Source organism: Anas acuta, chromosome 1 (genome assembly GCF_963932015.1).
Source record: "Anas acuta chromosome 1, bAnaAcu1.1, whole genome shotgun sequence".
Taxonomy (NCBI): Eukaryota; Metazoa; Chordata; class Aves; order Anseriformes; family Anatidae; genus Anas; species Anas acuta.
The window spans coordinates 194,347,008-194,491,186 of NC_088979.1; the positions used below are offsets into that span (position 1 = coordinate 194,347,008).

General features: G+C 36.2%; 1 protein-coding gene and 1 long non-coding RNA gene across 9 annotated transcripts; one reads left to right on the forward strand and one right to left on the reverse strand.

Annotated features, from left to right (window-relative positions):
- Positions 1-43,798: 43,798 nt before the first annotated feature.
- Positions 43,799-109,314, reverse strand: HGF (hepatocyte growth factor). Of its 8 annotated transcripts, none has more exons than XR_011092105.1 (19): positions 109,181-109,314; positions 96,300-96,465; positions 91,279-91,391; positions 90,655-90,769; positions 85,843-85,985; positions 83,997-84,117; positions 79,166-79,284; positions 66,748-66,922; positions 64,750-64,877; positions 63,191-63,293; positions 60,845-60,984; positions 58,749-58,787; positions 58,176-58,272; positions 54,413-54,487; positions 53,676-53,822; positions 52,851-52,957; positions 50,734-50,879; positions 47,656-47,881; positions 43,799-44,340 (listed from the first exon to the last, which is right to left on the reverse strand). XR_011092105.1 is itself a non-coding variant. In XM_068669940.1 (19 exons), exons 1-18 carry the CDS (start codon positions 109,254-109,256, stop codon positions 45,222-45,224), a joined length of 2,058 nt encoding a protein of 685 aa, XP_068526041.1. In that variant the 5' UTR covers positions 109,257-109,314; the 3' UTR covers positions 43,799-44,340; positions 45,190-45,221. The 8 variants fall into 8 exon arrangements, 6 of the variants coding, with proteins under 6 accessions (XP_068526041.1, XP_068526038.1, XP_068526037.1 ...); XR_011092104.1 differs by having other exon boundaries at positions 43,799-45,269; XM_068669940.1 differs by lacking the exon at positions 47,656-47,881 and adding an exon at positions 45,190-45,269.
- Positions 109,300-110,269, forward strand: LOC137849857 (uncharacterized). Its single transcript, XR_011092107.1, has 2 exons — positions 109,300-109,439; positions 109,849-110,269. It is a non-coding gene; the product is annotated as an uncharacterized lncRNA (long non-coding RNA).
- The last annotated feature ends 33,910 nt before the right edge of the window (positions 110,270-144,179 follow it).

Below are 144,179 nucleotides of genomic sequence, written 5' to 3' on the forward strand. Positions count from 1 at the left end.
AATAAAATAAAATAAAATAAAATAAAATAAAATAAAATAAAATAAAATAATAAAATAAAAATGTAGATAAGCATATTTAGAAAATATGCATACTTTTCTTGAGACCTGAAAATTTTTCTTTTAATATAGTATTTAATGTATGTATTATTTATATAAAGTATTTTATACTTTGGAATGTCACATTTATAAATGAAATTTTGTTGGGATATAATTAAACTAAATTCATTATGCAAAAGTCTACTATATCAAGCAAAGGAGGCACACGTGGGAGGTAAGGTTCCAAAATTTCACCTCTTCTTTCAGCAAAAGGTTCAAAAGACTTGGGATTGAGCGTCAATGGCACAATCTAGATTAGTCTGTCCTAAATCAGTTTCTTTTATATAAACTGTAATTTTAAACCTATCCTTGAGCCCCTTGTTTTAAAATAGTAAAAATTCCTGAAGGACTTAAGGATTTGTAGAACTGTAGCTCATTAAAAGGACTTCTGCCTATTTTTACTGACACTTCTACATAAACTTATAAAAAGTTTTCTTTAATAAAGTAGCTTGTAGTAGAACAGGAGTGTGCTCAGTCATGTTTGTGGAATGTCTTTTGTAAAAATAAAATATTTTGGAAGCTGCATTCATGGAATGAACACAGATTCCAAATCTGACTTTGTCCAGTGAAGATGCTAATCAGAAATGTACTTGAAATAGATGCTAATCAGAAATGATTGAGTAGAAAGAAAATCCAGAGCTTACTCGAGTCAGTGTTGAGTTCTTGTGAGCTGCCAACAATTCAGTAAGATTTTTTCCTTCCAACAGCAGCAGAATCATAAACTTGGCTTAGGTATAAGCTTGATCTTACTGAGATTCACTGAGTTAATGATAAATAATGAGATCATCTGTAATCTTAGGAATCATGATAAATAAAGAAAGGAGCAAGTGAAAATCCTTTTAAATACAGAGGAAGTCTGTGCCATCTTTGTGCAGGTTTGGTTGACTGGAGTAACACAGAAAGTAAACTGAACCTCACTGCTACTTTTTACTTGTGGCAAGAATTCAGTCTCCTAGCTGAACATCTTATGCAGGCACTGACTTCATTGCACCAGACTAAACAGCTGCATCAGTTTAAGGTTTAAACCCCTCATGTTTCTGCTTTGTTTTTATGCCAGAAGTTATGCAACAGAACCAGGGGTAATAGAAGCAAATATGTTTATGCCTCAATACAGATTCATTGGTGCAACTCCAACAATTCTAGCTTCAGTTGCAAACACATTTCTTCTATCACTCATTTCTAGACTGTCCAGCAAAGTGGTAAGGTAAAAAAAATAGACAGAGACACTATGTTAAAAACATCACAGCTAGATTTTCCAGAGGTGTCAGTCCTGTGGATTTTAATAGTTTATTTTAGTGACCTTAGTGATTTACTTAATACATTTTTAATGTTACATTTTTTTGCATTATATCTCTCATTACAATATTCTTGTGAACTCATTAAGCACCTTAAGTCAACCAGGGACAAAGTAGCAGTATTCACATTCTCTATTTTTTCTCTCTTTCAACTACCAAGAAATTAACCTCCAAAAGCACATAACTATCCAGCTTTATTTCAGTTAAAAGTGAGTAGGTACCCCAAGAGTTTGCAGAGGAAAGAGAACAATTTGAAGCTTGTCAGTTGTTGACTCCATCTTAAGCTTTGTTATTTCATCTTCAGAATATTTGAACTTTCATAAACAAGAATAATGATACTTTCATGGACTCGTTGCCACAAATCTCAAGCATGTGGACAAAATTAAACACTTCAGGCTGGGTCCTAACCAGTGTATCAAGGAAGCAACAGCTCATGCCAGCTCAATGGCATGAATATTTCCTTTGGATGTTTTCAAGCATAATTTATTTTTAATTATTTATTTATTTGGACTTTTGGTGATTTTCTGACCTCAAAGTGCTGTAAAGCTTGCTGATGAATAAAGGAATATCAGGGAAACAAAGTGTTTTGAAACTGTATTCAAACCTGCTCCTGCACAAGACACTTAAAACAACAAAATGTACACTTACATGTTCTCCTGCTTCCCTCTGCTTGGAAATTGCTTAGAAACAAAACACATTTGAAACAAACACTTCAGTAAGCTCCCTGAAATGACCCAAAGCCAGATTTCACTTTATTTTATTTTATTTTTCCTAACAGGCTGAAAGTACTAAGGTCATATTACAGTTAATAAAAGTTTGTTTGTCTGCCATAGCTGCAGATGACAGAGATCCAAAAACCTATTGAGTTGAATAGGTTTTGGATTGACTGTAGGGAAAGGATTTCCACTGTAAATACGAATGCTAAAAACAACAAGACTCCAGTTTCACAAAAATTTTTCCAGCATCTCTTTTTCTCTCTTGCACACACACATATTATACTAGGATCAAATTCTATCTCTTTTGTTCATGTTAGGTAACTATAAAATCACTTAAGCTATTCAAAGAGCAAGGTGTAATCAAAAATGAATGAAGCCTTAAATACTTGCCTGAGAGGTGAGAATTTTCCCTTCAGGCTTTATTGAAAAGTTATCAGACACACCGTCAAACGATAGATTCCCAGGTGTTTTTATATACAATATTGTAATCAAAATAAAGCCCTTGCATGAAAATCATATTAAGTTTCAAAGTCAGATACTCGGTGGCTATGGTGTGCCAAAATCTGGCATTGCCCTTTCTTTACCACATAGAAATAACCTAGCTTCAGTCTGGCTGTGCTTTTCCAGGACTATAACTCACAGATGCAGAGTGACTATTCCAGACAGCACTCACCAACACATGCAAGGAACAGCTGAAAACAGGATTGAATCTGTTACTAGGAACAGAGGATTGAGGCAGAGCAGCCAAGTAGCTTGCTGCTATCAATCATTTATTTTCAACTTTCAAAAGAAAAGAAACATTTTAAGAGGGGCAGGAGTGCACGGGGAGAGTAATGGGGAGGGAGAAAGGAAGAGGGAGAAAGGAAAGGGAGCTCTGACTCAGTCAGTGAATCACTCTGTTATGGTGTGTTTTTTCTTTTTTTTTCCCCAGCAAAAGTTCAGACTTTGCAAACTGGAGATTTTCTGAACTGATAACTTAAGTAGCCCAAGGAGAAAAACAGTGATTTTCATTTTTTTTCCCCTGATAAACAAGTGTGTTTGTTTGTTTGTTTGTTTGTTTGTTTTGGATTCATTAAATGCACAGATTTCTATGTTAGCAAGATATTAATCTATCAGGATATTGCATAAATGAACTTGAAACATGAAGAAAAAAAAAAAAAGAAAAAAAAAAGAAATAAACTAAACATTCTTTTTGAAAAGAGAAAGATGAAGTTACATGCTGAACACAATGACCAAGATTTGTAGAATTACCTTAGGTAATAAACATTGAAGGCTTAAGACACACAAAGTGATTGAAGCCCTTACAGGGGGACTTTGTGCACCCATCAGGACTTTCCAGAGATTATGGAGACTTATCTGCTCATTCTGGCTCTGCCACTGGCTCATTTGGTAATTACAGACCACCCATTTCTACTTCTGTCACTTTACAAATGTCCTTCTGATTCACTTTGAAACTAATGGAAGAGAAACATTATATGAGATATGCTTCACTCAATACCTAAAAAAAAAAAAATAAAAAAAAATCTGATCACTAAATATAAAGGTTGTTGTTTTAATGTGTATAAGACACATTATTAGGATGTCTCATATGTGACAGCCAATTGACATACAGGATGAGAAAACCTCTAGGCTGAAATCTATCTCACAAAACCACCTAGATTTAAATGCCACACAATATGTGAGGTAAAAGAAAAGATAACATCAGTGGAATCTTGAGAGTTGTTTGGTATGGAATTCAGAGACCCACACATAGGCATAGGCAAGAAGTGCCATAGAGATACTTTGGGTACCCTACCTTGCTTCCAGCTGCCAGAAGAATATGACTGTCCCAGAAGTTCTGCATCATATCTGCCATCTCCACGCAACTGAACCAGTTACCCTAACATATCTAAAAAATTAACTGCACACGCTCTTAAAACAAATCTTGCCTATTTACTTTGAAGGTATTTACTTTAGGATGAGAAGAATAGCCCCCTAGGTGTCATTGACTACACTGTATAAAGATTCAAGTCATTTTTTTATTGGGTTGTTTAATGCCATCTATGATGCCTTCATTGACTCCAGCCAATGGTCCAAAAGAGGACTATGTTCCTCTGGATTCTGTATATGACCTGTCTCATCCACATGGTCATTTGGGTTACCCTAGAGCAACCATCCCAAATGTCACTACAAGCTTGTGTTGGATTATGGACGCAGACTGTAATGGGAGTTGAGATGCTTATTTCAGATGTAGGCACATTTAGATGTTTCAGGCTATGAGTTGGATCTTATCCCAGTTTTCCAAATCCCAGTAGGATTTTAAACTTAGAATAGATGTCAGGTTACTCTGTGCTAACATTAAGGCAGATTTGTGAATGCACAACAGCAGAGCCTGTGACATCTGCAGCATTTGGTACTTAAAATCAAAACCTACAGCATGTGGCAATGACCAAAATTAAAGCCCAATATCCAAACCCAATTATAAAGATAGATGTCACAAGTATAATCCCTTTCTTATCACTTCTCTCAGTTAAAGAGATTGGACTGAGATAACTTGAAAAACATTGTGTTCTTATTCCATACATTATTTTGTGAAACAGCATGCTGTTTGAAACCAAAATTTCCTGATTAAAACCCAATGTATCTACTGCATCTTGGTGTAGCTCACTACACATGAGTTTAGTACTATGGACTATATCTGAATTAAACATCTGCCTAGTATTATAATGTCTCTATAAAAAACTATTAGACCATCAAATTATCATTTTGCAAAGCCAGGGAATACATCCTATCTCTGGGGAATTTCGAATATTAGACTGATGTAATGTTTGTTCTTAGCCAAATAAACTTTATGCTATTTTTTTTTTTTTCATTGCATATAAATTTGTACATACATTGTTTATACATTGTACACACTAAGTAAGGCCAGGCCTTATTCACAGCTGTGAAATTAATCAGCCTTTATGTACAGGGGATTTCAGGGGAGGTTTTTTGGTGTCAGTACAGTATTCTTACTCCTTAAAGTGTTCTTTTTGTTGTGTGGTAAAGCTTTAAGGCCAGACAATGCAAATGATAAATTAAATCAATGATTATGTAACAGACTCAAAGGACAGAGGATTAAAGGTACAAGGAAAAAAAAGAAAAAAAGAAAAAAAAGGCAAAAAAAAAGCACACAATTACTTCAAATATATATATAAAAAAAAAAAACAAAAAACAAAAAACACATAAACTTACACCCTTCAAAGCATAAGTAAACCGTTTAATGCATTAAATATTTGACATAAAATATTTAACTTATAAGGAGTTTGTTCCTTCAGCAATTTCCTTCTTTCATGCAGATAGGAGTGTACAACAGTACAGCAGCAGAAAGATGACTATCCTGCCAGAATGTGCAGGTGACAGGAGCTCACAGGGAAAAAGATCAGCAGGTGCCTCTTAAAAGGCAAATCCAGATTAGTTTGTGAACAGCTTCTATGTGTCATAACACAAAAAGGGCAGCAAATTTATTTTTTACTGTCATATACCCTGAATTGCTATTTATGCTGTTGTTCTACCAGTGATTTTCTAAAATTACTATTACCATGAGGCAACAGAAAACACAGGAGTTACAATTTGTCTTTATTTTACAATAAAAGAAATAAAAACTCTGGGTTCTAAACATGATATTTCAGTAAGGAACATCTATACATTTCAAATGTGGAACCATTTCTTCTTTGAGTAAAGGAATACTTATATCTTTCACATATGGAACCATTTCTACTTCCAGATATGTTGTTTGGGATTGTTGGTAAGAAATCAATAATTAGCACGTCTATGCACTGGGATTCATTGCTAGTGACTTATAAAACTGTAGAAAAACATAGATTCATAGAATGATTTGGGTTGGAAGGGAAATTAAAGATCATCTAATTCTCCCCTGCCATGGGCAGGGACACCTTCCTCTAGATCAGGTTGCCTCAAGTCCTATCCAATCTGGCGTCAAACACTTCCAGGGATGGGACATCCACAACTTCTCTGGGCAATCTGTTCCAGTGTCACATCACCCTCAGAGTAAAGAACTTCTTCCTAATGTTTAATGTGTATCTACCCTTTTTAGTTTAAAGCCTTTCCCCCTTGTCCTATCACTACACCCCCTGAAAGAGTCCCTCCCCAGCTTTTCTGTAAGTCCCTTTTAGGTACTGAAAGCCTGCAATGAGGTCTCCCCAGAGCCTTCTCTTCTCCAGGCTGAACAACCACAACTCCTTCAGGTTGTCTTCATAGATAACCTGCTCCAGCCTTCTGAACACCCTTGTTCCCTTCCTCTGGACATATTGCACCAGGTATATATGTCTGTCTTATGTTGCAGGACCCAGAGCTGAATGTATTGGGGTTTTATGAGAACAGAATAGACATGGAGAATCATCTCCCTCAACCTGCTGGTCACTCTTCTTTTGATATAGCTCATCAAAATTGTGAGCTTTCTGGGCTACAAGTGTATATTACCAGCTCATGTACCCCTAGTCCTTCTCCAACAGGCTGTTGTGCATCCACTCATCTCCTAGCCTGTATTAATTTTTGGAATTGTTCTGATCCAGGTGCAGGACCTAGCAGTTGGCATTGTTGAACTTCATGAGGTTCACACAGGTCCACCTCTCAAGCCTGTCATGGTCCCTCTGGGAGGCATCCCTTCCGTGTAGCATGTCAACCACTTATCTGGGTGTCATCCACAAACTTGCTGAGGATGCACACAATCCTACTGTTCATATTGCTGACAAAGATGTTGAATAATAGCAGTCCCAGTACTGACCCCTGAGGATCACTACTTGTTGCCTGTCTCCACCTGAGCACTGAGCTGGTGACTGCAGCTGAGTGTGACCATCCAGCCAATTCCTTGTCCACCAAGTGGTCCATGCATAAAACACATGCCTATCCAAATTGGAGACAAAGATGTTGTGCAGGACAGTGTCGAATGCTTTGCACAAGTCCAGGTAGATGACATCAGTTGCTCTTCCCTTATCCATAAATGCTGTAACCCCATTGTAGAAGGCCACAAATTTTTTCAGGCATGATTTACCCTTAGTGAAGCCATGTTGGCTGTCACCAGTGACCTCTTTATTTTCCACACACCTTAGCATATTTTCCAGGAGGATCTGCTCAATGATCTTGTCAGGCACAGAGGTGAGACTGCCTAGCCTGGAGTTCCCTCACTGTTTCTTTTTCCTTTTTTTAAAAGTGGGGTTATGTTTCCTTTTCTTTTCCAGTCAGTAGTAACTTCACCAGACTCCATGACTTCTCAGGTATGATGGATAGTTGCTTAGAGACTTCATCCACCACTACCAAAGGACTTACAGGACTTATGTTCCCCTAATACAGAAGCTATAGACAAAGCAATACTCCCATAGAACTGGAAATTACACTGGACAATGAAGAAAACCAAGTCTTGCACATCTTATCAGATTTTTATATTATTTTTTTAGAGATCTAGAGAGGCTTTACAGATTAGCAGACTGTCCCATGGCTTATGCAAAATATGTTATTTCTTCACTCTCCTTTTTCAACATTCATCTCAGGAAAGCTTAGTGCAAAGGAGCTCTGTGGCAGGGCCTGCTATCCTGTAACAGTCTTTAGTGACACAAAAGAATAAGATCAAGATCTTCAAAGATCCAACCAGTTTGTTTTGCACACTTAGCAGCCTGACCCATATGTTTAAAAAAAAATAAAAATAGAGCCAACAGAGGGAGTTAGATACCTTTGTACAGTAATCCTGAAAGAGAGTATAATGAGCAGAGGAAGATCCTGTAATTACAGGACTTTTATGTATCTCTGCTTGAGGTCCATATCCTACATTTCTATCCAGTGCCAGGCGGTTAGCATCTTTCTAAGAAATCCTGGGAAGAGATGCAGCAGCTTCCTCTAACCAGAAAGTCTCTGGTTATTTTTCTCCTTAACCACTAAGTTACAGTGTAAAGATTCCTTCTGCTTGATCTGATTCCAACATCCTACATTTTGAATCCAACTCTGGTGTATGAAGGGGAGGTTACAAGCACATGGGATTATAAAATCATCACAGAATCATAGAATGGCCTGGGTTGGAAAGGACCTCGAAGATCATCTTCTCCAACCCCCCTGCCATAGGCAGGGACACCATCCACTAAATCAGGTTGCTCAGGGCCTCATCTGGGCAATATGTTCCAGCACCTCACCACCCTCTGAGTGAAAAATTTCCTTCTAAACTCTAATCTAAATCTCTCCGCTTTTAGTTCAAAACTATTCCCCCTTGATCTTCCCAAGTTAAGAGTCCTTCTCCACCCTTTTTATAAGACCTCTTTATGTCTTGATAGGCTGCAGTGAGGTCACCCTGGAGCCTTCTCTTCTTTAGGCTGAACAGACCCAGCTCTCTCAGACTATCTTTGTATCTTTGTAGGAGAGGTGTTCCAGCCCCTTGATCATCTTTGTTGCCCTCCTCTGGACCTGCTCTATCAGCTCTACATCCTTCTTTTGCTGGGGGCTCCAGACGTGGACACAGTATTCCAAGTGGAACCTCACAAGGACTGAGTAGAGGGGAACAACCAGCTCCCTCAACCTGCTGGCCATTCCTCTTTTCATGCAGCCCAGGATGAAGTTGGCCTTCTGAACTGCAAGTACACACTGCCGACTCATGTTGAGCTTTTCATCCATCAGAACCCCCAGGTTCTTCTCCTCAGGGCTGGTCTAAATGAATTCTCCTAGTATGTACTCATGTCCAGGATTACCCAGCCCAGGTGCAGCACCCTGCATTTAGGCTTGTTGAACCTCATTAGGTTAATATTGGCCCACTTCTCAAGCCTGTCCAGGTCCCTTTAAATGGTATCCCTTCCTTCTATCATATCAACTATACCACTCAGCTTGGTGTCATCTTCAAATTTGCTGAGGGTGCGGTCGATCTTACTGTCTATGTCATTGATGAAGATACTAAACAGTACCAGTCTGAGGGCAGACCCCCTGAGGTACACTACTTGTCACCAGACATAGATCCGTTGATCACCACTCTCTGGGTGTGATCTTCAAGCCAGTTCCTTATCCACTGAATAGTCCATCCATCAAATCCATATCTCTCCAATTTAGAGATTAGGATGTCATGTGTGACTGTGACAAAGGCCTGGTGGAAGTCCAGATAGATGACATCAATTGGTCTTCCTTTGTCAACTGATGCAGTCACTCCATCGTAGAAAGACACCAGATTGGTCAGGCATGATTCACCTTTGGTGAAGCCATGCTGGCTGTCTTGGATGACCAAGATATCACCAAGATCTCCAAGATGCTTTGTCTTGCATATGCCTTGACATTGCTTCCAGGGATGATTATTTTCCATAATCTTCCCAGGCACTGAGGTGAGGCTGCTGAACCTTAGAACCAAAGAAAATATCTTTTTTCACTTAATGAACATTTGACTTCAGCAGCTCTAAACTTTTTTGAAAATTAAACTTTATGTTTATATCTCCATTTGATAGCTTTGGGAGAGAGATCTAGATTGCTGGTTATAGTTCGACAAAATAGTAGAGTGGAAAGAATCTTAAAAATAAGACTAAATCCAAAACTCAGCAGCTGAAAGATGTAGAACTTGTTGTCCTTTCTGAATGTGTAAGCCCACGTAGAGAACAAGATCGTTAAAGTCAATATTACTCCATCCCATTTATCCATACTAATTTTAGGACTTTACTGCTTCATACTTTTGGAGCCAATTCTGACTGAAATTATGATGTGCCATAGAAAGTGGAAATTGGAACAAGCTTTTTTTTTTTTTTTTTTTTTTTTTAGCTCATGATAGTTAACTAGGTGAAAACATTCTGTTTTAATTACAACAACAAAAATAGTGTTCTTTGTATTTAATGTTTTTTTTTTTTCCCCTAACAAAAGGCACAAGATTCTTACTATATAGCAAAATTTATAGCCATTTCTTGATAAAGAAGAAATTTATTTCCTGTCTACTGAATACTGTTCACATTTCTAATTAAAAAAATGGCTCTTAGTAAAAAAAAAAAAAAAAAAAAAAAAAAAGCAGGATTTTTTATAAAGTAGATAAACCAGATTTGACCTCATTTATGATCATCCTGAAGAAGATATTTAGAGAGAATAGGTAATACACTGAGAAATGCTAGTCTGAAGTTAGCTTTTCAGGACAGAAAAGTGTATTGCAGGAGACTTTTTCACAGTAAAAATATATTTAATTTTATTTAACAAAAGTAAGATGATCTACTTGACCAAGTTATGTTATCTATTGCACTGGAAAGATCCCTCCAAACTTAAGAACTGTTCCACATCACGTATTAATTACATGGTTTTAAATGGCACCTTTAATTGCCAATTTAAATAAAAGACCATATGTCAAATATTTTGCATAATTTATCATGAAAGCCCCAGTTATGGGTTCAGAAAACATTTAATTCTGGTTAGAAGTGCTGATTTCTTCTGAAAACACAAATGCCACAGGCATTCATTCAGAAGGACAGCTGCCAGAGAAGCAGCAGCTATGTTCTTCTCTTGATGTTTACCACGTGCCAGATCAAATACTTAGATGCAAGAAACCTGGATTCAAAGTTCCTCAAAAGTGAACTCTACTACATATATTCCTCTTTCAAGAAGAAGGTCCCAAATGCCAAAATCATAAGATGTTGCCTGCTCATTCTGGCTGCGCTTCCTGAAACAGCTTCTCTCTGGAGCTAGAGCAAAGAAACTTAATTCTCATAGTCTATGAACAAAATGTGCACCTGATAAAACACTATGTTCCCATTACTGTTTCTGTGCTTTTGTATTGATTTCGGCTGGAATAGAGTTAATTTTCTTCACAGTAGCTCTTATGCTGCTATGTTTTGGATTTGTGACCAGAAGAGTGAATACACGGATGTTTTAACTGTTTCTGAACAGCGCATACACACTGCCATGGCCTTTTCTATTTCTCACTCTGTCTTGTCACCAAGTAGGTTGGGCATGCATAAATTGGGAAGGAGGCACAGTTGACCTCAGTTCACTAAAGTGGTTCTCCATGCCATATATCATGATGCTCAGCAAAAATAAATAAATAAAATAAACTAATAAATAGAAAGCTAGGGGAAAGAAGAAAAAAAGGGGAGATGTTTGGAGTTATGGCATTTAACTTCCCAAGTAACTGTTGTGTGTGATGGAGCCCTGCTTTCCTGGAAGTAGCTAAACCTTTGCCTGCCAATGAGAAATAATGAATTAATTCCTTTATTTATTTATTTATTTATTAGTTTGCTTGCACGTGCAACTTTTGCTTTACCTATTAAACTGTCTTTATCTCAACCCATGAGTTTTCTTGATTTTACCCTTCCAGTTTTAATCTGCATTCCAATGCAGATGGAGTGAGAAAGCAGCTGTGTGGTGCTGTGCTACCTACTGGGGTTAACCCTCAACAGTTTTACATGATGCTTCCTTGTGTATCATGCATAGAAAGTTTTGGAGAAAAAATAAACCCCTTTCAAATTTATTTATTTTTTTTTGCCATCTTTTCTTTAGTGATCTCCAGGTGGGCAATCATGATCCTTTCTTAATTCAATAAATTATTAAACATTTCCCCTAAAGAAGTAAGATAATATATTGATCCTTTCAGCAGTAAGATCAATGAGCATTTCGTATGACCTGAAACAATGCTTCTACTGTTGCATTTTTTGTTAATGACTTTTTTTATATTAGCATTGTCTTGTTTGTTTGTTTGTTTGTTTTAATTTGTTTCAACAGGGATAATTTAAATAGTTTTCAAAGCTGTGAATCCTAGTCTCAGATATGGTGAAATAATTGAGCTTCTGTAATAAAAAACTTTCTTGTCTTTAAATATGCTATTAGCAAATATCTGCCTCCCATACTCTCTGCATACCCCTGCTTACAGGTGGCAAGAATATTGTTTTAAAATGGTATAAGACCCATAGTAAGCATGCATGTCCTATCCAAAGAGACCTTAAAAGATCCACAGACATTAACCACAAAAGAATAGCACAAGATATTAGAAAAAGAAAGGTATTCATCAAGAAGTGGAAAAGTGGAAAATACTTTCAAGAAAAGGAAATGGAATAATCTGTAAACTCTGGGTAGTCTCGGCCCTCGCTACAAAAAGGACAGAGGTGCAGGAAAGAGTCCAGAGAAGGGTGACGAAGCTGGTGAGGGGTCTGGAGAACAAGTCCTACGAGGATCAGCTGAGGGAGCTGGGTTTGTTCAGCCTGGAGAAAAGGAGGCTCAGGGGCGACCTTATCGCTCTTTATAAGTACATTAAAGGAGGCTTTAGTGAGGTGGGGGTTGGTCTATTCTCCCATGTGCCTGGTGACAGTACAAGGGGGAACGGCGTAAAGTTGCACCAGGGGTGTTTTAGGTTGGATATTAGGAAGAACTTCTTTATTGAGAGGGTTGTGAGGCATTGGAATGGGCTGCCCAGGGAACTGGTGGAGGTCTTTAAAAGATGTTTAGATGTTGAACTTAGAGATACGGTTTAGTGGAGGACTTGTTAGTGTTATGTCAGAGGTTGGACTTGATGATCTTGAGGTCTCTTCCAACCTAGACAATTCTGTGATTCTGTGATTGTGTCTGGAATAAGTTAGTCCAAAAAATCACTTTGTTGAATAATACTAGGAAAAAGACTACTAATAAAACAAATTTAAACACATCAAAAAACAGGATCCTTGCCCTTTTTTCTTCAGGGTTGATAGACAGTATAAACAATATAAAACAATTTCTCCAACAAGATACAACCAGAGCAGCAATAGTGATTTACTTTGGTGTTCACTATGGAGGAACATAGGTATACACTGACACTGAGCCTTTCCTTATGGCAAACACGTCCAAGTAAATATCTAAAACTGAAGAGTGCTTAGATGAGTTTCAGTGTTCTGATGAGCTATTTATCATTGATAACATGAAGAGAGCTAAGTAGTTTTCCCCTGAAATTCAAAAATTGATTATATTTGATATTGTCAGAATTGCTCCAATCAGCTTGGATACCAGAAGTTGCTGAATGAAAAGTTGAGTATTCAAGGAAGCTGTCAGAAGAAATACAGGAAAATACACACCAGTAAGACTCTTTTGTCCTGAACCAAGCAGCTGGACTGCATAATTAAACACATGAAAAAATTATGATGTAATAGGGAATACTGAACATGACTAGGGGGAAGGAGAAAGGGGGCAGAATCATGCTTCACTGAAGATTGAGAGAATCTAGGATTACAGATGAGATAATTGATACACACCTTCTTCTTAGGTTTTCAAAGACCTTTCAAAAGTTTCTCACCAAACTTCTTAGCCTAAAAGGAAAAGTCCCTCTCAGATTAATGGTTGGTTATAATCTGGGAAATACATAATGAAAATAAATAATTAGTTCAGAAATGTTACTGTTGGAAGACCATGAGGATCTACACTTCGATGCATATGGCTAAACATAAATGGCTTGAGGTGAAGAAAAGCACAAAATTATTTATTTATTGATATACATGTATTCAAAGCTGTGATGCCAGAAACTGACTGCAAATAGTTGAAGATTGATTTCATGATACTAGATGATTGGATATTAAAAGGTCAAATGAAAATTAAGTGTTGACAAATACAAAATAGTTGAAAGAAAGCCTAGCTACTTACACATCATGATAGACTCTACAATGCTCTCAATGTGGATGTTTGGATCATTGTTACTTCTCTGCAAACATCAGATCAGTGATCACCCACAATCAGAGACAAATAGAATGCTAAAAGACAGAATAAGGAGCCTTGCAACCACTGTATAAAGCCATAGCAAACTCTGGCCTTCCATTCCATGTAAAGTACTCCTTATCCTCCTCTCCAAATAGATATATATATATTAAAAAAATAAAAATAAAAATAAAAAATCTGTAAAAGTATAGAGAGCTGTGACAAGGATAATGAGAGGTAAGGAAAGCTTCCCATATGAAAATATTTTAAATAGACTAGAACTCCTCTCAGAAAAATTAATAAATAAAAGAGATACAACTGAGACAACTGAGGGTGATGTGATAGGTTGGAAAATCAAGAATGGGATAAAGAAAGTGACAGGGGAATAATCATTCACTATACCTTATAGCTTGAGAATGAGAAAACACCAAGTAGAATTATCAGGCAGTAGGACTAAAGGAAATAAAAGGAGTACTTTTTCACACAACACCTCATCATATCATGGAACTCACTGCCACAGATTGCTTTCATTGCCAGAAGTGTAAATGGGTTCAAAAGCACATTAAACAAATTAAGGAATGGAAGATCCATCAGAATCTAATTAACCTGATGATGTGGTACAATCTTCAATTTGAGAAATCCCCAACCAGTGTTGACTGGAAGCTTCATGGCTGTGCAGTTACTGAAGCATTTGCTGACTGCTATCAAGAATGCAATATTGGCACAGATGACTTTTCAATCTGAATAAAAACAGATGTTCTTATGTTCCTTTCTTTTTCCAGTTTCTACTGAGTTCCCATTACACTGAGCACAATTCCTGACAAACAGCGACAATCTTCATCCAGCTTAATTTATCATCTGTATGTTTCATATGCATATTCTCTTCTATATTGATCCCATAGATTATCCCCATGAAGAGAAAGTAACAACAATTGTAGGTCAAATGAGTCTAACCAGGACCACATTTTTTCCGTATAGAAATTTTTCTCTTTCCCTTAGCCACAATGGTTTTAAAATAGGCATCTCAGTTCCATTATAACACTTGGGTAGGACAGATCTGGGTGGTAAAGTAGTTTTAGATTTCTTTGCCTTTCTTAAAAAATAATAATTATAATAATAAAAATATGTGTTGAGAAGAAAGAGAAGATACTTAGAAACAGGGAGGGAAACTATTAACACTAAATTAAAAAAGAAGATGAAATCATTGCTGATGATTGTTAAGACTAGAACTGCCCATGACCATAAAGATCTAGCATTTTTTATATGTATAACATATTTCCACATGTGAAAAATGTTCAGTTTTATTTTTACTTTTGACCTACATTTTGAGGCTCCTATATTTGAATAATATGAATAAAGCATTGAAAATGTATTCATTTATTATCCTGTTTACTTGTCTTTGAATGGCAGAAAAATGCTACTGAAGAGAAAAATAGTCATAATTTATAAGGAATTTAACTAAAAGTGCCATGAAGTTTCTTTTTCATAACTGGTAGACAAGACCCAACCAAACTAAGAAGCAGCAGCATAGTGTTCAGGTGTGGGTTGTTTTTCTTTTTCTTTTTTTTTTTTGTTTTTGTTTTTGTTTTTTCATCATATGCACAGTACTTTATTCCAGATATTGTATAGTATTTGTATACATATCATTCTACAAAAACTAATCAGTATACCCAGCGCAGAAGTAGCACTATGAAATACATAATAATAAGGGGGTTGGACTTTAGATCTTTAGAGGTCCCTTCGAAACTCAGCCTTTCTGTGATTCTGTGATTAACCCAAAGCTATCAGGTTCATTTAAAGAGTAGAGAAGGTAAATACAATATCCTGTTCAGCACTGTTGCTTTAGATACAGAAAGTAAATGCTTGTGAAGCATAACAAATGCACTTTACTTGGCCATCCTGGAAATTGACATAAGATGCAATAACACGGTTTGATTATGCTACATGTTACTAAATATTTTGTAGAGTGTAGGTCATCATCTTCTGTCCATTGATTTCACTCTGTTAGGTATGCCTTTAGCCCCATCTTTCCCTTTTTGGTCCACACACATAACTGCCCTCCTCCCTTGTACAAGAGTTCAGGAAGGCATATGCTTTTCTCCAGATACAGATGAAGGGGGTCAGTCAAGTAGAAATTTATTCTGCACCATAATACCTTGTAGTTCATTGCTAGCATTTTCAGGGGGACTTTTTTTATTCCAAATCCTAATTGTCAGGGAACTGGTGAAAGGCTAATCAATGTTTTAGAAAATGTCATTTATTTTTTTTCCAATAAGAGACCAATATTCATTTCTTGGTATTGCTGTCAAAAATGTAAGAGCTTTTGTAGAATGTGCTTCCATGTTTACTTCACAAAACAACCTCATCTGAAAAAAAAATCACCAAGCAATTAAGTCACTATTATAGACTCAAATCCATTGACCAATTTGCATATGTTAAAGTTCCAGAACCTACAAACGTGTTTCTTTTTTTAGGTCCCTGAAGACAGTTCTTAAAATCTGTCATGCATAAACTGGGTAGTATCTTCATCATCTTCATGTATGGATATAATTTCAAAGTTTGGTGGAAAAATGTTAACCTACAGAAACACATCCTGATTTTCACATGCAATGAGCAATGATCCTTCTACTGAAATTCTATAGATGAAAACTTAAACCTGAAAAGCAGGTAAGATTATTTAGGTGCTTCAAGACAGATGACCTATGTTTGAAAATGTTGGCATACATTTTCTTTTGGAGAGAGTTGGGAGATATGTTTTTTTCTAGGTGTCTCACAGCATCCTCTGTGTCATTCCACTTCTCCTATGTCAAAGTGAAAAAAAAAAAAAAGTACTTTGATAATCACCTGCCTGTCTTCTTGCTGGGATGTTATTACTTTAAGTTTCAAATAGTTGAAGATTGAGAAAAGGTGTTCCCTTTCAGTATTCAAATTTCATGACACACTGCTATTTTTTTCCTATCACAGGGGAAATCCCACACAAGAGAGAGGATGTATGAGCACAACTTGCAGTTACTTTGAGATGACAAATACCATGATGAAACAAAAGAAATTTCCTATTAAAATAAACCACATGTCAGATTTCAGCTCAGAATCAGCCAGTTCCCAGCTACGGAAATATGCCTTAGCTGTAGATCACAGAGTAAATACATATCTGCTTTACTCAAAGTGGCCCATGGAGAAACAAACAGAAATATGAGCTGGTGCTGAGTACGAGAATAAACAGAAAAGCCTTCCAAGAGCAACCCAGCTTATGTTATTACCAATGTACCCCTGGAAAAAAAAATGCACACTTCTCCTTGCCTTAGGCCATGTTTAATTACCTTATATCAAAATAAGCCACGGAATTCAAGGCCAAGAATACTGCATTTCAAACTGTTCATGGTATTCTCCTGTCACTGGATATAACAGCCATGAAGAACTGAAGCTTGCAACAAGGTACAGCAAATTATAACAGATTTCCATTTCTATAACTAAACAGATTTTTCAGAGATGTCTATTTAACCTGTTAGGAATAATAAAAATAGCTTATGTGAATAAAGAAAATAATGGAAGTGAGTAAGGAAAAAAATCCTCTTTGTTACAAGTGATTAGCAATCTCCATCCCTTAATTACACAGAGCACAAAGATAAGCTACATGTACAGCATTTAGGTTAGTCCATTCAGACTGTCTCCAGCCCACCCCCACTCCCTCACAAATAAATAAATATAATAATATCAAAGTGTTTATACATTTTTTGATTTTTTTTTTTCCTTACTACTCCATCATTTCTGTAAAAGCGTATATATTAACAAATTATCTTTGGACAATGTCTACCAGGAAGAAAACTCAGAAAAGGAATTATATTACTGCTTCTACTTCCTGTCTTTCTTTTGCTCCCCCTTAATCATACTCCATTCTCAACTTCATAAAATGTAATTTTGTCTTCATTCAGACATTCAACAAAATCTACACATTTTCAGGTCAGCCTGCTTTGGTGTTATTCCTTAGCATGGGGGAATAAAATATTACAGGAAAAAACAGGTGAACCAACTTTCCTGAAGTGAGAAAAGGAAGTCTTGAATGTCTGACAGAATTTCAGGCCTAATATTTAAATGTCCTATCTGTAAGGTACATCTTGTTCTTCTTGGATGAAAAGTCAATATTAATATTTTTCAAAAATTTCTTTCAATCTAAGACATGAGTCATGAGTCCTTAGTAGCCCTTAGTAGCTCACCAAATGTTCTTTTCTCAGATGAAGTACTTGAACAGCTTCTAAGTTCTTCTGTGAATGGGACAATCACTGTCCTCACTCTTCATTACAAAGAAATAGAAAGGAATTGCTGGAGGGATTCATCTTGCTGGGATGTTATTACTTTAAGTTTCAAATAGTTGAAGATGGAGAAAAGGTGTTCCCTTTCAGTACTCAAATTTCATGACACACTGCTTTGCCCCTCTGACTATCATCCTCTTGTAATAGTCCAGGCTGGCAGTGATGACATTGAAGAGAGAAGCCTGAAGACCATCAAATGGAATTTAGGGGGCTGGGACAGTTAGTGGATGGAGCAGGAGTACAGGTGGTGTTGTCATCTATCCCTACAGATGCAGGGAGGGGTACAGAGAGGACACGGAAAGCCCACCTGATAAACACATGGCTCAGAGGCTGGTGCCAACGCAGAAATTTTTTTATTTTTTTTTTTTATTGACAATGGAGCACTTTACTCAGCACCCGGCCTGATGGCTGCAGATGGTCCCTGTCTCTAAGGGAAAAAGAGTTCCTAGGCCAGGAGCTGGCAGGGCTCATTGAGAGGGCTTTAAACTAGGTAAGAAGGGGGAAGGGGCTGAAACAAGGCTTGTTAGAGCTGTGCAAGGCTGGGAGAGAAGGCAATGGCCCAACAGAATGGCCACACAGCATGGGTAACAAACAGGAGGAGCTGGAAGCCATTGTGTGGCAGGCAGGCTGCGACTTGGTTGCCATCATGGAAGCGTGGTGGGACCACTCTCATGACTTGAGTGCTGCAATGACTGGCTATAGGCTCTACAGAAAGGACAGGCAGCACGGAAGGCGTGGTGGTGTGGCTGTCTTTATCAAAGAGTGTTTTGATGTCATGGAACTTGAGGCTGGGAATGATAAGGTTGAGTCCCTTTGGGTTAGGATCAGTGGGAAGGCCAACAAGGGAAACATCCTGGTGGGGGTCTGTTATAGACCACCGAACCAGGATGAGGAGACTGAAGTGGAGTTCCACAGGCAGCTGACAAAAGTTGCGAAATCGTCAGCGCTTTTTCTCGTGGGGGACTTCAACTTCCCAGACGTATCCTGGAATCACAACACAGCCCAGAAAAAGTAGTCTAGGAGGTTTCTGGAGAGCGTGGAAGATAGCTTCCTGATGCAGCTGGTTAGTGAGCCTACCTTGGGAAGTGCCCTGCTAGACCTTCTCTTCACAAACGGAGAAGGACTGGTGGGAGATGTGGTGGCTGGAAACTGTCTTTTGCAGAGTGACCATGAAATGGTAGTTCTCCATTCTTGGAGAAGCCAAGAAGGGAACCAGTAAAATCGCTGTATTAGACTTCTGGAGGGCCGACATTGAACTGTTCAGGACACTGGTTGGTAGAGTCCCTTGGGAGGTGGTTCTGAAGGGCAGAGGAGTCCAGGAGGGCTGGGCACTCTTCAAGAAGGAAATGTTAATTGTGCAGGAGCAGTCTGTCCCCACGTGCCCAAAGATGAACCAGCAGGGAAGAAGACTGGCCTGGCTGAACAGAGAATTGTGGCTTGAGCTTAGCAGGAAAAAGAGGGTTTACAATCTTTGGAAAAGAGGGCAGGCCACTCGGGAGGACTATAAGGATGTTACGAGGCTGTGCAGGGACAAAATTAGAAAGGCCAAAGCTCATCAGGAGCTCAGTCTGGCTACTGCCATTAAAGACAACAAAAAATGTTTTTACAAATACATCTGCGCAAAAAGGAGGACTAAGGAGGGTCTCCGTCCTTTACTGGATGTGGGGGGGAACTTAGTTACAAAAGATGAGGAAAAGGCAGAGGTGCTCAATGCCTTCTTTGCCTCAGTGTATAGCAGCAAAACCAGTTGTTCTCTGGATACACAGTACCCTGAACTGGTGGAAGGGGATGGGGAGCAGAATGTGGCCCTCACTATTCATGAGGTTGGTGACTTACTACAGTACTTGGATGTATACAAGTCAATGGGGCCAAATCGGATCCACCGAGGATACTGAGAGAACTGGCAGAGAAGCTGGACAAGCCACTTACCATCATTTATCAGTAGTCCTGGCTATTAGGGGAGGTCCCAGTCAACTGGTGGCTAGCAAACGTTACGCCCATCTACAAGATGGGCCAGAGGGTAGACCCGGGGAACTATAGGCCTGTCAGTTTCACCTCAGTGCCAGGGAAACTCATGGAGCAGATTACCCTGAGTGTCATTATGCAGCACTTGCAGGGCAACCTGGTGATCAAGCCCAGTCAGCATGGGTTTATGAAAGGAAGGTCCTGCTTGAAGAACCTGATCTCCTTGTATGACAAAGTGACGCGCTTGGTGGATGAGGGAAAGGCTGTGGATGTGGTCTACCTTGACTTAAGTAAGACTTTTGACACCATTCCCCACTACATTCTCCTCAAGAAACTGTGTGCTCATGGCTTGAACTTGCATACGCTTCGTTGTGTTAAAAACTGGCTGGATAGCCGGGCCCAAAGAGTCATGGTGAATGAAGTCAAATCCAGCTGGAGGCCGGTCACTAGTGCCATCCCCCAGGGATCAGTACTGAGGCCAGTCCTCTTTAATGTCTTTATCAATGATCTGGATGACAGGATCGAGTGCACCCTCAGTAAATTCACAGATGACACCAAGTTAGGTTCTTGTGTCGATCTGCTCGAGGGTAGGAAATTTCTGCAAGAGGATCTGGATAGGCTGGACTGATGGTCTGGGAGATGAGTGGCTAGAAAGCTGCCTGGCGGAGAAGGACCTGGGAGTATTGGTGGATAGTCAGCTGAATATGAGCCAGCAGTGTGCTCAGGTGGCCAAGAAGGCCAACAGCATCCTGGCTTGTATAAGAAGCAGTGTGGCCAGCAGATCTAGGGAAGTGATCATCCCCCTGTACTCAGCTCTGGTGAGGCCGCACCTCGAGTACTGTGTTCAGTTTTGGGCCCCTTGCTACAAGAAGGACATCAAGGTGCTGGAAAGAGTCCACAGAAGGGCGACGATGCTGGTGAGGGGTCCGGAGAACAAGTCCCATGAGGAGTAGCTGAGGGAGCTGGGCTTGTTCAGCCTGGAGAAGAGGAGGCTCAGGGGTGACCTTATCGCTCTTTATAAGCCATACAGCCACATTAATGGAGGCTGTAGCGATGTAGGGGTTGGTCTATTCTCCCACATGCCTGGTGACAGGATGAGGGGAAATGGGCTAAAGTTGCGCCAGGGATGTTTTAGGTTGGATATTAGGAAGAACTTCTTTATTGAGAGGGTTGTGAGGCATTGGAATGGGCTGCCCAGGGAACTGGTGGAGTCACCATCCCTGGAGGTCTTTAAAAGATGTTTAGATGTTGAACTTGGTGATATGGTTTAGTGGAGGACTTGTTAGTGTTAGGTGAGAGGTTGGACTCGATGATCTTCAGGTCTCTTCCAACCTAGACAATTCTGTGATTCTGTGATTGATGTTAATATATTATGATTATTACTTTTAGAAGGCACACACATGCTTTTACCCATATGTGCTATTCAGATTGTATTTGAATAGAAATTTTTAATATAAAGTTTCACTTTTTAAGAAGAATACATAGAAAAGAAAAAAGAAAAAAAAAAGTACTTCAGGAATTCATTTCATTCCATGGCTTATGATGTTTTCTGTAATCTGCCCCATTCAATAAAAGTAGGGCGATCAACTATAATAGTAATATAAGGTACTAAAGTCATATAAGGTAGAGGTGTTTGTATAGCTTATGATTTCAGGGATAGGATGAATTTCCAAGGTTTAAGTTATCAGTTATTGGATGTAAATAGTTTCTTTTCTATTACTCATTCTAAATAATTTATTTCTCCTTGTCTTCTCTCTCTCTATATATATTCCAGTGTGAAATACCTCAAAGCTGTCAGCTGTCCTCCTGTGCCTTTTGACACCAACCCCTGTTTCAACTTGCTGGGAAGTTCCTAAAATTCTCAAACTTGTTTGCCATTAAAGGCAGAGAAAATGTGATATCCATGGTATTTTTACACGAAATTTTCACTTGTGAGGATAAAAAAGAAGAATATTTGTTTCACTTTGCTTTAAATACAAAAATACTCATAGAAGGCCATCAAGACAGAGTAGATTTAATTATAAAATTGGAAGTCAAAATATGCTAAAGTTATGAGCAATGGTCCCTAACAATTTGGAGATCTTCAAAAGCCATCTTCACATGCTCCTGGACAATCTGCTCTGAGTGACTCTGCCTTAGCAGGGGGTTGGAGCCGACAGCCTCCAGAGATCCCTTCCAAGCTTAACCATTCTGTGGTTCTGTGATTCTGAAAACACACTGATTATTTACCTATTGCTAAGCAGTGCTTGCACACTGCCATAATGTGGTGGTTTTACTGTTCCAGAACAGCACAACTGTTCTCTCATTCCCCCTCCTTAGATGAAGAGGGGAAGTAAAATAAAGAACAACACACAGGATAATTTAATTAAATTTAAATTAAGATAATTTAACTCAAAGATAATTTAATTAAAGGACAAAAAATAATAATTGTTAAGGAAAGATTATTATTAACTAAATGTAACTAAAGGGAAAAGAAAAAAAAAAAAGAAAGGGGAAAATGGAGGGGGAAAGGGAAAAAATGAAAAAAAAAAAAAGGCTATGTGGAAGTGCAGAGGAAAGAAATTACTCTCTACTTCCAACAAATGAGTGATGCTTAACCACGTCCTTGAAGCAGGGCCTCAACACACGTAGCCGGTGTTCAGGAGGAGGACGGATGTTTTCACGAGAGCCCACCCCTTCCCTCTTCTGCCTTTTCTACCTTTTATTGCTGAGTGTGACATCATATGGTATGGAATATCCCTTTGGCTGGCTTAGGTCAGCTGCCCTGGTGATGTTTCTTTTCTCACTTTTTTGCCCACCCGCTAGGAGGGTTAGAGAGAGTCCTGATGCTGTGCCAGCACTGCTCAGCAGCAGATACAACACTGGTGTGATACCATTGCTGTTCTAGCTGCAAGTGCAGAGCACAGCACTGTATGGGCTGCTGCAGGGAATGTTAACATCCCAGCCATACCCAGTACACATGGCCATTTCTATTTCTCACTCTTTCTTGTCAGCAAGTAGGTTGAGGATGCACAAAGTGGGAAGGATGCACAGTCAGGACAGCTGACCCCAAGTGACCAAAGAGGTGCTTCATAACAAATAACATCATGTTCAAACAAAAACAAACAAACAAAAAAATACACCACAAAATACATCTTTCTGGAGATGGTGTGATGGTGCCCTGCTTTTCCTGGAAATAGCTAAACTTTTGCCTGCCAATGAGAAGTAATGTATTCATTCCTTTATTATTATTATTATCATTTTATTTATGTATTTATTTATTTGCTTGCACATGCAACTTTTGCTTTACCTATTAAACTGTCTTTATCTCAACCCATGAGTTTTCATGGTTTTATTTCTTCTGCATTCCTATGCAGATGGAGTGAGAAAGCAGCTGTGTGGTACTTAGCTGCTGACCAGAATTATACTATAAAACCACTGAAATTTAATGTATTCAAAAATATATCAATCACTGAAAATTATATTAAAAAAAAAAAAGTGCAGAATTAAGTTATTTAGAAAATAGAAGAGTAACTTTTCTATGAACAGCCCAGCTGAGTTTTAGCTATACCAAGAACTTGCAGACATCACAATTATAGTTAGATGGAACTGTATGATTTCTCCTTTTTTGGTATTACATTTCAAAAACTCTTTGTTGAAAGAAATGGCGTGATAGAGACAGAAGTGATGAATGCACTGAAAAATTGCTTCCTGTCGTAAATGACTTTATAAACCTACTGGGAAATTTTTCATGTCTACATCTGGTAGATGGTGACTAATGCAGGATAATCAAATTAGAAATCATTCAGCCAGTAGGGACTAGTGACCACACGAAGGCCGAATGTCTAAAGCAAGATTAGAAGTTGATATGTGTAAATCACAACTGATTCTAATCAAAAACAGATGCCTGATTTTAGACAGGTCTTCATGAACAAGAAGTCAAGAAAGCTTAGAAACAATTGAGTATATGGAGACAATGAAATGCAGACTACATGATAATACAATAATATTATCAGTCAATAATATTCTATACAATCGGGTACGTATAGTTTAAATGCACAGTATCTGCCTGCTGGTTGTGTGATGAATGTAAATGAGTTACATATACATGTGTAAACATCTTGTGAAATTGTGGAATTAATGATTAAATTGGACATATAATCTTATTCTCTTATTTTTGATGGGCTAGCACCATTAGAATTAAGCATTTGTTATTTGTAGACTGGAAATATGGTTTTGGTGATTACATAGATATTTTTATCCTAAACCAAACCATAAATATACATTTTAAAATATTCCTAACAGTGAATATCAGTAAAGAAACAGAATATTTGGAGGGAAAAAAAAAAAAGTCTGTGGTACTTGTAAATCAATTTTCATATTTACTTCTGCAGTTCCATGGAACTTTCCTATAATCACAGAACAATTGAGGTTGGCAGGGACCCCTAAAGATCATCTAGTCCAAGCCCCCTGCCAAGCAGGATCACCTAAAGCACATTGGATGACATCCAGGCAGGTTTTGAATATCTCCAGAGAAGGAGACTGTACAACCTCTCTGGACAACCTGTTCCAGTGCTCTGTCACCCTCACAGTAAAGATATGCCCTCTCATATTCAGCCAGAACTTCCTGTGCTTCAGTTTGTGCCCATTGCTTCTTGTCCTATCACTGAACACAACTGAAAAGAGACTGGCTCCATCCTCTCGAATAATAATTGATACATATATATATTTATATACATATGTATCTTTACTATACTGATCCTATATAAAATGTGTCTCAGTGTCTATTGAAGAACATGGGTTAAATAAAGGGACGGTATAGTTTTTTCTATCCTAATCATTTTCACAATCTATTGTCATAGTTCAGGAGTACTGAATATATAGATATTTCTCAGTACTTTGAAGAGCAAATACTAAACATAACCTTCTGAATTCTGGTAGGTTCACCTACCTTATTCACATAGTTTCAAAGAACTAAACATTATAAACCGTCTGCTGTATTACACAGGTATGAATTCATGCATTATAGAGAATGTCCTATGTCCATAAGATATGTAGATACTTATATCTACATGTAGCTATCTACAGGGATATGTATATATCTAGATATATACAGTGTAGATATCTAAAGGATATGTTTGGATGCTTTTTGCTTGCTAGTGCTAGCAAAAGACAATTCTCTTTATAAAGCCAAGAGAATATTTTAAAAGTAACAAGTACAACAGTGAATACTGAGAAAATAAGTTCGACATTCAGATAAAGATTTTAACAAAGTGCTTGTGAAATTATAAAGGATCTCAGTAAAATTAACTTGTTTACTAACTGAGATCCTTTGATTTTTCAATATTTAATTCGTTTCTACTTCTGATTATGTTATTTTCAGACACTGATTTTTTGCCATCTTCTTGTTCTGAAACTGTTCATTTGACTCATTATAGATTACTCACACCAATTGGCCAACTATGTCTCACATGGCTCTATCTCCTGTATGGCTCACTGTTTAACTGATGTATACTGGTATTTAATTATAATTTTGTACATAAATATTTTTGTGAATTGAGATTTGGAGGTACACATGCATAAACACTATATTGACAAAAATGTTCTTTTAAGCCAAAGAACAATTTGAACAAAGTAAGTTTTGGACAATATTAGTAAATATATGAATCAGAATCTTTCCTGCAAACTGGGTAAGTGGGTGAGATTAATGGAAAAGACTGAGCACACTGAAAAGGGCTTACTGAAAAGGGCTATCCAAAAAATCAATTGGATTATTCCACTTATATATTTTAGCTAAACATTATTTACTGATTTTAGTATTAAGTTATTCAACATAGGTTTGGGCACAATGCAAAAGTTTATGACTCCACTATCACATTTATGATATATCTGGAATCCTAAGAAGGTAAATGTTATGCTATTTTTGTAACAATTCTGCTCCACTGAAAACAATGTCTTACTGAAAACAGTAAGAGCAGGCTCAAGTTGCTGGCTGCTAGTAGAGCACATATAAGTCATGTACAGTAAACATAGCGTCACTCATTCAGGGATGAAATCAAACTCCAGTACAGAACATAGGAACTTCAGTTTACCCAAACATACACAAGAGTTTCCTAAAGATCAAAACAAATGTTTGTATTTTTACTGTTTCTACAGTGACATGACAGATAGATTAAGAAAAAAAGAGTTCGTGTGAGTGTATATAGGATATATTTGGAAGGACAGATTCATGACTGAAAACACGTGTGTAATTAACATCTAAGCACTTTTCAGCTTCTGAAAGAACTTAGTAGAAGCAGAGAAATTAACAAAAGCAGAAAGTATATTGCACACTCTCAACAGATAAGGTTTTTAGCATAAAAAAAAAAAAAAATCACTTATGTTAATTCTTTGAAGCAATAACATATGTTGTTTACTTATTGTTTCATCTTGCAGAAAAATGAAGTTGGCTTCAACAAATAATGAGCAGATGAATTTTCAAGAAAGAGGACTGTGCAGCTAGAATTACAAATACCAGACAGTAATGCCGTTATACTGTGGGCTTAAGGTTTTAGCACAGCAAATAATAGCCTGCCATGCAGACAAACAAATTAGCTGACGATGGACCTCCATTCCACAACTAAGCTTTAATCTCAGACAACCAATTTAAGTAATGAGGAATCATCCTCTTGTACTACTGTGATAATATGAAAATGGTGTGGAACAGATAAGCTGAAAAGAGTTGGTCAATTTTTTGACCTTTCTTTGAAGTGACTTTGACATTAGCTAGATGAGAATGTGAGGACTCAACTCTTTGAATAAGTCTCCAGTGATCTAGCCCCTAGAAGGTCTCAAATAACTTTTTAACCATGACAAGCACTTTGGCCTTTCTCACAAAACACACTAACATGTAAGTTCAACTCCTAGTAGAAACTGTTAGTGGTTTGAGTTCATCTCACTTAGCTTTAGCAAATTTAAATACAAGGGTCTTGTCTAAATTGCTCACTTTCCAAAATTCTCACACAAGCACTTAAGACCTTTCTGTTCCTGATTTTTTCTTGTGAAGTCTTTAGAATTCTGCTCTAAGACATGCTTATTTTGAGTAAAATACTATAAATTTGCTTAGCAGCTGTCTCATACTTTATTCCTGCCAGACTTACAAAACAGGAGTTTTTGACCCTCTGATGTTTGCTAACAAGTGATTTCAGAGTACATGCAAGTCAGAATTACAGGAGGATGTCTGTAATGAAGCCCTTCCTCGACACCAGCCTTTTTTCTACTTGATCCCTTGGATGATGGCGCATACAGATTTTTACTCCGGTGTTACAAAATGCAACTTAAACTCATGACCTACACATTACAGTATGACTAAGAAGTATTATTCAGTGTGCTGTGTAGTAAAGCCTTTGGGGAGAGAGCATAAATAGGGAGAAAGAAAGCACAAATTTTCTCTTTTTTTTTTTTTTTCTTTCAATTTTTTACTGAAGCTGGTTTAATTTTTACAAAATGAAATCAGATTAAGGCATGTAGAGGATGAGGGCATTTTGCCCTAAAGGCTGTGGAAACAAGTGTGAAAATACGTTTAAAATACAATGTAAGCCTAATAAGAATTTTCATGACAAGAAAAAGCTACTGTAATAGAATTGATAATTGATAATTTCTGAAGAAAAGTTGATTCATCCAAACTTTCTAGCTACATTTAATCAAAGGCAAAGTGCTAGGCAAGCATATCATGAAAAGAACTATCCTTTTGGCTATTGTTGGTAATAATCAACAGGACTGTAATCTAAAAGCACTGCTATTATTGTCCTCAAGTTATTTTATAAATTAAAAACATGATGAATCATCAGAATGGGACCTATTTGTCCATATATTCCCCTTATTCCCACTGCAGATTTCCAATTCTAATGATGCTTTGCAGGTGGAGCTTCTGTGATTTCTCTTAGTCTGCTTCTGAAACTCTTGCAGATCTCATGCTTATATAATCTGGGATTATTGGTAAATATCTTTTCTTCCTATCTCTTACTCCAAATTACCTTCAAGGGACAAATTACCTTCCAGGTTTGTGCAGACAGACCACAATGGCTAAAACCTGGAAAGAAGCAGACTTTGGTCTAGAATTCAATAAAGACAGACAGATGGACAACAGGCACAAGAATTTGCAGTAGAAAACAGCATAAATAAGAAATGACACCCCCCTTCTCAACATATATGACTTCATTAGGATTTCATTAGGAAAACAATATCTTTATTACTCTTTTTGATGCACTGGCTTCAGAGTTCTGATGCTGTCTATAGATATAGTTCCATGCTCTTTAAAGCATGACCATTTGTCTATTTAAATAGAAAACACAGTTAGCATAAGTTTGTCAAAAATCCTAGAATTGCATCCCATGCATGCAAGGATGGCAGACAGAAAAGGCTTTCTAATTTAATACAAAAAATTATGCACAAAGCATTCAGTTTAGTTTAGTTTTACAGAATCATTTTTTCTGTATATTTAAAAAACATTTCAAGATGGACTCAGTTGATAAAGTAGTTTAGAAATGAATGAATGATTACCATCTTAAATGACCCTTTAGGAAAGACAGATCCTCCCTTTCTCATGTTCAGATGTCATCTACAAACATGCTGTGTTCTGCTGAAATTCTGTCATCATTTGAAGCATCAGGAGTTGGCTGTTATTGAAGGACAGATACAAATGCTAATTGTCCTTTAGATGGATAAGACATGACAAATTTTGTTTTTATCTGCCTTGGGGTATAGGAGATTTGAAGGATACAATGCAAGGGTCTTGATGTGAAATAAATTGGAATAATTACCATAAATGTCTAATCATACATGGCATAAAATAAACCTCAATTTCAATACATTTCAGGAAAATCTAATGAGGCCTGATGTTTGCACCTATTTCCTGGCTCTAGACCAAGATTATATTCTCAACAAATATGATTGGCTTTGGCAGTATCAGAATCTCTGACATTATAGCAATAAAAATATTGGAAATATATATATATATATTTATATATAATGCTTAAAAAACACAAGTTTGTATTTTCTTTCTTTTTCTACCACTTACACCTTTTACTCATATTTTTAAAATTAGGTTTCTCTCACTCGGCCACCTTGATATATGAGATTGTCTTATGTTATTGCCACATAGGGAACTGTGGCACAAGATGGAATAAATAATTTGAGTTATAAAGATTGCAGAACTCAGGTAGATTTTGCTCATGAGTATGAATTGATGTACCTGTATCCATCATTCATGCCTAACAAGGTGTATTGTATTTACCAACAGCAGGTATCTGATGAGGAAGGACAAAAGAGTCAGAAGAAGATGTTCTGTTGCTTTATTCCCTCTCCCACATAAACATCATAATGCTATGATGTCATAATGCTATCATAATGTAAGACGAATAATAATGATAATGATGATGATGTTGATGATGATAATAATGATAATAATAATAATAATGCCATAAATCTCACAGCAGCTGGGATCTGGGATTTAGATCTCCACAGGCTACCACATTCAAATCAGCAGCTCGATTTTCCAGGACAACCTCATCCTGTATTTGTGAACTACCTTTCTTCACAGCTTTGACTTCAAGTTGATCCCAAGTACTTCTGATGAGATAGATGACAGTCTCTTAAACACAAGCAAAAGCATTAAAGTTTAGGGGCAACCACACTAGAAATCTGTTTGTGTTCTGGAGCAACCCCAAAAGTTTTACACTGCTGTAATTTCAGCCGACCTTGATAGAGGACAGATACATTTCATACACTCTCTAACTGGCCCCAGTCAGTGTCTGCATAGTGATACAGGTACAGCAGACCATGGCTTCAAGGAAATGGAGGATTTAATCAGTATAAATTTTTACTCCACTGGTATCCAGTGGACTGTTGCCACCATGTGTCAGCTACAGCTTTGGTCCTGTAGATTACCTTATTCATATTTTCAGGAGACTACTTTGGGAAACTAGAGAAATGGTGTGCATAATATAAACATTTTCAGAGACCCCGGTGGAGGTATTACAGAAACACAGGTGGCTTCATCATCCTCAACAAAAAAAAGTCCACATAGAATTTAAGACTGCTGAACAGTGTTTCATAAACAAAGTAAGAACGGTGAAGATATACTATGAATTTAATTAATACCTTTCCCTGTTTGTTATATTAACTAAAGCACAGGCTTAAATTTACACTAGAAAGCCTTATAGAAACTTGGCAGAAACACAGTACAAAACCCACAGGGAGTCAGAAAGATTGGTCAGAATTATTGTCTTATATAACACAATGAAATGCATTGGTAATAATTCAAAAGCCATGATAGAAGTCTGCACAGTCCACGTAATTTTAATATATTTAAGAACAAAAAAGAAGCAGACAGAATAGTACTTCTCACTGAGGATATTTTTACTATTCCAGACATCACATGGGAATAATAGATCTGTAGAGACAACAATAATATTTTCATAATAATGAATGTAATCTGACAGTTATGCTGTTGGATCTAAAGCATAGTTTTCTGAATGCAATGGTCTCCATGGTTCATTTCCTCCAAATGACTACTGTGTGTTAGCCAAATAAGGTTTCTTCAAAAACTAAGATTTATATCACTGTTTGAGCATGTTTGTGCATGTGAGCGTGTGTATAACAGATTTTTTATAGTGGTCTCATCTGAAGAAAAACCTCATTAAATAGTATCCTAGCTACTACAGAACATCTTACAAATGAATGGGTATTGTTCTTTTTTTGACTAACAGCTGCTTTTAGTTTAAGTAGTTTACTGTTGCTAAAAGCTCTGACAATCCAGATACTTTTAGTTATCAAGGTTTATCTCAACCTGTTAAAGTCTAGATAAGGGGTTGCCAGTTTCCCTGCTTCAAAGGAAACAAGAGTAATTGGAACTATAAACTCTCCCATTCATCATTAAAATGCACATTTTTATAGGTCTACAGAAAGCATCTGTATCTTGACTTAGACAAGGCATGCATTAGACAGATTTAAACTGAAACTGCTCAATACTGCAGATCACTTGTCTGACATTTACAGATGTTAATGTGCACAGACTCATTTTAGAAGAGGAGAAAATAGCACATGCTTAATCAGAAGATTATTTTACAGAATGAGGTTTTCATTCAGCATAGTTTTTTTCTTTGTCTGAAGCCAAGGGTCCTTAGTCCTTCACCAGATGGAATTGGTACCTGCCATGATCCAGTCCTACTAATTTTCAGTGTAGTTTCTCTCACTTGTGCCTTGACATAAAGACAATGAACCGTTGTCCAACAACCATGCATTCCTGAAGATGATTTCAAACATTATTCCTTGGCCAAGTCTGACAATTATTCATTTCTGTAATTCAGTAACAAGAAGTGGAGCGTACATAGCCCTTGTTTGTACATGATGTTCGTATTTCCTTATGGCTAATTTGATGGAGCCTTCCCTTCCTTTGTAATAGCTTGCAAATTCAACAAAGATAGAAACGCTTTCAAAGTAAATTAAGTTTACTCCTACGTGTTGCCATTATCTTCAGAATATATAAACTTAACAGTCTAAAGTAATTTTTTTTCTAGAGAATGAGTCCAAAATTTTTTCAGTTCCTTTCCCTTGCACTCAGTAATTCTAAAAAGTCCCTGTTTCTGTCCACTGGAATGCCACAAAGAAGGTTGCCTGATAAAATTCCCATTAACACCAAAAAACAAAACAAAACAAAACAAAAACACCCTGCGCAGATATTGTAAAGATTTGATATATATGTGTTTAGATAGGTTTCCTATGGAAACAGATCTCACAGGTTCAGATAATGACAGAATGTTTGATGTTGGAAGGGACCTCTGGATGACATTTTGTCCAGCATTCCCTGTTCAAAGCACAGTCACCAAGAGCAAGTTGCCAAAGATGGTTGTCCTTCCAAGAAGAGAGATTCCATAATCTCTCTAGGCACCTTGTGCCAGCATTCAACCACCCTCACAATAAAAACATTCTTCTCTTATCTTTAATGTAAATTCATGTATTTCAGTCTGTGCCCATTACCTCTTTTCTTGTCACTGGATGCCACTGAAAAGAGTCTGCCTCCCTCTTTACATGTTCCCATTCACACTCACTGATAAGATCCCCTCTGAGTCTTTTCTTCCTGAATCTGAACAACCCCAGTTTCCTCAGCCTCTCCTTATATTTCAGACGCTCCAAGAGTATTGTCAGAAAAATATTTTGTTTATTGTTATTATTTGGGCTATAGACATAACAGAATATAAATTTAAATAAATTTATGACAAGTCACGCAAATTTTGAATCCAGTCACATAACTAGAAATTTCATTGAAAGGAAGAGGTCTGATATTAAATCACATATAAGTTTACTAGCTTCTCTTTTGGTAGTGATTCCATCAGGATCCAACAGTGTTTAAAACTTGAAATATTCCCTGAAATTAGCACACTCCTGGAGGATTTAAATAAAAATAATTTATAATAATAAATAAATAAATAATATTAAACGAATATTATAATAAATAAATATTTATTACATTTTTGTATAATAAATATTACACTAAACTATGTTATCCCTACCCAAATTATATTTTTATACCACAGAATTGTGACATTCTGTTGTAAAACTTTCTCTGCATGTCTTTATATATAACTTCTTTACAAATCCTTCTAAAGGGCTATGCAATCACAGAATCACAGAATCACAGAATTTTTAGGTTGGAAGAGACCTCAAGATCATTGAGTCCAACCTCTGACCTAACACTAACAGTCCCCACTAAACCATATCCCTAAGCTCTACATCTAAACGTCTTTTAAAGACCTCCAGGGATGGTGACTCCACTACTTCCCTGGGCAGCCTGTTCCAATGCCTCACAACCCTTTTGGTAAATAAGTTCTTCCTAACATCCAACCTAAAACTCCCCTGGTGCAACTTAAGCCTGTTCCCCCTCGTCCTGTCGCCAGGCATGTGGGAGAATAGACCAACCCCCACCTCTCTACAGCCTCCTTTAAGGTAGCTGTAGAGAGCAATAAGGTCACCCCTGTTTTATTTTGAAAACATGCTTGTCAGTCTCTTATTTTTTTTATGATGTGTCTATTTTCTTTGGTTTGTTGTTGTTGTTGCTTGTCTTCGGTATAGTAATTATGTGCGTGTGGTTCGATTGGTTCCTTCTAAAACTCCATATGTATTTTTATAACAATAGTGTTTGAGGTTTTACCTAAGCCTTAAAGAATATTTTATATTTGAAAGCTGTAAAAAGAGAGACCCTTTCATTGCTATGTAATTACTTTCTATATGTACCAGTCCCCTAAATGTTCCTGACCCTTCTCACATTTAAGAGTTCTCAGAACACAGTTTGAGGTGGATGTTCAAAGAGCTGAAGAGCTGTTTCATGATAGAACTGAATGAATTTTAAAACTCATTTTAAGATCTGGCAATCTGAACACCATTGGCAGATAATTTTTCAGCAAGATGAAATATGCATGTGCAAGAAAGAAAAAAACTAAGGTACTTGCAGTCTAATCCATTTAGCAATCTGTCTCTAATTTTAATGATGTATTTGTCATTTTATTACTCATGAAATGTCATTTATATGAAACTGTCACTATGATATTAGAGGGGAACAGCTTGTGTTAAACTGTGTAGTATCTTTGCCAACTTTCAATGTTTCTTACATTCTACCTCCTTAAAATTTCCCTTATATTTTAAATATAACATGGATACTTTACTACATGTACCATGCTTTTGTACATAGCTGCTGTAAAAAATGTGGTGGATGCAGCAGCAATCACATTTAGTTAATTTGCCAATATGAGAATTATTCTGAAAAGCCCTGTGTGAAAAGCCTGAAGTGAAATGAAAATCCTACAATATTCTGAAATATCTATAATTGTTTTCAATATTAGTATTGAATAGGTGGAGCTGTAATCACTGTCAAAGAGAAACAGTGATATTAGATTTCTTTTTCTCTGAAAGTTGTTTAAAATTATTGTCTTACTAACAATTACTAAACCAGAGGCATGTTAGACCTCTCTTTTGTTGATATTCACATATTTATGTCAGTAACTCTGCTTGGTTAATTACAGTCAAATGCATTAAAAAATCCTGCTAGTTAATAATTCCGAAATCTGTAAAATAATCTATAGAAAACACAGATAAACACATAGGCAGCACTTATTCACTTTTTTTTAATAAATGTAGACAAGGGTTTTAGTGATCTTTAGGTTCTCATCTACCTTATAGTTACCTCTACTAGTTTTCTCAAGTTTTTAATGTTCTATTCAAATTTATTACTATAGTTATAAATGTGTTAGAACAGCTTTCAGCTGTCTTCTTTTGTAAAATAAAGGCAATATCAGCTAATTACCTTTCTATTGTCTTGTGAGGATTCAGAAGGCAATGAAGAGCACTTCAAAGCATTAAACATAACACAGAGTTCTTATAAAGTTGTGTCATTGAACTCAAAGCTCCAGCACAGAGAAGGAAATGTCTGTATTTGAATTAGATGAAATTGTGGCTGAATTAAGATGAAAGATATTTGTTAAAAAGGGGGGATTTCTAAAAGGAAAAGTTATTTTGAGGAAGCTCCAAGAAATTTTATTTCAACATTTTCTAATGGTCAGTCTTTGATTTTCATTTTGAGTAAACAAATAACAACAACAACAAAATACCTGTCACTTAAAAAATAACCATTATTAGGAAAAAAAAAACAAAAAAACAAAAAAATAGACTCTGAAGCCTTAAATTACTGGGCAGAAGGGAGACCATGAAAGATGTTTCATATCAAAGTTCAGGTGGATGCTCCTTCACATAGGCACAAAACATTCAGAAGAAGTGTCAGAAAGTTTCTTCTTAATTTTATACTTTGTCCTTTAAAGTAACAGAAAATGTACAATTATTTACAAATAAAGAATTGATGGGAGCTCCCTGGGCCCAGGGGACAGCAAGGACACCACGTGGCAGACCTCAGTGGACTAAGCCTATCATCCTCAGCCAGGACCATGACAGGATGGAGGCAGCTGGGACAGTCCCAGCTGCAGAAAATGGGGTGCCTCCGTGTGTACTAAGGCCTAAACAGTTCGAGGTAGGGTTTTGGTAGGGCTGGAAACAGTGTTCTGTGGCCTTTACTAGGGAAGGTCCCAGGTGCTTGAATGTTAGGCCGTGGCTGGGGGAGCCTAAGGGAAAGGGTTTTCTATTGTCATAAAAATATATAGTTTAATGGTTATAAAGAATTGATATATACACTGATCACAAAGGATGATTTAAGAACTCATTTGACAATATCTATGGAAGATTATGTTTTCAGGTTTTCCCCATGAATCCACCAGTTGTTATCAACATTTGTGTTCAGTCCACAAAACTTCCATGTTCATTTCAAAGCTTTTGCCCTGTTTGTAGAGCTGTGGAATTGATCTTCACTTAATGAATGGTTGTTTTGTTTTGTTTGTTTGTTTCTTTGTTTTTTAAACTATTCAATTGGCTTGAGCAAATAGTTCATATTACTTCAGTGTTTGTACTATACTTTTCCTTCAATTCTTTTTCAATCTTCAAAATTCCTTACCAGAGTGGACTAAAGTTGAATTCAGAGAAGTTTGGGAAAAAAAAGATTTGGGACTTTTGCAAATGCATGCATATACTTGCATTCTATAATGTAATCATAAAAAGGTTTCAACCCTGCCACATGTGAATGTTTTAGATTTAATTCTGATCTTAGATGAAGCACATATCAGATACAGTTATCATCATGTTATAAATATATCTCTACATTCTATCAAATAAATGTCAGGTCTTATATACAATCTGTCATTTGTAATTTTGCAGTTGAAGAGATATGTCTAGACAAGTATTATAGATGCTGCAGAGATATACACTCTAAATTCTGCTCCAGAGCAGAGGCCAGTTATAGGTGCTCCCCATGGACTCTGAAGTAATTGGACTGCATACCATTAAAATGCAACCATATTGGTATTTTCTCTGCATTGTCTTTCAACTACATAAAGACATATAATAAGTCTCCGGATACCAAATAACCACACCACACCTACTTCCACAGGAGTTACACAAACTTTGGTTAAACTAGAAGTAAATTTGAATCTGTGTCCTCCTACATAGAATTCCAGTTGTTAAGACTTTGAGTGTCAGTTCATTTTACATCTTTAAAAAGAGAAGAGGAATATGAGGGATCCATTAAGATTTTAAAGTTAGTTTCAGAACTCTTTTTATGTTTATGTTGTTTCTGGATTAGGTACTCTATAAACAAGTCCCTCCAACAATCCTTAATGACATTTAGCCAAAGCCATAATGCCAGCTTTACAAATTTCACTGGTTTATTTGTGTCTCCAAAGGAAATCACTGGGACTTAAATTTATGCTTGAAGCTACACATATGTTTAATTAGGGACCCATCCCAGGACCTTAACTGGTGTGTTACAGTATTATCCATTCATCTCATGCATAGGAGATTCTCTCTCAACATTTTGAACATTACAACAGAATTTCAAAAAGCATAAAAACACACAGCATGATGATGTCGTACAGATTCTTCTCTTGCTTGAAGTATGATGTTTTGTGCTGTAGAATGTTTAAATTGAACAAAAACTAATGCATTAGTTATCTAGTTCAGCTATCTTGTACATGGCTGCTTTCTCTCATGCAACATGCCCAAAAGCAGTTGTGTTAGAATTCACATCAAAGATATCCTCTTAGGAGAAATATCCATCTTTGATTCTTGCACTCTTCCAGCTACCAAAGCTTCATACAGCTAGAAGCAGAATTTGTAGGAACTATATCTTAATCTTTTTTTTTATTTTCATGGTTTGACAGACTGCACTTCATCTGCCCAGACACAAGAATTAATCAAATGAAATACCTTTGATGAGATTTGCCAGCTGGTTTTGACTGCTATGTGGCAGTGGAAAACTGCTGTAAACATAGCAGTTGAAGAAATTTATGGCAGCTCTGTATCATCAGAGGAACACCGCAAAGACAAAATCTGCTGCTGAGCCTGACTTTAGCATATCTCAGATTATTTTTATTCTTCACATTGTCGTTTAACTGTTTCTTACAGTGGTCCTAACTATCACCTTTATCAGTATTAACATCAATCCTATATGGCACAGCTGAGTGACCCTCTACTACGTATTACAATAAGTACTAAGTAAAGTGACAGCCTCCTGTAATCAGACATTCTACTTCGTGAAATCTATTTTACTGAAATAAACATTGCAGTTTTGGGGAAAGGCCAGCCTAATGAGTCATCCCTTAATGCACCCCTAAATGGACTGTCCATCTTTGGAGCTGCAGTTTTATGTCAGATTGCAGGCATGTACATTTTTTTTTTTTTTTGGGTGTGTGCAAAAATATTCTATGCAAAGATAGTTCTCAATAATGTGAAGTACTGAACAACATCCCTAAGGTTGTAAAGGTGAAAAGTCAGTTACTTGAAGATCTTTCTGTTTCTTCTATTCTATTAAAAATATCTTCATTTCCATAGAGCTTATATTTTATTTGTTTTGAGTGTAAGACATTAGGAAAGGCCTGGAGGGAAGTCTAGCACACAAGTGACTAGTAACAGTCTAATCCCCCTGTACTATTGAAGGAAAATATGTTTTGGTTTCTTTCTTCTTAGTCAAGTAAACAGATAAATATATTTCCCCTGGCTTCCATTATAGCAAGTTGGCAGTTACAGAAGAATCCTTTCAGTTTTGATTTCCTGTCAGCTTTACGAATGAATGACCGCAGAGTACAGTATTCTCTTGGTGTGGTTTTTATATACTCTATGCCTTAAAAGGAGTGTTTCTGAATACTATATTTGTTTCTGAATAGCTATGTGATTTAAGTTGGAAAGGTTGGTTTGTTTTCTGTACGCAGTATATTTCCACTTTTAATGAATGTGTGAAACTGGGAAAGTAGTAGGAAGGATGTGGCTGAAAAAAAAAAAAAATATATATATATATATATATATATATATATTTTTTTTTTTTTTTTTTAATTCCTCTTTCCTTGATTTTCCTCTCCTAAACTGAAGTCAAAAGACTAGCTAAATGCACATACAGACATGAAGTGGTTTAGGACACTTTTTCAATCTTCCCATTGCGGAAACCTAGTCAAACGAAACCAAGATAGCTTTAAGTACAGAGAGCTGATCTCAGGGAAGTTAGTGGTGTGCTGTAATTTCTCTGTTTAAGCTGTTTCTTGTACGTGGATCTTCCAGAGAATGAGGCCTGACAGCTACAGGGATCATAACCTATGGTCAGAAGCTGCGTGTCCTAAACTGCTTCCTTATAGCTCAGTGGCCACTCCTATGTCCTGGGACTTAAAATTATTGCCCTGCTTTCTCATGTCTAAAACTCCCTGAGGGTAGCCCTGAAACAATTTTCTTCTTGGTCTCTACAGAACTTCTCTGTTTCAAATCAGGCTTCCACTCATGTGCAAATAGTAGTCCATCTTGAAAAGAAATCAAAAGCTTACTGTATAAGCAGCAGTCTCTTCTAAAAGTTTTTCTCTTTTCCAGAGTGACTTTAACTTTTCTTCTCTCTCACACATCACAGAGCTTTGTCTTTGCACGTATGCTGTCTGAAGAGAGGAAAGCAAATGTAGAAATGTCACTCAGTGCATTTGCAGCATTTCATTCTTCACAACATGCCCAAGTAGTTCTTTGCTCTGTACTCTGCAGAATGAAAGTGTCCTGCAGTGGAAATGTTCAGTACTGTTGCTGCATCTGTGCTGAGGCACACATAGAACAATGTGGAGAGGAAAGAGGGAAAAAAAAAAAAAAAAAAAAAGAGAGAGGCAAAATGACTAAATGACTTCATCACTTCTGTCCTTACAAAGAAGATAATAAAGAAAGCACTTTCCAGATAGAGAAAGTGAAATGTCTTCAGACAAATAAGTAGGCCAAGAAAACTTCCAAGAGAGGAGTGAAGAGAAGGACATTCCAAAAAGCTGCCTTTAGCAGGCTATAAATCTTACCCAGAACAGTTCAAACACGTCACTTACACCAGTCTTACTCTTCCCTGTTTATTTTCTTCTTGACAATGTTAAAATGGAATAATAAAGTAGCATGCAAACAAACAATAAAAATAAGAAAATAAGCAAGAAAGAAAAGTAAAGAAGAAAAACAATTTGAGTCCTTGTCTCTCAGCAGTGTTGAGGAGTCCCTTGGACTGCATTGTACCACTGCTTGTGAAAATATCACTGAATCTTCCATGTCCATTACAAGAGGAGAATTCATGAAGTTATCTTAAGTGTCAGAAATAACCATTCATAAAAATATGAGAATTTTAAGACTATATTTAAATTTTGCAAACAGATGCACATCTAAAATTTCTGCTTTATACCCTAGTGAGGTAGACACTGTAAACTTCGGTTGCTTGAGCTCACATCAGCTTTGCTTGAGCTCACATCAGCTTCATAAATTCCCTCCTGCATTTAGTTAGAAATGGTTTGAAAGATAAGGAACATTTTATTCAGTGAAGAACTTGTCAAGGAAAAGGGAAACAATTTCTCTTCTCAGTGTGGAGAGGTTTGAATTGTTATGAACAGCCTCTCAGGAGCCTGCTCTAACTCTGAAAGGGTGGGAACGATAAAAAACCTTGCTTTTAAAAGGGAATGTACAATCCCCAGGCAGGGAAATACCTCTTTAGAGGAAGCTGCAGAGAGAGTGAGCCTGGGAAGGTAGGCAAACACACCAGAGGGAAAACAAATAGATTTCAGTTGGAAACCAGCCTGGTCTCTGTCAAACATGGTAGTAAAAATGACATAATCTTGTAGACTGAGTTGGTAAGATCTTCATGTCATGATGGAAGGCTTACTGATAAGAACATTTTATAGTAGATTTAACGCAATGCTAACAAAAAAAAAAGAAAAAAAAGTTTTGTTTGTTTTTAAGCACATGTGTAAGCCAGACAGGAAGATACAGATAAATGATAAATGAGAAACTTCAGTAGTAGAAAGTTAAAGGAAATAATGCTCAGGGATTAGAGTTAAGGAGTTATATGCACTAGGGAGTCACTAGGAGTATCAGAGGGGATTAAAAAATACCATGTTTACAAATACAGCCCAGCCTCTGTGCTACATACATGTAAAGTTAAGATACCAGCCTGGAAATCCATCCAACATTGTAGAAGAGGCTTATAATCAAAGTCGATAAGATGGCAACCCAAAAAGAGCTCCAGTAAGGAATCAGGTTTCTACAGGGAAAAAAAAGAAAAAAAGAAAATAGAAGAAGAAGGAAAAAAAAAAAAAAAAAAAAAAAAAAAACAACTTAAAGATAGAATTAACACTAAATCCTGTCTCTACTGATAGCTAACAATACTAAAGTATAATAAGAAGGAAAAAAAGCATCTGGAAGGGTCTCCAAGGGCATGTGCACCGTTTCAATAAGCCATGTGGATGCAAAAAGTACTTATTGTCTAGAGGGTTTGGATATCTTAAGAGCCATGGTTGAGCTTGTTCACTTCTAACTTTTAGGGCCTCAGTGTGCAGACTATAGTTGCACTGATGAGTCCAAAACTGAATACAGCTGGTTGAACATTAACCAGATTTACTCATTTGCTTCCAACGACAGGACCCATATAGTGTTTTAGACAGAATAGCTACATATGCATATGCAAACACACAAATAGGCACAAAGACATATATGTACATGTAAACAGGCTGCCAGTGCAGAAGTGATTGGATTGGTTTGGATCAACTAGTTATCTGTATGAATTTGTATGGGTGTGGTGTGCATACGTTTGTGTGTCCCTCTGTGTGGTTTAGTGCTCAGTCACATCAAGCCTCTGGCTACGTATGAATAGTTTGGTGTGGATGGCTGCAGAGCATCTCCCTAGGGATAACTGAACCTCACTAATGTAGGATATGTAGAAGACATTTAACCCATAGCATCTACCTTTCCCTGCTTTAATATACCTGAGAGCAAGCAAGGAACATTAATGTTAATGATATTTGCAGTCTGAAAGCTGCGAATATTTCAAGACCACAACAACTTCTCCCCTCCTACAGGCATTCTTATAGACGTATTCCTTAGATATTCAACAGCAAAAATTAAGGCTATGTGGGGACTTTGGCAACAGAAAATTAAACTTCAAAGAAGTATAGGATCAGGCAATAATGGAGATTCATCTGGGGATGCACAGGGAAAATAACGACTTTCAAATGAATGCTTGATACAAAACTACGACAAGCAGCAACTTGTCTGAGCTTTCATTTAAGGAAGAGAGGGAGAAGGAGAGGGAGAGAGAATAAATTATATAGCTGCAGTTTATAGTTATAGTTATATAGTTGCTGCTCTATGAAGTTACAGTACTGTTAAACTGAATTCTGAACAGCAGATGGCATATTTACACCCAGTATATGAGACTATTGTTGACATGGTTTGTAATAGCAATGTTGATCTAAATGCCTATTTCCTCAGCATGTGTATCATCCTGACATTAATCCACAAGGAAAGAAAACCATCTGGAAAATTTTCAGTTAGCATAATCTGAACTGAATTAAATACTATAAACTCACATGTTACTCCAGGGAAAACTTCCCTCAAGTGGAAAGGACTTTTTGTGCTGTACACTAGCCTCACCTAATCCCATGTGTGAACCCTATGCCATATTTCCTTCCTTATTTTTAATAAATTGTTTTGAATTGCACTCTCCTGCATAACTTCTCCCAGTAAGATATATTAAACCACCCAGCTGAGGGCAACACCAGCTTAAATAGACACAACTTGAGATATCTCAAGCCATCCCCTAAAACTCTTGGGTTCTGAAGTGGTACAGGTTTTCTTTTTTTCCCTAGTGGAAAGTTTATACTTTGAGGATATGTGTGTATAAAAACTACATTGAAACTAACTGCATCCATCAGGTTGTCATTATTGTTATTGTTGTTATTATTATCACCGTCATCATTTTAATGAAAACAAGATTTGAATAGAAACAAATGAAACAATCCTTATATTCATTTAGATTCTGACTGAACAAATCAAAGTCAGAATCTGAAACAGTTTATGAGAAGGTTGAGGGGTCCAGGAGGAGGACTTAGGACCTAGCTATTAGCCCTAGATAATTCTTTGACATTAATTTCAATGCTAGTAGGATCAGGTCTTCAGACACAGAAGCACAACATGCACTATGTCTTTGACCGTACGGAGAAGTCATTGCACCTTTCCAAGTGTTCTGAACCAGAGAGAATCAGCTTTAGGAAGGCTAGGGATATTAAAATATTCTATTGCAGCTTTTCACACCACATATCGTATTATAAAAATTGAGACAACATTTAAAAAAAAAATCAACAAAAACTTCATTTTAGGGCTTACTTTGTTGTTGACCTTTTTATGATATGTCTTTTTCCTTCCAGCTGTTTTGTTTCATATTTATTGCAAGTGCTTTTTATTGGAGCATAGCTGTCCAGAAATCGGTGCTTTTGAAGGCAGAGTTGATACACAACTGAACTTTTCTAAATGGCCTGCTCTGTTTACATGAGGCTTATTAAATAACAAAGAGCAGAAGGCAAGTTCTGAGCATTGATGTGGATTTCATCATTTATCATCTGCAGAGTACAGTGATCTTGCAACTACAAAAGATAAAACCTTAACAGAAGATTGTAATAGAAAGAAATATCCCTTTATAAATCTTTGTTGTGCAAATTGCTGTACAAGCAGTTAATTCTTATGGCTCCCAGGAGGTAGACCAGTCACCTGAACATCTTTAATACTTTGAATGTAAAACTGTAATAAGGTCTGATTTTGACATGTGGGCTATTTCTAGACTTTTATAATTTTTGAAGCATTCCTGCACATTTGACGTTATCGACAAGTTTCCCATTGATTTCAGAAGTTTTTGATAAAAACCACTGTTTTTATTAACTTATTAGAAAACCCCCTTTTTGGACTACAAATGTAAAGAATGAGGTGTTTACCATGGAAGATCAAAATCAGATTTCAAACACTCTGTATGAGATCATTTGAAGAATGATTCACTGTTGATATAGCTGGAGTTGTTAGCAAATATATATTTAAATCGCCATAATTTCAGTGAAACCAGAAATGCTTAGAACTTAGAAATTTTAGATGGATAATTAAAAACAAGCTATGAACTTACTGTCCATTAACTTGAACTTTCCAAATCAGAATGCCATGATGCTATAGGAGTTTATCAGTACCCATCTGAATGGAGGTACTCATCCAGTGATGCTAGTAAGGCTCATACTTGTCTCCTTTTTTGCTAGCTATTGCTATTGGTTGGTTTTGATATCAAGTGCAGCAGCAGCAATAGCCCCAAGGTTTGTGCAAGGTATTCTCTTTTGCATCAGCAATACCACCAGTAGGACTAAGAGACTTAGTGAGGGAAGCCCTTTCCTGAAATGTAATTAAGTATATGAAGAGAAAATGCCAAGCCTCCCATACTGTCATTGTAAGGAACTACAACTCTTTTGGCAAATGCTCTTGTTTAGATTAAACACACCCTTTCCACCCCAAATTACTCTCTCCACAATATGCTTAGGCCATTGTCTGTGCAGAATTCCAGCAGGAATCTCTTGGGGATACTCAACAGTATCAAACTCTGGATTTGGTTTTATCTTTCATGTGTGGTCTTGCTATTAGATGCATGAAGGTCTTTAAAATACCAGCCCTCCTTACGCTGCACAGTAAAATCCCTTGCTGAAATTAGGGAGACACTCATTTTCATTGGCAGACACTCATTTTTCTAAGCCTAGCACTGCAGTTCCAAACCTTCTTCATGAAGAAATATAATGCTAATTATGTTGGTGTTTTTTTTGTTGTTGTTTTTTTGTTTGTTTGTTTGTTTTATAAAATACTTTATTAAGAATAATAAGAATAAACAAGGTTACAAAAATACCGACTTTATTAACTAATGAAGTTGCCATTAATTACAGAAGATTTGCAATACAAGTTATAACCACAGTGTTCCCTTTTCATTAGGCTTTCAACTAGTTGTCTTTAATGGGAGCATTAATTTTCCCACTTAAATATGAAAAAAATACTCTTATCATACACTGAATTCTACAGGTAGCTCCCTGAAGTTAGAACCTACACAAGGAAACACCATACATAAATGCCCAAGAGTATATCTAAAAAGGAACACCATAAAATATTAGGATGAAAAGCCATGTCAGTTCCTGCCAGCAGCCCCAACATTCATAAAACAATAATATACCAGTGCACATAAAGGAGGAAGAAAATAATCAATAAGGAAAGAAGACAGTAACCAATCCTACTGGTTTTATACAGGTTCCATGGGGGTGAACTGGTTTACAACCAGCCTTCCAGAAGGATGGCAATAAAGCCTCGCCTGCTGTTTCAGTTGCTGTGAAGTCCAGAACTGGTGTGCTTTTCGGTGTACAAGGATGCATATAGTTCAGTGCACAGCTGTAGGGAAAAGCATTGAGCAAATTTCAGCCCCCGCTTTTTGACAATCATATTCACTGATTTCAAGGGACATTTTGCCTGAGTAGATTTTGACCCTCAGAGACATATTTGGACCCTCACCTGAAAAAGTGAGTATCTCTGTCAAGTACATTGGCATTATACACAACAAAGATCTGCAGAATGCCTCAGAGAATTATAGTCTCAAGCTAGAGCAGATTTTATCAATAGCAGCAAAAATCTGGACCAGTAAGTTCCCAATGAGAGCAACAGTTTCTCTGAGAGTCATGAGGTTTATGAGAGAAAAAGAAACAGGGAAAAATCTTTTTAAAGGGAAAAACATATTCATTAATGAAAGGAAGAAATGTCAGTCAGTTCCAGTGCCCAAAGAAAATCAGTAATTAATTCAAACTAACTTCAGTAGCGCAAATCAGGTCTTAGGTTTGAATCCCAACATTTCATATCCAGCTATTACACTTTTCAGAGTCCATAAACTAGTTGCAATAGGGAAAATGAAGACAACATTTAATGGAGTCTAAGAATGTTCTTAGACATGGGTTTAAATTCCATACCCTTTAATTTTAATATGAGTAATATCACATCTACAAAGTAAATTCCAGATCCCACTGAAGTTAGTAAGAGGCCTTCCAGAAATTTAGATGGGCACTAGATCAGGTCCCTTTGTTATTATAGAGAGAAATATGTTAGAACAATTAAAAAAAAAAAAAAAAAAAAGTATCTATAGAGTGTCCTTTCTTAAGAGAATCCTGTAGTTATAACAGTTGCCTGGTACGGTACCATTGGTACCAACAAGAAATATTCACAGGAATAAATGAAGTACAAATTCATTACCACATATCATTATTTTTCTCTTCACTTGCTCTTCAGAGCCTCATGTGCCCTCGATACTGAGTTAGGGAGAGCAGGAACGCCTGATGAGCAAGTGCATACAAACATGTTAAGTTCTGGAGCAGCAACTCTGCAAAACTTTTACTGAGGTGCTGCCCAGAACAAACAGGTAAAAATCCTTACACGTTGTCTAACAAAAAACAGTATTTTTATCATATATATATATGTGTGTGTATATATATATATATAAATCACAGTCTTCTGCACAGCAGAAGCTTATAACTAAAATATTTTAGGGTTCAATTTTTTAGATAGACTTAAAATGCCTGCAAATATAATACAGTGAGCACATAATTCTTAGAATACAAAAAGTGAACATGGAATTATATATTTCATCCACATTCTATTTGTGATTGATAACAAAACTCACTTGGAGTTTTTTCAAAAGTCTCTCTTAAAAAGTTAATCCTTTCAGTATGCTATGGTCCATATATACTTAGTAAGAATACACCGTTAACATACATGGAAATAATTAATTGTAAATACAACAGGCTAAATCCTGCCCTCTTTAGGCCTGGTGAGTGAGAGAGCCCAAAAGGAGCATAAAGCCTTCAGAGACAAACAGAATAAATCAAGACAGACTATCCATGTAGCATCCACAACCTCAGATCCCTTGTACAGGGAAGTTGCATCTTGTCCAAAACTATTTACATCAGGAGAAATTTCAGAAGTTCTGCTTGCTAAAAGACTTCTTCCTATGCACCAATAAACTGCTGGATGCTTGACACAAATCTCAGCAAGCCAAACCACTCAAGCATGGGCCAAAACTCATCCTAGTCCACCAGGAGAAGTAAGCATATCTGAGTCCCACTGAAGTCAAAGTGCACTGCTGAAGAAAATAATTTAGTGAGTCAACATGAGCGCTGCCTCCCATGACAGCTCCTCTGAAGCTGTTACTTTCTGTCAGGGCAGAATTCAGCCCTGCATTTTTTGAATTAAATGAAATATACTTTTGTATATATACATCATGATGTCAGCTTAGTGGCTATGCAGTTAGATATGATATGTATACCTTACAATTTGCTACTGGAAACACATACAATTACACAGTCACATGTGAAGTAACAGTGCTGTTACTTAAGCCATTACAGTAGTAAAAATAATGGTTAAATGTATCGGCTTTCCAGAAATTACAACCCCCTATAATAACATATTGCTATCTGCTAATTATGTAATGATTCCAGACATACAACTAAATGCCTGAAGCAGAACAAGCTCTTATCTGATGCTGAATAGTTGTTCCCTTTCCCAATCAACATAAAGGAATGATAGTTCTACATACAGGCAGGAAACACAAGATACTAAACAACTAGTGATGTTTTCCATATTTCATACAAGATAAGATCCCTGCAATAATTTTATTACTCTGAAAGGAACTATACAAAGGATATGTTTTTGAACAAACTAAGGTAAGGTCTTATGAAATATCTGAAGTCTCTGAAAAGACTATCACTGTATAACTAACTTTAACCAGTACTAAGTCTCTCAGCCAAGAGTTAGATTCAACTATACTTCTTCCTGATATAAACAGAGTTATTTTAATGAAATACCTAGGAGCATGTGAATTTTTAACACTTGCCTTTTGAGAAAGATTTGGGCATATTTAGTTGAAATTTCTTTTAATGGCAATGGTTAATCAAGATTAATTGGAGTTAGACTTGATGATCCTTATGGGTCCCTTCCAACTCAGAATATTCTATGATTCAATGATTCTAATTTTTTAAATTTTATCAGATACACTTTTTAGCATTGTAAATTCACAGTTCTATATCTCTTCCTTGATCCAGAGGGTTTTTGATATATCTCTTGTGGTACCAAGTACAGAATTAAAAGGGACCAAGTGCAAAACCAGAGTTTACAGGTACTGTGTAAAAAGAAGTGATACTGACTTCTACAAGAGTTCCAGTCAAGGAAGGCTTGTCAAAATGGTCAACAATGAAAAGACTAATTTCTAAAGAGACTATTTTTTAATGAAATATTGAAGTATTTGACCTCTCATAAAGGGGTAAGAGAAATAGAGTCATATATGCTGTCATTGATAGACGTATTTATCTCTCAGTAGATCTTTTGACATAAATGAAGAGAAGTACATGGCTCACAGAAAGAATAAGATGTGTTAAATAAAGCTATAATTTGTTTCTCCTTTAAAGATAATCTGAAGAGCAGCATAAAAGAGGTCATATGATCTTTTTCTACAAAACCATTTATCATACAGTAATAATATTTTTGAAAAATTGTTTACCCATTCAAGTATCTTCAGGAGATATGTCACAATACTTGCATATACTGTAAGTCACTCCAATATTTATAAAACAACACTGATAGGCAAAACACCAAAAACATCCATAAATATTAAAAGAAGCTCAACAAACTTGACTATCAAGTAGTTAAAAAATTGTTGATCTTTACATTACACATTAATTCTATGCTGTCCAAAATCTGTGAATGGAAATTCTTGAGTTTTTCAGGGTTTTCTGTAGGTCATCATGATCTTGTGTATCCACCGTGAATAATACGAGACCCGAACAAAAATCCCAGGACGATTTCGAATGGCGCATCCACGGCCAGGAACAATGACACCCACTACTATTTTCAGCCTGTTTTGTTCACAAACCAAGGGACCACCATAATCACGCTAAAAAAAAAAAAATAAAAAAAAAAATATAATAAAATAATAATTTCTGAAAGTGTTACAAGGAACTGTTCCCACCTGTCCATTACTGCCTGGTTTCTCTTTGGTAGGACCTAGCTTAATGAACAGGCATTAGAGTTATACTTACCATTGGAACACAGCTTCCAATACCTCTTTCACAGCCAGAATTTACATGCAAGTAATCCTTCTTTACATATAATTCTAGTGACTTCAGACTACCAGCTCTTACTCTCCTGTTTTAGCTAACTCCAAGTACAATATTTGTTTATGTGCAAATAAGCGAGATGAGGAAGTGAGATGACTGTTAAATATATTTGTTGTGATAACAGACTTTGTTTCAAAGCTTACTGACAGAACAAGGTGGTTATCCCTCTGGCAGTATTTCAAGGCATTAGGATGAGAATCTATGTGTACTACTAGGCAGGAAAAAAAACAGTAGTACTTTGCAGTGTAAAAAATGTAACTTGTTAAAACACCCATGGTCATTATTCTGTGTGAATGAGACAAGTATACACCTCTGCATGTACTCAGTGGAAAATTGGTTCATGTCCAACTCAGATCAGTCTTATTTAGCACTAAAATCCATACAAATTAAATTAGATTCAAAATGTAGTTTAGGTAAATTCACAGATACATAACTTGAGCACAGATACTGAAGTTTTAAATCAAGCAAAGCTTAATCTAGCAAATTAGCAGCAAAAGAAGGCAGTAAATGTTTGTATTGGATAGTGAGACAGTTTAAAAAGATAAAAGATAACAATTAGCATTTTATTCTCTCTGACTCACCAGAAGAGTGGCAATGCTTGTCGTTCATTTGTTCAATTAGCTTGATCTGATTGATAGCAATAGTCAGGTAGCTATTGAGGGGTGGTAGTGGTTGTAAACCTCATGTAAGGATGAGAATTCAGCTATGTGGGCATTTGTAGTTTGTGTTAGCTAGGCAAAATAGTATGGAGGAGGTCATCCTGTGATAGATTATCAGAATTATTGCTCCTGAGAATGATCAGAAGGTTTGGATTATGCTTGCAGCAATGACTTGACCCATGTGGCTTATGGATAAGTAAACAATTTTAAATCAGTTTGTTATAGACAGATTGAGTTGGCAATTAGTGTGCCTCATAGGATTAGAAAGAGATAATGTAGGTGGTCTGATAGGGGTCCTATTGGTAAGGTAACCTGTATAATACCATACTCACCTGATTTGAGTCGTAGGGCACTGAGTAGCATTGAGCCTCCAAGGGGGGCTTTGGGGAGTCATAGGTGTAGGCTGTATAGTAAGGTTTTTAGTATGAAACTGTAGTTTAGTTATATTCACATAGATCTGGGGCTTGAACACAGTCGTTTCTATCCAGGGAAAATTTACACTGAATCTAGAAAACTAGCTGCAAAACTAGGCATTAAATGTGTTAGGTAGTGAGATACGGTTTCAAAAAATAAAAGCTAATATTTCACATTGTATTCTCTTTGGATCACCAGAGAAACAACTATGCCTGACCTTTATTTGGTTATTTTTTTCCCCCAGCTGATTACAGATTAGTTCCTACATGAGCAATGAACTATGTCAGTATCATCAAGGCTACTCATAAAACATTTTTAAGAGTGGAGTTTCACCTGCCAATCTGATTTTGTTTCTCTGCCTGTTCCTTGCTGAGGAAAATAGCTTCAAAGGGGAACTCAGGGAGCTGGAAACCATGTGGTGATTAAGACTGATTGCTAATATTAATTCAGTCCATTTCTCCTTGCAAAGGAAAACAAAGTGCAGGAACCCCAGCAGACTTCCATGCAGATGTTTCATTTATAAACCTTAACATGTCTAAAAGCCCATCTATGATGAAATATTTGATTTTGAAGGAAAACAAAACAAAACAAAACAAAACAAAAACTACACTTTGCTGTAATAAGAGGATCCTAAGGGATATTAATAATAAAAGGAAGAGGCCTCAGCCTGATGAAGACTTAGTTTCACCATGGTTTGGTAGTACTTCTGGGTAGGGAAAACTTCACTGGTTGGTTAACACTGGTATTAAGAAATAATCTCTTTTTCTCCGCGTATTGAATACATAATAATACTCAGGACTGCCTTCTTTCTACATGTCACTTCTTCAGGCAGATTTTCCACACACAAAGATATCTTCCATTCAAAGATATGATTTATTGCATTTCTCCTCAGATGTCCTTTCTCCAACATCAACACTAGTCCCAAGAAAACCAACTGTATCAAATTACACTATCACTGAAGTGCTTTCTCCTCTACTCAATATATTATGGCTCAGGCTTGATTAGGGAGAAAAAATCCTCCTCTCTTCTGTCTAATACTGAATCTCATGTTTTTTGGATCTTTCTTTCATAACTTTACTAACTCCACTGAGCAGTGACTTTTTGGTTTTGTTTATTTATATTTTCTTATTCTTTATTTTGTGTGCAAAACTTCAGCTAAACCGTTAAACTTGCTCCAATCTTTGTGTTCTGTACAATAAGGGCTAAAATGGTCGGTGGGCTAGCAGTAACAACTTATTTTGATTGAGTAGAAAGCAAATTTATGTCAGACTAGCAAAGTGTTTAGGCACATGAGTATATTTAACACGTATGTAAGCCCTTTGCTGATGTGGAAGTACAGTGCCATTGAAGCAAAGAAACTTCTTCCCACACTGGCAGAAAATAGATCACTAGAAATGCAAATCATTTTCCAATGCAGAAGATTCACATATGTATTCTGTGATTATGTGTATTGTGTACAAGTTTGATGCAATTATAAAAACTCTAGTAAATTATTTCTGAGAAAAAAATAACCATGTTAATGGCTTTAATACACTCATAGGAAATGTAATATTTACCTCACAAGGCCCAGCACCAATGGTTTCAGCCACGGCACAGATTTCTGACTCATTCACTGTGATCTTCCCTTTGAGATATTGGTTGCATTTCTCATTCCCCAAAATAAACAGGTTTGCTACTCGGAGAAGGCCATCATAGTTAACTACTAGGATTGAAAAGAGAATGAAAACTTTACTCTCTTGTAGGAAAAATAAAAAAAAAAAAAAGAAAAGAGTATTGAAGATCCAGACTGGATAAGTTTACTCACATAACTTTATTCTTTGCACTTTTCCCTGGTACTCACATTTTCATTCATCCTCATTGTTATCATGCATAAAATCAAACATATCATGAGAGTCTTTTGGATTTTGTATATTTGGTACAAACAAAATTTGCAAGAAATTTGCTTTGTGCTGTGTCTCTTAAGTTCTCTGAGAATATCTGGAGATATTTTTTGTATTAGAAGAAATGGCTAGATAACTGAGGTTATTCTACAATTTAGTACCAACTTGACTCAGCACATCATTAATAGCAGGAAAAGTGAGAAATGTTGTCACTGTCATCAGCAGAACAAGGATTTCACTCCATGCCTTAAGAGGGGTTAATGGGCAACAGTGGCTGCTCCAGCCTAGGGAAGAACGTGTGACTTGAAAAATACTATTACAGGGCAGAATTTTTCTCATTCAGTGCTGGATCAGCTACACTGCATGACTTTGTGCCTGCAAGGACAGAGCCACAGCTTTATGCAATCTCCATTCATCAGCATCAAGGTCAGAAAGCAGGAGCCCTGTGGAGCTTGTTCTTGTTCTACATGGCAAAAGACAACTCTGTACAAGCTGCAAAGACAAATAGAAGGCCCAGACCTGCCCATTCTCTTCACAGCTATCAAAAAATGCCAACCTTGCCCTTCACTAAATTGTTATCCTGTGTTCTTAAAGAAGAAATCAAAATAAATAAATAAATAAATAAATAAATAAATAAATAAATAAATAGGATGTAGCACTTTTTCCTTCCCTGACTGGGATGCTATGAGGATTATATTAAGTAGCATATAAAATATAGTACAAAGTCCTTAGATGATAGATGTTACGTATTTATAGTATTACGTAACTCCACAGCATAGCAAATTCCGTTATCAATTCTCTTAAGCTAAGCTTTTCTGTGATGCTGCCCCAGCCCTACTTCCCTGTCCCCCAGATAGCCATTCCCCTCAGAAGAAGGCTAATATACTAATAACACTGGGAATATCAAAGGCAGTCATCTGGAGAAGGACTGGTACAGATTACTTGCCACCCACAAAGAAATGTGGAGTAATGGTTACAAGGGAGAGAACCTCGGAATTACAATCTACTTTCTGCTCTGCATCCAGGACAGCATGAGTACATTGCTGCTGCTTACTCAAGGTCTGTGGCAAAATAACATTTGAGCACAGTAATTATTGCAATAATTACTGTCAACTGGCAACTATTAACTTTATCATCAACACATCATTAGACAGATAGAGTATTTACCAGACTAAGTAAATGTCTGTTCTGTCACATATTTGTATTTACTTCACACAAAAAACTGTGCTTAATGAACATCAGTAAGGCTGCAGAGTCAAGTACTCAAAAGTTAGGAAATGCCAGAGAGGGCTGCCTGTGTATCCTTAATATACTGTCTTTGTGTACATTAATTATAATAATGTATTTGATTACATTATCCTGTATTAATTTTTCCATAGGGTGGCCTGCTTTAGCATATAGAAAAAAGGTGCTCAAGTAGATGAATGAGAATTTTTCAAAAAAGTGTTAGAACTCTTCAAAACAATTCTGACAGATTTTTCAAACATGTAAAACAACATTTTTATAGTTTGTTCTTTGAAGCATTTGAATCATTTTGCCAGTCTTTGGAGGAAAAAAATAAATAAAAGATGGGGTAGAAAATATTTCAAATGAAATTATCTTAAATAAAATGCTCAAAGTTTTAAATGTTTACAAAACAAAATAAATTTTTAAAAAAGTTGAAACTGCATTTTATAATAAAAAGTGTTGGACAAGCATGGCATGAGGCAATATCACCAGCCTCACCTATGATAACAAGAGGAAGGAAGTTAGCTGTCAATGTTTTCATTTAGTTTTTAAAAATAGTCTCTTACATCCAGTGTATCCCCATCCATAAACACTGCAACTGGTCTTCTCTGGAATGGTACATCCAGAAATGGGCAATCGAATTATTTCTACAAAAGTTGTCAATATGGCAGGTCTGAAAAGAGAAAATGAACAACAGACGTAAGGAATTTTACTTCACATTCTATAATCAGTTAAAAACTGTGCCAATTCTTTACCTCTCTCCCTCTCTCTTCCTTCTTTGAAGAATATGATGGATTCTTTTACCTATTTTTTGTGTTACAGCTGTGAACTGTCAAAAAATTTCTTGAAATTCTGTCACTACTTTTACACTATTTAACTTGGGTTTTCATCTTCAAAAGTAAGTAATGATGAAATTTCATTTGGATATATAGTTTTGTTAATACAGAGAAAGTTTGAAAGCTTATATGTACACAGATATCTTAGTTGCAATCTGCTGCTTATTCTATAAATGAAAAGCATATACTAGCCAATGAGTGTGTATATATATATATATATATATATATACACATATATATACAACGCACTGTAAATTAAACCTGGTTATCGGGGAAAAAAGTATTTAGGCACTATATTTCAGAAGTAACATCTGTTCTGAGTAAAGTGAATAAACATTAATATTTGCATATATCAAGTGAAATCCATCCACTTAATATATCATTTCTTTATGTGCCCAGGAACAACTGACAAGAACATCTTACTATGAGAAGTTTAAACTTTAGAGATTTCACCTGCAATACCATAACTGTACAGAACTGAATTTGCAATGCTTATTTAGGAAGAATTTCAGACAGTAGCTGAAAATCCTGGAATTAGCAGTAGTAGCTACTAACCTGCTAAGTTTCAGCAAGACCAAATCTGACCCTGCAGGACCATATACCAGCTGAGAGATATTCAGAACTTGTCTATGCTTCTCCTCTCCCTTTCCTTTGATATTATGGACTCCAAGCCAGGCTTTGTAGTCTTTCAAATCTTTGTACCTAAAGTAGGCAAAGCTGGTTAGAATTTTGCTGAATGTATAACAGAATAACTCAAAAATTTCAGCTTACTATGATTGTACCAGAAGATCTTAACTAACAGTCTTCACTAAAAGTGGTTCTACAATGCCAATTGTTACTGCAAAATCAACATGCTCAAATGTATGCTTTTGGTCTAAAGTTACTACATAATTTTATTGTTAACCATGACTAAAATGTAATTTTTGTTTTCTACTAGTATCCGAACATCTAGAGGCTTGGAAATTATGGACCTTGAAACTTTTCAAGATTTGCTTAAGAATTCTATTTTATTGTGTCTAGTTCAGCAGAAGCACGGGATTATTTTCATAAAGAGGCTATTGTGTAACTCTTACACTTGGAAAACATTCATACCTCTATGTAAAATAAAGTTTTAGCTTAACAATAATAAAACCAGAAAATGGCAAATGTCCCACAGGAATTTTTATATCAGGTGAGTAGTGTTAAAGCCAAAAAGGAGTGAAAACTGTTCCATTTAATTTAAGGAATGGTTGTGCTTTTAAATAACAGAAGATACATATATTTCAATATTGCAGAACTACAGACTACTGTACCGAGAAGGGAAACACTGTCTTGCTGTTAGAACCCACTCTTCCTTTATCAAAGTACCTCCACAGATATGCTTATTCCTGAAAAATAAATAAACAAATTATATATATATTTATATTTTTCTTTCTACCTGGACAAAATCTCTAAAGAGTGTTGTCAGCTTTCATTTATGTATTCCTCAGGTGTAGGGAAAGGTGGCTGGATGACAGCCTGTGAAAACATTTCACTGTCCATTTGCTATACATTTTGAATACATGTAGTAGCATGACTTTCCAGATTTGATTCAGTTTTTATAAACCAGGAAGAAAGAGAAAATCATTTACTTTATTTATTTAGTGTTTTCACAGATGGATTTAAATTATGAGAGCTATCTTTAAAAATAAATAAATAAATAAATAAAATAAAATAGAATAAAATGAAATAAATAATAAGAAGTGGACTTCTTTGTAATAGGAACTGGACTGAAACATTCAATCAACACCCCAAACTGCCAACAGATGTAAACAACATTTTTCAAGTAAGTATTATTCAAAGCATTGACCTCAAGGTAGAGAGTTACTATTTGATTACCAGTCCTATGAGATTTCCATTCCCACATGCTTCAGTTGGAAGCAATCTGCAATGTATGACATCCTACACATGATTATAGAAAACCTGCAGTATAATACATCAAGTAAAATTAAAACAATAAAACATGACATTTTCTTCAAAAATAAAGCTGGCATTGGAATGCAAATTAATTAGTTTCCTTCTTTGTGCCTCTAAAATCACATTTATTTTCTACAGCTCTTTGGAAAGAGAATAAAATTGTTAGCAATTTGGGAGAAGCTTGAAATCTTACAAATTATAAATTCAAATCACACAAATGTTCACAGCTTTACAGGAATTGTTGGAAGAAGTCCAGTCTCTGTATAGAGTTTAAAGAAAGCAGAATAACACAGATGCTTTCCTATTTTGTGTTTTTTGATTTTTGTTGTTTGTTGTTGTTTGTTTGTTTTCATTTTGTTTTATTTTGGGGGGTCATTTTTGTTATTATTTTATTATTATTATTTTAGGTTGTATTTTGGTTGAGGAACAGACTGTCTGGTCACAGAGGCTGGGGTCTATAAAATCTTGATTCTGTCCAGTTTTACTATAAAAATGTCACAAAAAGGAACATAAATGTGGTTCTTTCATGTATACATGTATATCATTATTTATCAATGCAACTCCGCATGAAGTTCAATAAGAGCAAGTGCCGGGTCATGCACCTGGGACGGGGAAACCCTGGCTGCACGTACAGACTGGGCGATGAGACGCTGGAGAGCAGCCTAGAAGAGAGGGATCTGGGGGTCGTGGTAGACAGCAAGTTGAATATGAGCCGGCAGTGTGCCCTGGCAGCCAGGAGGGCCAACCGTGTCCTGGGGTGCATCAAGCACGGCATCGCTAGTAGGTCGAGGGAGGTGATTGTCCTGCTCTACTCTGCGCTGGTGCGGCCTCACCTCGAGTACTGTGTGCAGTTCTGGGCACCACAGTATAAAAAGGACATGAAACTGTTGGAGAGTGTCCAGAGGAGGGCTACGAAGATGGTGAAAGGCCTGGAGGGGAAGACGTACGAGGAACGGCTGAGGGCACTGGGCCTGTTCAGCCTGGAGAAGAGGAGGCTGAGGGGAGACCTCATCGCAGTCTACAACTTCCTCGTAAGGGGGTGTCGAGAGGCAGGAGACCTTTTCTCCATTAACACCAGCGACAGGACCCGCGGGAACGGGGTTAAGCTGAGGCAGGGGAAGTTTAGGCTTGACATCAGGAGGGGGTTCTTCACAGAGAGTGGTTGCACACTGGAACAGGCTCCCCAGGGAAGTGGTCACTGCACCGAGCCTGTCTGAATTTAAGAAGAGATTGGACTGTGCGCTTAGTCACATGGTCTGAACTTTTGGGTAGACCTGTGCGGTGTCAAGAGTTGGACTTCATGATCCTTAAGGGTCCCTTCCAACTCAGGATATTCTATGATTCTATGATTCTATGAACTTTACAAGATTTCATCTTCTGCTTTACCAGACTGACAAGTAGACAGATGATGGTTATACTTCTTATTTAAATGTAGCACAAAATCCAAAGCTGATTTCCTGGAATGGATGAAATTTCCTCTAAATATATTTTAATATACAGAATCTGGATCATACGTATAGGAAAGCATGTCATTGATTAATTTAATTAATTAATTTTATAAGTGGGCATTGATTGCAGATATACAAGTTTGTAAGCAGCACTAGGACTTTACCATTCAGACACAGCACTTCTATTTTGAGAAGTGTCAGTTATAGTTAGACTTTTTCAGAATAAATGTTAGATTATAGAATCATTTATGAACCCTCTACCCCTCCAAGAAAAAATTGGAGTCATTAAGATTTTGTTTCAGAAAAAAGTCTATCTGCTTGCCTGGTAACAATATAAAATATAAGTACATTTTTTTACCTACATGTTAGACTTATATAATACTTAAAAATATATTTTGCATCTGCAGTATTTTAGGAATCCCTTTTTTTTAAACAAACAAACAGAAACAAACAAACAAACAAAAAAAAATCTTCAGTCATTTATGAACTCATTTACTTAATGGAATTCTGTAACATAGCACATAACCTAGGGTCACTTTGCTTATCTTCAGCTATTTACATTTTAGGCACTCAGATGTAATTCACCTTTCTTGTCTAAAAGTTCATCGGCCATCAAGGCTGTTTTAAAAACAGTGGCAAGATAAACTTTTCCAGGGTGATTCAGCATTTCAGTCCCTCTATATGTTTATTTAGTCCAGGAATAGAACGATGTTCCTCTAGAAATTTATTTCCTGTCCATCTGCTAAACTTTTAGAAAGATATAGACCACTACGATATGAGCCCATGAGAATGGAACATTGACAAAGATGAGGAGGACTCCCAGCATTTCTCTAGCAATGAAGAAATATAGAAAATATACTTTTTGTCTTTTCTTTAGCCTGAAAGTATTAGTTAAGTTAAAACATGTTTTTAAAAGGGATGACATAAGCTAATAGTAATAAACTGTACTGTAATCTGTACTAGATGACCAAAAAAAAAAAAAAAAAAAAGATCCTTGAGATCTATTTCCTGCTATCCATTTATGATTCATACTTCTAGCTGATGAGTTATTAACCAAAGAGTAATGAACACAAGAGGCAGTAACTCTGTGTTCTGGCTTTTACACAGTAGCAAACTAAGATCTGCCATAATTTAATACACATTTCCAGATGTACATGTTAGAGTCTTGATTTACAGAGTGAAAGAAATTTCCTTATAGCTCCTACTTATTTTTTAATACAAAATACATTTCAGTTTCATGCAGTTTTATGAGCAGAAAGCTAAATTAAGCAAGGGTGTATATCCTGAATCTAATACTTCATATCTAAATGCACTGGTATTAAAATACAGATATTGACATGAACCTCAATTTTCTTCAATCTGTAAAGTAAACAGCTTATGTCAGGGTGTTAAGGGAATGATGAAAAGATCTGCAGTAGCTGATCTAAAGAATCCAAAGACTAGAATGCTGTGTATGCTTTAGAAGCAAGTTCGCAATAACTAACATATAACTGTTTCATTGATGGACTGAAAGCTATAGAAACAGCAGATGTTCCAGGAATGCTGATTTCCTTCTTTTACAGGATTTAACTGTAAATAACTACAAATATCCTTACTACAATCAACTTTTTCTATAGTTCCAAAACAAATATCCTATTAGATGTTTTGTCCTTCTTATCAAAGTGATAATTACCTGTATGTCAAACTAACCACCCATCCTTCGTTAGTTTGAGTTGGGATTCCATTTACAACTCTCAAATGTTTTGTTGAGGCACAAGGAATGACAGTATCTGAAAGCAGGTCCAGAGATCACATTTTACTAAAAACAGCGGTAGGAAACCTGTACAGTTACACATAAGGACCACAAGAAGGTCAATATTTATCATGGGTATGGTGTTCTTTCCTGAGCTAATGAAATATATTTCTAAAGTATCAAGACTACTTCAGTGAAGCTGGTTGACTCTATAGAGAGATTTGTAGGGAATATAAAATACATATTTTTAAGTTTATTACAAACAATTCTATATTTATAAAATAAACATTAAAAGTCATTACTATATCTCACCACTTACGAGATAGGAATATGAGAATAAAAAGTATAGTAAAGCTATTCTACATTTGCCTTTTATTTATTTATTTATTTTTCTTTCCCAAGCTGTATATTTTGTACCCTTAATTGATCTTTTTCTTCCTTCTCAGTCAGAAAGAAATGTCTAGTCTTTTAGGATATAATGCATGCCAGGGCACAGTACATCTGCAAACTTACCATCCACACTGGTTGTAGTAGGAGTTGTATCACCTTCGCCTAGACAGACACATAAGATGAACACACAATACAAAATTAAAACAAGTCTAAAACCTGAACACAGTCAAAATAAACAGAAAAATACATAGTTAATTTTAATATTTCATGAAGTTTAAATTTTCAGTGATATCATTCTGTAAAACCAGTTTGGTCAGGTTAAATAGGATGGAAGAATTTTATACCAATAAAAATAAGAATTAAACATTTTGTAACAGTTGTTTTAAGGATTTCTCATCTTGGCTGAATCTTGAATACATCAGGCTCTCCGAAATGCTCAATTTCCACATTTTATTTAAGCAAGACAAGGCAGAAAAATTAAATAGTCTTTTTTCTGTAAGCATACAGGAACAGTAGAAGTCATGTCATTAAACATAGATCAACTTTAAAGAAATTTTCTAATTTCCTTAGAAGTCTTTGAAACTTAAAAAAAATCCCACTATATGTTGCTATCACAAATAACTTATCTTTATTAAATTGTATTCCCCAAAACTGGATTTGTTCTTCCATCTAGTCTAAGTCATTATGAAGTTAAAATAAGGTTGCTTAAACTGTCTTCAAAATTTTTGCTTTCCATAAAGTCTGAAGTGTGGCCTAGTGATATGAGCTTGATGTATGGATGTAGTTAGTGAAACTTTGTGTGAGCAAAATTTAAACTGTCTTATCTAACTAGATTTCTGTCATTACCCAAATATATAAATGTGTGTAAAGATATATATATGGATATAGATTTCAACTATATATAGTTAAAGTTATGTGTATATATATGCATATGAATATGAATATGTATATGTGTATACGTATGTGTATGAATATGTATATGTAAGTATGCAAAGTTTAAACAGATCAGTTAAAGACACCAAGTACACTTGGTAACTGCCAACATTTTGTTCATACTGGTTAAACTGGTTACCAGTACATGAATAAGCTATTAGTAGTTTAACACTGGCCCACACAAGTTGCAATTCTAAAACAGACATATTCCAGCATTAGAATCCAGTCATCACAATACTAACCATTACCTACAGTACAAACATGACAAAAAAATTTTGTGAATTTTTCCTTTGGAATTGATAGAATTAACTAAGAGTAAATAAAATTTATATTCAGGCAGTTATTGTTCTTTATCTACATTGACATTTGCACATTTTGTTTACTAATCACATAGATGCCAAAAAAAATCACCTGAGATTTCTAATATCACCTCATAGACATACTGCAGTGCAGACTATGAGGAAATGCTGTGAATTACTGCTAGGAATGAATTTAGCATTATCCTCAACCTCTAGAGATCACAGACATACATTCAAAAGCCTGATTTATCATTCAAATGTTCTCCAAGGATATATACCACTATGATTTAGCAATAGGAATTAACGAGAAAAATCTTCAACCTCAATTTGAATTGTACATCTTTTTTTCAGCATTAATGTATTTTTTCCACCTACCTTCAGTTTATTACTGAATTCTCTAAGACTTTTAATTCTGTATAGTTGAGCTATTTAGCTTTATAACATGCAACTTTAAAGGAGTGATTTTCTTAATTCTTTCCAGGAGTTAAATCATCCCACAAACATCCAAAAGCAGGATCTAATCTATATAGCACATATACACATCATCATGCACATAGTGAGTTATCCTCACTTTATAAATACAGAACACACAAACAAACCATGAAGCTCATGCCACAAAAGATAGCTGTCCCTGGGTTTCTTAAGGCCACAGCCTGCATTCTAACCACTAGACAATTCTTTGTTTCCATCCAGCCCTCATTCAATAGCTAGATCTGCTGGAATATGTTTGACTATTTGTAATAGCCCTTTTAAGCTCCTGCTGCATAAATAAGCCCTGAAAACTCCAAACTGGTCAAGGATAAAGACCTCCTGTTTATACATTGCACAAGCAGCTTCTCTCCATTCCTTCTTAGTCGTATGCAATTGGTTCTTGATATAATTATACATTTTCTGTTGCCACAAGTGACAACAGAAAGGTATACAGTGACACCATGGTTTCACTGAGACTGCACAATTGACAATGCCTGAGGCATACCAAGTACTCACATCGAGAAATAGGGCAGTAATCCCAGGGAATGAGAGGATCATCTGTGTAACACCAGGGACCATGAAAATCATCATCTGGATTGCGGCAATAGTTTTTCTTCAGTTTACTAACATCTGGTTCTCTGAAAATTTGTATATGCCTACAGGGAAAAAAAATCAAAGTGTTGAAAAGCTTTATACTATAGCCCAAATTTTCAGAGGTTAAATATTGCTTTGTCCCACACTGTAATATTAGCTGATTGAGAAGCCTACAGGTCAGTGTTTAGGGCTGGTTAAAATCAAAATGAAGTTGAGTCACAAATATTCACTGGATCTTTGTCCAATTTTCCTCTGGTTGGTATTTTAAGCAATGAGTGGACTTGCTGGAAGGTTTCTAGATCTCTCTCACTTGAGCTAAAAACCCTGGATATCCTCAGGAGGGATCTTTAAACTGATTAGAAGAGTGTTTATGCTGCATTCAGGCCTGTTCTGGGAATACAGGTTATCTTCTCCCTGCATGTTTACAGTTAACAGAAGGGAGCACTGAATCATCACAGAAGAACGTTGAATTTTAGGAAAGGAAAGACAAATGCAAGAAAGTTAAGCAACAGGAAAAGAAAAATTTGAATGTCTCAAACTACAGTGAAAAGCAACCTAAGCTGCTTTTGAAGCACTTAACTAAAGGTGAAAGTCTGAGGTGACAATCTGAAGCAGAGAAAGATGTTTATTTCTGGTTTTTCAGACAGGAGCGTACAGGTTTCTTAAGTTACAGTTGTGCTTCCCTCATAGTTAATAACTGACCATGCAAGTTGCTTCTAGCACACCCAAAACAAAACCAGAGTAACTGCTGAACTGCAACAAATACCTCCCCAGATAGAAAATTAGTGACAGTAAGAGAAGGAAGGCAGATCTGTCCTCAGGATGATGTGAATGTAATCGCATCAGGCATCTAGTTGGTACAAGGTTCAAGCTAACTCATTCATATCTAACTGAAGAATTCTCTGAACTCTCAGAAGTCCTGACCTTAAACCTCTGCCTTCCTTAGATAGACAGTAGACTGGAATACATATTCTGTCTCTAACTCTGTGTAGGGGAAACCACACATAGTCCAGCTGGTGATTCTAGACAATGCCACTGAAATCTGCCTTCTGTAATACAGCTTCTCTGGAGACTGACTTACTGATTTACTTTGTTCCTGTTACTCCTGAAATTTGTAAGTCTACCCTTCTGAACAGAGACAACACTGATGATTCTAGCATGATTGAAAAGTCTTAGAAACTCACAGCTCCTTTTGTACTTTCTGCTGATTCATTTTTACCTGAACAAGTAAACAAAAAAAAAAATGGATATTTTCACTACTTGAAAAAGAAACCAAAGCAACAAAACACAATAGAAACTGCAATTTACTTTAATGACATTTGATGTCAATGTCATTAGATCATAGACCTGTGATTCAAATTCAGTTTGCATGGGACCACAGGAGGTTTCAAGTCCAAGTCATGCTTGAAGCAAGATGAGCTAAGAGAAAAGATCAAGTTGTTCGGGAATTTATGTTGTTCAGAACTTTGAAAACGGCAAATATAAATATTAAGCAAATGTAACATAACCATTTCCTGCTTCATTTCTTACCATCTTATGGTGGTGGAAAAACACCACCACCACCAAAAAACACTTAAGGAAAAAGATGGGGCAAACCAGACCAGTTAACTAAACACTAAGTAAAATGCTGAAGCCTGCAATTAGTGGTTAGTCTGAATAAACACATGTTGTGTAATATATTTGAACACTGAAAGAGAAAGAAGGAAAAAAAAAAGGAAAGGAAAGGAAAGGAAAGGAAAGGAAAGGAAAGGAAAGGAAAGGAAAGGAAAGGAAAGGAAAGGAAAGGAAAGGAAAGGAAAGGAAAGGAAAGGAAAGGAAAGGAAAGGAAAGGAAAGGAAAGGAAAGGAAAGGAAAGGAAAGGAAAGGAAAGGAAAGGAAAGGAAAGGAAAGGAAAGGAAAGGAAAGGAAAGGAAAGGAAAGGAAAGGAAAGGAAAGGAAAGGAAAGGAAAGGAAAGGAAAGGAAAGGAAAGGAAAGGAAAGGAAAGGAAAGGAAAGGAAAGGAAAGGAAAGAAAAGAAAAGAAAAGAAAAGAAAAGAAAAGAAAAGAAAAGAAAAGAAAAGAAAAGAAAAGAAAAGAAAAGAAAAGAAAAGAAAAGAAAAGAAAAGAAAAGAAAAGAAAAGAAAAGAAAAGAAAAAAGAAAGGATTGCTAAGATCTCCAGGGTATAAGTGTCTATTTTAGAGTCACTGCAGAAAAAACAGATGCAGTCTGGAGGTAGTATTTATTCAGGACTCACTGAACAATCTATTGTCTATTTCATATGCACTCACCTACGTAAGTCTTCAATATTCTTGTCCCATGTGGAACAAGTTAGCCCAAATCTTGTCTTGGATAGATTTCCCATGTAACTCTTGCCATTGCCACGATAGCAATCTGAATAAGACATGTTGAGACAAAGAAAAGTGGAGGGTGATTGTGCAGCACTAAAGAGAAAACTCTTCCTTTCCATCAGTAATCCAAATAATTAAAAACAAGTTTTGTATTTAGTAAAGACTATATGATATAAATCAGGCATCAATATAAATTAAATCATAATGTAAATCAGAAAAAAATGAGAAAGTTTTCAAATTTAGATACATAATCCCCTGCTTGAGACCTCCATTCTCAGCACAGTAGCATTTTTGTCTTACTGAGATAAAGTGGGACAATTTATTTCATAAATAGTTACTTTATGGTTAATTTAGAATGGTCACACCAAATATTCTAAAATTTGTCCGCAACTTTTTCATACAAACCACCATCCTTCCTCTTCCCTCCCTCCTCTCTGTCAGCCTACCTTCAACAGCCTAACTACATGCAGACTCTGGATACTGGTTACATTTTTAAATTCTTGATTTAAGTTCTATTTTGGCAAAATCAAAAAAATCAACATGGCTTTAATTTTAATATAATTTGAAAACTTGCCTGTTCACTCTAGTAGAAGTCATGTTTAATTCATGCTTTTATCCCAAGTGTTTCTTAGACTTTTCAAGAGGCTTATTTAAAACGATCATTACTCTAAAGACTTTTTGTATAAAGCATTTCATTTCATATTCATCAGTATTTTTACTTTTTGATAATTGATACTTTAATTTAAAAAAAAAAAAATCAAAATGTAATCCTTGCTCTGACAGAACTCTTGTAACTGCAAGTCCTTATGTCTTAAGAGATAAATTAGCTAAAATTCAGATGAAGATCTTATACACTGAAGTTGGGTAATAGGTTGCAGGACTAAGCCTCAGTTTATGGTATGATTGACATAAGTTCTCGGTGGGCAGTAATACTCCCTAGAGTAATACCAAGACCAAGACTGAGGAATGACTCTAGGGAGTGTCTGTGGACTTTACAGACAGAGGTAATAATTTAAAGAGAAAAGGGAACTCCTATGTTTTTTGTTTTTTTTTGTTTGTTTGTTTGTTTGTATGTTTGTTTGTTTCAGTTTAAGCCCTTTTAGTCAAGGGGATATATGAATAATAGACCACATTTGGTGGCCTCATTTGCAGTTATAGAAAGACTGTAAACCAAGAAATTGCAGGAAATAACTCAGTTTTGGGAAAGGCCTTTCAAATTAAGAAAGGTAGCGGAGTGGAGATTCACCTTGTCTAAAAATCAGACCCCATAGTAAACCTTTACTACAGCTTTTCTTGCTGGAATTAACACATGAACTGAGAAATGAATCTCATTTACACCATGATGAATCCCAAGTATGCAAATAACACAAAAACAGAACTACACAGGTGTAATGCAGATGTACTGAGATCGACATCTTCAGTTTTCATGCCTGCCTATGTGCTATTTGGAAGAGTACAGCATTCACTTAAAGTCACGTTATCACCTTTCTTTCTGTTACCTTGTTCATTTGATACATCACACTTAGGAATCTGGGAGCAATAACCAATCCGGATGTTTGGGTCAGTAGTAAAACACCAGGGTGATTCAGATCCATCTGGATTTCGGCAGTAGTTCTCCCTCAAATCCCTATAAAAATAAATATATTAGCTCACAGCAGGGAACACCTAAAACCACTGATGCATTCTATTGCTTTTTATTATGAATAAGTAATAATATAGGCTCCTTAAGGTCTATGTGTTACTGATCATTGTCAAGTGCAGGGAGGTGAGGAGCCAGTAAGAATACAGTGTCCAGAAAATACTGTAATTGTAATGAGAATATGGTTATGGGAATTCGTTTTTAGTGGACTCGTGTTTTGACTGGCTATAAGATCTCATTTGAAGATTAATAATATTCTCGATATAGTTTATTTTTATTCAGGATTCTCCATCAAAATTTGCATGCAAGCTGACATTGGATACACCTGCAATCCATTACAAGTGCTTTTAAATACAAACATTACCACAGTGCTTAAAATTCCCTGTACTTGAGTGGTTCTGCTGAGCTTAGAGAAACAAAGTCCTAAAGATTGTCAGTGATTCATTTAAGAAACTGAATCTTGGAATATGAAAAAATGTATGTCGAAATTCTATACAGCTGTTACATTTAAAATAAAAGTTGGCCACAAGGGAACATTTTAAATGTGTCTTGCAGCTTGAATTAAATAGTCAAGCCTCTTCAATGTAACTTTTATTTTCCCATCTCCTGACAGTTGTTGCCATGTACTGTGCAATGCCGTATTTCACTACATTTTTCCATCTGCAGCACTTACTGATACAAGTGGTTTTATTGATTTAACTCAAGATACTGGCCTAAACAGCACTCTACACTACTAGGGAAATTCTAAAAACCTTTGTGGGTTTTAACCTTTAGGGCCTAATCCTGCAGCAGTGTTGTATAGGTACAGCACGAAATGATTTAAGCAATGATTAATTGTCTGAGAAACACCTGTGGGTTTGGGCTCAAGCACTAATTTATGGGTAAATTCAAGATTCAATTCAAGGTTTAGTGTCAGTCCTATTTTCTAATAGAATGATTATTGTCATATTTTCAGTAGAAGTGTTACTGTTCTCAATATTTGTTTTGCTTAAACAAACTATTGGTAAAGAGTAAATCTGAGTTGAAACTGGAATCTTTTCTTTACTTTGCAAGATCCACACTATTGAATCCCAGCAGAAGTCCAGACTGATATTTAGCTGTCAATAAAGATATTTCATGTAAACTGAGCTTTAAGTCCATGCTGGTTGGCTTGGTTTTCTCTACACTCATTAGAAAAAGGACTGAATGAGTGTGATCAAGGTAACTTCTTAAAATAAGTAGATAATTGATATGCTAGAGATGTATCTCACTTTTTGGTAACTGTTCAGAAAGTTTAGATGGTCCTTCAGGTAAAATCAGGCTTATTCGTGTAAATACATTTAGTTAGGAGACAGAAAAATGATTAAAATCACAGAAAATAAAAGAAGTATCGTCAAATCTTATAAATGCCAAGTATTGCCAGTGAGATTATATTTAGGTAGCATTTAGGGCACATTAAGTTAAATTCAGTAACCAAGCTGCAAACAAGTACTTATCTCCATGAAAGAAAAACAATAGTAATGTATGAGCACTGCTGGGATTCAGGTCCCACCCTGGGAAACACCCATACACTTAATAATCAATTAAACACAAGCTTGATGATAATGTTTATTAAAAACAAACAAACAAACAAACAAAACTACATTTTCAGACAAATGCATTTAGAAACTACAGTTTCACACAAATTCATTTAGAAACAGTATTTTGGTATAGGAAGAATTGATTTTCCCATATTCAAAAGATTTCTAGCAAGCAAAGTAAATTCATCCCACTGCAGTGAGGGACACGGATTCCACAGCCTACTTTGGTGGCATGAAGTTTAAAAACAACAAGAACTGGTCTTTGCCTACAGCAGTAACATCTGCCTATGTCTACTCACTTGCACTTGAAGTTCTCAGGAGTGATGTTGTGCTGGTGAGGAAACTGAGAGTCCCACCTTTGGCACTGGATCCCACTCCATATGGTGTTGACTGTGCCGCGGTAGCCCTCACCCTGCCCCTGGATGCACGTTGTTGTCTCAGCCACTGCCTCCGTGCTGTTCATGATACCTGTGTCTGCAGAAGAGGTGCTGTTTTATTTTCTTAGGACTGAGACTGGTTCAAGGTGTTAGGCTTGTACTCTGCATTGCAGGTCAATTTGTGGGAACTGGAGTTCTTTGGTGATATTATCACTCTTACATGCCTTTTACAGAATAATTATCTACTCTTCCCATTGCATGGATATCCACCTGCAGGCCAAGACTCTAAAAACTGTGTACCACCTAAGAGCTTTTCTTAGATAGTTTATATAACCATTTATAGGCATTATAGCCATTTATATAACATTGAAAGTCAATTTTCTTAGTTATTGTTTCCAATTAAGCAAATATTTTCTCATTTGCTTAGCTTTGCACACAGAGTGACCACCCATGTGTGCACTGCTAAACATGTTAAAATATGTTTGCAGGATGAGAAGAAACTGTTTTTCTCCATAGAATTCCCAGAATATCAAATTGCAGTTAAAAAAAAAATAATCTTATTGTAAAGTAATGTGCTAAATCCTCCCCAAAAGCTTCTCTTTTTATATCTGATATACTTAGAGAAAAAAAAAAAAAAAAAGAGAGAGAGAGAGAGAGGAAGAGAAAAAATAAAGCCTTGTTTTTAGAAATCAAATATCATTATTCTCTAAAGAGAGACAAATGTCTTAAAGACCAAGAAATTCATCAGACTAAAGATCTTTTACAGATGGTGATATAGTCTGAATTCATCCTAGTCTGGACCATCTTTAACTAAATTCAGAAAAACGGTTTCTGAAATGACTTATTCACGTAACTTGAAAGTCTCTTATGCAATTTTCATAATTAGAAATTAATGGCACACATATTACATCAGATATATACAAAGTAGTACAAAACTAAATATACTACAGTAAAACAGTGCAACTATAATGTCCCCTAAAGCTTCCAACACAATATTTTTTTTAAGTAACTGTCCATCTGTTGGTAATTGCTGTTGTTCACAAGACTACATTTATTAATTATCCTAAAAGTATTGTTGTCAGCAGTAACTATGTTAATAAAGTTTTCAAGTTACTTTTCTGCAAATAGTCCAGTGATTATAACAATATTCATGTGTTTTACTCATAATATATTTCATGCTTGGTACTTTAGCCAGTTCTGTGAACTTGTGGAGAATATGGTTCTCAAGGAAACCAAATGTCATAACAGATGGGTTTGGTTGATTTGCTGTCTAATCTCTATGTTAAAGATCACTTTTCTGTCAGATGATAACATCAAGTTCTGAAGTTGAATTATACATTTCTTCATGCTGGAGAAAAATTCCCCTTTTCTCTTCGTCTGGTTGATGTTTTTACATCAGAGTTTCATGGTCAAATTAATTTCCTGTCCTTCCATCCCAAGGCAATTTGTCTGCAAAAGTTGTCCCATTTCAATGGGATTATGAATTCTAAATTCATTCCAGAATGAAAAAGACCTTACTTCTGGAAGTTTCTGGAAGTTTCTGGAAGCTGATAAATTCACTCTTTTTGATGGGGTCATCAAAAAGACTTGTAGCTATTAACTATATTTTTAATAATTATTATTAATTTTATACATAATTGGACAACAACTACAAAAAGACAAAATTGTACATTTAATAGAAATACACAGCTACATTTTTCAGCTTTCCACCATTACTAACATACAAAAACAAGTTGAAAGCATATTCCAAGAGAGCTCTTAAACTGATTAGATTAAAGATCACTACACCACACTCAATTACATATTTGTCCTTTGAAAAATATATGAAAAGATATAAGAAATATATGAAAATATAAAAGATCTATAAATATAAATAAATATAAATTTAAGCATACAGAAGACATCCTGGATGCATAATATTTCCAAAGTAAATTAATAAATTGCAACTATCCAACTTTTGCAAAAAAGACTTGTAGTATTACTATTACCAGTAATTATGCATAAATATTCGACTTAATACAAATTAATCTTATACAAAATAAGCTCTATAGAAAGACCTGACATACTCATGAAGTTAATATTTCAATTGTAATTTTATAATTCATTATAGTAACACATCAACTCCTTACCCATGATATGGAAAAAGTAATTAGATTGTTTTTTACATATTTTTGTTCTTGTTGTTTTTTTTTTTTTAATCACATGCCTGAAATGAAAAAAAATAAAATAAAATAAAATAAAATAAAATAAAATAAAATAAAATAAAATAAAATAAATAACGCACCAATTGATTTTAGAAAGCTCACATTTTTTTTTGTGAAGAATTCCTTCTTATATACATAAAGGTACAAAGCTCATCACCAAACTTTTCACTACATGCCCTGACAGTGAACTCTATCTGTAAATCATATATTACATTAATTTGATTGTGTTAAAATGTTCTCATTAAAGGAACTTCTAACCAAATTTTCCCTTATGAATACTTACACAGCCAAGTCACTGCTGGAAAGCCTTACATAATGATGGCTAAGAGAAATTACTTCAGAATCGGCAAATGAGATTTAACAAAGCAAATGCAGTGTCCTGCACCTGGGAAGGAACAACTGCATGTAACACTACAGGCTGGGGAACGACCTGCTGGAGAGGAGCTCTGCGGAGAAGGACTCGAGGGTCCTGGCAGACAACAGTTTGGCCATGAGCCAGCACTATGCCCTGGTGGCCAAGAAGGCCAATGGGATCCGGGTGTGCATAAAAAGGAGAGTGGCCAGCAGGTCAAGGGACAAGACCCTCCCTCTCTACTCTGCCCTGGTCAGGCCTCACCTGGAGTACTGTGTCCAGTTCTGGGTGCCCCAGTACAAAAAAAAAGACAGGGATCTCCTGGAAAGAGTCCAGCAGCAAGCCACAAAGACGATACGGGGCCTGGAGCATCTCCCGTGTGAGGAAAGGCTGAGAGACCTGGGTCTGTTCAGCCTTGAGAAAAGAAGACTGATCTTGATTACATTGATCTTATCAATGTTTATAAATACCTGTATTGTGGGAGACAAGGGGATATGGCCAACCTCTTTTCAGTAGTGTGTGGGGACAGGGCAAGGGGCAATGGCCCCAAAGTGGAGCACATGAAGTTCCACAGCAATATGAGAAAGAACTTCTTCATGATGAGGGTGACAGAGCACTGGAACAGGCTGCCTGGGAAGGTTGTGGAGTCTTTTTCTCTGGACATATTCAAGACCCATCTGGATGCCTATCTGGGCAACTTTCTCTAGGGAACCCGCTTTGGCAGGGGGGTTGGACCAGATGATCTCTCAAGGTCCCTTCCAACCCTACAATTCTGTGATTTTGTGATTAGCTACTGACACTGTGGCATCTCTCAATGAGAATTCTAGTGTTAAAAGGATCATTAAAATATTTTAATTTGAATTAATAAAGCAATCCTATCATTCCAAAATGTTTACAGACCTCTCCCCAAATTCATCTTACTGTACCTACATTTCTTACAAATGCCTAGTTTTCAAACATGAAAAATTAGACTTAAAAATGTTACTGAAATATAACTCTAAAATTTAATTCTGAAATTCTCAGGGCTCATGCCCTCAGAAACAACCTCTCCTAGTCCAGATCTTTAGTCTCAGCAAGCTCAGAAATTATCCTAAAAAGTTCAACAAATTCAGCTGGCTATTACCACAAAGAGGAATGATGGGAATGATCTTTGTTCATGGACACAAACAGTGGCGTGCTTTAGGAGCAATGACTGCCTTAGTGGGCATTACAAAGGTGTTCTGTAGAACATAAGGCAGCTGCCAAACTTTAAGAAATGCCTCGGTTGTCTAAGTCTACAACTTATAGTCGCCTATATAAACAGTCGTCTATATTGTCATCTTCACTCAGTAGTGGTCTTGTCCTTGAGGTGAATTACTCCTGTCACCCACACAACCAAGTATAATAATTCCAAGCATACATACCAGGTATGCAGAGTAGTGATGACAGAGAGCCCTGCTTCTGAGAACACACTCAGCAATTCTCTTAGAAGATTGACACAGGAAAATGCCAAAATCAGTAAGGAATCCCATGTTCATCCTAGGAATTCCTCTAAAGTATAAATAAAGACCTGCAAATCTGAGGGCTTGTTTCAGGGAGAAAACTATTATGAATTAAGTTAGAAAATGAATTTAAGTTCAATAAGCTATCCTCACTATCTAGGCAGGTACTTTAATTTCATGTTAGAAGTACCTTTTTGGTTCCAGTTCAGCCTTCCAAACTGAGAAAAAAAAAATACTTTTAAAGGAAGATCACACATACAAAAAATCATCTTAAAAAAGACTGCTATTTATGATTAATTGATTGCTGCTTCTTATTGCTGTAGAAAACTTAATTATGAACAGAATAATGTTAATTTTCAGCAGCATTTTGCTACTTTTGAACTTTGATTTTTAAATTCTGTAAGACTCAAGTTAGCTGTGTAATTCAGATACCTGCTTAAGGATTTCCTGTTAGTAGTATTTTTACTTTCACGTGTTCATGCTGAGGTCTCCAACCAAAATATAATAATGTAAAAGTATCCTTTTTCCATAAAGCCTTCCTTATCTTGATATCTCAAATCAAATAACTATTAATAATGGACAGCTCATGTATTTAAAGATGCTTGAATAAAGAGATGAAACACTATCCAGAGCTTCATGTGTAAAGCCACAGACAGTCTTCTCAGTACTGGTTCTCACAGTAATGCCAGCATGAGGGAATCAGCAGGGGCCTTGAGTCATTCTACAGCTGAAGCAACCAGCCAGAGTACTATTTCTGTCTTTAACCCCCATAATCCAGAAGTAAATCCTGCACAAATTAGGTCAATAGATAAACTCCTACCAACTTAAAAGAAGGCAGGGATTTTGCTGGACTAATACTTTTCTTTCATGGTAATACTATCTAAGTATTTTTGGACAAGATGTGGTTTGAAAAGAAACATAGTTCTAAATGATTTAATTGGGGGAAAAAAATATACAATTGCTTATCCTGTTGCAGTATTTTCTTAGTGCTTCACTCAACAATAGGAAAATGTATTTCATTTATAAAGAAAGATCATAAAAGATAGATTTCAAAAGAGGTGATTAAACCAATGAGGAAATAGTTTTGAACACAAGATCCTCATTAAACATAATCAATGCCATTCTGCACGTCAATAAGAAACTCCATTGACTTTCAGGGTATGAGCTACATGCTTAGTTACATGTCTTCCAGGCATCCCTACCTCAGGCTATTCAATATATAGTGCTGGGCAATACCAGTGTGGCAGTTCTTTACTTTCCATGTTTCTTTCAGTGCAAATACTCATATATTTATGTATGTGTGACATATTTTTTTCACAGTTTAGAAAACATGAAAGAAAAAACAAAACAGAAAAAAACAAAACAAAACAAAACAAAACAAAAAACACTGATCCTGAAAGAGAAAGGGTTTAGTCTGGTTTTGTGTTGTTTCAGTGAGAACACGAGAAAGTGAAGAAATAAATTAGACCCAAGCTGAAGAATCACAGTACTGAAGAATATGTTGTCACCTAACCTTTCTGGGTTGTTCCAATATCTACAACTAAGCTTTAAATACAAACAGTTTTGGTTTTAATCCATTTAAAATCTTGATCTGGATTCAGATTTTCACAGTTAAATCTTCTCTGCAGGTTCAGAGGAGCTTTTAAATCTCACTTTCAAAACTCTCATAGAAATAACTAAAAGAATCTGAGATAGACTCTCATTGAGGAAAGATAGAATAAAGCAATGGAATATGCAATGAATGCTACAGTTCTGTTATGTTTCCATGTAAAGTAAAGTGGAAGGTAATACTTTATCTACTAAACACCAGTCTCTTCTCACTCACTCTTTTCCATAAATATCTTTATCTTACATAAATATTATGTTTAAACTGAGTGGCACATTTATTTGTTTACATACTGTGATTGAACAAATAACTCTTTTATCAGAACTTCACATTGAAATGGGCAGTTTAAATACCTGTTTAAAAAAGATGAGTAATTTAATATTGTTGATATTTTTTTTTTGGCCTTCCCAAAAGTTGTAGATACACTGCAACGTTTAATTTTACACCTAGAGTCTCACTTTGCTGTTTCATTACTTGCTTTCCATCAAACTCAGGCTGTTATTGAATTATCTCAGGGAATTTAGGTCTCCAGTCACCCATGCCTATTGCCTAGGAGCAAAGACTAAATCCATAATAAAATCAGCTGGGTTGATTGGAAATCAGATAAGCAGCAACTAAACACTGTCCTTAACATAATATTTACATGTATCTCTGCATCTTTCAAATGACTGACAAATGTAGCTTCCTCATTTGTGGGCCTTAGCACCTTTCTGTTTTACAGTTCATCCATAGAAATATATATTATTTTTTTTAAAAAACAAACAAACAAACAAACAAACAACATTAGCTACCCACTCCTTTCTTCCCTGTAGTCCACATCCTCATTCATGTCAAAATAATAGCCATTTTCTTTTTTCATATTTGCTGTCATTGCTTCCATTTCTCCACATCCTATGCTTCTTATTGCTATTATAGTTGTCTTTTTATCCTCTCTTCTAACTAAAAATTGTCTCAAGCCAAAACCACAGACACATATGTGAGCAACTTCAAACCAATCCTGGGGTCCCTGAAGGCTTAATCCAGATCCAATTTTTGCAGCTTGAGCCATCTCTAATCCCTAATTGATCCTGTCATCTCTTTCTCACAGCCCTGGCTGTAAGCCACCATGTTTAATGCTGCCTTCTGTGCTTGGAAATAGAGTTACAATGCCCTCCTGTCTCTTCAGTCTTAAAAACATATTTATTTTATGAATGCTTCCTTCCACTGACTTTTTTTTGCCCAAAATTGTGTATATGAGCTGTTGTCAGCATTTTGGCTATAGAGCGTACTAGCACTCATGACATGTAGCTAAACCCACAAGCAACATGCTGCCTTGTGGTCACTCCCCCGAAGAGAGGACACCTACGTTTTTGTACATTGTCCAAGGCCTTGGATTTGCAGAACACTTTTTTTTAATTAGTATTTCTTGTAAAATATATAAACAGTCCTCAACATAGGAATTAAAAACCTGTGTGAGAATCCAAACCACAAAGCTATAAAGACATATAACTCATGATGTTCTCTTTTTAGTGTACTGAAATTGCACACAGACACAGTTTCAGAAAATGGAGCTGCCACTGAAACCCAGAATGGTCTAGTGTTTTGGGCTCCCTGCTAGGTGGTGGGAAAACAGTTTTTCTATGGGTCTCAAGAAAGACAGAAAACTCAAAATGGGGCATTGATATTTTGCCTTGACTTTCCAGTCACCAAGTTGCTGGTATAATTGTAATATCTGCAATTAATTCCTTCTTTTGTTTATAAAAGCAGTGGGCAGCACTGCTTCTTGTGTAGAGGGCAATGCCATAAGCCTATGCTAAACATCCTTCAAAAATATCAACACTTTTGAGATCATTACTTCTGTACTCCTCCTCATATAAATTTATTCAGTAGTTTCCAAAGATCTAGTTTTCTGCAGTGAAAATACTGCAGTATTAACTGAAGTAAAATTGCATGTGAAATTTCCACTGATCTTAATATACTTTCTAACTGAAGATCAAAGAAAGAAATTACATTTAATGTTATGAACTTATGCCCAGAGATGAGACAAAAAGTTTTCATCACAACATTAAAATCATTACATTGTTGATTTATATTTTTCATTTAAATTTGGTGATGCTGGTATTGGAATTACATTTTCTTCAGAACTATGATATAATTGATTTATGCAGAAAAACGTAACATTACAGTAGTTTGCTCTCCCACCCAATGATTTTATAAAACATAGTTCAAGCTGTAAATACTAAGAGCTACATGGACTGTAAGCTTGCGTGACCAGCAAAACCAGATGTGAATCCTCAGAACACTGACACATCAGCTCAGGAAATGCCAAAGGATAAAGGTTTATAAAAGTTGCGTTTTTGAAACAGTCAGCTGTAACTTAGGAATATTTTTATTTTCGTAATAAAATCACTTCTACCACAGGAAAAGAATAAATCTATTAGACTGCATATGATTCATGTATTATCTAATATTTAGAGAAATGTGGGAAACTCAGCTTTGTTAAAAGAAAAATAACTGTTTAATGAAAGACAATTCAGTTACAGAGTTAAACAAGATTGCGTTTATAATGTAAAAAGACTGAATGTAAATGTTCAGAGAATCAAAAACTATAGATATGATTTCATGAATTAGTATTGTAGTTCACAGGCAAGATTTTCAAGATGGATGGATTTAATGGGTGCCTGATACAAAACAAGTATTGGTGTCCTGTTAAGTTTCCTCAGTCTCTGTAGAGTCTGATTACTGACATTATCCAAAGTGGCAAATTATTACTTTTCCACAATGGAATAATTTTACTAATTTTAACTAATTTGTACTGGATTTACAATGATTTATGAAAGTGCAGAATAAATTCACTTACTGCCTGCCCTGCCTGCCAGGGAGTACATTAAGAGTATTCATACTCAACCCTTGCATTTCAGGCAGTTGACTGACTGACAAGAAGTGGCTGACACTCCAAGACATTGCACTGTCCCAAACCAAGAGCAAGCAAGGAGACAATACTCTGAATGATGGATTGTGGAAGTACAAGACAAGGTATAATTTGGTTTGTTAAGAATTCCAGAGTAAAGACAGAGAATCCCTTGTTTCCACTTTTAGTTAGCCACTGCTCACTGCTTATGCCAGAGCCATTCCCTTCTCTCTCTGTCCCCCCAGTGTATACATATAGGCTGATGTACTGAATGCCTTCTTTGCCTCAGTCTTTACCAGCAAGAGTGGCTTTCAGGAATCCCAGGTCCCAGAGACCAGGCTGAGTGGCTGGAGCAAGGAAGATGTACCCTTAGAGGAAAATGATCAGGTCAGGGAATACTTGCACAAACTGTACATTCGGAAGTCCATGTGCCCTGATGAGATGAATCCACAAGCACTGAGTGAGCTGGCAGATGTGATTGTGAGACCATTTTCTATAGTTTTTTTGTCAACTGGGTAAAGTGCTTGAAGACTGGTGAAAAGCAAATGTCACTCATCTTTAAAAATGGCAAGAAAGAGGACCCAGGGAACTACATGCTGGTCAGCCTCACCCCAATCCCTGGAAAGATGTTGAAACAGCTAATCCTGAAAACCATTTCCAAGCACACGATGGAGAAGAAAATCATTATTGCTCAGCATGGATTGACCAAGAAGAAGTCCTGTCTGACCAACCTGGTATGCTTCAGTTGAAATCACCAGTCTGATGGATATGGGTAGTGCAGTGGATATCGTCTTCTTGAACTTCAGTAAGGTCTTTGATACTGTCCCCCCTAAGATGCTCATAGAAAAGCCGTTGAAGTATGGGCTGGATGAGCAGACAGTGAAGTGAATTTAGTACTGGATGACCAGCAGGACCCAGAGTATCAGTGGTGCAAAGCCTAGCTGGAGGCCAGTAACAAGTGGAGTATCTCAGGGGTCAAAAAAAGGGTTTAGTCCTGTTTAACATCTTCATTAATGGTCTCGACGATGGAGCAAAGTGCAGTAAATTCACAGATGACATGAAACTGGAGGAGTGTCTGACTCACCAAAGGGCTGTGCAGACATACAAAGGGACCCTGGCAAGCTGCAGGGGTGGGGTGACAAGAATCTCATAAAGTTCAACAAGAAGTGTGGAGTTCTACACCTGGAAAGGAGCAACTCCAGGCACCAGGATATGCTGTAGGCCACAGAACTTTCAGCTTTCTGTCCATCCTAGTAGACACCAAGTTGAGTCAGTAATGTGTCAGTAATGTGTCAGTAATGTGTCAGTAATGTGCCAGTAATAAGCAAAGTATCACCAGCAAGTCAAGAGAGATGATCATTCCCCTCCATTTAGCATTGGTGAGGCCACACCTGGATTACTGTGTCAATTTCTGGGCCCCCAATACAAGAGAGACCTGGACATACCAGAAAAGGTCCAACAGAGGGTCCAACATGATGATCAAAGGCTGGAGCACCTCTCCTGCGAGGAGAAGCTGAGATAGCTGGGACTATTCAGCCTGGAGAAGAGAAGGCTCAAGGGGGATCTTATTGATGTTTATAAACACCCAAAGGGAGGATGCAATTAAGACATAGATAGCCTCTTTTAAGTGGTGCTCAGTGACAGAACAAGAGTAATGGGTAGAACGTGGCACACAAGAGGTTCCATCTAAACATCAGGAAGCACTTCTGTACTGCCATGAACAAGTGGAACGGGTTGCCCAGAGAAGTTGTAGAGTCTCCCATCTTGAAGACTTTAAAATCTGTCTAGACACAGTTCTGAGTGACCAGCTCATGATGTACCTGGCTGAGCAAGGTAATGGCCAGATGACCTCCAGAAGTGCCTTCCAACATCAGCCATTCTGTGATTCTTTGATATATAAATATGTATACAAAATTAAAGAAAACAAAACAAAACAAAATAAAACAACAGGATTGCATTGTGAAAACATGCTTTTGTATAAAGTCCACCACTGTCACTTTTTTGTCTAGATTTGAGACACACTCATAGCTGTTTATCTTGATTTAAGCAAATAATAATAATAATAGAGATGCCTGAAAATCAAAGAAAACAATTAATAAATTTTCTTTTTTTTTTTTGAAAACTAAATTCAGTTCCAGATGAGCTTAAAATGTTCTTTTTAATAGAATCTAGTCTCTTCTTCTATCTTTCTCCTAAGAGAGCTAAATAAATTTTACAATGACAGAAGCCTACTGAAGTGACACTTAGAGCTAGATGAAAAGCAGAATGTCTACTTCTGAGGATATTTTTTTTTCCTTAACACTTAATTTTGGTCAAAAATTGAGCAGAACAACAATGGAATTTGTAGTTTCTCAAACTCTGTAGATTTAAGAGAAACTGACTTTCTTATGAGCAAACAGGACACTGCTCACTGGGAAACTTCCCCTTGCCTCTTCTTTGCAGAAAATCAAAAACCACTGTTTTCCCTTTCCTGTCTATATTCCTGGCGGCTCTGCCACAAGGCTGGAATGTATGAAACTGACAGGCTTTTACAGTTGGGATTCTGTCAGAGTCATGTCTTGTTTTCAGAAGTTGCCTCTACTCCCAATAATTTTTCAATGCCACATTTTCAGTAAAGTGAAAAACTCCCTGAGTATTATGAGACAGTCTTTAATACTTTGCTAACACATCGATTATGTCACAGGATGGCAATTCTTTTAGGAAAAAAAAGAAAAAAAAAAAAAGTATCCTAGATCTGACAATGAGAAGTATTGCGGGTAGGATAGGAGACTATCACCTGTAGACCCCACATCTCGTTTGCTGTATAAATTGCAACCTGTGAATGAGGCAAGGAATTTCAGAGATGCAAATCTTGATTTCCTCACAGAAGCTTGTCGCTACAAAACTTATTTCTAGCAGCTACCTCAGCTCCAACATTCCCATAAAACTCTAGACAAATTACTTCACTGCAGTTTTCAAGAGGGGTCCAATATCTTATATTCCTCCTTGTCCTTGTACTGCTCAGTTAAGACACCTAATTATCAGTAGAATAAAGCTGGCACAGATATCACAAAGTCATCAGAATCTGGACTTTGAACATAGAATGTGTCCCACAATGATAAAGTCTATAAAATACTAATATAAAGCATCTCAAAGTGTGCATCCAATATTTGCATATCTTAATATCACTTTGATTCGATCCCCTGTCTGTAAAGTGAAGATAACAAAAGCCACCATTTCATAGTTGCAGAATGAAACTAAATTAATTGCCTGTGGAGTACTTTGATACCAGAGGGATGAATATCACAAAGAAACCCATGGGAAATAAATAATCCTGTCTTCAACACAAGGCTGAATAGTGTGCAGGAAGCAAGGCCTAGAACTGCAGAATGTACAAGAGGAAAATAAAGCAAAGAAGATTTGCTGATAGAGCACTGAGTAGGGAAGGAGGACTACTCAAAATTGTTATACATGCATCTACCCTTAAACTGTAATGCAGAAGCCCAACATGGTCAAACTAATATTTCACATGAGATCTTCATGCTGACATTGCCTGATTTTGTTAGTCCTTGATTTTACTACTTTTTCATAGCTTCCTGTATATAATATATGCACATATATGTATATTCCAGTGCTAAGTAACACACATTTTTTTTTTATTTCCTATCCAAATTAAATACAATGTCATTATAAGAACTCCTCATTGAAAGCTATGTTTTAAGTCAGCAAAGTACAATGAATGAACTGTCTATGGTCCTATATTGCTTGAACTATCTGCGTCCAGATTTTGAAAAGGAAAAGGAAGTAATAATTTTTGCTTGAACTCACCACACGTTTTAATTGCACAGAATTCCCAGGGGGTGTTAGGGTCAAGAGTGTAGCACCATGGTCTCAGCTTGCCATCAGGATTGCGGCAGTAATTATCATCAAAGCCCTTGTCAGGATATCTGCAAACCACAACGAGAAACGTGTCAAGCAAGCCTTCCTGGCAATACTACACAGGATTGTATAAGGTACATAAAGGACTGGCTTCAGCAGAGGCAAACAAGAACCAGTTCCTATTAACCTCTGGTCTGATCCTGTGAGATGGATCAGATACTCTTTAACACTATTAACAAGTTAATAAAACAAAATCACTTTCCAAGCGTGCAACAGAATCAGGCCTCCGCAGAGGCAGAAGCAGAATTCCCTGCTGTGCTAATGCAAAGGCTACCGGATGGAGTAACTGCTAATTGCTAAACTCTTGCTCTTGTGTCTGTCAACTGATGACCAGACTCTAAAGCCACTCATTTTTTTTCTGAAATAGCCCAATTAAGTGTGGATTATATAAACACTGCCTGGCAGACCAGACTCATTAAGAAAACAGGTTTTTCAGTACAGCAGCCCTGCGTTAAACTGGAAGCTATTTTCAATAGCTCTGTTACTAATGATAGCTCCATTTTCGTAACAGAGCTAGTTCTAGGTCATGCCCTCATTTCAAGCATTGAGGAAAAAAAGGAGGAAAATAAGGAATTAACTTCCGTCTCACTTTATCTCATTAGGATTTAAAACTATTGTACCATTTAATTATTTCCACGTTCCTGCTGCCACTACTGAGCTGTCAGGCTGAGATTCAAGATAAGGAGGCTCTTTTGTATAAAAGTCCCATACAAACATCAATGAACTTAAAGAGAAGGAGATAAATGAAAAAAAAAAAGAATTGTTTGTAAAAAAAAACAAAAGTAGATTTGCCCCTGAGGAAAACATGAAATATATGTAAGAGAACAAAGAACTTAACTACCTAGGAACCTGAACCCATTTACAACTGCAAGCAGATGTGTTTCACACAGGCATTGGAAAATATGATTTGCAAGCATTTGTTTTTGCTAGGATGTTTTTTCTATCAAACAATTACCCTAATGTTGACTCATACATTTGCAACATGATCTCCCACTCCTTTGGCTAAATCAGACTCCTTCATCTATGCAAGAGACAGCAACAGGATTCAAGTAGAATTCAAAAGAAAACCAAGTAAATATCTCACAAAAATGAAAATTTAAAGGAAGCTGAAGATGTAATAGTTTCAGATCTAAGAGCAGCACCTCATTTTTTGCTAGGAAGAAGAGAAACTGTAAAGGAACATATTGAGTCCAAGGATTTCAGAAGCAAACAGTTAATAGGATAACAGTGTAGCTGAAAACATGATGGCTTTGGGCACCTGTTAAGTGCAGTGATGAAGTTTGATGTCAGCAGTGTATGCTCCAAGTAACATAGCAGTCTGTGTTACCACAGTGAGTCCAAGAATGGCAAGGTCCCTGCAGTCATAGCTCCCTAAAGCCACTCAGGAAAATAGGGTAAGTAAAGAATCCACTTTATAGAAGAATGTGTTCATAGCATTGAACACTCCATCCTTCCTAGCATTGTTGGTATGTCAAAATGGTATCAGTAAGTAGCTGAAACTTAAGAATAGATATAATAGTTCTTCAGGGCTCTAGCTTTGACCATCATTGTCAGACAGTGCTGTTAATGAACTGTATCTTTCCACCTACTGTATCTACTTAGAGAAGGGTACAAAGATATTTCCAGAACCCAGAGCCCTTCCAGGCACCAGTTCTTCCCACAACATTCTTAGGCCCATTTCTGGCATCTTTTATATTTAGCAAGCAACAGTTCTTCGGTTCCTATAGAAAAGGCAAACTAACACCTTTAAGATACAAATATAAGGGATCAGATATACAATGAGGCTTCAAACTATTCCACGCATTTCCACAACACAAGATTCCCTGAGAGCTATTCCCTTTCATCTACAGATTTGTTCTTCCTGTAATTCACTTGGGCACAGATCTCTTGCTCACACCCAACAAAGACCCCAAGGTTTCCAAGATCTTTCAGAACCTTTGAAACAGCAGTAGCTGTACTTTCCTGCTGAAACTGAAATGAAGCATAAAGATATACATCTGGTGTCAAATCAAGACTTTTTTCTCGGTTTCTAAGAAAAAAAAAAAAAAAACACATAAGATGTTAGATGAAGAGATATTTATTCTCTTTAAAGAGACAGATGCTGATGTCTAGCTCTGCTGTGACTAAACTGATACTTAGTGTCTGAAACTGTTGCTTTACCAATATTTCTTTTCCTTTTTTTTTTTTTTATAAATTTTAAAAGGCATGCAGTACTGAAAACTTATTTTTGTATAATACAAATTTTCATAGCAGAGATATGAACCAGAATATGTTAATAAAAGAATACCTACATCTACGAAACCCATATATTGCACTTCAACTCCACATTACTTTATGCAATAAGCACCTATTTCCATGACATATTTGTTTCTGAGCAGAAAATAAAAGAGGAGAGAAGTGCTGCTTCTCAATGCTTTTCAATGTCTGTCTAAGCCATTATCCTCAGTGGTCTATATTCCACATTGAGACATAATCCTGCCTAACATGTGGGAGTTTGAGCTTCTGCATCCACTAAAGGCTAAAAATGGGTCATCCAGGAGTTGTTTTGGGGGAGTTCCTACTGCTAGCTTCAATCACATCTAACAGGTATTAAGAATTCTCTTCAGTAATTCTTCTGAAGGGAATAAATCTGGAACAATTCACTGAGGTGACAAAAAGGAAAAGTGACATGTATTCACCCTGAGATGAAAGCAGGTAGATTATGGAGCACTTGAAAAGATTATTAGTCTTAGCTCTCTTTCTTCATCATTGCAATTGATGCATCCATAAATGCAAATAAGTTAAAATCTTTCCAGCTATACTAGTCCTTCTTGGTTTCCAGGTTATTCACATTACTCGTAGATAATATAGAACAAGCCCCTGAAGAGACTGCTGTATTTTAATTGATCATTTGTTCCAGACTTCCTCCCTTATTTACAACTTAAATGTTCATTAAAATGTGAATAAGATAAAATAATAAATTAAAATAAAATAAAGAGTTAAGATAAAGTGTAATTGACACTACCTTTAGTGATCATTTCATAAAGTTAATTAACATCAGTCTTAGAAATATCCTGGAGTTTACAGTTGCGAAAGCATTAACAGATTTGTTTGATCTACATGGATTGATTTTCAATTGCTTTTTTTTTTTTTTTAAGGAAAGAAAATAAAAAGAAACAGTCTGAACATGAACATGATCAGGAAGATATTTTCAGTGGGAAATGTTTAAGTAGGAAAGTGATCACTAGTGAGACAGCAGCTAGTCTGAAAAGTCGTTTTGTAAACAAACCAAAACTAACAGAAGAATAGTTTCCTTCTGACAGAAAAAAATTGCTATTGTTTGTACCCAGAAGTTCTATAAATGACTCATTCCTAAGGAAAAAAAAAAAAAAAATCTTTCTGTGACTTAGCCTAGAATGCACAACAAGTGCATGGCAAAACTCAGAAACAGATTATCTTCTGTCCCAGGCTGCTAATACAAAATATTTATTGTAGCAGAGCCATGGGAGACCCTGCGATTATTCATGAAGCAGATCATCTGAGCTAAGAGGGAAAAAAGTTTATATCACATAAACTCAAAAATTGCAGACACTTAATGTTTTACTGAAAATAAATAGATAAATAAATAAATCAGACTAAAATCTACTAGTACTGTATTTCAGAGTATAAAAAGTAGGCTATATTTAATGGAACACTTTAAAATATATGAAGATACTTTCAGTGAAAGATCTCAGACATTCTGAGATTGTTGATTCTTGCAGTCTTTCTCCAGCAGCTGAAGGTTATTCAATCCATTTTAAAAGTGGAGTTAAGCCAAAAGACAGAGTAAAATAAAAAGAAATCTCAGTCCAGTTTAAGACAGACACAAATATCCTTCTGCATGGCCTAAACCTCCCCACAAAATCCTTCCAGAATGGTGTGTTACAGATGATCCTCTGCAGTAATGTGAAATCTACCCTCTAGGAAAAATGCTAAGGAGATACAATTTGTCTTGCTATTACTGGCTATATATAAGTATTTTATAAGTGTGTATATATATATATATATATAGTATATAAGTATATAAAATATACTTATATTTTATATAAGTATAAATATAAGTCTTACATATATAAAAGTCTAAAACATTAATTCATAAAATGCTAAACGGAATGATCTGTTTTTTCCAGGTAGAACAAACACAGCAGTCAAGCAGATTGGATACATAAAGCTGATTAGAGCAGAAGATCAGCTACAGTTTTAAAGCTGTTCAATAGTTCAAAAAAGGAGCACACGGTGTAATGTCACACATTTATATTCACTAAGTGTATTAAGAACTCTAACGTAAAGAAAAAAAATGCAATTTTTATTGTTACTTACTCTGTAATGTTTTTAAGGTATTTTAAGCTAAGTGAAGCTGTATAACAATATATATATAAATATTCAGAGGTAACTTTTTTACTGATATTGAGGCTAGGGAGGAAATCTTGACCAACTAACGCATTGCATGTAAATGCAATTCTGTGCACTACACAGAATTAAGATGTAGCCACACCTGCACAAAATAGTCACTAGTATCCATCCTGCATCTCCATCATGACTGTAAACAACCTGCACATATCACGGGCCAGATCCCCAAAGAGCTAAAACTAATAAACTCCATTAATTTCATCTCAGCTTATTTTGCCCAGCTGCTTCCAGAATACATATAATTTTCAAATTTAAACCACACAGGTTTGCTTGGGAGTGAGGAGGAGATTACCTCTCAGGACGAAATTTGTGTTTGTGTGGTCTCTGAAGATCCCAGCGCTGACACTCCTTCCCTGACTCGGTATGATCCATTGGCCCTCTGTAACTCTCTCCATTGCAGGTCATACATTCAACTTGAAACAAACCAACAAACAAATAGCATACTAGTTATTTTTTATGCTGGTGAATTTTAACACACACACACACACACACAAATCATATCCCTGCTGTTTTAAATTGAAAGCAACCTAGAAAGACATAAAAACTGGTATCTTTTAAGTCAGGGATCCTTGGTATGGGAAATGTCCTTTGCGATTGCATCTCTTCCTTAGATCTAATCCAGATGCTTAAGTCTGGTACCTCTTTATGGGACTCTTATGGTTTGGAAGCATGTAGGTGTGAGCTGTTAGAGGCCTTCATGTTCCTAGCTGATTTCTAACCTTTTCTATTACAGAGATTTCGTTGAGTTCTTCTAATCTCTAATGTGCTGCATACCAAGTTGAAACTGTTGCAGTTACAGGGAGATAGACACATCTGAGGAAAGATTATTAGAGGTGATATTTTCTAAATAACTAACTTTCATAATTTTAAATCACTGTTATTATACAGAACTGTGTAATAACAGCACCAGATTAAATTCAGAATAATGTCTGAATCAGAAATTTCAGGATGTACTGTCTGTCCCTTTAAATTCTTAGCACTTTTAGTTACATATGATGCTGATTCTTTTTGATACTAATTCTTTTTGTCAGCTTAATTGCTGATACATTTTCAGTCTTGGTTTAAGAAAGTTGGGGGGTGGCAGGAGAGTGAGCAAAAGCCACTACAGGGATTTGAAATTTCAGCTGAACAAAATATGCTACATAATATAGAATGAGAAGTCTTAAAATATAGCATAAAATCACCATAATTAACTACAGACACATTTCTCAAGTGCCCCCTAATTAGAGTAGTTGTAATTAAGGAGCACTTAATAAATATTAATTTATACAACTACAAATCTCATTTTTCAGTCAAAATATCTGCTACCAAAGTCTTGATCCTGCAGTGAGCTCCAGGTCTTATCCCATTTGAAGCTCACTTAAACTGATCTTTAAATGTTATCTCTTAATAGATTTTCAAGCTCCTTTTAAATCATTCTCTTCCTCCCTCCTTTCCCTTGCATAGCTATTGAACATAACATATTAGCTGGAAAATTAAAGGCATCCTATCTTGAGAATTTAAATGGGTTGATTGACTGGAACTGAATTGGCTGACTAGCAAGATATGGAGTTTGGTTTGGAAGTTAACAAAACATGAAAGTCAAGAAATGTGATGGTACACATCAATTTGATTTCAGATTCTGTGACTTGAAAGTGTAAAGAGATTGCCTTTCTAAAAAGTTTTCCTGTTTACAGCATTTATCATTTGAAAAACAAAATGTGTGTTTACTTTGAACATTTGTCCTATAATTCACTACCCATATATTTTCATCAAAAAAAAGGAAAGCTGATTTAATCATGGAATGCAACTAGACAATTTTATCATCCAGTTGTGCTGAAATTGTTAAAAGATTTACTATAAACTAGGTAATGAAATAAGGAACACATTTGTGCACTCAGCACTACTTCAATGTTTCAGCTTTTCCATGACCTGGACAAGAGCTGCTGAGCCTGAAAGCTTGTTCAAATTTTCCAGATTACTAGAATGTAAAAAGACCTTTTTTCTCTAACAACTGCTTTTATTGCTACAGCATTCATTCTTGATAAGAAATCACCTTTCCTTGCTGCAAAGGTGAGTGTTACTGAAGATAACAGTTCTGTGTACCTGCTCTTTGTACAATAAAAAAGCAACTTTTCACATGAGCACTGCAACATTACCTTCTGAGCAGAGGGGGATGTCACAGACTTCGTGGCGTGTCTCTGGGCTGGTGGTGAAACACCATGGCCCTCCCTCTTCCCCTCGGGGGTTTCGGCAGTAGTTTTCTCGCAGATCTTTACCCCGATAGCTCGAAGGCAAAAAGCTAGTTTTAAAATGACAATCATTACAGTATAAGAGCATGCAAACTTCAGTGTTAATCATACTATTTTTATAAACATCTAGAAACAATCACATTTCAGCTTCCTTCTCCCTTCACCCTCCCTCCACTCTGCCCGCACAGACAAAAATATCTGTCCATACAAAAATACACATCTTCAGTTAGGATTACTCAATCAATGGTCCAAGTCTGGGATAATTTGTCTGGCCTGTAGCTTACTCTAGCAAGTTTTACTCCCATCCCTCAGGCACCCAGAGATAGCTATCTGCTACAGAGCCGGTGGCAGCAGCACGCTCCCTGCCAACCCTTGCTACTCTCTTCTTCACCAGCTTGTAACTACTCACAGAGCAGTAGAAGACCCCTGGAAAAGGCAGGTGGAATTTATTATGGACATAGGTGTAAAATTCATTGGTCCATTGGCCCATCAGGCCTGCTGTTCATACACACCTTATGTGCATGTATCAGGCTCAGCCCAGCCGGGATGGGGTGCACCTACTCCACATAGCTTACAAACAGAGAGGTCTTTTGCCATGCCTGGTCAGGCAACAGCTAGACCTGAGTACCAGGAAATTAGTGTGAACAAGGTTGAGTGGTATGACACACCACACCAAGGGGTCTTCACTACCTGAGGCCACGACTGCTTTGAATTTAAGCATCAAAAATTAGCCCAGGTACTGCTTTAGATGTCTTGTTTCATATTCTGCCAGAAAGCCCAACTGTTGTCACCATAAGGTCTGCTACATAGAGATTTACTTCTCAGAGCTTTTGTACAAATTAAGTCATTTAACAGGAACCTCCCTGACTAAAATTTTACTGACTAAAACTTTGCTTACCCTTTCACTATGTTTTCTGTTTTTGCTGCAAGGCCTATTAAAAAGCAATATCCCTTGGCATTTTTTCTTTACAATGCCTTCAAGGCAATGTTAAGCACTTTATTTGTCTTTAGGGATTGAATGTGTATATTTTTGCCCTAGCACACATTTTCAGTATGAGACTTCCATGTCAATGCCCAGTCTACCAAATATAAACCCTTTAGGGCCAAGGTTTTGTCTTCTTATCTGTCTGGAAAGGGATGCGTCTCTAGAGACACTCACACATTCACCCAGACATATTTATACATAGACTTGTATATATATTTATAAGTAAAAGTAATAATAATTGTTTTTCCCCACAATTTAGGTGGGGAAATAGCTTACCCTGTTGTAAGAAACCTGACCTAAGAGCTTATCACCACACAAGCTGTACTTTACAGACAAAGCCAGTGTTCTTTCACTGTCAGTTTCCTTGCAATGTTACTCAAACATCAGGTAAATTACAATTCAGAATTATGCTCAATCCTATGAAAATTTCATTTTTTTCTTGCTTAATTGAAAAATTGTGCAAAACACCTTGGGGATCACACAAAACCTGTAATTCAACTTAATAAATTAGTTTCATTTTTGTGATTTCTAAGATTTTTTGCATTTTTTTTCTTCAATATGCTTAAATTCTGGTAGAATATCACAAGTAAAGTACACTTTTTACCCCAATAACTTATTCTGCATTTTTTGTATTTTTTTTTTTATTATTATCTTTTTTATCTATAATCACCAAGGGAATCAAAAGTATCTCTATTTTAGTGGAAAAAAAAAATGGTATTAAATTTTATCTATTTTTCTTTAGAGGAATATAGAAACTTGCAGTTCAGGAATCCAAACTAAGCACTGGGGACAGTCTTTATGATGTTGATGTAGTTTATATACAAAAGCAAAAGAGAAATATATAGTCCCTGCTGTCCTTGGAAAATTCCATGTTATGAATGAATAAATAAATAAATAAATGGAGAGAAAAAGAAAATTCCAGCAATTCCAATGTGACATTTTAATCATGTTTTATTCCAGTTAATGAAATCTTTGAATTAACTGAAGTGGAAAATACCTCTGTTAATCACATTGTGGTTCTAGTCAAGGCAACGTGGAAACACTACTTAAAAGTGCTTTTCTTATTTTTGGTTCTTGAAGAGAATAATTTCTGTGTCATCACTGCTGCTTATGAAATTGTTACTTCTGTTTGTCTTCTGTAGTCTTGTAAAATAAATGTCTCAAAAAAAATTAACTAAAGACAATCCTGGACAAACTTTTCTGATGGGGCATTACAATCTGTATATACATTAATGTGGTGTGTCAGCACATGTTAGAAAAAGTTATTTGATTTTCCTGCTGGAAAATCTTTCTGCTCAGTAGATACAGGAGAAAAAGCATCTCAAATTATGCCAGATATACTATCATAATATTAAAAAAAATAAATAAAAATAAAAAATGTATTACATTAAAAACTCAAGATGGGTCAGATACACAAATGGCTTCAACAGGTATTGAAACAACATTCTTGAGGGAGGAAATGAGACAGAGTAAAGACTCACCCAAAATTATACAATAGAGCCACTCCTAAATCTGTGTACTGATTTAGTTCAACTACATTACCTAAGGAAAAAGAGAGCCAGAAACCGAAGCCAGTAAGAGTAATGGTAAAAGCAGATTCAACAACAGCTAAAGTTGCTGGAAGCTAGCAAAAAGCCAGTGAAGTATTGGTCTACTCTTACACCAACTCTCTTTTACCTTTTTTATATTATCTTGAGCCATTTAGGTAATAAATTCTTAAGAAACAAAAATATGTAGAGAGAGTTTCATAAGCTGTGCTAGAATAGGAACTAAAATAATGTAATCCTGATTTCAGTTGGGAGTCTCCAGGTTCTACTGGAATACAAATTAATTAAATACATCATTAGTTAAATACAAACACAAGTTTAAAGTCTGAAGTTATTTTAAAATTTTCTGGAAAGATCAAGAAATAATCAATAAAGTACATCTCTCCTTTGAACATGAAAAAAAAAAAGGGGGGGGGAGGGATTTATTTTCTAAATTGCACTTGGTGATAACCAGATGTTGAGAAAAACTGACCTAAAAATCTAAGACTTTCATACTAATAAGTTCCAAACACACCACTACTGTCTGCTTCTTCCCATCTCCTTCATGTCTCTGATGATGAAATCATATTTTCTGATGTTGAAAAACAAAATTAGCATTCAGCCACCTCATTTATCCAGTGACCTTTTAAAAATTAAACTTATTGCACAAGACAGGAGAAAAGTCATTCTCATAAAATTCATCATAGAAGAGTGTCTGTCTCTCAGCAGATAGAGCTGTGTTTGCTACAGATCGAAACAAAATTTCAATTTAGTGATAAATATATACCCTTCATACACTTTTTCTTCTTTTATTACACAGTCATGTGTATACTATACAAAATTAATGCTCATTCCTGATGTGATTATTGAGAATTATTTCATTTTTAAAAGATGAAGGTTGTATACCTCAAGGTATTGAGTCTCAAGAGGTCATTGCCATATGAGGTGATGGCATTTATCATATGATCACAATTAAGCATGGGTCTAGTCCAACACTGAAAATCAGATACACGGTATTGTAAGCAATTAAGTCCAGTCCAAGCCTGAGGCTCAGCTCTGCAACACATCATAAGAGGAGAGAACCCAAGTATTCTTCACCTTTTAATGTTGTTCCAAGCTCTCATCTTGAACTCTGGATAGATTTGGTCAGGACAGGACTGAGCAGTGTATAGCCCAGTCTCACTAACAGTCTCCAGTTTGGCTTTTCCTATAAAAAGTGCTGATGCTGAGAGAACAGACCAAAAGTCAGCAAAGTGAATGGGAAATTATTGGGTGAGAGGACATGTCTTTTTTGGATCTTAAGAGTTTATAATCTGTCTGAAGCCAATATGAAAAGGTTCAAAAAGAAATGGCCAAAAAGTGGGAAAGTAAATCTTCTTATTGATTGATTGATTGATTGATTTCTAGTTCCCAGCAACTTTTGCTATGGTTAAATCTACTTTTATCATTACTCCTCCTGGCTTCAGTTTTTCATTTTCTTCTCTTTTCTTTAGGTAATGTAAGTGAAATGAGGCTGCTCTCAGGGTGTAGATATGTTCTCAGTTCCCATTATATAAGGTCTTAAACTCAAAAGTTGTCCCATATCAGCTGCATCAGTTTTTAGTTATTGTGCTTGTATGATCTGAAGGAAAGGATTTAAATCATTTGATAAATATATCAAAATTCAATGTATTTGTTGCCTGATCTAAATGCTTTATAGAGTTTAACATATACTACAAATAATACAGAATGAGTATGATCTATGCAAAATATAGTAACAATAATTGTATACTGATCAAATAGGTGGGCTAATATTCCCAATAGCCTTTGCTTCCCATACCATATTTTTTTAAAATGACCCATTTCCTAGGAGCCCATTAGAAAACAGTGATAAACTTCCAGACTCCAGGCTGAAGTAATGCAGCTGTTTTGCTACTGCCAGGATCAAAAGGGTATAAAGAGCTAAAAAAAAATCCAACACGGGGGAGGAAAGGATCCAGACACACAGGCTAGCCCTGGGAGAGAACACTTTGTAGAAAGACTGAGAAGGTAAGGGTTTTCTGAGACCTCGAGAATGACATCTCTTGGGAAAAGGCAAGAATACACCTAGCAGATTTTGTGGTTTAAGATCAATGTTCTCATAAATTCCTTGTCTACTAATAAATAAAACTGTGCTTTGTAGAAGCTGTCTGAGCACTATTCCCACTGTCTCTGCTGCTGAACTCTTACCTGTGCTCATGGGGAATCATTGAGTTCCAGGCCTGACACTGAATACCACTTTTGGTGACAGATATTGTCCCTTTGTAGTCTGCTCCTTTTCCAATTATACAATTCCTGACATAGTCTATTGAAAGAAAAGGGAAGTATTAGGAGTTTGGTTAAACATTTTCTCAATGTATTTAAAAATAAATCTCACTGTCAGTTTTCACATTCAAAATAATTTTCATATTCTTTAAAGACATAATTGTTCAAAAAAAATCATTGTCCACATGTATTTTTTCCTTTTTTTTTTTTTTTAAACGAGTTATCACTATCTTGACAAAGAAAGCTACCAAAAATATTATCAAAGTGTCTGATTGACCAAAAGTACATGACTCAGAACTCAACACCTCCACTTATTAAGGAGGTAAAGAAAAGTAACATTAAGTCAATAACAGTAACACATACGACCGAGATTTTAAGTTCTGCAACACAAAGACAATATTTGTAAATAAAGATGTAAGTTTCAGTTTTCAGAATGTATAAAACCGTATTATACCCAGAATGTCTATACAGCCAAAAAGTCACTGACTGACCTCAGCTTTTGTCCCCTTCCATAGCTGGAAAAACAAAATCAGTAAATAAATCAGTTACCCTTCTTTTCAAACAGATCAAACGCATGGTCTTGCTTCTTTCTCACACCATTTGTCAAGCTGTTGAAGGATAACCAATGGCACCGTTTTGTAACTCTGTCATAAGCAAAGGCCCTGCAAAGAAAATCTTGATGAGAAAAAAATCTCTATGTGGTTTATAATAATGACACATGGCTTGCCAAGGAGCATGCAATGACATCAGATTTATTTTTACTGGGAAAGTCAGAGAAACAGCCCCAATTACGATTTAAACCCACAACTGTGCTGACAAGAACAAAGAAACAAAGAAATTAATTTGATGAGGCCACTACATTAAATACTAGCTTGGTTGTTCACACTAATCTAAGAGTTTCCTTGTCATTAAAGATCTTTATTTTAAAAGTGACATAAATGTGACTGAGACAGCATTTGTGTCCCCAGTTACGTTGCTTTCTTCAGGAAAAAAAAAAAAAGAAAAAAAAAGAGAGAGAGAGAGAGAGAGAGAGAGAGAGAGAGAGAAAGAAAGAAAGAAAGAAAGAAAGAAAGAAAGAAAGAAAAAAGAATATTATATAACATCTCTGTTTTACGTACAATATGCCTGTGAAATAGCTAACAGTTAATAGTTAATAGTTTATCCACTCTGATGGCTTGAGAAAAAATGAGGCACAAGGAGTTCTGTTTCTTGCCTAGAACAACAGAGCTATTTGAAAACAAGGTTATTTATTTTTTTTATTTTTTTATGAATAATCTAAACTGTGATTGTGTACCTATCCTTGCTTTGCTTTAGTTTTCTTTTTTTTTTTTCTTTTTTCTCTCTCTATTTTTAACTGCTTTAAAGGTTAGATTATTTCAAAAATATTTCAAGAATAGTGTTGAATTGAGTGAAATTGGGGGATGAGGTGAAGAAGGCAAGAAAGACAAACAGGAATCAGAAAAGCAAGAAAACTTTCTGTCAATGTTTTCAATTAAATATGAAGAGTTTTTCCTCCCAACATCACTTTCAAATGAATTGCTTTAAGTGTAGGTAAAATATTTTTAAGCATTTTAAAAACACTTAACTGTCTGGATCAGGACAACAATTATTCCAATTAACAAACAAACAACTACAATAAGAACAACAAAAGAATAAGTAAAAATTAAACAAGGAATTTTTTGCCTTCATTTTTCAATAGAAAAAAAATAATAAATCACTCACATGACTCTATTGTCTTTAGTCCACAACACAATCTGTATTTCTAACTGGCAGGCATTGGTCATCCCAAATCTCAGCCATTTTATCCTGACCTGAGATTTTAACACCACCTAATAGTATGCAAAAGCCACACAGATTTCTTACACTTCATCTTTACTTTGGCTGTTTACTGCACCCCCAACTCACAGCTCTTGCTTTCCATTTAATTCTCCTCTTGCCACACAAGTTTTTCTGTGTGAGATCTTGCTGGCTTCAGTTAAAAATATTACAAGATCTTATCCAACCTCCCCGCTTTTCCCTCTTTCAAACATCCTCTTCATTATCTTTTCCATCACCAAACAGATTTTTCATCCAACTGCTCTCTACTCTGTTGACTCCAAATGTTTCCAACCTGCTAACCTTCATCCTTCTGCCTTTGTTCAGCCTTCTGTTCTCTTCTGGCTAGTTCTCAAATATGAACATATCCAAGTGCTTCCAACTCCATCTTCACAAAAATATCCTTGACCTTTCAAGCCTTTCCAATTACATTCTCCCTTCCCCTCCTCCCTTCTAAAGTGGGAATGCAGAATGCTCTGTTTACAAACAATTCTTTCAGTTTTTGCCTTTCAGTTGCCTTTTGGTTTCCTTCCAGCTTGGCTTCAGTCACTTTTGTACATAAAAGTTTCTACAAATCTTTTCTTGGACCCTAATCGAGAGGGTTTTTACACTTCCAAAGTCAACATATTTAAGCAAATTCTTGGTCTTTCTTCTACTGATACTGCTGATCACAACAATTTTTGTTGTTGTTATTTGTACTGAGATAGTAGAGATTCTGACCAGACTCTGGAATCCTGTGGTCTACACTAGAGCCCCTTGCTGTCTAAATATGAAACTAAAAGACAAAATAGAAGGTAAGAAGATAACAAAGGATAAGACAGGTACAGCTTTATAGGTAAGGAAGTGACATGTCTGCAACAGTCACCTGCACAGCCAGTATAATAGTAGCTATATTGTGTTTTTCTCATCCTTAAAAAAAAATGTGGGAAAAGCTGAAAGGATAACTTAAAGAAAACAGCAGGAGTAATGGACTGCAACTAGTAGTAAACCAAATGAACAGAACAGCTCAGCAGTAGGTAAAAAAAGGCTGATATGGAATACAGGAAATGCTGAACAGATAATTATGAAGTCAAAAAGACAAGATAAGTGAATCTAAGGGATACTTTGTTGGGGGGTTGGATTTTAGCAATAGTGTTATGTAGGAAAAATGAGTCTGTATAAGGCTCTTGCAACTCTATTAAAGATGATCAAGATCTATGCAAGCATGACAGCAAGAGAAAGGAAGAAAGGTCAGCTCTGATATATTATAACTTTTATTACAACTTCGGCAGTTTATAATAAATAAATAAATAAAAAGCTTTTTTTTTTTTTTTTTTTTTTTTTCCCCCAGCAATTTAGGAATGGCTGATCCTGTCTGTAATGCCTGGACTCCACTAATTCACCACTTTCTAGTGGAAAAGAACCAGAGCAAGGTTAAACCCTCATCTTGGTTGCGTACTTCTCGGGAAGGAGACTCATGGAGTACTTCTTCAAGTACTATTGTCATAATTATGTTATGAAGTATTTCTATTTTATCCTATCATAATTCTTAAACAAGCTGAGTTTGCATCCAGAAAATAAAGATTAACATTAGTGTTGTTACCCAAGTAATAGAGAACTACTTCTTGGATCAGTACTAACATTAGAATCAAGTCACAAAAATGTCAATAAACAAAGGAAAATCCAAGTCTTATGTTTCATGTATATAAAATGCCAATTTATGCCACTTATCTTCTAGGTTTTGTATGATCACACAACAGCCAGTAAACAAATTGGTTTTAATTTCAGTTAGCAACACATTTTACCCTGTACTAACCATATGCGGGCATGAAGTTAAAGACTGGTGGTTCTACGAATAAAAGGGAAAGATTAGCAATCCCTGCTCCCTTTAAAAGTGAACACGTCAAATTTTACAGTAGCATCAAAGAACTATGCACAGTATAAAAGGACTCATCTGGGACCAAATGAAACCACAAGAATGTTTCCAGATACAGGGAATCTCTCTTGCTGCACAGAGATAGCACAGGCAAGACCTAATCACCTACACCTCTGCTGCTAGACTTGTTGGCTAAACAACTGTAGGAAAAAATGGGAAATTCAGAGCATGAGCAGTCAGATTTTTAATTATTTTTCATTTTCAGTGTAAAATAGCCATATATGACTGATCGCGGTAATGCTATCTGTGAGCAGAATTCTTCCAAGCTCTGTTGTCAAAGTCCATCATTGGTCCTTTATATTCTTTTATTGACTGATTACAGCAGAGAGAGTTTGCCCCTTAATGAATCTGTCCTACAGTGACAGGGACTGAGTGTCCCAATAGAAAAAAAATATTTCATAAATGAAAAAGTAATGAAAATGCAGAGAGGTTCTAGAATATTATTCATGTAAAGTGGAATCAATGAATATATTAACATACTTATTATTTTCAGAAGATTAAATGTACCATCCAGAGCAGCTACAATTAGAAGATCCTTGAAACAATCTTCCTGAGAAGATATTGAAATTGTTGCTTTCTTGGCATTATTTAGTAATTTGTTACACTGTAAAACCTAATTCTATACTACTCTTTGCCACTGAAGACCAGAACCGAAGGATTTCTTATTGCATGGAGTACAACCTGATCGACTTGGCAATGATGTCCATAGAAGCTCTGCCAATAGGAAAAGGAGTTACTTGTACCATGTAAAAAAATATCAGTGCGTGGAAAATATGTAAACTCTGCTTATTGTTTACTTATGTAAATAATCAAAGTACAAAATAATAAAAACTACATCTCCAGATCTCTTTTAATCTGCAATTAAAGGCTTAAAAAAGGATTAAATTTCAATGGAGGACCTTTTCTGCCAAGGAAGGGCTTCTGTTATCACATTTGATCTGACTTCTATTTGTCATAAGTTTTTTTTTTTTAATATATATTTCAAGATCAGGATGACATTTAGTCCCATGCTTACTAGTACAGAAGTCATTAATTCTCTCCAAGATTCTCCTGTGTTCATTTATTGCTAATGGTCTAGCATAAAAAGGCCAGGGGAACAATTCAAGTCTAATAAACAGGAAAAATAACAGTGATTTGTTCCAAAAAACAGTAGAGAATATGTACTAAGCAGACAAGCAATCAGCTGCATGATGTGTTTGTAAGAGACAGCAGATGCTGTAGAATAGCTATCATATACTTGTAATGATTGTACAGCTGAGAAGGTTTGAATCCATTGTATCAAATTCATAGTACTTGCCAGTGAACTTCAGCAGTGTATGTATCTGTGTTCCATGTGTGAAGTTCCCATTGACTTTAGTGGGAGTAATGTGTAAAGAATGAAGATAGAATATGGTCTGAAGTGGTGCTGAAATACTGCAGCTGTGATGTGTGACAATAACCATTTTATAAGAGAGATAAAAATCCCAGAAATGTTCACTGAACACTACAGTGCAGCACAAATCATCGACATCTTAAAATGAGTATATTTCTCAGCTATATTACAGAAAAGACTACAGATTGGACAAGCTAAAAAGACAGAACAACTCAGATAATGCTTTACATTACATTACATTGTCATTACATATTCTGGACAGGTAGAAAAGATATCAAATAAGAAAATAAAGATACCAAATAAGAACTACCAAATAAGAAATACCAAAGAAATCAAAACAGTGCAGTCTTTAGATTGTACTCAGTACAAGCTACAGCTGATGACAATTCCAGAGAAACCTTTGTCCAAAGAGTATTATATAAGAATCTATTAGGAAAAATGTAATAATAATGGAGATACATAACTTACTTGCAAGTGAATGAAAGACCTTTGTTCCTGCTGCATCTCTTGGCACACTGCTCAGTGGTATTTAACAGCTTGGTTTTAACTTCCAGTGTTTTGTTTACCTTGATGAGCATCAACTCTCCTGTTTTTTTGTAGTCGTGAAGAGGATTTCTCCTTTTTCCTTTACCATCTAAGAAAAAAAGCAAAGAAGAAGACAAAAAAAAAAAAGTTAAGATCAGTCCTGAGATTACAGATTACATTAGAAATGAATATAATTTATTAAAGAATTATTGCATTGTATATATTGTATATAATATTACATACAATATATATTATACATTATTATTATGTTACATATATATATACAATATGTATTGTTGTATATGTATTGTATGTATTGTATAATGTATATATTATTACGTATACATACATACAATATATATTATTACATTGGTACCAAAATCATAGCGAAATTCATAAAACTAAAGTACAAGCAGATACTTAAGAAGAATTGATTATTTTAGATGGTGATCTCCATCCTTAAAAACTGGGATAGTAGTAAAGCTCATTTCAAATAAATTACATAATACAAGAAAAGGGTAAGAGGAAAGTTTTACACCTTGTGAATATTTTTTTCAGAACCTGAAAATACGCTTGCTATACATCACAAAAACTGATATCTGATAAATATTTCCAATAAAAACTGAAGTGATAAAGTTAAACAAATGTCTACTTTTAATGGACAGACTAGAGTTAAAATTAGAAAGGGAGGAATAAAAATGTCATAGAGAATTATAGTTTGAATGGGCTAAACTGTTCTTAAAACAGAAAACATTTTAACACAAATTGAGAGCAGATTTGGAGCCTGAAAGTAACATAAAATATTCACTTTTCCCATCCATTGCTCTAGTGAAGGCTCAGTGAGAATGTTGTGTTCAGTTTAGAAGTGAATGAATGAGTGTTGTGAGCCTACAGAAAAGGAGGGGAGGCAGAAGCCATAACATGGAAATAGTCTGCACGGTTACAGAAAGATCATTTTCCATGTCTCTGTTGAAAGACCCAGGGGAAGAGGTGTAAAATGGAGCAGGCAAGATTGGCTAGAGAAGTTTGGCTGAACTGCCAGAGGAAAAGTCTTTGATTTTTGCAAGAAAAACACGCTATTTTTCCAATGTGTATGCATGTTAGCTTTTCCCATAGAAACCTGTCTGCCACTGTAGGCTCCTCCATCATCAATGAAGGCAGATGAGTACCTCTAGATGATTCTCACTATTCTAGGACACATGAGTAACACAGGAAGGATAAATATTCCTTTGGATCTACTTATCTTATTTTACTCAAGGATACATTATGATCTTTCTGGATTAGATGGCTAATGCAGTAAAAGTCAGGTGAACAAAACACTCCTCAGTTTACAAACTAGGTAGTATTATTTTTCATAAAATATTTCCATATAACTATTTTCAGATGTCCTTCCTTTTTTTTTTTTTTTTCTTCAAAGTATCAGCCATGGTAACAGAACATGAATGCTCATGAATAATTTATTAATTTTTGCCAGAGCTTGCAAATACATGAATCCTCACCCTAGTGTGCCATTCTACTGAATAGAATTTCTTATACAGGTGCAAAGTGCACATGGACCAGCAATTTTTGTTTGCTACACTCTACACAGAAGTTCAGAATAACTCCTCAAGTTTCAAAAGTGCAATAGCTGAGCTCTCTGTGAATCCAAATGATTTAGTGACATTATGAAGCTAAAGAGGGCTGAAGGGTGTTCCTTTGGCAGAACTTCCATCCTGATGGGAAGGGAGCTCACATTTTCACTGTATTTAGCTAAATAACACCTCTCAGTGGTGAACTATCCCTAAGACACCTAAAAATAGCCCAAAGACATTTAAAATAGATTTCATCAAGCTTCAGTTATTAGAGGTGAAGGGTGGAGGGACATGACTGAGAGAGGGAGAGGGAAATAGAGCAAAGATCAAAGGAATAGAATCTCTCTGCTGCAATAACCCTATAAAAAATCTTCACCACATTCTACTCTTTTAAAACGGATGAACTGTGAGCAATGCTATTCCCCTGTACCTAATAGCTCATAATTTTAATTCCAGTTATTTTCAGAAAATGTACAGAAATTATTAATTTCCCTCCAAATCCCTAGTATTGTTACAGGAGGCCCTATTATAGTTATAAGTTATTAGTTATAGTTAAGAAGCTTTTGCTGAAAAGATCAAATAACTTTGGAGATGTGTCTGGGACCCATATAAGTTATAATAAGCATTTTCAGCCTTGCATTTGCACAATGTATATGTACCCAAATTGACTCATAATGTTTATGGAAATGTTATGCTGAGATTCTGGCTATAAGGATTAGCATTGCTACTGGAAAAAGCATACTGGAAAAGCAGTTGAAGTTGCTTTTTGTTGTTGTTGTTCTTGGGTGAAAGAGACAAAGTGCTGCAATAAGGATTGCATCTGCTCTTTAAGACAACTGCAGAAAAACAAATCTTCCATAAAACTTTTGTGGCAAATGTCTCAATATATTATCTTAGAAGATGTCATTATTTCTATGTTTTCTTAGCCAACATTTTTATATCAAATGAAGGTAAAAATCTGTACAGAAATATCAAAGTATTTTCTTTTAGTGCTTGATGCTAACATTTGCCATCTACCGATGCATCATTATCTTAATTCCCTATGCTAACAACTTCTTAAACTCACCAGCAAGCATGCAAGAATATAATCCAAAAATAAATGAATAAATAAATTCAAGAAATTCTGCTCTGCTGCCTGACAAGCATGGTTCACAGTTGTGCTTTTTTTTTTTTTTTTTTTTTCCCTGAGCAGTTGTCCAAAGAGGATTATGGGTTTGATCTTGCATTTAACAATTCATAACACCCTGATTTACTTTAGCTTTCAAACAACAACATTCTATGACTTTGCCTATAATCCAAAAGGCAAAGGGCCAAATGCATGGTGTGACTGTTAGAACCATCTGAATAATGCGAAGCATTACTTTTACACCACAAAGAAAATAAATAAATAAATAACCCTAGGTGGTTTTATTATTAAAATATTAAATAAAATAGTGCCCTAGAAATATTCTACATCAAAGACTATAATGCAATATTCTATAACTGATGCTCCTAATTTTTGACTGTTATTCATATCAGTTTCCTAAACTTTGATTAATCAGGACTTTTGCTTATTTTGTGGGTTATGTCCTCCGATGCTTCTCATACTTGAATATCAGGTTACTAAGGAAGTCTCTCATTGTACTTAAATTTGAAAATAAGAAGAGTTGACTCAAACAAAAGAATCCATTCTAACACAAATCAACTGTTTTTTTTCATCAACAAAGGAAAACTAACTAACTAAAACTAATTAATTAAATATATTTCTTTGGCTGACTAAATATATTTCTTTATGTCAAGTACTCCTCAAAAAGGTGACGGTAGTGCCTCTTTCTGTCTCTTAATATGATAGCAAACATGGTCAGACAGAACACAGAGCTCAGCCAGTGCCCAGGAAAGTGGGAACTACCATGTTTGCTCTAGCTGGATGCTGCAGTGGGCAAGTATTTCATCATCTCATCTAGTATCTCCACAGTCTTCCCAATAGGTCTCTACCACTTTCATAAAATGTGTTAAACATTCACTAAAGAAAAAAGTTTCCTTACAGAAAGAAGGAAACAAGAACCAACTCTGGGTTCCCTTACTACATTTTCCATATGAAGTTTCTGTGTAGTCTTCTCAGATAGAGAGTATTAACTGAGATTATTCAAACTGTAGAGCATCAGGGGGAAATTATTTCCAAAAATATTTTTTCCTGTAGTAGTTTCAGTCTACACCAAATATGTAATTGAAAATAAAGGTAAAGAAAATAGAAATAAATATTTTTTTTCTGCAGCCGTAATGTAAAATGACTCCCTAGGAAGTTGTGGTACCTGTATTCTATGCCATATTTAACTGCAATTATTTTAATTATTTTTATACATAAAAAAATAAAACAGGTAAAACAGCTAAGAATGAGAGTAATAATCAATGTCATAGAAATGTAGATACTTCCTCAATTAACAAATTAAGTTTGACATAGCAAAGACATTTGAATTTTCTTGTCTTCCAGCCTCTAGGTATTTTCTAACCACCGGGCTAATGGGAAAAGAGCAGCAACAACATTTTTTTTTTCCTCTTTTGTCCCTGTTTCCCACACCAAAAAGAGATTTCTACTCACCCTATCGTCATACCACTCAGTCCTGACACTGGGTATGTTCTATACCTCAACGTAAAAATTCACACCTAGTAGAAAACAGTAAGTCTGATACTGAGCTATAAGAGAGTCAAGAACTTCAGTATAAAAGTAGTTTCAGTAGTTTCATTTAGAGCTTAAATACATTAACAAGTCAAGTATCAGACTCTCAGGTTTTAGCCTGATCACTAAAAGGAATTGATTATTCTATTAGCTGTTTTGTAGTAAACAATTAGTATTGGGCAAATTATACCACTTGCATCAACCAAGAGCATGCAGGATATCAACAGGCCTAAAGATTACCTTTGTGAATTATAATGAGATCAAAACACTACTTGTATTGTCTACAGCTAAATTTTACAATGAACTTATCTGACAATAAATATATCATTAGTAATCCCTTTCTCCTTTCTGCATCAGTCCAGCTTTTTCTAATATAGTTGTATATTTAGGCTTACGAGTTACAGTCTTACAGAGTACAACTGGAGCGTACTGCTGTCTCCCTTGAAAAATCCCTACTTTTATAGACTTGCTATAGACTATACAAAGCTTTTATTAATCAAGACTTGTGATGCATTCAGCATGTCAGCTTTCAGGGTTTCCAAGTCTCACTCTAATCTATGCAATAGTTAGTGCTCTCTTAAAGAACCACATAATGGAGACTTGTGATAATGTGAGAAGCCTCATTCCTTTCTGTTCTTTCTAATTTTGCATACCACTTTATTAAACAGAACAAGCAAATAACAACTCAACACCAAATTATCAAAATGAAAAGATAAATAAATTTAAATTCAAAGTTTGTGTTTGAATCAAGATCCTTAATGAAATCTTGTTGTTTTGATGTGGAGTTTTATTTACTGATTTTGTTTGTTTACACTTGCAGAGCTGGATTACATCTTTTAGAACTTCAGCAGTTTCACAAGTAATTTGCTTTGTTGTGTTAAACTTCCAACTGACCGGGGTAATGAAAGACTTTGATTCTATTATGATAGATACTCATGTAAGTAAGTTGCAGATCTTTATATGGTGGATGGAAAAAGACATTCATAATATTTAGTTTTGAAGGAAAAAAAAAAAAAAAAAAAACACATAACAGCACCACTGTTTATTATGTTTTTTGGATGTCAAAGATAAGCTAAGACTATGAGGAAAAAAAAAAAAAGAGAGAGAGAGAGGAAGGTACCTCAATTCTTCTAGGATGGAAGATGCTGACAAAAAAATTAAGGAATCAATTACAGTCCTGCTAAGTAGTCGGAGAAAAAAAAAAAAAGGCAAAATTATATGGCTATATGGCACTTGTGAGAAAAATTGGAAAAATTGAAAAGAGAGAAGTTGCCCACACACTGTTCAGGAAGCTGAAAATTTGAAAATTTAAAGAATAGTCAAGTGAAGAGAAATGGTCATATAAAGTGATATAAATATTTCAGAAATATAGAATAGAATCATAGAATCATTAAGGTTGGAAAAGACCTTCAAGATCTTCTTCAAGATGGTTCAATCATCACCCTACTACCAATGTCACCCACTAAACCATGTCCCTAAGCACCAGATCCTTAAACACCCCCAGGGATGATGCCAGGGATACCACCACTTCCTTGAGCAACCCATTTCAATGCCTACGTCTTTAGTATCAATAGGTATTTTAAACTGCTGTTCAATATTTTTGCATCATCTGTGTAATGAAACAAAGTCATTTGCACTTAAGCAGTTAACAGATAGACTAACTAGAGATTGAATTATTAATTTTATAACTGATAATCAGGTCAGAAGGTCAAAATAAGATTAGATATTAACTTATTTTTTTCAAAGAACAATCATCACTGCAAGCCAAAGTAAACTGAATTTCCTGTTGAGCTAGGAAAAAAGAAATATGTGAACTGAATTTCATGTGAAATTCAGAAGGGAAAGAAGTTGGAATTCACAGGGGAAAATGAGAAATTTACCATCATATGAAAGACCTTCAGGAAAAGCAAACAAACAAACAAAAACAAAATAAAAAACACTTAAGCACATCTGAAATAAAGGGAAGCACAGCTCAACACAGTAAATATCATAAGCATTTTATCAGGAAACAACATACTAAAATAATTGAGGGTTTACACCCAAGCAGAGCATATTCATATGTATCCTAAGGAGGGAGGGGGGAGAAAGAAAAAAAAAAAAAAGCAAATTTTAGATCTCAGTAAAATATACATAGCAAAAGTATGTAAAGCCATGGGTTATTAGAATGTCAACAGATATTTTTCAGAAGAGATATCAAAACTGAATTCTTATCTCAGTATAATGACAATTTAATACAAAATAAAAAATAAAGCTTAATCATATGCATTAAAATGCATTTGGCAAAACTTGTGTAAAAGCAAAAATTGTCTAATAGAGTTTGCAATAAAGCAAGAGTCCTTAGCATACATGGATTGAAGAACAGTAAACAAATGTGGTGAGGTATTTAATTTGTCTAGAAAACATGATGGAAGGGTTATTTTGAATTAAATTCGATAATGCGTCTCCAGGACAATGATATAAAACACTAAGGGTAAATTGTATATTGGTGCAGGTCCCAATATGATAACACAAATATACTGGTTTCATTATGAATAAAATAAACTTGAAAGTATGTGCTATCAAATGGTTTCAGACACCACATGCAAAGTATATTTTAACGTTTAACACGACAGTGACTGAAAATATATATATATATATATTTTTTTTTTTAAATGTTGCATGTTGATACCAAAATAATTTATGTGGTCTTACTATCTATAAGAATATTTAGGAAGCAGTTCTTTAAACAAATATTTTCACGACCGTTTTATCTCTTAAACCAAGTCCTGGAAGAATTGCTTTGATAAAGTGAATAAATGGTCATCATTTTAAATTTACTTTTAACTTAGTTTCAACTTACTTTCACTTATTTTGACTACTTCTTATGCTTGTTTCAAGTATCAAAAATATCCAGTTTCTTGGCTAGAATGCAAATAAATGAACAATGTTTCTAAATTACCTCTCATTAAGGAAGGAAGGAAGGAAGGAAGGAAGCAAGGAAGGAAGGAAGGAAGGAAGGAAGGAAGGAAGGAAGGAAGAAAGGAAGGAAGGAAGGAAGGAAGGGAGGGAGAGAGAAAGAAAGAGAGAAAGAGAGAGAGAAAGAGAGAGAGAAAGAAAGAAAGAGAGAAAGAGAGAGAGAGAGAGCGAGAAAGAAAGAAAGAAAGAAAGAAAGAAAGAAAGAAAGAAAGAAAGAAAGAAAGAAAGAAAGAAAGAAAGAAAGAAAGAAAGAAAGAAAGAAAGAAAGAAAGAAAGGGAAACTGAAACAATTCTGAAATGTATCCAAGAAAATAAGTTTGTAGATTGAATTGACTTAGATGCCAGATTAAGTTTAATGCCTTTATTTATGTAAGACAATAATTTGGGATTAAAAATGTTTACTAACCATACCTATAAAAACTGCAGTCAGCCATATAGATGGAATGCCATCAAAATAAAACCAGCTGTCCAAAGAGTCATCTTTAACTTGTGACAATTAAATAGTTTTTCAGAAAGGTATCTGGAGGACCACATGAGTTTTTTTTTTAACTTTTGAATTTTATTTTCTTAGCAAAAGAGACTTAATGGAAAAAAAAAATACAATTTTTAGAAAACAGTTTAAAATAGAAATATATAATACAGATATAATTTTTCCCTTATTTTTATGTTGGCATTCAGTTTAGTTGTTGAGCAGATTCAGGAAATGCAAAAAGATTTTTCTTTTTGGCTTTACATTGCATATTACCACTTACTCACACACCCCCACACATACACGCACCCATATACACATATCCCTCGTTAGCTGCAAAGAGTGCCATTTTCTCTGGAACCCAACTTCATGTTTGCTAAGTTCTGCCTTTGTAACCCTCTCCTATAGTCAGTGTGAAAACTTAAGAAATAAAGGATAGCATTAAAAACTGATAGCATGTTCTAAAATTGTATGTTAGATGCAAATGGACAGCTCTTTTTCTTCAAAGAAAAGGTTATCTTCACAGCAGGATGCTGGGACCCATTGGCAGAAACAAATAGTCTGCAGTTTGTACTCTGACTTGCTGTATGTAACCTCTGGCTAAATTACAAAGAGCATTTTCCATTGTAAGATTTGTCTTACACATTTACACAATAATTAAATCCTTTATATTTCACATAGTGTTCCACAATCTTTACAAGCTTTTGGTGCTTCCACTAAGGCACCCAACACGTTGTGCACTCCATTTGCAATGGGGTCTCAGCCACCACTGAGGGTGTCCAGGCTTGGAGCAGGGAGTAAAGAGAAAAGCACAGGCAGGCAGGGCAGGATTCAGGCATAGCAGAGTGACCAGCTGCTAAGCAAAATGGCCCCTGTGAGGAGTGGTGAGTCTTGCTGCATGTTGTATGTCTAAAAATAGTGCTGCCGGCCAACTCAAGGAGTCAGCAAGAGCTGGAGCTGATGGGAGAAGGAGGGAGCAGCCAGTCCTCAGCCAGGCCAGCAGCACTGAGGACTGTCAGGCATGGCCAGGCTCATCATACAGCGCATGGGTGGAGGCCCACAAGCCATTTGATTCCATCTCCTGTAGCTAGATTTTGCCAGCATATTTAAATAATCTGGAGCATGCTCCTAGCTCTGCTTCACTGCGGCATTGCTTTATGTGTTGGATACTAACCATGTTCAGGAATACTTCTACTGTCCTCTAACAGGACTGCCAAAAACCCCTATAGAAAGGAGAGAGGTGAAGGCAAGGATGTCTTCATTACTTCACAATGCTTTGGAGCTGTCCTAATTCCACACTGCAAAGTACAAACATTGCTCACATCTGGAAGACACCAATTTTCCTACCATTCCTGCTTCCCAAGCAAGCGCAGAGATCAATCCTTTTTTGTCTCCATTCTGCCTTGTAGTCTCTGCCCATCTACCCCCCACCTGAAGACTGGTGAGGAGAAAGTAAAATTCCTATGCTCATCTAGTACAAGCAACTGCAAAATGTTCAGGGCAACACTCTCCTTCCCACATAGAGCTTTTATCCATCAAGGGGCCCAGTTATCCGGCCTTCAAACCTCCTTAGAAAAGTCTGAAATGCTTAAGTGGCAAACTAATGTTCAGCGTAAAGATCCAAAGGGGAGATATTACGTTCTCTGAGGGAGATTGTGCATTTCCCTTCCAACCCTGGCCTCAGTTGAAGTATTACAATAATGACAGATGAGCTCCTCCAATAAGAGGCTTTCTTTTCCTTGACTTCAGTGCACGATTTTCCAGAGTTTTATGCAACGTTTTAATCTCATGTCTTTCAACTCTAGATTCTCCTGCTAGGTTGCTTATGAAAATTACATTAATAGAAACAGAAAATCTGTTAAGCAGGGTAAGAACTGCATTATATGTGAGAGCAAAACAAGCAGCCCCTGGCACTGAGCACCAAAAGGATTCCATTAAACAGAAGGAATACAGTCTTCCAACTGGCAGAGTATCATTTCACTTTGTTGACAGTATATAGAATAATGATTATCTACAGCTGGGTTAGGGAAGTATAAATCACATTAAATTTTTAAAATATGTGTAGCTATGCAGACCACAGGAATACACAACATTCATACATCGATTATTGCTATGGTATTTTTTTAAGGAACAGTTATTTATAGAAACTAAGTGCAACTGCCACATCTTCATTAGAAACTGCTTCAGATGATCCAAACTACAGAAAGTGCTGAGAAGTTTGAATAAAGAAACACACTCAGATGCCAGTCTTTTCACAGAAAAATATCTTTAATTTAAATAAATCTTTAGCATTCATTCTTTTTTTTTTTTTTCATTCAATATGCCAATCTGTTTTTTTACTTTTAGTAAGAATTCAGACTTAGACTTACAGAGACCTGCAGGATATTGATAATGACTAGTAGTCTATAGGAACCTTGCACATTTATCTCTTTCACCAATCAACATCTTAAGTCTTATATGTTAAAAAGAAACTCAAAAACTGATATTGTGGACAGCCTGCTGACATGAAAATTTCTTGCTGTTTTCTTCAGATTCTTTTTGTTTGCTTGGTTGTTTTTTTAACCCATTAATATAACCCCACATGTATAAGAAAACTCAACAACACCGGACATTGTCTCCACACAGGACTTAGGACTTTGGATTACAAACCTAAAAGATCCACTCATAGAAGAAACAATACTCATTGTTAAGTAAACTTAAAACCAGCTTTGACAGGATAGTAATAGAAAAAGTATTGACATGTATTAGCAAAGGATTTTCTTATATATATATATATTTAAATTCTGTTTTCATCACTTACCCTCTTTTTTCATATATAAAAATATTAAATATATATACACATATATATGCTTTCTTATATATATAGCTTTCTTGAAAACATCTCAGTAAAAATAAATCAAAATCCTGTATAAAAGATACCATTTATGTTTAGAAAGCTACCAATATATTTTCAGAAACTAACAAAACTTCCTCTTGCATACATTGTACAAATCCTGAAACTTTCGTTGAAGATCACCTATTTTTATAAAGCAAAGACAGCACAATGATTGCATGTAGTAAGAGTCATCTTTCTTGCCCATAAGGCAAACAATAGGATTGATTAATATTATGGTGGGTGGGGGAGGAAAGTTAAGAAAGGGAGTGTTGCCAAGAAACTGCCACTGTGAAAGTTGGCCAGAAAACAAGTTCTACTCTATGAAAAATTCTGAAGTTTTGGAAATCTAATTTTCATTCACATCAGGATGAACCATGCCCTCCTAAAGTGAAGAGTCCATTGGTTAGGGCACGACCATAATCATCAACCTACTGATATTCACAGTATCTGTCTCTCAATCTCTCCTGTTGGAATATTAGATAGATGAAATATTATTCATTGAGCTTGGGAAAGTATAGACCCTGCTAACAGCCTACAGGCAGAACAAGGACTTTGTCTCATTCAAGAAAAGTGTCCTGAGATTAAGCATGACCTAGCTTCTTATGAATTTGGCTATAGACCAGTTTCTGTCTAGTTGGCCCACTGAATAAAGTTGCAGGAGGCTGTTCTGCTTTTTTCAAACTAGCCCATCAGTTGATGAATTTCTATCCTAGGTGAAGATTTTTCACTATCAGGTACCCCAAGCTATTGTGAATGCCTTTGCTGCAGATTTCTTATTAATTTGATATGGAGGAACCAAGCCAAAGACATTTTCTATTTAAAATGAAAAGTTTTGATGGGTCAGCATTTTCCAGTGTGTGTGTGTGTGGGGGGGGGGGGGGGGGGGGAGGGGTAATCTCAGAAAATTCCAAACTAGCTCTAGTCATCATTTTTTCTGAAAGGTCACATGTCCACAAAATGGAAATTGCAATGAGCATAAAAAAAGCAGTTTAGAAAAACATAGTAGCATAGTGTCTGTATCTCTGTTTCACCTGCTACTAATGCCTGTATTTGGTAATGCAAAAACAAAATTGTCACTGAGTAGACTGAGCACAGGTCTTCTGAGACGTTCAACATCATACAGAACCACACTCACTGTAGGTGAAAAATGACAGGTTTTACTACATGTGATGCTGCCATTCTTTTTCTTTTTCTTTTTTTTTTAACTTGACCACTGAGTTTACAATAAATAAATAAATAAATAAACCCACTTTTAAATCATATGTATATATGATATATATATATATATATAATTGTAACTATAAAAATATAATTATATCTTGGAAGCCATCAACACCACTTGCCATACCCAGTGCTTGATGCCCTCTGACATGACCACAGGACCCATGCACTGTATGAGCCTGCTCTCACTCTGCCCACTCCTGGCAGATCCTTTCCCTGAATTGTGGCTGTCTTTTGTTTCTGTCTGTGCAAAGGTCTGACCCTAACAATGTTGGCGGAAGGAAGGAAGGAAAGGTTTGTAGAAACCTTTGCAAACTCTTTTTTCCTCAAACGTCTCCCCAGAGGGCCAATAGAAACACAGAGTTAGCTCTTCAGATATCCAGTCTAAGGGGGACACTTCAGGAAAGAAATTCAGCTAAAGAGCTTCCAGCACTTGATGACTTATTGTTTGTTCCTTCCCCCCTTCCCCCCCCCCCCCCCCCTCCCCGCTCCCGGGCTTCATCAGGAACATCTAATGAAATTACAAGTATTTCAGTCTGGAAATAGCATGTCCATACCGCTGAACTTTGGCAAGGACATTCCCTTTCTTATACAGTCTTATCTTATACTATCTCGCGCTTTGGGTATTCCTTGTCAATTTATGTAACCTAACGTTTATTCTGCCACTTGGAAACGAAGGGCAGATGTTCCCTCACGCCCTGACAGCGGCCAGGAGCTGTCTCTCCCGCTCCCACTTCCTCAGTTCTTCCCATCCTGAGAGAGCCCCCTCGCTGGGAGGGGAGGTGGCGAGATGCAGAGACATCCCCGCAAGCCACCACCCGCTCCTCCTGTCCCCGCAAAGCCCTGGACGAGCAAACTCTGCCGCAAACAGTGCTCAGCCTGCCCCGACACCCAGGCACCTCACCCCCGGCCGCTGCCGGTGCCTGCCCTCAGCGCAGGTACTGCTGAGGGGAGCCGGGGGTGTTGGGGTCTCCCCGCCCGCTGCACCGCCCCCGCCGCGACTGTGAGGGGGAGAGGGGAAACGCCGCGGCCGTGAGGTGGCGGGGGTGTCCCTGGAGAAGTGACAGAAAAACTAACCTGCCGCAGGGATGGTGATGGGAAGCAGCAGCAGCTGATGGAGCAGCAAGGCTGGCAGGAGTTGGGTGGCCCACATGGTGCCGGCGGCCCCCCCTCCGGCGGGCTGGCGGGGAGGAGGAGAGGAGATGGCTCCTCGGAAGGACCCTGTGCACAGCCGGTCACTCGAGGAGGCAGAGTGAGCCGAGCTGCTTTTTATTGCGATGATCTAAGTTTGTTGTGTGATTAACTGGAAAGATCTGGGTCCCAACTCCCTCTTACGGTAAGAAACTGTTTAACAACATCCCCTCTCTGCCTCCTCTCCCCCACCCCGCCCCTCCCCAGGAGCTGCCTCCCCTCCCCTCCCGCCCCGCAGCCAGCCCAGGGAGGGGGCTCCCACCACCACCTCCCTCTCTCCCTCCTTCCCTCTCCCCACCGCCTCCCTCCCTCCCTGGATCCCCCCAGGGGCTCAGGAGGAGCAGCCAGGCTGGCCAGGTCCCTCAGAGAAACACAGCTTCCCTTGGGGCTGTTGTCTACTGCTGCACAGTCCCCCATATCCCCCCTCCCCACTCCTAGCCCCCAACCCTCCTTTGTCCTCTTTGACCTGCAGCCATATCACCTCTCTCTGCCCGCAGACATCTCCCCTCACAAAGTCACCCTTTTCTCCACCTGCCCTTTGGTCTCATCTGCAGGAAGGACCCTCAACCATGGCTGTTTCAGCAGGACTCCTGCTGCCCCATAGCCAGGAACAAAACAAGACCGTTTCCTGGTTAAGAAGCACACCTTTCCTCTGACCTGTCCATGGCTCCCCCTTGGCTGCTGGCCTGGCCTTTCCATCACCCTCTTTGACCATCTGACAAGTGCCACTTCCCCAAAATTGTGGCAACTCTGGGGAATCTAAAGGTCAAGTATCAGCTGGCTGGTGTTTCTCTGTGGAGACAAACCACAGTCCAAAACGAGGCCCGACCTTCCTTCTGTCACTGGCAAAATGACTCTAATTCTTCTATTGTGCTTCCTTTTAACTTCGTGGAAGAAATGGCATTGGAGTTTGTTTAAAAGCATGAGACCGGCCTTTGCTAACGTGAGTGTTCAAAAATAAACATTTCAAGAAAAGTTTTGCTGTAATTTAAACCAGTTCTTTCTCCCATGCACCCACCTATGGTCTATTACGTAAGTGTATGACAACACAGGCAGTAGAAAAACATTTCTTTCCATTTTCCGCAAATAAACAAGAGACCTGCATGTGGACCCCTGCCATGTGAGTCTTCTCCAGTCCAGTTTCCCTTTCCCAGACTTACTACCCATCTTGCTCATAAACACCTTTGAATGAAAGAGTTTTTCTCAAAAACATATTGTTTTCAAAGGCAAAAGATATTCATTTTTTTATTATTAATTTTTCCTTTATTTCCAAAAATATATGTATATATATGCTTTTTTCTTTCCTTTCACCCAAATTATACCCAATGTCAAAATAAAATATTTCTATTTGGGAATTACTGTCTTGGTAAGTGAAAGAAAGGGGACAATAAGGAGCTGAGGGAGAGTTTGTGAAGAAAATATTTTGAACATTGGTTTTACAGGAAAAACAAATTAATGTAAAAAAAAAAAAAAAACTTTCTTAAATATGCAGAATGAAAATTATTTCTATTTTTTTGCTGCTCTTGTTTTTTCTCCAAAGAATAAAGCTTTATTTGCTTGAGTTTATTTGCTGGTGTGCTAAAAGCACAACCTGGGAGCAGAGAATTTGTATTCCTTATGCCATTGACCTTGTGCGAAATCCTTGTCCACTGCAAAAAGTAGAACATGGATATCTCAGTTTCTGTTTTCTGTTCTTCTGCTTGTGCTTTAAGATAGACATAAATATAAACAATGAGCAACAAAAATAATCATAGGACTATGCTGAGCCCAAAATAGACACATTCTGTTAACCAGATGCATTTGACTTGTCTGTGCATGTGATGATTGACCTTTCTTTGTATAAAGCCCCAAATCATGTACCATTAAAGTCAAGTAGATTTTTTGCCACCAACTTCCCTAAGGTGGAGTATTTGGTCTGTAGTCAGATTTCTCCTGAATCTTAGGAGGGTTTCTGCTGTGTCTCATGGGGACTAGGATGCTTCCTAATGGAGAAAATATTTTGCTATATGGATTCCTATTATTAATACATAGTCCTGTGTATTATTCATAATGTATTTGTACTTCTGCCTGAGAGTTTAAGTCATGGGCATAAGCTTCTTTGCCTGTATATATTATTCTGGGCATGTGCAACTCCTTAGACATGGTTCTCTATTTGACCAGTTTTGGGAGCCTGCTGGAGGACAACTCTACTTTTTACGTAAGTCGTATTGCCCTTCAGTGAAAAATAAGGCATGCAGAGTGAAGGGCCAGAGACTGAAGAGAAAATATAAAGGAAAAAATCTTGTAGGTGTTACATTCAGATGATATATTCATAAGCAGTCAAGGCAAAGATTGCATCTGGATCTGGGAATTGAAAATGCTCTTTGGTCCCACATCATATACTGCGAAATGTAGTATGATCCTTTTTCTCTGTCTTCTTGCCCCATGTATTTTACAAGTGAAGCATAATATTTTAGTTCAGTTCAGTCAAATTTTATCTTGAAATTCAATATGAAGAAAGCCTGTAAAAATTGCATTTCATGCTTATGTTTTCTAAAGAATATTCAATGTCAGGTATTAGTCTGCATATAGAGAAACTAAGAGCTAAATAGGATAACCAAAAGTTATAGGCTTTATGCAAGAATATTCTGTTATGAGTTATGATTTCTGTCCTTTTGAGTGTATGCTTTCAGACCTATAAGTCTTTATCTCTCGCTTTTTTTTTTTGGGGGGGGGGGGCTGGTTGTAGCTGAGGGTGATGCTTTTGGTATTCTTTTTCTTTTTTATTATTTTTTGGCTTCTAATTTCTTTGAACACCTTACAAACTTGCCTTGATAACCTGACTCACAAACCAGTATAGTTCTGTGTTAGGAAAGTAGCATAATATTTCTGTAGGCAATATCTAAACAGAAAAGTGTTACTGCACACTTTACCAAAGATATATTGGCTCTACATTGCCTACATGAGTAAAAAAGTTTGAAAAAGTTTTATTTTGGTTGGAAAAGTAAGCAGACATGACCAAATACATAGAAACTGCTATTTTTATATTCCCTTTTCTGACCATAACCACAGTTGGATCTGTTTTTCAGATGTAACTTGCTACTCAGAAATGCTAGATATTCAAAATTTTGGCAGGAATCTGCACACGCATTCACAGAATAATACCAAGTCACAATTAGCTTTAAAGGAAAGCTTTCCTAAATGAACCATCATCTGTCATATGAATTACCTATTATGTTCAAAATAAGCCTTTTTTCTTCTTGATTTACCCTCTTCTATATGTAGCACTCCTTATGCTAAAGTTTCATTGGATAATGAGCCTAATAACAAGCACATGTAGCAATTATTATTCAACGTCAAGTTGATTAATGAAAAAGTTCTTAAGTATAAACCAAAAAACTGTGGTTCATCTTATCTGCGGTATCTACCTTTTTTTTTTTTTTTTTAATAAATTGAGTTTGATAGTAGGAAAAAAAGACCAAGGTAGAGACTGGAGACTGAATCTCCCTATTCAATGCTGTTCAGAAATGTAGAGTTTAGTAGAGCTACATGTCAAATGTCAATCCCTGCTGAGGCACTTGAGCCAGAGTCCCAGCTGGTCACATGGCACCTTCCAGCCCAAGCCCCAGGCTTTCTTCATGCAGGGGAAAAAAAGAAAAAAAAAAAAGAGACAAAAAAAAAAAAAAGTAAATAGTGGAAAGGAAAGGAAAAGGGGGAAGAAGACGATAACAAGATCCTAGCACAGGGATTAATGTGTCTGGTGTCTGGCAGAAGCTCAACCACCCCCTGAGTCCATCATTTTAGATTCAGCCAAGACGATTTTGCATGTCATCATGCTAAATGCTGCACATCTGAACTGCTGGTCCCAGAGGGCAAATTCACCACACCAGTCATGTCTTTACACCTCCATGCAGTGAAGCAAGATAGTTTAGCATCTCAGATGAGGCTTCATGCTGATTAGACACCGGGGAGACCTTAGATGGCAAGAACTACACCTCCTTCTGCAATGTAGGCACTAATCTACATGGCATTCACAAATAAAATCCCACATGGATTTCATACCCTAAACTATACAGCCTTAAACTTTTTTTCCTTCATCCCATGTTATAGCTTATAAAAAAAAAAAAAAAAAAAAAAAAAAAAAAAGGTTATTGTCTGGCCTTGTGAGAACAAGACATATTACAGTTAAGATTGAACCGCTACAATTGCATTTTACCCAAAAGCAAGCATTTGTAAACGGGCTTCACACTTCAACTGAACACTTTCATGGTACAAACCATGAAAAACAATGCAAGACATGCATACAATGTTAAACAATCCAGATTATCACCTTATACATAGATGTATGCTCCTGGGGAATTAAAAGTATGCTTCTGAAGTTGCTGAGATTAAAAAAGAATATGAATTCCCAAGTGAATTGGTTGTGTTTAATTCCACTTATTAAAATTAACATATGTTCATAATATTCCAATATATATCATTCAAAGTTTTGCCCACACCCAGACTCTCAGGTCTGAGTCCTAAACCTAGTCAGGTAATCCAGGGTTCATCCCTGCAGTCTTTTAGTGGCATAAATACCCTCTGGCTTTCCTATCTAAAACATACTTTAACTGCTTTTTACATGTATATTATATGCTAATTAAGAATAGGTAAGTAGAGTAACAAAAATAATAATAAAATAATTTAAGTTCTAGTATAAATGCCATGTAAGCCATTTACGGCATGGTGCCCAATGGCATCTGATTCTGAATGAATCCTTCCAGATTAGTTTGGAATTGACAATTGTCAATATATTGGGAAAAAAAAAAAAAAAAAAGGCAAGATTTTATGTACACCACGTTGATATTAGTAGGAAATATCTGAAAATGTTTTGTTTACATGAAGCTAAATCTTTCAAACTAATTTGCATTAATAAAAACATTATTTTCAGAAAAACTCCTAGTAATACTCGTATGAAGTTTTTTGGAATGTGCTGCATTGTGGCTAAATGTTCTTAGGAACTGTCTTTTCGACTCCAGAAGGCAAAACAATCCCTCACTCTACTCAGAAGTGTTCCTTGTATTTATTGAGAGTTACACGTATGGATTGAGGATGTTAAACTTTTTGTTTAATTTTTGTTTGTTTGTTTGTTTGTTTGTTTGTTTTGATTCCCTATCTATTAATCTCTACAATGCCAAAACTTCTATAAAAGATAAATGCCACAAAATTCTGATGTACTTTGTCTGTATTACTCAGGGCCTAATGTGATTCTCAAAACCTTTACAATAGATTTTTTTTTTTTCCTTTGTCCAAAAATGTAAGAAAAAATGAACCTCTCTTTGACCTTTTTTCTACTAAAATCAAGTTGTGGTACTGGCCATTGGAAAAACAAACAGAAGCTGAATACATTCAATATGAGGTAACAGCCCCAGAAGCCCTTAATTTACATGCCATAGTTACTGAGTTACTTCTCTGAGGATAGTTACTCTCCATACTATTTAACTATTTAACTATTCCAATATCTGTACATTTGTGTTTCACCATAAGAATTCAATTTTTAGCAAATTAAAGAAGTGCTTTTTCATGCTTATTAGAAGATGCTTTCTCCATGACAGAGTAATCTAAAAATCAAATGTTTGGCTGAACTTATATTCCAGTCTCCAGGATTTATTTTTTAATCTTTCCCATTCACAAAAGCTTGATTCCTTTAAATATTTGTATAAATTACAAATATTCATTACAATAAATGAAAATTAAATTACATTTATGTGTATATATCAAATATATTTCTACTCTGTCTTACTGTTGGAAAAGCTTTTCAATACCAGCCTAAAATGTCCAACTACTAAGATAATCACCTATCTTCTGCTTTTTAAACCAGTTTTATAATTTTAGTACCTGAGCTAAGGTTTGTAAATAAGTGATCCTGACAATACAGTAATGCTTACTCTGGAACTTTGATACGTACAAATAATACAGGTCCCTTTACCTTATATTTTAAGTCATTGAAAACCATGAGAGTACCAAGAGAAAAATAAATATATAAATAAATAAATAAATAAAAATAGTATACCTGTCTGAATATGTAAAATATATATAAGTACATTATTTTACTAATAAACCTAAAAAAAAAAAAAAAAAAACATAAACAAAACCTACTAAACAAAAAAGTACCAAAAAAATACAAAAAGAAAAAATATATTATTAAAAATACATAGACTTGTATAACTTAAGTGTGTGCCTTTTAGTAGGAAAAAAAAATAAAACAGGCTTTCTCTGCACACAGAGAAATGAAATTGTTGGCAGACAGCAAAGGGTCTTTGTTGTCCAATATTATGCTTTTCTAAAAGAAACGTCACTGAGACCTGTATAAGATCTTACCAAAACTGATGTTGAAAAAAACAGTCACAAATATAATATAGAGTTTTGTTGTTTTGTGTTTTTTTTTTTTAAGAAAAAATATTGCAGTAAAAAAATGCTATTAATATCTCACATTGGAAGATATTTTATATTTTGAAAATATATTTTCAATATGTTTAGAGAAACAAAGAATAAAATTAATCTTGGATTTTGACTATGATTTATACATTATGGAATGACTTCAGCAATTCAAAAATACAACGCCAGAAGTATTAGTTCTTTGAATTCCAGAGTATGAAGTCTTCTAGAACTTGTCAAGAATAAATTCTATAGGATTTCACATCAAAGAGAAGAATTTCTACCTAGGGTTCTGTTAAGGGTTTTGGAAAGAAACTTAAATGGGGATTCATCAGTTTCTTTGCATTTGCAAAATACATCCTCAGACATGAGGGTGTATTAATAACATCTCAGAGAAAACGCAAACAACAAAAAAGAACTCAGAGTTGATGACTGTAAAGCTCTGATCTTTCCTGGTTTAAGGTTTGTAACCCCAGAGACAGAAAGCTTGCCAAGACATCAGAAAAGATGTTATCAGAGGAAAAATCTCAGCTTGAATTCTTTTCAAGAACAAGCTTTGGGTACTTTATTTGAATCAAAGTCTCCTTGTTTGGGATATGAGCTTTGTAATGCAGCTACTGGAAAATAGTCAAGTAAGCAAAAGAGACAGAGTTGCAGAATCAGGACAGGAACTCTCAAAGGAAGATTAGGGCAAACTAAAATTTTTTATCTGCATTCATTTCTTCCAAAGAGAAAAAAACTTTTTTTTTTTTTTTCAGCACAGTTTTTCCCCTTAAAGATATAACCACAAGCTCTGCCATGACAATCTGAAATGACACTGATATGCCAATAAACCTTTTTGTCTGTTCTATGTTTAGTATTTCATATCTCAACACTATTGTGTCTATTTTTATGAAACACCTGATCCCCACTTTTCATAGAGTTTAATTATTACTAAGGGTTCTTGTGGTGGTTTTTGTTTGTTTGTTTGTTTGTTTTTTTGTTTGTTTTTTGTTTTTCCTTGTAAGTGAAATTTGCATACAGATGATTAGGCTTCAGTGTAAGTTTAATGAAAGTGATAAGTGACTGATTATATTATTGCCTTGTCATATTCTCCTGCTGGGGATTTTGCTATAAAATTGTGCAGCAAAAATAAGATTGAAGAAGAATTTAGAAGTCTGTGGTCTGAAGTACAATTCCAAAGCTGTCTGCTTGTTCATATGCATCAGCTTTGCTCTGCTTTCCCAAAGTTGTAATCCCATTCTTCACGTTCAAAATGAAACTTATAATTTAATGAATAAGTTTTTGAATTTGAAATGCTACTGTTAAGCAAGCTGATATGGTGGTCTATTTCAATATTATTTTATCAGATTCTTGAATAAAATTCGCTCCAAACAAATAAAAAATAAAAATTTCCTGCTGAGTACCTGTTGTGGTTTATCCTAAACTGAAGACTTTCTTAAAATAGTAATGTACAAATTAATATTCATTGTAAATTTACCTCCAAAGATTAGCAACCCTAATTTTTAATATAAGAATCTATAGATTATGTTGAAGGACAAGTCCATGTAGAATATGAATTTTATCTGACAGTAATCAATGCATAATGTCTACGGAAAAGTATAAAAACAGAGCAAGCTTGCAGTGATACTTCGTTAGAATGTTTCCCAACATGTCAACATTTCTGGTCATCTAATTTTTTGTGCTACAAAATTAATGACCTTTGCAGTGTTTTATGATTATTATTTTTTCTCTCTTTATGCTGCCTATCATAGTTCAAGTGTAAACATTACTCAGCCAAACATGTATATGAACTAAATTACCTAGACAAGGAATTTTCAATTATAAATTTTGTAAGTAGTTTTTGATGTCTGATACAAAATGTTTCACATATAAAAGCCTGGAAAATGATAGCTCTTTACTATGGAAAAATAAATGCTCAGTATTGCAATTTTGTTACCACTTCTTAAGACGAAAACAAACAAGCAAACAAATAAAACAATAAACCCCTGTCCTTTAAGTGATTTTTATGCAAACACTTGAACAATTTCTGAATAATAAAATGAAACTATCACTTCTGAAAATGCACATATCCGATTAGTTATTTTTTAACATTCCAATGTCTTTACTCAGTTATTCCCAGTAGATCAGAAAATGTGGTTTCAATTCACATATTAAAGAGCAATGATAACAAACTGTCTTTATTTTTTCTTAATTTTTTTTATGCATATGTCCTTTAGTTATGGAAGCACTTACAATAAACCACTGAGAATGTGTGTTGAGTACCCACAGGAAATAGGGGGCTGTGTCACTCCACTTGGGTAGAACAACATTTAAAACTAGTTTTCTTATAGTTTTTTTCAGGAAAGATAAATAAATAAATAAATAAATAAGTGAATCTGGCTTTTATTTCCCAAAATTAAAATGGCAAGCACACTATCTAGTGTAAACTTGTATTTTATCACTAGATGTCTATTATAGTCCCATTGAAAGTGCTGGTGTAGAAAAGTGACTCTATATCTGGAAATAATTTTCCAGTTCTTAACAGATGACATAATTAACCAATGTTTTGAATGCTTTACATCACACTTAAAAAAAATTAAAAAAAAATAAAAAAATAAAAAAAAAAATAAAAAAAAAGAATTACTCTGGTAAACTACTTATATGCCTCATTACCAGTAGCTATCACTGTATTTGGAATTTAATCCTAATATTTTCTTTCTCTCTTTCTTTCTTGTGCTCTTGCACTTCCTTTCTTCCTCTTTCTTTCTTTTTCTTTCTTTCTTTTTCTTTCTTTCTTTCTTTCTTTCTTTCTTTCTTTCTTTCTTTCTTTCTTTCTTTCTTTATTTCTTTCTTTCTTTCTTTCTTTCTTTTTCTTCCTTCCTTCCTTCCTTCCTTCCTTCCTTCCTTCCTTTCTTCCTTCCTTCCTTCCTTCCTTCCTTCCTTCCTTCCTTCCTTCCTTCCTTCCTTCCTTCCTTCCTTCCTTCCTTCCTTCCTTCCTTTTTTTCTGTGTGCATTTTTTTGTTCTGTTGGTTTGTTTTTGTTTTGTTTTGAAATGTAGCTATAGAGCACAAATGCATCGATGTTTTAAAGGAGTCATTGTATCATATCCAAATTTAATAAGTCAGAAAGAACAAATTATAGTTACAATAGGTTCCACTTAACATGTCTAAATAATAAATGCAGATGTACCATCTGTGTTTGAAATAGAAGGTTGCGTACCCACAAATACATTTTAAAAGGCCTTTTTTTATATAAGCCAGAGAAGTGAAAGTGAAAATAAGAAATGTAAGAAAACTTTCAGATATCTTCTAGAATCCAGGCAGCCTGTAAAATACTACAGGAGAGGCAAATTGCTATCATAAATAGATGGGAAAACATACATTATTGCTTGACTCACACTGTATTTCTGCCATGTTATACCTCACATTTCTAACATATACTATACTATATATATATATACTATAACTATATACTTCTGTATTTCAGTGCTCTGGCCTTGCCATGCAAAATCCAGCTTCCTGGGTGCTACCAGCTGGGCCACAGGCAGAATGAGAGAGGCAGAGTTCAATGATGAACTCTGAAAAACGCACATGCAATTTGCCATGTAACATCACATATTACTGGCATATATATATTAACTGACCACAAAGAATCCAAATAAAGCATATAATAACTCTATGCTACAGCTCTTTTCCCAATAAGAATGTTTACACATGCTTCTTGCTTCTATCTATCTATTAATTTTTGGTGTTACTCATTTCATTTAATACCATGGTGTTTGCAATTATGTCCAAGCTAATCACTCTAGTTTTCACTGTAGCACTGTTAGAAATAAATAAGCATTTGGGGACACAATTAATCTGACTGCATAGAATAAAGTGATGGTTGCCCTGAAAGTACCCTAGAAGTATTTACTTCCTCTCACTCAGATCCCTGATCTTCTCAATGTCCTCAACATATCTCCTCATAGATGAAATTTGCATTGATTTTGATTGCAAGAGGAAAATGAAATTAACAGATAAGGATAATAGAGAAAATGCTAAGAATTAAAGAAATAGATACAATGAGGCAAAAAGTAGGTAAGTACAAAAATTATTTTGTTCACATGCACTAGAAACATCTTAATGAGCTAGAAAACCATCCTGAAGCTGGTGGACTCACATGAAACTGCTGTGCTCATGTATTCATTACATAATCCAGAATCCTCAGGAATTTGCAGAGAATTTAATGCACATTTCAAATCTCCATTTGAAAGGCTGGTAACATGCTGACTCAGTACAGCACTCAGAGTTGAATCCATCCTGCAAATCAGCAAACTGAAATGAAGGTTTCTGAAGTCTTAAAACTTCCCAAGTGTTCTACTTAGAACACTACCACAAAAGAAAAGGCAGCCCTAGTTGCAGTATTTCGGTATTTGTTTCAAAGTCTATTGTTTTACATAAGGGTGCCAGTTACCCTTATACTGAAAAGGAAGCTACAGATCAAACCTCTAACTCTGGAGAAGAACAGGGTTTATTTCTCACACTTAAGCTTTTCTAGTTGGCTAGCTCTATGCAAATCTTGGTTTAGTATCCAGCTTCAACATATACTGATATAAGGCAAATTGTCTCCAAGTTTGCACCTTTCTGTTTCTAGATCTAGAAACAGGAGAGCCATGGCATCCCCATGTTGTCTTTCATATAATTACATCTGTCTTTCATCTAATTCCTGAGAATAAATTAAATCTGTTAGGCATCTCTCCTCACAAGTACAGATCTATTTCTTCAGGAGCCAAAGACCATACCTCAGAATTGTTGTACTCTATTATTGTGAATGTGTCAGCATGATCAGAGGTCACTAAGAGGATATTTGCAATTGAGAATATGATGCAACTTTCCAAATTTGTCTAAGGAGCTCAGGCACTTATCTCTGTGTTATACACTCCTTTTAGTGTATAACTAAAATTAATTTCCTAATTTCCTAGTTCTAAAACCTATGGTCCTTGCCTTCTACATTTTGTTGAATTTGTCAGTGCTGATGACAACAGAGACAAATGAAGCTACAAATAGAGAATGATAGCATTTACGAGATTTGAAACATTTATGTGATTGAGAATGGTATTTTGAATGCACTAAATTTCCAGAACATGATCAATTAAAAAAACAAACAAACACCTCTTTTGTTAATACTTATAGCATATATACGTTACATCAATCTATTTACAGAATATTGAACATTAATTAAAAATGACAGGGAATTTTCAGATCAGTTTTAAATTAGAAACAAAAAAAGAAAAAAAAAAAAAAAGGGAAAAAAAAAAAAGGGGGGGGGGGGAAATACATTCCAAAATCTCTTAATTCTATTTTTAAGGAGCAATTAAAAAATAACATGAACTTTTTGACAGATATAAGAATTTAAAATGACATTTTCCAGTTTGAAGAAGTTTCTAGATAGTTTATCTGAAAGTAAAAATTAATGTGTAACAGAAAAAATTATAAGATAAAATAGAATTAAAATAGTGAACCAATTTATCCTCTGCAATTCAATACATTTTTTATACTAGTTCCCCAAAATATCAGATTTTATTATTTCTTCAAAGACAGGAAATACCTAGAAAAGTAAAACAAGCAAAATAGCAAAGACACACACAAAACAAACAAACAAACAAAAATCTTCTGATAACAAAAAAGCTATTTCCTGTGTAGCTATGTTTCTGATTAATAAGTTATGAGCCAAGAGCTCAAGAGGTCAATGAAACCAGTGTACTGGTCATGAGGACAATACACTGAAGTTATAAATTAATGCACAATTATGCATTACCTAATTTTTATATCTTCTCTCTGATGTTCTGTGGTTTGTGTTGTTAATGTAGGAATCCATATGAGAATATGTGAGCATGATGTGTAAATCTGGATCTGCATTATGTCCATGAATAAATTTCTTAATCTCACTCACTTTAGTTATTGATTGCAACAATCCCTTCCCATAATATCCAGAAGGTGTTGTGATGCTCTATTCATTCATTAAAAGCATGAAATCTGCTGTGACAGCTTTTCATAAGCCATACTAGAAGTCTATAACTATAAAAAATTATGTGCTCATAGAATTATAACCCATACAGGGAAATAATATTTCTTCTTTATATTTGTATAATCCACAGCCTCAAATCATAACTAGGTAAAGTAGGAGCTTCCTTGTCAACACTTTAAAGTACTAATACTGCAAATCTTATTTGCCCTGGTATTATAACTTGCAGTCTTCATCATTTTTTCTTAATTAAATCACTGATTTTATAGGTAACAGCCAAGAAGACATAGGAAATACACTGTTTCTTACAGTATTGGAGCCAGAATTTCACACAGAATATTTTATTTTATTTTATTAAGAATAAAGAATATTTCTCCTTCACTTTTCTTCTTCCTCACATCATTTTAAGTTTTGGCTTTAGAGTTGTTTGGTTTCATTTAAGTTTTCTGTGGGAATAGGACATTCTTGGGGTGTGGGAGAAGCCAAAGAAAACTAGGATTCAAAATAAACAATTCTCAATTTAACAGCCCTCATTAGATACGCAAATTTCTCTCTTAACCATTCAGATATATGACTTTACATGAAAGTCAGATGGGCATGAGGAAATCATTACATTTGCCAAATGAAGTTTTGGTCTATATGGCAAACAGCTGTGGTTCAGATGAAAAAAATTCTGAGAAAAAAAATTGTTAAATCCAAACAGAAAACCTTGTGGGAAAAGGTAAATATGTCTTAGCACCTTGCAGCTTTTATCTGTTTTTATCATCACTGACAATGCATAGTGTCTTAAGATATGTTGTTCCTCCTTATGAGTGTAACTTACAAGACAGGAGATAATGAATACACAAAATACAAGATCTGAGTGGTAATTGCTGCTGAAACATGTAGTAAATGGCAACATAAGTCCTCTTAGACTTTAACCCTAATTACTACAGTCATTTACAAGAATTCATGATAATCCAGTGTTTGCACAGGGGACAATTCCATATACATACATTTGTTTTGTGATATAGTTTTTTATATTTTTTATATAGTATTTGTTTTCTGAATAGTTTAGCTGGAAGGTACCTTCAAAGATCATTGAATCCAACCATCTTCAGGGCTAAACAAAAGTTGAAGCATATTATTAAGACCAGTGTCCAAATGCTTCATGAACACTGATAGGGCATCAACCACTTCTTTAGAAAGCCTGTTCCAGTTTGTGACCACCCTCACAGTAAAGAAATTTTCCCTAATCAGTCTGAACCTCTCCTGGCACAGCTTTGTGCCATTCCCACACCTTCTGTCACCAGGGAGAAGAGAGCAGCCTGTCCTTCCCACTTCCCCTCTTCAGAAAGTTGGAGAGAAATTAGGTCGTCTCTCAGCCTCCTTTTCTCTTCTCCAGACTAGACAACCTAAGTGCTCTGACCCTCTCCACACTCCTGTGTGTGCCTTCCAGCCCTTTTACCAGCTTTCCTGCTCTCCTCTGAACTCATTCAGGTATCTTAACATCATTTCCAGATTATGGAGCCCAAAACTTCCCACAATATTCAACATGAGGCCACACCGACACTAAATACACTGGGAGAATCTCCTCTTTTGCCCAACTGTCCATGCTGTGTTTAATGCACCCCAAAATGCCATATGACCTCCTGGCTGCCAGGGCAAGCTGCTGTCTTACGTGGAGCCTGCTGTCACCAGCACTCCCAGGTCCGTTTCTGCTAAGCTACTCTCCAGCCACGCATCTCCCAGTCTGTCCCTGTGTCTGGCATTACAACATTCCAGGTGCAGAAACCAACATTTACCTTTGTTGAACTTCACACTGTTGATGATTGCCCAAAGCTCCAAACTTTCTATATCCCTCTGCAAGCCTCTCATCCCTCCAGAGACAAGGACTCCCAGCTTAGGATCATCAGCGAACTTGCAAAGGATACATTCAGCTCCTGCATCCAGATCATTAATAAAAGCTGAAAATGTCACTGACACTCAGCACCAACCTGTTTCTGCATCACTGTATCTACAGTAAAATCTGTCAATTGTTTTAAATATAGACAGTTTCAAATACTATTAAAAATTCCAACTTTAAAAAATTGAAGTGGATGTATGAGGCCCATGTTATTTCACTGAGCCTGCCTTCAGTTTTTCCTTTTGTTTGAATCCCTAAGCTGCTTTTTGAGTCTACAGCAAAGTTTGCACCTCTCTTAAAGAGCACTTCCTTGCCACAGAAAAAAAGTATGCCAGTATGAAAAAAAAAGTATGAAGCACCTAGATGATAACTTCTTGGTGCAGGTGCTAATGGAGCCAACTAGGAAAGGTGCCCTCCTAGACCTGTTGCTAGAAAACAGAGAGGGTCTGGTGGGAGATGTGGTGATTGGTGGCCGCCTTGGTCATAGCGACCATGAAGTGGTTGAGTTCAAAATTTACAGTGACAGAAGGAAAAGTGCCACCAAAACCTCATCCCTAGATATGGGGAAAGTGGACTTCAGGCTGCTCAGGGAACTAGTCAGCAAGGTCCCTTGGGAAACTGCTCTTGAAGGCCTCGATGTCCACCAGTGCTGGTCATTCTTTAAGCGATGCCTCCTAGAAGCACAAGAACAGGCAATTCCTAAATATCGCAAGTCAGGCAGGCGCGGCAGGAGGCCGGCGTGGCTGACCAGGAACATTCTAATGGAGAGTAGGCGGAAACAGAGAGTGTTTCGCTACTGGAAGGAGGGCCAGGTGTCATGGAAAGAATACAGGGATGCTGTTCGTGTTTGTAGGGAGAAAATTCGTGTGGCCAAAGCACACCTAGAGTTGAAGCTGGCTGTGTCTGTGAGAGAAAATAAAAAGGGTTTTTTTAGATATGTGAATGGAAAAAGGAGAACTAAAGAATACATAGGGCCGCTCCTTGATAGGGAAGGTCTCCTCACAGACAATGACATAGGCAAAGCAGAGACGCTTAACGCCTTCTTTGCCTCTGTCTTCATTGCCGATGATGGGCTTCGGGACCCAGCGTGCCCTGAGCTGGAGGACCGGGATGGTGGGGATGACAAACTCCCAACCGACCCTGAACGTGTGTGGGATTTGCTACTCCACCTGGATCCCTACAAGTCCATGGGTCCGCATGGGATTCATCCCTGGGTGCTGAAAGAGCTGGCGGATGTCATCGCGGAACCTCTCTCAATTATTTTTCAACAATCCTGGGAATTTGGAGAGGTCCCGGTAGACTGGAAGCTGGCAAATGTTGTGCCGATTTTCAAGAAGGGTCAGAAAGAAGACCCTAGCAATTACAGGCCTGTCAGTCTCACATCAGTGCCTGGTAAAATCATGGAGAAGATGGTTCTCGAACTTACTGAGGCGCACCTGGGGGACAAAGCAGTCATTGGTCCCAGCCAGCATGGGTTTGTGAAGGGTAGGTCCTGCCTAACTAACCTGATTTCCTTTTATGATAAGATCACCCGTATAGTGGACCAAGGGAAACCAGCTGATGTGATTTTTTTGGACTTCAGCAAGGCTTTTGACACGGTTTCCCATAGGATCCTACTGGACAAAATGTCCACCATACAGCTAAATAAAAACATCATACGATGGGTGAGCAATTGGCTAACGGGCAGGGCCCAAAGGGTTATGGTAAATGGGGCTGCATCAGGCTGGCGGGCGGTCACCAGTGGGGTCCCTCAAGGCTCCATTTTAGGGCCAGTACTTTTCAATATTTTTATAAACGATCTGGATGTAGGAATAGAAGGTATTTTGAGCAAGTTTGCTGATGACACCAAACTTGGAGGAGTTGTGGACTCGAATGAGGGTGGAAAGGCCTTGCAGAGGGATCTGGATAGGTTGGAGAGCTGGGCGATCACCAACCGCATGAAGTTCAATAAGAGCAAGTGCCGGGTCCTGCACCTGGGACGGGGAAACCCTGGCTGCACATACAGATTGGGCGATGAGACGCTGGAGAGCAGCCTAGAAGAGAGGGATCTGGGGGTCGTGGTAGACAGCAAGTTGAATATGAGCCAGCAGTGTGCCCTGGCAGCCAGGAGGGCCAACTGTGTCCTGAGGTGCATCAAGCACGGCATCGCTAGTAGGTCAAGGGAGGTGATTGTCCCGCTCTACTCTGCGCTGGTGCGGCCTCACCTCGAGTACTGTGTGCAGTTCTGGGCACCACAGTATAAAAAGGACATGAAACTGTTGGAGAGTGTCCAGAGGAGGGCTACGAAGATGGTGAAAGGCCTGGAGGGGAAGACGTACGAGGAACGGCTGAGGGCACTGGGCCTGTTCAGCCTGGAGAAGAGGAGGCTGAGGGGAGACCTCATCGCAGTCTACAACTTCCTCGTAAGGGGGTGTCGAGAGGCAGGAGACCTTTTCTCCATTAACACCAGTGACAGGACCCGCGGGAACGGGGTTAAGCTGAGGCAGGGGAAATTTAGGCTTGACATCAGGAGGGGGTTCTTCACAGAGAGGGTGGTTGCACACTGGAACAGGCTCCCCAGGGAAGTGGTCACTGCACCGAGCCTGTCTGAATTTAAGAAGAGATTGGACTGTGCACTTAGTCACATGGTCTGAACTTTTGGGTAGACCTGTGCGGTGTCAAGAGTTGGACTTGATGATCCTTAAGGGTCCCTTCCAACTCAGGATATTCTATGATTCTATGATTCTATGATAATATTTCAGTGTCCACAAACCTGCCTCACAAAGGGCCTATCTGGACACATCCACCTCCATCTAAATTTGTGTTCCTTTCAGAGTTAATAGTCACTAAGTCCTACACTGAGACTATTCCCAGCCACATCTGAAACCAACTGCAAGCCAACAACTCTGATTTGTTCTATTCCTTGCTTACGTATCTTATATAAACATACAGAGAGAGAGATACTCTTTGGATTTTAGATTTACATGGAAATAGTGTCTAAGTGAGGTATAAATGTGGTCACTTCAATGTATTATACAAAGCAACATCATTTGAAACCAGCAACCAGTTTGATTTGTATGTCTTCTTTCACATTTTGTCGTCATTAATAGTTCAATTTGTATTTAATTCAATATGCGTTTTTTCTCACCAATTAAGATCACTTGAAGAGTTCAGCTCTATGATTATAAAATTCAGTAATGGCACATTCTTTCATTTCCAGAGGTTAGTTTAGAGCATCTGAAGTGAAGAAGTCACAGACTGGGTGAAAAAGGAATAAGATATTTACTACCAGTTAGTCTCTGGAATAAGACCATCAAAATTAAATGAGGGGGAAAAAAAGAAAGAGGAATGAGGCCAGATGTGCATTGGTAAGGCAGTTGAGAAGAAGTCTTATCAGTTCATTTGAGCAAGACAAAGTCTGAGAAAATGGCTACTATGTGGATACATACATAGTTAGGCCAGTAAACATTTCAGTTTGTTTTGGTTTTGGTACTTCTTAGAAAATTAAGAAAAAAAAAAGGATAAGATTAATTTTATTTAATTTTAATGTACACGCTTGTCAAGTGAAATGCCTATTTAATTTTGCTTAGATGTTTAAATTCACCAGTTAAGTATAATTGAATATATCCCTTCATCTTTCACTCTCAAACCAGATTTCAATCTGAAAACTAATTTTTAACATTATGTACAGTAGCATTTTATAAAGACATAAATTTAAAAGGAAATCTGACATTCTGCAAATGCTTGTAATTTTTGTCTGTTGTAACTTGACATTTTTCTGTGTGACTTCCTATTACTATTTACTTAATTACATTTTTGTTTCTTTCATCCCTTTCTTCTCCATTGCAATCCCTCACTAATGATTAAGAGATGTTCTTAAATATGTGTTCTTCACAGTCACTAAATTTGTGGCACATTATCCTTTATCTCCTCAATCAAGGTCCCTAAACTTGCTTGAGATTTTGTTTTGTTTTGTTTTAATTGATTTATAGTTCATTCAATGTAAATTCTAGAAGGCACTTATTTTAAATCTGCACTAAGGAGTTCTTAAATCCATGCTCTCAACTATTAAAAGCACTTTTTTAAAAAAAAAAGAGTTTGTGTATTTTAAGTATTCTTCTAACAACAGTATTTTTATTTAGAGAGGATTTGCAGTCTTCCTTATAAATGTTTTAGGCCTCAAAAAAAAATATTTACTTCTTCTGGCTACAATTATGCAAAGGAAGAAACTATGGCTAAAAGATTATGAGACTGAAATTATTCATTTTCACAGAATCACGATGTTTGGGCTTGGGAGGGACATCTGGAGGTCATCTGGTCTAATCCTCTTGCTCAAACACAGATACCTAGAGACAATTGTCAAAGATCACATTCAGATGATTCTTCTCTGGGTAACCCAATCTAGTGCTTGGTCACTCTCAGAGTAAAGCGTTTCCTGATGTTCAGATAGTACCTCCCATGTTTCAGTTTGTGCTCATTGCCCCTTGTCCTGCCACTGTGCACCACTGAAAAGATCCTGACTCCATCTTTCTTGCACCCTCCCTTCAGGTATTTATATACATTGATGAGATCCTTCCCAAGCCTGTTCTTCTACAGGCTAAACAGTCCCAGCCCACTCAACCTTTCTTCATATGAGACATGATCAGTCCCTTAATTACTTTTATGGCCTTCTTCTGGACTCTCTCCAGTAAGCCCATGTCTCTCCTGTACTGAACTGAACTGTACTGTACTGAACTGGACACAGTACTCTAGGTGTGGCCTCACTAATGCTTAGTAGAAGGAAAAGATCACCTCCCTTAACCTGCTCACAGTACTTCCTAATGCAGCCCAGGGTACCACTGCCCCTTTCTACTGCAAGGGCACATTGCTGACTCGTGTTCCACTTGGTGTCCAGCAGGACCCCCATGCCCTTTTCTGACGAGCTGCTTTCCAGTTGTGTAGAGCACAGGATGTACTGGTGCCTGAAGTTGTCCCTCCCCAGGTGCAAAACTTTGCACTTCTCCTGGTTGAACCAAATAAGATTCCTGTCATGCCATTTCTCTAGACTGTCAAGGTCCTTCTGAATGGCAAGAGAACTCTCTGGCCTATCAAACACTGCTCCCAGTTTTGTGTCATCTGCAAACTTGCTAAGTGTACACTCTGCCCCATCATCCAGATCATTAATGAAGATGCTAAACAGGATTGGACCCCACATTGACACCTGGAGTACATAGCTAGTTGTAGGCCTCTGAACAGAATTTGTGCCATTAACTGGGCCTGGCCATTCAGCCAGATTTCAATCCATCTCACTGTCTGCTGCTCACCTAACCCGTATTTCACCAGCTTCTCTGTGATGATCTTATGAGACAGTGTATAAAAAGCCTTAGTGAAGTCTAGAAAGACAATATCCAGTGTTCTCCCCTGATCTACCAAGCCAATGATTTCTTCATAGAAGCTTATTAAGTTGGTCAAGCATGATTTTGCCATGAGGAATCCATGATGGCAACTCCTTACTGCATTATTGTTCGTGCACCTGGAAAAGTAGTTCTATGTGCTAGGATTAATTGGTCCATCAGCTTGACAAAGATCAAGGTGTGGCTGACCAGCATATAGTGCACTGTGTCCTCCTTCCTGCCCTTCTTGAAGATAGGAGTGACATTAGCTTTCTTCCATTTCTCAAGCCTCTCCCAGTTGCCACGGCCTTTCAAAGATAATTGAGAATGACTTCACAATTATATCAGCCAGGTCCCTCAGCTCTTACAGGTACATTCCATCAGAACCCATGGATATCCATCATGTGTGTATAATTTGATTAAGTATTCCCTGACCTGATCCTCTTCCACCAAGGGAGAGGATCCTTGGCCCGTACTTTCCCCCACTCCCTGTACGGAGCCTGGTATTCCTGAAGGTCAGTTTCATTTTATTTCTGTAAAGACTGACATGAAGAAGGCATTCAGTAAATTAGCTTCTTCTGTGTTCAGGTTTCCCATTTCATTCATAAGTAGACTCATGTTTTTCCTAGTTTTCCTTCTGTTTTCTATGAACTTTGAGAAACCCTTCCTGTTGCCTTTGACATTTCTTGCCAGATTCAATTTTTTTTTCAGGTTTTGGCTTTCCAAACAGCATCTCTGCATGTCCAGACCATGGATCTGCATTCCTCACAGGTTACCTGTCCCAGCTTCCACCTTCTGAATACTGTCCCTGACCCTGACCCTGACTTTGACCCTGACTTTGACCCTAACCCTAACCCTAACCCTAACCCTAACCCTAACCCTAACCCTAACCCTAACCCTAACCCTAACCCTAACCCTAACCCTAACCCTAACCCTAACCCTAACCCTAACCCTAACCCTAACCCCTTTCATGCCTGAGTTTTGTCAGGAGCTCCTTGTCCATCCATGCAAACCTCCTGGCATTTTTGCCTGACTTTCTGCTTGTTGAGATGGACTGCTCTTGAGCTTGGAGTAGGTGATCCCTGAATATCAGTTTTTCTGGACCACTCTTTCCTACAGGACCCACCCTATCTACCAAGCACATCCCTGAAGAGGCCAAAGACTTCAATCTTTTCAATTTCTCTACAACACCTCAGGAGGAAAATCCATGATTCATACTTTCAGAACTGAAATTTATTCAGATGAGTGGGATTCCACTCCAGGCTTAGACACATGAATTTGTGTCTACTTCTTGATATCAGTAGAGATGCATTACCAGAGAACAGTAATATCTATCCACCTTCTAAGAGGATAAACAGACTAAGCTATTTTATGCTACATCCAATCAAGAAAACTATATGAATTTAGAATAATGAATTTAATAATAAAGAAAAAGGCACCTGATATTTTTCCTGCTTCTGCATTTATGAGTGATGAACTACGGTAGAATTCTCGGTTATGAGATCCACATGTAAGTCCTGTCACATTGTACTGTTGAACTTAATTTTATTCCTAGCACTTCAGTCCTCTAATTCATCATCCTTTAGATGACAGCGTTTATATTTAAACTGGGTGATGTTAGAGTTCTAGCCCCATTTCAGGGTAAGATCCAGGCACATAACAGCCTCACTTCTGCCAAGCTTCAGTTTACAGAAGAAAGATATTCAGATAACTGGACCAGAACGGAACTGTGATATATTTCATATAGGTCATCAATGCAAATAGTTCCAGGACTGGTATATTTGGTGGCCACATAGTATAACCTGAAACTTAATCTAAACACACCCAGCATTTCTTAACACAACAACATGCTCTATGGAAACATGTCTACTCTTTATACTATAGTTGCTAATTAGAAATATTAAACGACATTAGCTTCAAAAAAAAAATAAATCACTGTCTCTATCCTGATAATCACCTTCATCACAACCTACTGTTATCTCATCTTCAAAAATTCATAACTCATTTTACTGTAGTAAAATTAAAACTTTTGTATGTGGCATAATATCATATGCTTTCTCAATATGTACACTGTATAGAAAACAGTGGCATCAAAAAGTTCCTGTTGGCATGACAAGATTAAAAAAATTGTTGTGTATTATGCATTTTTCTGTTTATTGCAAAGTCTTTAATTACTATTTCCTCCAGATGTTCCACATTATGAAGGCCAAACTATTGCTCATCAGCCACTTACCTAATTATTCTGCTTTTAAATAAAAATTATGCATTGTGTAGCTTTTACTTATATATGACACTCTTCAATTTGACTTAGTTTCTATTATTTCATGCTACATTTCATGAGTCAGTTTTCTTAAACGATGTTTACCAGCCCTAACACATTCAGCATATAAATTTGAAACACACAGAAACAGGTACCACCCAAAGACTTACTCATCAATGGAGAGAGAGGAATTTTCAGATTCCTGTTCAGATCTAGGGAGTTTGAACTGATGTCTACAGTAGCTTTCTCATTGATTTTAAAGAGAATGGGATAAACAGGCTTCTGATTTCTTTGTTTAAATGTTTAACACTGGGGAAACTCAGCCAGGGTTGTAAGTGCACGCATGGTCCCAAAAGTCCTGCTCAAATCTGGGGCTGCCCACATACTGCCATTGACCCTGGACCCCATTCTAGTCCCCAGGTGCCATCAGCCACTTCTCTAACAAGGCTGCAGGATAACATCCCCTGCCTGGCCACAGGGACCACCAAGCCATGACCGACCCTGTTGGCTTAGGCCTTCCCCCATTCCTGGTCCATATCTGACCCTGTTTTGCCTCATGAGACCCAAACCCTGGAGCCAACATCCCACTCCCATCCATAGGGAGGTTCCCAATGCTTGGGGCTGGGTTTGCCCCTGGCTACCCCCCAGTCTGCCCTTCCTCTGGCTGGGAAGGATAGACCCTTGTTATCAGTCCCTGTCTGACACCTTGCTGCCCACAGCCCATGGCCCATACAGACCCCTTATGGATTTTAGAGTTATTTCTATTGCACATGTGGCTCTTTTTTACTATCTCGCTCTTCATTCCAACAGTTACTCTGTTGAATGCTGGAGTTTGGTACCACATTAGATTGCCTTTAACCTCTACCCTTCACTGGACCGAAGTCAGACTCCCAAGTTTTAGACATTATTAGAAGAGAAATTTTCTTACTTGTTTTGAATTAATTAGCAAAGGAAAACCCATAATGACTTTTTGAAATTGTCACTTTGTGCTTGCACTTTTTGACTTTTAAAATATAGCTTTCTTTAATGATCTGTCCTTTCTCCACTCCAAATAGGTTCCTTGTTCATTGCTAATATCCTTTTTATGAGACGGTTGTTTATCAAATTAGGTCTCTAAAAAGTTTTCTTAAAAGTTTTTTTCTCTCTGCATGAGATGCAAGTCACAGATAATTTTTGTACTCTTGACTTAGATAAATTCCAGTCTTTTTCCCCACTGAAGATCTTGAGTAATTTAGTCCAGTTAGCTTCATTAATTAATTTCCATAATTCTCAAAGTTTGTACTTTGGAAACTAGAAACAAAACAAATCTTTAGCTCCTGACCCATCCTGCTGAAGTCATTTAGAGGGGAATGAGACCAGAATGGCAATACTTCCCTGTTTGCACAATGTATTCATAAAGTGATTTATACTACTCCAGTCAAAATGCAAGCACTTCTGTTGATATTGAGTTTAATTGGGCACAGTAATGACTAAAGGCTCTTAAAGGTCACTGCATCCAGATGTTCGGCTATTAGTCACCATCACCCAACAAACTTTCTACAGTAAATAAAGATAAAATAGGGAAACACTGCAACCTTCAACAAAATTACTGTGGGGGACTGGTAGGATTATATACTTCTGCTTTCTCATCAGCTAAGTTAAATTCCCTCAGAGAACACAATCTTACTGAAAGTAAATTTTACCCTATAAGGAAGAACCAGCCTGTGCTTCATTCAAATAGGCTTTATGAAAATATGAGTAATACAATTACAGATTGAAACTTACAGTCTCTATAACAATGCTGATGTTTTACCCATTGCATAATCAGAGTATTTCTTGTTCAATGATACAATGGGTATCATTGCCTTTGAAATTTTAAGCAACTCACAGTGTCTTTCTTGATACAGTGTAGGAACTAATATTAAGAATCTTTTCTTTTCCTATTTTAAAAACTCATCCTATTGGAATCAAGGTCAGTCTTCATTAAAAATGGCCTATTAACAGGCAGTTTATTGATCATTAAAAAAAAAAAAAAAAAAAGAATATAAAAACGGGAAACCAGTTTTGATAAACTGACTGTCTCTAATAATATTTAATACTCTTGCATAGTATTTTAGTATGTTAACCTAAAATAACTTTTCAATATTTTTTCTGATCTCTTCCTAAATATGTACAAAGACATTTTAGATTTTTGTGAGAGAGCGATCTTTCAGCTTCTCATCTTGTACCATTACTCACTTTGAAAAAATGCAAATAAATTCTCACCACTTAGAAACTAGTGCAGGATTTATTTTAGTAGCCAAAATATAAATAAATAAATAAATAAACATTGAAATAATTTTAATTCTGAGAAAACTTGAAATCAAACAATTTAAAGTGTCAGTGCTATTTTGCCCTCAGCCTTCTTTTATAGACATAAATTGGTGGTACTTATTCACTCAGGTGGATGAAGAGAAAGGTAATTGAAAATTGAAGCTACCACCGATCAACCACTCATCATTGAATTCTGTGTGAATGTTTTTCATATATAACTGGAATTCTCATAATAAAAATGTTATAAGGCAACGTTTCTTAGATATTTTTGTTTATCATGATACACTACAGAAGTGCTATAAGAGATCTCTAATTGTAATCAGATATATACCATGGAACATCCTTACACTGCAGAAGGAACCAATGCCATTGAATCTTCTTTCCAATCCGTCTTTACAGTGTTTCATCCAAAAGACTGTGCTCCGTATTTATCAGCACTCATTTCCCCAGTGAGATAAACAGAATTCTTTAGAAGATATATTGCCAGACTTTACAGTAGAATTCATTTGCTGGAGTGATAAATCTAGAGCTAAGCCTGAATACAGTCTCATTTAATCCGAGAACATTGTCACAATTTATGTAATGGGCTGCTCTAAAGGTTAACAAGAAAACATCCTATCTCTTTTTTTTTTCTTTCTTTTAAATGTCAGCCAAATATTTTATAGATTTCTCTCCATCCCCTTTTGTAGCCCCTTTAGTTAAATTAGTGCAGCTGTCTGAGAGATCAGATTTAAGGCCTTTCAATGTTCCCTTGATCTCAGAACAGATGCCTCAGGAGTACTGCCAGGCAAAAGGTAAACTGGACTAATGCAGCATATTTTCTAAAGACATTATATACACATAAGTGACAGGTGGGTAGGTAAGAATTCGGTCTATCTATTAAGAGACTTTTAAAATTCTGGAAACAAGCCTATAGTGTCCAAAGCAGATCCAGCTAAAATACAATGAACCAGTACTGTCCTGTATTTAACATTGATATTGAATGGTGATAATGTACTTTGCAAAAGAGTATTTTGAGGCTCTGGAGAGCTCAGATGAAAACATGACCTTTAGTCATACAACAACAACAATAAAGTCTTTTCCGTGCGCTTAATATTTTTCCTTTGCTAGCTGTTGAAGGCCAATTTTCTAAAATTACTCTTGAAGTCTAGAATGGAACACAGTACCGTGTTTTGAGCTGGATGATCAGAGATTGTCAGTTTTGTGCACCTCCACAAATTAAACCATTCAGCCACAGACTTCACCAACCTATCTGAAAACAAGAAAGCACTGAAATAAAGGAGCAAAAATTTTCTTTTCCCATATTTCTTTCTCATAAAGGATAGCTATACTCTAAGCAGGCTGTTTGGCTCAGGGAAAAAAATCACCTGAGTAGGAAATAAGGCCTCTGCTCTGTCCAGCTGCTGGTATTTATGTACCAAGTGAAATTCAAAAACTGTTATGAGATTACTCCAACCACCAACTCATGGAGGGAAAGGGGAGATCTGTCCCCAAAGCTCTGATCATTAGACAGAAGATGAGTAGCATAACTTTCATAGAAAAGAGTGATCCCCATCTTACTCTTCCAAAAAAATGAACTGTTAGAACATGATTTTTCTCATGATTTTCTTCCCTCCATATATAAGCAGCAATATTCTTGTTTCTTCTCTAGACCCCTGATGGAGTGGTCAGAGATTCTTCAGATAAATCCTTTCTGTGCCTAATTTTATTATGGAAAATAAGTCAATATAGATGTGAAATGTACATAATACATATGAAAAATAAGGAGACATATTTTGAGTGCTAATAAACCCTACAATTATCTGTTCTTATTTTGCAAACACCTGAAGAAATGGGGTAGTAGAAGGGCTGGTATAGCTAAGCTACATGACAGCACCATAAATATTTTGGATGTGTCATAGCTGTGAAACATAATAGCTAAATCTTGCTAGGTATTTCATGGGATTTAAGGTTTATTTAGCATATTGTCTATGTACACCTGACAAGAGTGACTTAAGAACAGGCAGGCTGAGTATGAATTCAAAAAATATAGTGTTTTTGTCTCAGTTTTTTCTATTGCCAATAGCTTTCTACTTTTGATTCATCAGTTGTGATCTTTAAGGATGGCATCCACTAAAAGTGTTTTATAAATAATTTTCATAGTGTTATAGGCATGGAAATGCTTTTTAAACAGACAGCAGACATTTAAGAACATGAGAAGTTCATACTCCAGTGACTGTGAAATGATCAATATCATACAACCATTGCAGAGGCACAGTGTATCATACAGGCATACACTGAAGCACCTAAAATGTGCTACAGATAAATCAGTTAAAAGTGTTATCCTATAGTGTTGCCATTGGCATTTGCCAAAATAAATAAAACCTACTTTACTAGAAATTGTCATCAGTTTTTCATTTGTGCTGTAAAATTAGCAACTCCAGCATTGTTGGGAACAGGGAGGAGAAAACACACTACAGTTTGAAGTTTTCTGAGCTTTAAAAATGTGTTTTCAAACACTGGGTGTTTTACTACATTAGTTTAAGCATTGTGAAACATCCCATCCACCCTTGTAATTAAGCTACTGTTTATTTGTTTTTATGGAGTTTAAATTAAAACCATGATTTTTCCTACCTAAAGGGAAGCCAGGGTTGAGCAAACATCAAGAAAATCATAAAAGAGAAACTTCTGTATGATGTTGCTTGTTTTTCCTATAAAATATAAAGGGTGAAATCCTAGCCTATTGAAGTCATTGGGAGATTTGTAATTGACTTTGAAGGGCTGAGATTTCACCCTTAAGAAACACGGCTAAATTTTCCAAAAGCGCTGTCTGATTTGGAGTTGCTTGTATGTGCCTGCTTGATCCTTTGACTGTGCTGAGCTTTAAGGCTCTAGAACTCAGAGTTGCTGATGCTCAGCACCTCTAAAATAGGCTCTCACTTGTCTTAATTTGGATGCTTAAATCATCACTGAACCAAGAATTAAAAGCTGGCTTTGGAAATTTTTAGCCTACTTCTTTAAAAAGCGTTAAAAAAAAAAAAAAAAAAAAAAAAAAACTTTGCGTATCAAAAGCTTTGTTATTGTTATTAAAATAAGCTGTGTGGAATAAATTGAGAGCAGAAGTGAAAATTGGCAAAAGATAGGATCATGAAAATTGCAGATTTTCAGTGCTGCCCTGTTTTTTGTAATGTTACTTCATTGAACATGCTGAAAAAAGGGAAAAGAGCTAGTAGGATACTTCCATCAGACACTGTTAAGAAATATGAAGAGTCTGAAACTACAGAAAACAGAAGTGACACATTTACAGCATTTTCAAAGGATAGGTATTAATATATTTAAAGAACACATTTAAATTTAGATCAGTAGTTTCATACTGTTCAAACAATTTCTTCATCACAAGCTGTAATTTTTAATTCCTAAACTCCTGTGTTTTCCATGTTGCTATCCTATCAATCATTAGCAATAGAAACCTGTAAGTAGAATCATATGTAATTGCAAATAAAAAGTCCTCAGAGAGTATCACTTGAGTTCCTGAAATTATTACATGAAGTGTACAAAATTATCTCTGCTTTATCCATCTCCAGAGGGTGTTATGAGTTTACTCTCATGCTTTCTCCTTTGTTGCAACACAGGACACAGCAGAAGAGGAAAGGGGAGAAAATTATAAGAAAAGAAAAAAATAATAACTCACAATTCAACTGAACTCTTATTGGAATAGATTTTAAACAAATTTATCATATCTCCATATTGGTAGAAGCAGGGTCCAGGGATGCTCCAGTATGCGTTTCTTCCACTGGGAGTATGGAGTATTTGGGAAAACAAGATGAAGCCAGTTTGGCTCCTCAGATATTACATTGTAAAAAATACCTACAAATAAATCTGAAACATCCACAATGCCACCCATTTTATCCAAAATCCAACTCATTCCTTTTTGTTACCTCAAAAAAGAAGACAAAGGCCATACTAGGATGGGGTGCATACCGGGCCAACATAGCACCACATGGGAAAACAAAGATTGATGTGGTTAACATCACCTTTGACTTCTTCTCAACAACCTGATACAGCTGAGGTGTAAGTGCAAGCCCGGAGTAAAGCTTAAACTCATCCCTTTGGTGCCTTAGCGGATGGAACTGCCAACTCTGCCACGAGACCTTTACCCCTATGCCTATTTTACACCCCAAATGAAAAGAAAGGGCATACCTACCAAACAAACTGAGGTGGTTTGATAGTGTATCAGAGACAGAACACTTCCAAGAGGGAAAATATTTATGATGGGTACAGTGTGACTCGATAGGTGATTCTTCTTCTAACGTGTGAGCTAAGTAGACAAGAATAGTTCAGGAAAAAAAAAAAAAAGATGTTTCCTTTCTTTTCTTAAGCACATTGCAGAAAGTAATTAACATAAAAATTATGTCAGTTATGATGTGTTCAGATTATCTTAGCTTAGTGAAAGATTCATCTCATGGATATAATTTTTGCCCTCTTACATTATAATTGGTCCAAACTCCAAAAGACAGGATTTTATGATCAACACTAGTGAGGTCTTGATGAGAATTTATATATATATATATATATATATATATATATATATATATATATACACATATTCTTTTTTTTGGTGGTGGTGGTGGTGTTTTTTTTTTTCCTCTCTGTATTTAAAAATTTCCACATCTTGTGACTTTTTAAAAAAGGTCAGCCCAAGAAATAGCTGAGGTTTAAAAGTTTCAACATGACATGGAAATAGTTGACACTGTACTGCAATGTACAGTCTTGTTCCAGACAAAACCAGATACATGATTTGAAAATTGCCTGATGAGCACTCTTAGGATTGAGGTTCTTTCTCTTTTTTTTTTTTTTTTTTTTTAATTAACTCGTTGAAGACTTTATTCTGTTTCCAGTTTATTTTACACAGTCTTAGCTATAATTGTGCAGAATGTAGCTAAACTGGGAGCCAGTGAACCAGTGAGCTTTCAGTAAATATTGTAAGCAAAGGAATTAATCATAATATGAACCCCAAATTAATTAATCATGAAAATGTTTATATTTCAGTGATATATAAATTATGAACATGCATATTATTTGTATTGGTTAAGGCCCTATTGTAAAGAATATATAAGAAAAAAATTTTGGATTTCCCTTATTTTAGAAAACTTTCATGTCTGTTGTGCACAACTGCAGTAAATTCTAATCTATCTCCCCCTGAATATATATAAACTCTTTAAAATTGTAATATAATTGTAATACAATTTTAAAGGAAGAACTTTCCAACAATAACTGGAGTTAATGGATATAGAAAAATGCTTTCCGGTGTAATGCAGAAAGATGCAGACCTTGTATATAATCTGAAGAATCTGTGAAGATCTGTACTCTGTAGAGTCAAGCACATGCAGGCCATACATGTATTTATGCTTAAGATAAATTCCATGCAGGACAAATACAAATGTCTGCAAATGGAAACTCAACCAAACTGGACTTAACCACATTACATATCTGACATACTGATCTCAGACCAATTCTTTTACAATAAATCCCATGTAGTATAGGAAATCCATGATGAAAATGAAATTAGACTAAATATACACACAAATGCACATGTAACAAAATGCTAAACATATATATCAGAGGGCAAAAACACATTTTATAATAGTAGAGGAATTTTTAATCAATAAAAGATGATCTTGCAAGGCAATGATCAAATAAAAGGTTTTATTTAATTATATATTATCTATAATCCAACTGTTTTGGCAAAAGGAAAACAGTTATATTCAAATCACACTGACTTTCCCTTTGATTATTCTGTAAACCCAAAGGAAAACAGACAGTCTGCTACCATCATTAGTCTGCTAATTAGTCTTATTGAAGACAGACAGGAATGTCAAGTTGTACTGGTTTTCCATAAAGGTTTGAGATGTCTGACTACTTCCACATTCCCAGAAAGTGTTTTTCCAACTCTGTTATCACACAAATTCACCCTACTGAAAAAAACAAAAAAGCATGTTAACAGTTCGTGTCTCACAAAAGAGATGATGTTATAGTTGAATTCTCTGAACAACTTCAGCCCCACATCCAAGTAATCTTGAGTGAATTCTTGTCTCCATTATATTATGGAATATTTCATGAAGAAAAAGTGTTGACTCAATAAGGCATTCTCAAGCAGATCATAGACAGCACAAACATCTCTGTTTCAGCAAAGAATTTATACTTACTCTGGACAATTATGATGATTTTCAGGATTTTGAGGAAGAATAACTTTCCAAATTGATAAACTGAGTGGCATTAAAATTTGTATCAACGTCATGTAAGAGTAGAGGAAATCAAAATTATTATTTTTTTTCCCCATAACTGGAGTTGGTTCAAGCTGGAAAATCGGTTGTTTTGGAAATAGACTGAGGGCAGCATTTCACTGACATCATATTTTTGTATTTATAAAATATATAAAATAAAGAAGGCAAATATTCTCCTGAGGCAACTGTGTATGTTATTAATCAGATTTTAAATTTAATTACTACAAAAAAATAAAATTAAAAAAAAAATGCAATGTCAAGGAAATATTCACTGAATATGAAGACTGCATTTTTAGTTTGATATTCCTTTTCAACACTAGGATTAAAATTAATTTTCCCATAAAATTAGGTAAGCAACACTAACAAAACAAGTTGATCAGTAAAATAAGTAATACTTACACCAAGATTAAAGTGGATTGAGAAGAGACATTCTTACTATGGGCTTTCTATGCAACTCTGTTTATAACTGTTCAAAATAAATGAATAAATAAATAAAACTAACCACTATATTCATGGTATATTCAAAGGCATGATTACACTGCATTTGTGAACACAGGATTTTTGTGTGTGTATGCAGTGAGGTGAAAAATCAGTCTACAGTTAAATAACATTAATTAGTAATGCTCTTGGATGGATATTCTGAACAGCATAGGAATATATGTCTTGCTTTGAAACACAACTGTTGTAGTTAAATGTTGCATTTTAGTCTGTCAGTAAATTTCATCTCTAGCGTTTGTTTCACAACCCAAAATTCGTTTCAGGCAAGATATTTTCTTAAACACATTTCTATATTCTATGGTTTAATATTAAAGTAGCCACAGCAAAGTGTAACAATAGCTGTGACAATGTGGTGCATTAGCTGTTTGTGCTTTGTTCGTAGGAGATATTGCTACTATTTGGCATTATTCTTCACTCCTCCAGCAAAGACATGGTTGTGATATTTCTGTGTGAAACTAATGCAGTATTTTAGCTCTTCTGATTACTTTTCCCTTTCCAGTGATTATGCCACTACTTTATTGCAAAAACACAAAGACTAACAGGAATCATAAAAACAGATAGAGAACTAGTAGAAGGCAAGAAGGCACTCATTAAAAAAACAAACAAACAAACAAAAAAACAGTAAAAATAAATGTAACAGAAATAAGAAGCAATAGAATTCAGGATGCCCTTTCCCTTTAATTTTTCTTATGACATGGCATCTCATGAATCCTCTCTCTAATCCATCTCTCTGTTGATGTCAGACAAGATCATTCTGTAACTCTACTTTTTAAGGGGGGATCAAAAAGAAAAGGCCTCTTTCATATTTTACAATTTATATTTTCTAAATTCTGAAAGTACTGAACAAAGTCGACCCAAACAAAAGCAATAAAGGGATACATCAGGACATTAATCCAAGTTCTAGTTTAGTAGGAAAAACTGTACCGAAAGAAAAGGAGTGAGCGTTCTAATTTCCCTTGCCAATATTTTCCTCTCCTTTTCAATACACACTGTGAGATGGTTATTCTTGTAAATGCATTGTACAAGAAATGTGTCATGTTCTACTGGTGAATAAAAGAGAAAATCAATTAAATAGAGGCCTAACTTGGAACTTTGTAAAATATTTGCCTAATGTTTAAGGATATGAATGGTTCCATCAAAATTTACTCAGGTAACTGTTTTAATAATATGAATAACTGGGATAGAAAAGTCAGGCATGGAAGTCTACGGGAGATATGGACTGAACCTCCATCAACGTGTGATGGGAACACACTTTCCAAGATTATAATGGCCTACATAGACCTCAGACAAAATCAAGTAGTATTGTCCTACCGACAATACAGAGTGAGTGACAGTACCTGTTTTGTAAAGATTTCTATATATTTATGAAAGGAAGGAGGCAGAGACTGCACAGCTGCTAGTATCAATAAGACATCAAGAATAGAAACTGGCTTTGTGAGCACCAGGGTAACTCCATGTTAACTGCCTCACTTTCCTTTTGTAGAGCTAATATGCTCCAAGTACTGCAAGCTTATTTTCACATTGTAATACTGTGAACTCCAGATACAAGACTCTGGATATTAATTAAAAATGGTTACTAAGAACATGCTTGCTGTGTTTGACATTTTCACATTTTCATATAAACTCCGATTCTATGAAAAAACAGATAACCTGAGTATTAAGTGAAACAGGTACTGCATGTACTCTCTGAGTAATCATCTGCCTGTTCAAAGCAATTAATGAGTGCTGATGTCTGTCGATGATGAAAACAAGACTAAAATTATATTGCTCTCTTATGAGTTCTTTCTTTGTGTTTGTTTGATTGTTCGTTTGTTTTTGTTTTTCTTCTTTTTGTTTATTGACATCGAGCAAATTAGGCATTATTTTTAGACTGAGACTCCATTACAAGAAATTCTTCCAAGGATCTTCAAACCAAAAAGGAAGAAATATCTAAAATCTGTGAGGCTTAGGAGTAGGACCAACAGGTAAATAGCATAAAATAAAGGTCACTTCAAATTCTACTCCTTTCATTCTTTCAGGGATGATTAGAACACAGCTTTCTCTTTCCAGGAAAGTTATTTCTTCCTAGGTAACCATCTGTCTGGTCCTTCACCTAGATTCCTGGCTTTTTGACAAAGACAGTTTTACTTTCTGTGCATCAAGATTTCTTCTTTTTTATTGTCTCAGTTTTCCTTTCCCAGCTTGTTCTCTTCGCTTTAGTGGGTCTTTCTGAGCTTCACAAAATTGCCATCCGTGTTTTGTTCTGTCTTTTCCATCTGCTGAACCAGCTGCCTTACTCTTCCTTCCTCCTCATTTTGTTGTTTCTTCTTTGTCACCATCCCTGAGTGACTATTCCTGTTTTGCCTCCTTACTTTATTCATTCTTTTTATGGCACAAAGCTGCAACAAAGGAGGAACAGGCTTCTTAGAGAGGTGTTGGATGTTTGTCAGTGTTCAAGTGAGATCATTTGAATAATGTCCTTAATAATATGCTTTAACTTTTGTTTAGACCTGAAGTGGTCAGGCAGTTGAACTAGATGATCTCTGAAGATGATCTCTTCAGACTCTCCTCGTCTCGCTTCTCCTCACCTTTCCTCGCCTCCCCTCTCCCCCACTCCCCTCTTTCCTACTTTTCAGTCATTTTCCAGAACAAATGAATTTAGATGACTTTGGAAAAAGAAATATCTATATACGCTAGTGAATCTGTGAGGAACACCTAACTTTCCGAAGACTATCCAAGAGAAGAACAATACATTTGAACAAAGATGGATAACCATAACAAATGACTGAGGAGCCCTTACAGTGTTCAATCACTAACCTGTTGTGTTGCTCATGGCATTATCCCGTAAAAAGATCATCGTTCAAGGTCTGTTTTAAAATTTGCAAATTGTTCTTCTCTAACTAATTTAGGAGTCTCATGCTTATCATTACTTGTAAATTTACAGCTGTTCCATCTATCATCAGCTTACTAATAGGCAGTTGTGCAACTCTCAGGAGCCTTCTATAAGAAATAAGAGAAGTAAGTAGCTGCTACAGCTGGAATCCCATTCCACCTCAGCAGCTTCTTAACAGCATTCTCAGATGTGTAAATGATTCGTTAGCAACCCAAGAGGATTGCTACAAGCATGAAAAGCTACCTTCACAGAGTGAGATGGACCTTTCACATTGTGATGAGAAACTGCTGGAACAGAAAATCCCTGTACACCAAATCAGTAGAGCACAGGTCAGGAGAAGACAATTTGCAAACGAATATCAAAGGTAATGATGAAAACCCAATGAGATTTGACGAAGATCTGTATAAGAAGTGTTACTGGACCTGTCTTATCTCTATCTTTTCTTCTAAATCTTCGAGTGCTTATAACATCTCACTTTTTGCCTTTACTGCAGATTAACTGTTCAGTCCAGCACATGAGCCATAGTAGCTTCCCCCTGACTTTCTTTTTCTGGCCTGGCTCAAAGCCTACTTGGTCTTCCTGTTGTCCTTAATGTATTTAGTCATTTCCTTTCTACTTGGCAGACAGTTTCTCCCTGGCCCCCATGATTGTTCTACACTGCTCATTTCTCTAGCTGGTCTGTCAGCAGCCCCACTGTCAGATCTGTTTCCTCATTACAGGTCATTATATCAGGACTCCCCTTTTCCATGTTTATGTCTGTATTTATTTGTATGGACTTTTGTCTGCAGTGCCAAGGCTAACTATTTAGAATTAAGACTTCTATACTGCAGACCTGAGTTTTGGTCTTACTCATACTGTTCTCCTGATATTTCATTTAGAGCTCAAGTCCAGTATGACTATACAATGTGTCTAAACTACTAACTTTAATAATCACAGCTAATTATGCTCTCTTATTGCTTGACCCCCATGCAACTGTAGCTTATAATCATTTATAGGATTTTTCTAAGCTTTTCATCATCCATGCTGGAGCAAATTCTGTCTTTTCCCTATAGCACTCTAACCCATTTTTTTTCCTATCAC

Coding starts and splice junctions, on each gene's coding strand:
- HGF (XM_068669935.1), bottom strand. CDS start 109,256: ATGTGGGCCACCCAACTCCTGCCAGCCTTGCTGCTCCATCAGCTGCTG. Junction 52,958..53,675: donor GTCTTGCTGAAACTTAGCAG/GTTAGTAGCTAC, acceptor TTCTCTTTTCAG/ACCTGCCATATTGACAACTT. Junction 50,880..52,850: donor TGGATGGGGATACACTGGAT/GTAAGAGACTAT, acceptor TTTCAATCCTAG/TAGTTAACTATGATGGCCTT.